This window comes from Aphelocoma coerulescens, chromosome 4, assembly GCF_041296385.1.
Source record: "Aphelocoma coerulescens isolate FSJ_1873_10779 chromosome 4, UR_Acoe_1.0, whole genome shotgun sequence".
Taxonomy (NCBI): domain Eukaryota; kingdom Metazoa; phylum Chordata; class Aves; order Passeriformes; family Corvidae; genus Aphelocoma; species Aphelocoma coerulescens.
In genome coordinates this window covers 1138758-1260653 of record NC_091017.1, presented here as the reverse complement: position 1 = coordinate 1260653, position 121896 = coordinate 1138758, and the positions used below count along the sequence as shown (strand labels likewise).

Sequence of the window (121896 nt, the reverse complement as noted above, 5' to 3'; positions counted from 1 at the left end):
AAGTATAAATATGAGTCAAAGATGTTAAATACTTAAATTGTGGCTTCCTCATTGGAGAAATGGGCTTTTTCTGTTTTACTTTTCAGACCTGTTGGAAATAAAAATTATTTTAAGCACAGAAACACATGAGTGTAAAGATCATAGTGGCTCTGTGCACTGGTACACTGTGGGTGTTTTGGAATTGGTGTTTCAAAACAACAATGCCTATTCCAGTTACATTTTACAGAAATGAAAAGCGATTGTTGTTATTTGACTACTTGGGTGTTGTTTCTCTTATTTGGCTGACATTGGAGAGCACCAGTCAGGTCTGCAGCTCCTCTGAAATTCAGCATTGCTTTTTAAAAAAATCCTTAGCTGGTGCTCATCATGGAGTCTGCACATCTTCATGTTGCCGAAATCCCACCAAAACATCCTGATACGTGCCTCTGTATGTTCTTAATAAAATGTAAGAGCCCCACTGTTAAATTACATTATTTCCAAGTCATCTGGAAATTACTGGCACAGACTCTTAACCTTCTAGTTCAGAAGATTAACCTCTAATCTTCAGGTACAAGGTCTAAACTGAACAATACCTTTATAAATATCTCTGCAGATGATAGTTTGGTGTGATACAGGAGGAATAAACTGCATGTTCTAGCCACTCACCTCCTACTTCCTGGTGTGACTGCACAGAAATCTTATGCCACACCAGCACGAGATGTGTGATGGCAGATCAGTGGCAATAATACTTTTATCCTCTTATAATTCTTTTTCTTTGCATTAAAATTAACTCAACAGATTTTTACTGGTTTCTATCGGGGTGCAAGCACGGATTAAATATTTGTTATTTGTTATTATTATATATAACATTATATATGTTATTTAGCTTTTTTGTTATATATTATTTGTTGTCATCACAAGAGGCAGAAAAGAGAACTGTAAGTGAATTTAGGTAATCTCAGCCCTACCACCTGAGATTTGTGGTGTGGTGTGACAAGGATGTCACTTTTCCAATGGATAAGCCTGGAAAAGTGACCTGATCTTCATCATTTGATCCGAGAGGTGACTGTCTAAACAAAACACATCTGTGATTGCTCTGGCTGTACAAGCAGCCGAACAGGTTGTCCAAATGCACCACATTCACCCACCCGGGTCCGGGAAGGGTGGTTGCAGAGCTGGATTTTGCCCTTTGAGCTGTTTGCTGCCCTCGCTCTGTCCCTTCCCAGGATGGTGGAAGGTGGGAAATGACCTCGAAGGGTTCTGCCGCAGAGCTGGGGCTGCGGTTACTCTCAGCTACATCGTATCACAAATCTGCCTTTGATACTGGGGACATTTGCACCTTATTCCAAGTATCCATTCAGGTTGTTGGACTTGGAAAGGGTCCATTTTCTTATGAATGAAAGCAACGGTAGTATTTTATCTCTGTGTGTCGTATTCCCAAACCCCGGATCAGATGGAGCAGTTACCAGCACCGCTTGTGTTGGCACAGGCAGAGCGGCCTGTCGGAGACTGTTTGTTCCGTTTCTTTTATGGTGGTGACCTCTGTTCTGATCAAAGAGTGGCACCTCCTCATTTTGCACTGCAGAGCAAGTCCTTTTCCTCCATTTCATAGCATCCAGTTTATCCCTGCTTTCCCTGCCACCCTAGTTTGAGCCTTTTGTGCTGGAGCCCTTCCAAAGAAGGGAAATGGAGCTGGAGAAGGATCTAGAGAGTAAATCATGAGGAGTGGCCGAGGGAGCTGGGGGGGTCAGCCGGGAGAAAAGGAGGCTCAGGGAATGTTCTCGCTCTCTGGAACTCCCTGACAGGACGGTGCAGCCAGGTAGAGGTTGGGCTCTGCTCCCAGGTAACAAGCAATAGAACAAGAAGAAACAAGCCTCAGGTTGTGCCAGAGGAGGTTCATGCTGGAAATCAGGAAGAATTTCTTCACAGGAAGGATTGTCAAGCATTGGGACTCTCAGGGAAGTGGTGGAGTTACCATCCTTGGAGGTGTTCAGGGGACAACTGGATGGGGTACTCAGTGCTTTGGTCTGGTTGACAAGCTGGAGATTGGTCACAGGTTGGACTTGATGGTCTTGGAGGTCTTTTCCAGCCTAAATGACTCTGGGATTCTGTGAGTGCAACAGCAAACTCGGTTTCTTTATAGAAACTTGGTTTTAGATCCATGGGCCTTATAAGATTTGTTTTCATTGTGGGCAAAAGCTGCTAACACGAGTCTGCTCCTAACCTTGGGATGGTTTCAATGCCTTGGGAAGGTGTGAAACTTCTCCAGCACTTTGTATTTTAGAAACCCAAACTAAAACATTCTTGTAAATACTATGATAATCATCCAGACATAATGAAGGAGTAAATAATCAAGATTTGTTTTTTAATTAGGTTTTTTTGTGTGTGTCCCAGTTTCCACAAGGGTGTATGACCCATAGCTGTGTTTCCCTGTTCATAAGGCTCTTAGGGAATGGATTGCATACCACTGAAAAGTCAGTGTAAGCTCTAATTAGGGAAGGAATACCTAAAAACCACATTTCTTTCTTTTGGTGAGTCTGTGGAGTGGGTTAACTTTGGACACTTGAGTTTGTTGATAGCATAAAGCTGCAGGAAATGATGGAATCATAGAATCACAGACTGGTTTGGGTTGGAAAGGATGTTAAAGATCATCCAGTTCCAGCTCCCTGCCATGGGCAAGCACACCTTTCACTAGCCCAGGTTGCTCCAAGCCCTGTCCAAGCTGGCCTTGGACGCTTTCAGGGTTGGGGCAGGCATAGCTTCTCTGGGCAGCCTGTTCTGGGGCCTCACTACTGTCCTAAATCTTGAGAAAAATAATAATCCTTTGTTATCTCTTTCATCTGTGACTTCTGTATTTATTCAGTTTCCTCTGGATTATTGATCACTCCACTGAGCACTCCATAGGAGTAGTGGGAAAGCTTGATGTCTGGATTCAGTGAATACTTTCAGGACCTGTCTCCTGTGTGCCAGATTCCTTAAAAAGTTCTACAGGTCAAACAATGTGTTGAAACCTCTGCTGTGGTATAATTATCCTCATGGATCTGCTTTCAGTTTCATTTATAGCTGCTGGAAGCAGTTTCATCATCAAGCTCAGGAAGTAGGGAGAGAGGGAGCATGAGTTTAGTTTGCAGTTAATACAGGGACTGAAAAAAGTTCATAACTTCTTGAGTTTTTAACCCCAACTCAGGACTGCTACAACTTCCACAAGTCTATCAAGCTGATCACCCAAATAAACTTTAAAATTAATCCAAACCCCAAATCCTGCCATTCTCACTGGTGAATGCTTTGGTGATCTTTGATACGTACAGTTTTGCCATTGTTGCAGCTTCTATATGTGCTGGAATGTTTTTATTCGTATCATTCAGGGAACTGTGAACCCCAGATTGTATTGTTGCAACACACATACAAAAGGGACTGCCTCACTAGACCTCTTGGTGCATAGCATGGAAGATCCAGCTGAAATGGGAGGCAAGGTAAACTAAAATTAGACCACCATGACTTATTTTAAACAGAAGTAATAAAATTGAAGTTGTTCAGCAATTATGCAATGACTGCTGTCCAAGGCAAAGGGAGAAAGAAGGAAAAGAACACAAATGTTTGTACAATCAGTGAAGTACAGTTTTCTGTGATACACACTTTTAGCCTTGTCTAAACCACTCAGATTTAATCCCTGTAAATAGCACATGCAAAAGAATGATTTAAAACATATTTTATGTAGACATGGCATTTGCTTTAAATTACATTTTTGTACTGTCTCTCTTTCTTCATTACAGCAAGTTTCCTGTGAGCATCTCAAGTGGTGTGGCCTTGTGAGTAAAGGAAGTAAAGACAACCCAGACAGATGGAGAATTTAAGAGGAGCAGCGCTAGCCCAGGAGAAGTGCTTGGAGCTACAGCAGAAGGTAAATCTACATTACCATTAACACTCAAACTGCATTTACATTACTGTTAACACCCAAACCTTTCCGGTCTGAGAGCCCCTTTGGGATCGACTTCTGCCTGTTTGGTGTGGGTAAATCAGGTGATTTTGCCCTTGCCTTGGAACACAAATCATTTGTGTTCCATCTCAGATACTGATATTGCATGTTAGTTGCTCTTAAAACATCATGCCAGCTTTGACCACTTCCTCACAGGGAGAACTGTGAAAGGAAAAACAAGTCCAGAAAGCAAAACCTTTCAACAATTGGTTCAATGAAGAAATGTGCAAATGCTCTGTTAAAAAACAAAAAACCTTTATTCTGTAATATATTTAGTACTTTGGGAGTCTTAGTTAAGCAATGGCTTAAGCACTTGAAACGATAAAATGCATTAGTACTCTGTGAGCCTTACATTTTAACATGCATAAATGATTCTGAAGGTGTGTTTCAGGCTCCTAATTTGCTTGATAAGCTTTCAAAATGATTATCCTTTGTGAGTATAAGACTGAAAAACACCATGGCAAATAGAGGCAAAGGGCATCTGGACAAGATTCTGGATTCTTTCTCATTCTCTTCAAGTGCAGTCAAAGGTAAAATAGAACAAAAACAAGATAAAAGATCATAAGATAAAGTGATTTTTTTTGTGTATTTCGTGTATAATGGATCTGTAATTCAAAATGGTGAATGAGACCTCTCAAGCCAAAGCTGCATCACCTGTATTTGAATATCAAAGTTTGTAGGTCAAATTAACGTTTTGCTGTTTGGGCTTTTTTTTTATTGCTGACATTTAAGGCAGCATCAGCTGTGGGCTGCACAGGCGTCAGCTAGAAGGTTAAATATTTCTTACACTTTGTGTCTTGCCTGAGTTCAGCCAATCCATAATGATAATTTCTATAGTAACCACTTTTTAAGTAAACAATTGATTAGTTCTGAAATTAGTCCTTGAAACCGCTTCTCTTGGAGCAGCTTGGAAGATCTCAATGCAAGCAGCCTTCTGCTGGCATGCAGAACAACAAGGCTCAGGCTGTTTTTTCTATCCTCATATAGAATGTGCCTTGAAAATATTTATCCTCCCAGAGTAGTTTTATCTCTGGATAAGGAAGGGAGTGGGAATCTCCACATAAAACTCGGTAAGACCTTGAATTCAGTGAAGGCAGTGTAAGAAATGCTTTTGGTATCTCAGAAAGGCACTTAGAGTGGAAGAATAACGTTTTTTTCAGAGTTCAAATTAGAACTAGAAAAACTGTGTCTAAGTTTTTGATAGTCTAAAATTCCCTAACCCCCAAGGTCCCGTGGAGCCTCTGGTTTTCAAACAGAACCTGCCTTCACTGGTTTACTGTGTGCTGTTCCACTTATTGGCCACACGTTGTGGGTTCTGCTCTGTTTCAGGGGGCCGTTGGGGTAGGGTTTTTAAAAACAGAGAAGAGCTCAATAGTTGGACTCAGTAGGTGGAGCTAAAACAACTCACTCAGGCAACTCACCTGCAGCTAAAACTAGTCTGATTTTAACTCTTTCCAATGCCTTGGAAATTGATTTTTACTAAAGCATTTGATTCTTAGTATGTATGTCTTAAGGGTTTTTTTTTATTTGACAGTAAATATAAAGTGATTTTTTTGTGTGTAATTTATTTCCAGCAGTCTAAACAAGGATTTTCTGTCTGTGTGTGACATTTACAATGCCATTGACTTTATTGCTAGCTAATTACAAAGTTAGGAGCTGCCTTGAACAGCTTTGTGTTCCTGAATTAGTGACCTTTTCAATAAGGAGAAAAAGTGCTGGTGAGTGGATTTTCTTTGTGTCACTTGTCATTCTCTTATTTTCTTCTTCATGACTCTGAGGTCATTTATATTTTTAAATGAGAAAATATCTCAAATGTCAAACTTGTAACTGTCTGGTGAGTGAGCCTATGAGTGTGTTGAAAGGTAAATCTGGATCTTTTATTCTCATTCATGAATTTTGATGCACAGACTCAGCTCAGTCTTCTCAAGTGTGTAATTTTCAATTATAGACAATATATTAATTTGCAATACTTAACATTGTATTCCAGAACTCAGTTTGAACACAAATTCCAAGCTCACCTTCAGACATCACTGCAGTCTCTCCATGTTCACCAAAGCTCTTAAATGCCACTTAATTTCAGTCAGTTTTAAACCTGGATTCAGCAAAGCACTTTGTGTGTAACATTCATGTGTCCTAATTCCACATCCTGCGCATCTCTTTGTTAGATAGTGACTGTCACAAGCCAGAAAAGCTGCCCAGAATTTTTGGAGTGCTTTATCAGCATTAGCTCATGTATTAAGGAACGTCTCACATTCTGTATTTCTGATAGGTTTCTTTAATTTGAAAAGACTCGTGTAAGGACAATGAAAACATTCTTTAGAAAAAGCACTTGCATAAGCATTTCACAAATACTTTGCAATAAGAGCACCAAATAAGTCACGCATCATTACTAATCATCAGGCTGAGTTTTCTCTTCATTATTAATCAAATCCCAGTGAGACCTAATCTCTTTTTTAGACACATCATTATGGCAATTCTCTAAGATTCTCACTTTCTTTGCCCACAGGAACACTAATTTTTTTCTCAGTTTCGAGCTCCACGGCCTCTTTGTGCAAATAGTTTTGTTAACAGTAGGTGGCAGATTTCTCCCACCTGAGAGCTTGGAAAATGCTTCCTCGGGCTAGTTCTCATGGAATGCTGATAGCTGTTTATTCAGGACACACAGTAGCTTTCCCCACCAGAGCTCTCTTTTAGGAAAAGATTAGGCTTGAACATCAGTTTTAGAGTAATCTGGATATTACCTGAGCTAGACCTGCTTTTAGCAGGTTTATTTCCTACTCTTCCACTAAGCCATCTAAAAACATTGCTCTGATTTGATATGAAATAACTTCCTTAAAATATTATATGGAGTGTTGAAAATCTGCATGGAAAGATCCAAGATACAATCTTCCTTTTATCAAGCTTGTTTTCCAGTGAAGTCAGGCAAGTTTTGGCACTGACCTTGATGTGACCAGAATTAGGCCAATGCTGAATATATTTCAAAATCCTGCATAGAGGACCTGGTAACCTTAGTGAGTTGCCAAAGAGCTCCTTAAGCAATGTCAGTGCCCAAGAGACAGGAGTCTCTGCTTTGTCTCACTTTAAATCAGTTCTTTCCCAGCCTAAAGTGCATTTATGTACTAAAAGGAAGAGGGGAGAACTTGATTTTCCTTTCAGAAGTGGAAGCAGATAGATTGCCTAGCTGATAACAAAGAATCAAATAAAATAATCTTGCTTTTCTTTGAAAACTAACTAAATAAATAATACACAGGAGTTCCTTGGCAAATTATCCCAAACGAGCGTGCTTGAGATGACTCAAAAAAGAACTGAGCCTAGTCTCAATTTCGACTTCTCCACACAATAATTTTTAATTATGATGTTACGTTGTTCTGGATTCATTTTTATGACCAGATTGAGTGTGAAGTTTTCTTCTTGTGGGTGGAACCTAAGCCCATGTCAGTGGAGCTTCTGTTTTGGGATAGTGGGATAGTGGGAATGGCATGGAACATTCTATAGTCGTGGGTCTCTGGGGCCTGATGGCACACATTCCAAGGTCCTGGGCGAACCGGCTGATGTGGTCTCCAAGCCACTCTCCGTCATATTGGAAAAGTCACAGCTGTCAGGTGAAATCCCTGGTGACTTGAAAAAGGAAAACTTTTTATGAAAGGGGTAGGAAGGAAGACCTAGGGAACTATAGACCAGTGAGCCTTACCTCTGTGCTGGGGAAGACCTTGGAGCAGATCTTCATGGAAGCAATGTCGAGGCACATGCAAGACAGAGAAGAGGTCCAGGGCAGCCACCACAGCTTCACTAAGGGCAAATTGTACCTGTCCAATCTGGTCCCTTTATGATCATCGAATCCAGCCATTAACCCAGCCCTGGGAAAGGCACCAACAAAGCATGTAAATTAACTGAATCCAAAGTGTTTCACTGGAAACATCAGAGTACTGATAGACTTTCATAAAATCCAGTTATATTTCCGTATTGGCTCTGACAAACCTGCAGGGAAGGCATGCTCTGTACTTGAGAAATTTCTGTCAAGTGATGCAAGAACATTTGTATTCTAGGATGTCAAAGGATCCATCCCAAAACTCCTAATTTTGCTGACAGCAAAGAGGCTGCAGTGCCCAGCAGTGCAGCAGGACCTTGGAAACCATGAGACTTGTGTTCATATCAGACTCTCAGCATTTTCAAGCTTCCTGGGCTCACCAGGAACAGTGTCCTCAGTCTTGACTTAGCACTAGGCTCTCTTCTCAGCTAATAGGAGCTGGGAGAAATTTGATTCAATGCATAATTTGCCCAGCTTCCAATTTCCCGGTCCAGGGAGCCAGGAATCTTCCTAGATTTGCGCTGGCTTTAAGGGAAGCCTTAAGCCTCTTTGTGCTGGGAATAGCTCCAGTGCATAGATACCCACTCTGTGTTTCCCACACTCAGAGTCAAGGAAGAAAGTGAGAAACCCAAGTTCGCTCTAAGCTGAAAGTGCCAGGTAAGGGTGCTGCTACATTAATTGTTATTAATTTAATTTCCTGAGTTATTTTTGAGACCTGCGAATAGGCTGTGGATGTGCCTGACTGGCAATATTGCAGCACTGTCGGTATGACCAGTAAAGGCCTCTGGGCAGAAGGCAAATGTCAAGGATAGTCAGCATGGGGTTGGAGGGCAGCACAGAGGAATGGCCTAGCGAGTGTAGCCTCTGCCTAATTGATCCAAAAGACAACACCAAAAGCTTCATGTGCAAAGAGTTTGTTAATATTTCTTTGCTCTATGACTTAAGAAGGAGTCTCAGTTTAGTGTTCAAATTTTAAAAAAACAAACCAAACATCACAGCTATTCAGGCTTTGCACAGCCACAGATCCGCCTGATAGATCTCTTTAGTTCCTCTGATGTATGGACCAATCTTTTGATAACTTATGTAAGAGATTCACAAGAACTATACAGATCTTTGCTAAGCTCAATCACAGTTTTTGGTCTCTGATGAAATTTTTCTGATTCTGGGAATGTACTGAGGAACCTTTCTTCTAAAAACAGGTCTTCCTGAAGGCCCTCAAATTCAGAGAGATTGAATTTCAAACCAAATCATTTGTCTTCTTCAAAAATCAGAGTTTACAAGCACTACTCTAAAGAAAAACAAACAAATAAACCAAGCAACATTTCCTCTGTTTTGTATTATTTTTAGTCACTTCCTTAACAATGGGAATCCCAGTTTCCAGTATTACGTGTCATAGGGTAACAAATCCAGGTAAAGGAGAACATGGGAAGGAAAACAGCAACCTGAAGAAAGACAATGTTGTGTTGCTGCTGCTGCAAATCCAGTTCTCTTCTAAGAGATCATTACATCCTGGTAATATCACTGGGAATCTGATTCACATTGAAGGAAGTACTGAACCTGGAACTACAAGCCAGAGCTCACCTAACAAATGTGGTCTGGTTGAATGCTGCTTGAAAAACCATTGATTTTTACAATGGAAAAGTACAGGTGCTTGGATTTGACTAACTGAACTTTGCTTCATAGGCTAAGGCAGAAATGTGGAAATATTTCACTGTGCCTTTGGATTTCACTTGTGGGGACAGGATGCTTCGCATTTCATTCATAGGGCCTCAGAATTCATAATTGCAGCATAATATGCAGAAGCATATTTATGTCACCAAGTAAATGACAGTGCCAAATTTTAAATTGTCTTGTCCTGCCTGCTCCAATAACAAGGACCTAGAAATGGCCTACAAACTTTTCTTCTCCTGCTAAGGTGCCACCTGAGGCCCTGACTCTCAGCTAAAGAAATTCCAAAGACAGTAGGGGATATTTGAGGTGGAAAATGCTATTCTTGCTCCAGGACTTCATTTAAAGTTACTATCTTTTCCTTTTTCAAAGTAGTGAGGGCTTTGTCTTAAGGAATTGTTTGCTCAGGAATAGGGGAAAGGCTGAGAAAAGAATCACTCCCTTTATCTCCTTAATGCTTGAACATTTACAAGTTGTCTTAAATGGATGAACTGGGACCTTCCCAAGAAAGAAACCAACATAAAAAACCCCAAGGCCCGAACAGAAAAAACAGCACAAGAGAACAATTACAGCAGTAAAACAGATTCTGTTTCTATGGAGGTGAATGTGAAAGAGAAAATATTTATCAGCTTGGCAGTTTTTAGTCCAGAATGGGAAAACCATAAGTTTACAATGAAACTAAATGAAAAATAAGGCAAAGTAAGAGTGTCAGCACTGCCAGTGATGCAGTAACATTGTGGGGGCAGCTGCAAAATGGCAAAAATTTTCCACAAGTCCTAAAGCCCCTCTAGATAGACAGGATTTTTTTCAACTCTTAAAGTGTTTCAAGAGAGAAGGAGAGAAACCCAGTGGCTCCCAGAATCGTTAGCTCATTTTACGCATACTTTGTTTCTGATTTTAGCAAATACACCTGCTTACACTTAAAAAAAAAGTTTGTAGCCATGTTTTTTATAGATATTGGAGGTTATGGATCAATGGCCTAAAGAAATTCAAAACAAAAAAACCCTCCAAACATTTCCTGCTGTTCCTCAAAAGTTTGCAATATTTCTTTTATTGCTAAAGCTGAAGTACCCCAAACCTATGGAAGAAATATTAACAATCTCTTGCCAAACAAAAGCTTTCATCTTTGGCTCTTGACTGTACCACATTAAATGGCTCTTCTCTCTTGCCAAAGACCATCAGGTAGCATAGCAGAGCAGCATAGAAATTGGAAGCTGAGTGCCAGAAAGTTTCTAGGGCACAAGTGAATGCACTGGATTCCAAAGGCCTCTGGGACTTAAGTAAGAGGAAGAAGAAAGACCCCCACCAACAGTCCTGTCATGAGCCAAACATCAATCACACCACTGCAACGATTTCAGTTCCAGAGACAATTATCAAAGGCATTATAAGAAACCCTGAAGAAAAAAATCTTCGTGAGAAAGACTTCCTGAAGAGAGCAGTGCTGCACCTTGGGTATTTCTTTCCCTCATCTATTTTGTATTTAGATACAAAATTGAGATACATCCATACCAAGACATAACACTGATTTTTTTTGAGGGACTTAGAAATGGATAATAGATTAAGCCAATACTCATCTATTTTGTGGATTACCTACTTGAACTGGCAGCAAAAAAAGTCATAGGGACATGGAAAAAAGAGACAAGTTCTGAGAAGTCCCAGAATTGATACCCTCAAAAAGCACTGAGGCTGTATATTTGGATATATTCAAGCAATTGAATGCTTAATAGGCAAAGCAAAGCTGTTCTTGTACCTGCTGCCAAAGAATGATGTTGGCAAATGGTAGTTAATGAGGAAAACAGCTACATCACCACATTGCAGCCTTGTGAGACAAAGGGGTAGGGATGGTAGAATGCCTTAGGGATCAAATGTACAGGATCAGCAAGAATATTCATTCTCGTTGATTCAGAAATCCTTATTTAAATGATCGAGAACTCACTAACACTGCAGGTGAGCAGCTGATGCCAGAAGATGAACTGTAAAGTATCAGAACTCATTGATGATATGCCCAGGAGACACATCTGACATGGAATGCTGTTAGCTGCACCTGAGCAGGTCTGTTCTGCCACAGTGATCAAATCCTTTCTGTCTTTATGTTTGCTTGTTTTATGTCAATGAATCCATCTCTGTTCAAACAAAAGCTGTCTATCTGAGATGTTTGACTTGTTCTGCACAGGAGCCAAACATCAGTGATAAGAAAGGCAAACATCATGCACCAGAGCAGGAAAAAAAAGTAATACCTGATACCTGTCCATATGTCCAGGGCTACAGACATTTAGAGCTACAGACATTTATTTAGAAATATACTGATCATTACAGTTACTAAAAAAAATAGCTGCTCACTGTGGCTACTGGCACAGGAATGTCTCTAGGTTTGGTGTGTCTCATGGTCCAGTCCCACAAACAGAACTTTAGGTCTTGAAACAAAAGAGAAACAGCAGTAAATAAAATTGAGGGCCACAAAAGCAAAGGGTTTCTTGTGTTCTTTGGGTTTTGAGAGATTACTTTGAAAAGGACTTACTTGCCAAAAAGGCTCTGACAGTTGTTCTTACGATATATCACATTTGTTTCTCTAGAGCCTCATGCCATATTAGTACATCTTGCTCCACTTTGTTTCTGCTCTTCCACTTTGCACAGGCTGGTATGCATCCTTTTTATTTCCAGGTCAATTACTCTTGGAATTACTGTCCTTTGGTTCCACACACCTGAAATAAAACTAGTTATCAACAGTAACTTTAGGCATAAATGAGCATGAAAATGGATCATCTTAAAATGCCATTGATAAATTCCTTTTCTCTAATACCAGGACAACTTTGTTGGAGTGAACTCAACACAGTATGAAAGCATTGAGTAACAGGAAGCTCAGTATAATATTTAATATTGTTAAACAAACATGAGCACTGGAGTTCAGCTCTCAGCAGTTATATGAACCATTGGCATGAAGTACAGGACAGACAACAGAAGATATCTAGAAATAAACATGGACCCTGTATTCCAAACTTACATATTAACTCCAGGGGACCAGGAGTGAGTATTCTTGCTAACACTGCACAATGCCACAAGGGAAAATTCCAGAGAGCTTTCAAGGTGCCACATTGCATTCATTGTGCTGTATTTCAGCTTTGCCCTCCCAGCCCTTAGCTGTAGTTTTCTGGAGACTTCTTTGGTATGGCCTGAGAGCATCTCAGGAACTGTTCTAAGACCATTCACCAATACCACACTTTTTTACCTACCTTGTGGTTATCCACAAAATACCTGAACACGTGTTTCTGTCCCACTGAATGCTCCCTTAAGATTTGAAAGGAGATGGATCTTCTCTGACAGAGGGATATGGTCAGTAAAATAATTACAGTCTGAATTAACAGGATCTTTCCTCAGATTTTGTTAGGCTAAAGCAGCACAGGTCTGAAAGGTCCAGATTGTTCATCCTAATTCCCATCATTCTCCAGAAATGTGGGATTTTGCTACAACCACCTGGAAACAATCCCAATGTCTAACATTATGACATTTCTAACATTGCTTTTTTCCCAGCCTAGCTTTCCTGCACCATCCTTCAGTAAGAGTTATCCTAATAACCTTTTAATTCCCAAAATAGAACCTTGTTCCTTTAAATCACTAACAGAATGCTGGTTTTTACCTACAGAAATATCAGGAGCAGACTCAGGAAAATGCAAAAATTTTTTGCGACAGCAGCAGCCAGTAGAAATTTCATTGTATCAAACTACTCTGTGAACTCATCTCAGTTTTATGTGGTTATTCCTGGAGAACAGAACAGCCTTTCTGAAACACAAGATGCATTGCCTTGGCATTTTCCTGAATGAAAACTGCCTGCAAATATTTTGAGCTTAGACATGTCATTTGCTTTATTTCAAATGTCTTTAAAAACTCACACTCAGAAATAAAAGGAAGTATTATGCATGTACTTATTTATTTAGGCAAATTTCCAGAAAACCGATCACAGAATTGTTCTTGCTATTCCCATTAGGAATAATACAGAGTTATGGCAAAACTGCCCACCTGAGTAAGAAAAACAGAGTAGAAAAGGGAACCTTAAGGACTAAGGAAGTGTTTGGAGACCACATACTCAGCTCTACCACGTGGGTGCTCGCAAAGTAAAGAGTTGCAAGGCAGCACACAACCTGCAGTTGTGTGGGTTGACACCCAGACACTGGGGACATAAATTCATTAAAATAAATCATAGTATTTCCCACTGGGAAGCGACATCACTTTGCACTCAGCAAGGATTCAACCTTATACTTGTTCGGGATTTTTTGAAGCTTCTCTCTAGGTATCCTAGAAAAGTAATTTCACTTTTGCTCCATGTCCTGGGGCTCTGTGAAAACTGCACATTTCTTCCTGTGTCTGATCTCCTAAGTTACTGCCTAATCAATAGGAAATTTTTCTGGGAGGAGAGCAATGCTTAATTAAGACATTACTCTTTGGAGGATGTCAGTACAAATGAGAAATTGTCTGAAATGACAGCTCTTGCACATGTTTACCCATGTGTTTGGCTGTTTTCTGGATATTGGTGAACAGCAGTACCCACAGAAAACCAGAACAGGACCTAACAAATTCAGGTAACCACCTGAATCAGCCCTAGATGTCTAGATTAGCCATCTCATCTTAACAAAGTGATTTAAAATTAAAATTCTCTAATTTCAAGTGGACTGAGTCCTATCTGGGTGAGTTGTTACTATACAATACCAACATGCATTGCTTTTGAACAAATACTAGCAAAAAAAAAAAAAGGCTATAGAATTAGCCCTGATGACTTTTTTGTCTGATGCCTTGAACTCCTTGTTTGTCATTTGATAAGGAAATTTACGCAAAACTTTTATCTTTTTTGGGTGCTGGAAGGTTCAGCCTCTTCAGGACAAAAAGGCCCAGACTAACAACACAGAATAAATAACTAATATCAAATTAATTTTTGGCAAGGGCAGCTGAAGTTTTGTAATCTTCTTCAGGCCAAATGGAAATCTACAAATGCCAGCTCGGGGGTTAATATTTTACAAGCACGGGTAGTGAAGAGTATATAAGCAAATTCTCTTCCTTCAATCTTCCTAGCATTTTTGAGCAATTTTGCTCACATCATAACCTGAAACCATGAAGTGGTTAACATTAATTTCATTTATTTTTCTCCTAAGTTCTGCCAGATCCAGGAATCTGCAAAGAACTGCACGAGATGCAGGTAAGAAAGGACTAATTAGTTCTCTTGGAAGTCTTTGTTCTATCAATTTAATGTTTTAAATACAGTTTCACAAACAATTTGTGGGAGCCTGATCCGTACTGAACAGAAAAATATGACTGACTTGAAACTAGGTGAAGAGACAGTGGGGAGATGGGTAGGACGCTCAGGACAACTTAACTGGGCGAGTGAGTGTGGTGCCATCCCTCTGCAACGTCTATGTGGTGCATGAACAGATGTTAATGACTCAGGATCTGTTCTTTCCAGCATGGAAAAAGCAGGTGCACTGTGCTTTTGGAAGTTCTGTCTTTTGACAAGTTAATAACTTAGTGTTCCCAAGAAGAATGTTTGCTCTAATCAAGCAGCAGCTGCATTGCTTTATTTGCAGTGTTTGGTGGTGGTGGTTACTCAAAGGACACATTTGCTAACCCTGGATAGTAAGTCCCAGCAGTCTTTTTGGACATCTGAATTAAGTAGCTGCTTACAGAGTTAAATATTGTATTAGAATCAAAAAATCATGTGCTTGTGTTCCTTCAAAAAGACAAGCAAACATAAGAGTTGGGCATCTGCAGACAAATGAACAAGAAAGAGTTCAAATTCTTACGCTCTTTAGTATAAAAGTTGGGTGAATGCCGAACCCTTGTGAAAATCTGGCCCTTGGTGCCCAGAATGTATTTTTCAGGGTCCAGCACAGCCGGTGTGACAGTGAGCGTCACTTGTCCCTTTGTTTTTCTTCCTAGACCACAAGAGTCCGATTGCCCATCGCTTCAAAGACTTGAAGGAGGAGACATTTAAGGCAGTGTAAGTGAACATTCAGCTTCCAGCTTCTGATTGTTTTTTTGTCTCTCTTGATATTGTACTGAAAAGGGAAAGTAAGACACACTGTATAAGCTCACAAGGAGTGTGTATGTCTCACTGAAACATTGAGTTAGTCCCTTACTGTTACTGTGCAAAACCTAGAAATATTTTAAGACCTGCAAATGTCACAATGACTTTCTTACTCTCTGGAAAAAAAAATTCCTTGCAAGCCTTATGAAAAGGCCTCTGGTTCCTTCTCTGAAAATAAAATAGGCATGAGGAATACAGGTTTGATATCCTTAGAATGAAGAGAAATTATGCTGCATTGAGACATTGCCAGAAAAAAACACAAACAAACAACCTCAAAAAACAAACCTGCAACAGGTTTTCTGAGACAATTCAGTGATTTTCATTTGAAACTGGTTTTGGGAAAGACAGAGGGCCCTGACAGACACATAAGTACTGAGAGAAGGCAGCCTGAAGATCACAGTGACCAAATCCAGCTTAGGTTATGGCATTTATGAATTTGCTGGTAAAAGTGACAGAAAACTCCAATCACAGTCTTTTCTGGTTTTTTTCTAATTTATTATTCAAGACTTCTTTTATTGGGAAGGGAAAAAAGATTATTGGGAAGGTTAAAAACATGTTCAGAAAGGAGGTGAGAAGAAGATAGATGTGGGATCTGGCACTATGCTCTGCATGGTGTTCTAGTTAACCTTTGTGCGTGTCATTTGAACAAGCAAGTTTAATTCAGAAGCACGTTTGAAAATATTGCCTGATATGTTTCTCATTTTCATATTCCAAACTGTGCTTTGTGTTTCAGTACCATGATCACGTTTGCCCAGTACCTCCAGAGATGTTCCTACGAGGGACTGTCTAAGCTGGTGAAGGATGTTGTTGATTTGGCACACAAGTGTGTGGCCAACGAGGATGCTCCCGAGTGCTCAAAACCACTGGTAGGCAGTGAATCCTTCAGTATTGTATTTCTCCTTGCTCTGTGCAGCTGCCAGGATCACCCGCCTTGAGGACTTATACCTGAACCTTTCAGGTGTGGCTATTGTCACTGGCCAATGCTCAGATTTTAGTGCTTAAACAGAGAACTTGTTTTTGTCAAGTTCTAAAACTGTGCCTTTAAGAAATGCCTAAATGATCCATGGAGCCATATATTGGAGACCAAACACCACACTTTGGCACATTCAACTTAGTTAGCATTGCCTGAAAAGAAATGTTAGCATTTTGTACAAAACCCCAGCTGTAAAGTACAGGCCTAATTCTAGGTATTAAAGTGACCCAAGCATGTGGATTTTCACACTGGGGTGACTTGAAAATGTGTGTGTGCTAATTTAAGGCACTTAGTTTATGAGGGTTTGAAAAAATTCCTCTAAAATCAGGTAACAAAAGTTTGCAGGTATTTAGGATCCCTAAATGTCTAACAGGTTCAGCTAGACATTAGTTCTCCCTAAAGACTTCCCAAACTGCTCATCAAGTAGAATTCCAAATCCTGCTTCAATTAATCTGAAAATTCAGTTTAGTCAAATTATAAGTAAAAGGAGATCACTGTCTTGCAGAGAGTATTTCAAATTATAATTAATTTTTTTTCAGTAAAGCATTGGAACCATTTTGATATCGGACTACATAAAATAAAAATTTATTAAATTATGTGAAAAGCAGTAGATTATTTTGATTTATGGTCTAAATCTTGCTCAGTAAAAATGTATTTGCTATTCAGCCTGGGTTTTCTTTTGCAGATAAATAGACAATACATTCCACTGTCTATAAACACTAATTCTGACCCTCGGCACCTCCCTTACAGCCCTCCATTTTCCTGGATGAAATCTGCCAAGTTGACAAGCTCCGTGACTCATATGGTGACATGGCTGACTGCTGTGGTAAAGCTGATCCCGAAAGAAATCAGTGCTTCCTGTCCTTCAGAGTTCACCAACCAGACTTCATTCCACCATACCAGAGACCAGCTGCTGATGTGATATGCAACCAGTACAAGGACGAACGGGTGTCACTCCTGGGACAGTAAGGAAAACAGCCACTTCTACTTTCTCATCCTGATCACATTTTCTCATTTCATGCAAGAGCAGGTTTTTGCATTTGAAATAGGGGTTAAAGATCACATTTCATAAATCTTGGATGACTTTTCTTCCTCAAACCTGCTGAAAACTCACCATGTCTCCAATATTGATTTAATAACTTACTTGCTCCAGCTTCCCACTACCATTGGTGTAATTGTCAAGAATGAGAAAGATAACAGTAACAAGAATAAAAATTAGCAATAAAATCTTGGCAAAAGAGCCATAGATGTATTTTTCACTCTGAAAATCAGAATTTTCAAGTATTGGACAATACATTTAAAAAAACAGCTATACATCAAACCAGATGGCTGACAACATCAGGAGCTCACCCTTCACTCAGTTACTGAGTCCTGCCTTGGGAAGAGTGAGATTTAGCAGAGCATTTCCTATCAGTAGGCATTATGTTTTGAAAGTAGATTACTAAATTAGATTTCTAAAGTAGATTTCTAAACTAGAAAAAAAGTTAAGAGAAGCTGCAAGAGGTTTAAGGCCATTTGCTATTGTCACTGGAACATGGAACTTACGCTTTCCTTTTCCTCCTAGTTTCGTCTATACTGTTGGAAGAAGAAACCCCTTCTTGCACGCCCCAGCGATCCTGGGTCTGGCTGCTGAGTATGAAAATGCACTTAAAAGCTGTTGCTCAGAGAGTGATATTGGTGCTTGCTTGGATGCAAAGGTACAGCAAATTTGTCCCTGTGGATGAACACTAAGCAACTGAGTGAGAAACGGGCAGAATTCTCCTGTCTATGCAAATAAGGCATGAAGAACTTGAAGAGACAGGTCAGAATTAATTGTATCCATTGGATGTAATCAGTTTAATGTGACAATGTGTGTCCTGTTACCGCAGGCAGTTGTCATCAAGGAAAGAGCCAAGCATATAGGAGTGAAGCAGCAGCATGCATGTCGAATCCTCGAGAAGTATGGTGAGAGGACTTTCCAAGCAAGGTAAGTTCCAATCACGTTTTTGGATGAAATGTAGGCTTGTCAACCTGTGAGTGAGACCTAGGAAGAAGCTCAGCTGTGAGAGTTGCAGAGCAATGAAACTATCTCTGGAACCAGTCCAGAAGATACAGAATTAACTGTTGGAGTGTCACTCGGAACCAGAGATTACAGTGTGTTTAATCGACCAAAGCTGTACCCTATTCCAATGCCAACAGCTTTCAGTGATGGACACATCAATAATCAGCAAAGTGAGGTGCTAGTTTGAACCCTAAGCCAACCAAAAAGTCAGATTTGGCAGAATCACAGTTGTTAAAACATTTGTTTGTAAGATAAAGAAAAGCTTTTACAATTAATAAGTGGATCATCTGTCTGGGCACTGAGAGGTGCTTTCGTTCTGTGGCTAGTCTGATACACTAATATTGACTAGGATTATCTTATAGATGTAGTCAGCTTTGATTTAAAGATATAATCAGGACTATATCTATCTGTGCCAAGTAATCTGGAGTGCTTTCCAGTCGCTCAAGTGTGATGGGGAGTGCTAGAGTGTGATTCTTACAGTTCAGGCAGAACAGAAGAACCACAAATTTGTTCCTTTCTGGCTTTACTGGTGCAGATGTCGATGCCCTTTTTTTTCAGCCACCAGAAATAAGATGAGAAGAATGAGTATTTTCTTGAAACAATCCTGATCTACCATATCATGTGTTAGTGACTTACAAGGTTTTTGTTCCCTACAGTGCTTTAAAACAAGTGTCTTTTTCTCCTTTTCTACCCAGTAAACTTGTTCGTATGAGCCAGAAATACCCCAAGGCTCCATTTCTAGAACTTGTTAAGATGGTCCATGATGTGAAGGATGTCTACAAAGAGTGCTGTGAAGGGGACATGGTAGAATGTGTGGATGACTGGGTAAGCTCACTCACTATTTTAAAACAATGTTTGCATATTTGAAAAATGTTTAGAGAGATAGTAATTTGTGCAGCTACTCATTCACAGTCCAGGGAACTTAAACTTGTACTCAGCCCTGCTGGAAGGTTCCTCAAGCACTGAAAAGCTCAGGATCAGCACAGCTGACTGTTACTGGCAGTAGGTTTTGGCACAGCTCTGGATATAGCCCTGTCTGATCATGAGGACAAGGAGCTGTTGCTTACAGTCTACCAAGTGTGTTTGGCTGAAATCACAACACTTATCAGGGAGGTTGTTTGATGGTATTTATTCACTTCAACTCAATCATAAATAAAGCAAAAGAAAGGAGAGGCAAAAAGGCTGCAATTTTTTCTCCTGTCCTGTCGAGTGTACTGCCATTAATCCAGCTTTCCTGTAGTGCCAATGAATGCTAGAGAACAGATTAACAAACCTCTGCAATAGTGAGATGATTTCAATATTGCCTGGCTGACTGAAACTTGGACACACTTGTTGAGCCAGCTGGTTCCAGTGCTCTGAGGTTTTATCATGTTTTGTCCTCTTTCAGAGCTGGGCATCTTATCAGGACTGACAAGATCCATCAGACATCCTTGTGACAGAGCACTCAGTGATGTGCCCTGGCTTTCCAGAGTCTGTATTCTCAGAGTTTCTAGGATCAGGGAGGGAACCATTCACCTTGCACACCGTGTTCAGCACACACAGGGCATGCTCATGCCCCAGTTATTTCTCTTTGTATGAAGGCAGCATTTTTTTTCACAAAGCGCTAAGTAAATAGGTGACGTGAGTGAAAAGGGAAGAGTCTGAAGCGGAGAGAGCAGATCAATTAATCTGTCTTTAAATTATCATTTCATAGCTTGTCTGATACTATGTTTTAATTTTACAGTCAGAGCTCATGACCTCTTTGTGCTCTAAACAAGATACTTTCTCAAGTAAAATCAAGCCTTGCTGCGAGAAGCCAGTAGTGGAACAGACCAGGTGCATCATAGAGGCAGATTTTGATGACAAACCTGACAATCTTCCCTCACTAGTTGAAAAATACATTCAAGATAAGGAAGTGTGTAAAAGCTATGAGCCAAACCATGATGCATTCCTGTCAGAGTAAGTAGTACCAACAGCATTCCAAGCTCATTGTCCACCTGAGGAAATGTCCTTGTTATTACTGCACTGTGCTTGATGAAAGCAGCACATTATTCAGGAGCTCTGTCTGCTCATGTGCCTTTCAGGTTTGTTTATGAATATTCACGAAGACACCCCGAGTTCTCCACACAGCTGGTTATGAGGATTACTAAGGGGTATGAAACACTCCTGGATAAGTGCTGCAAGACAGACAACCCTGCTGAGTGCTACGGAAATGCTGTAGGTGCAAAGCTTTGTTTGCAGATGACTAGAATGCTTGATTGGTACCTGTCATGAAAGAATTGGGTTGAGAAGCTCCTACAGAAGAGCAGACAGAAAGCTTTTGGAGAGAGTAATCCCAAGGGAAGTTAATGTCCTGGTGGAATATGAAGCAGTCCATGGCCCGTGGCAAGGGTACAGGGTTATCTCAGATCACAGAGTAATTTCATTGGTCACATTACAGTATTTCAGACTAGTCTCACTCAGCTGTCTGATGCCTCTGTATCTCAAAAGTGGTTCTGTTTGTCCTGAGGCAGACAATAGCTCAATTATACTCTGAGCTCCACTGCCTATACTGAGTATGGCTGCTCATGGATTGTGATGGGAATGTGCATGGCCAGCATATGAGACCCCTCAACTTAAGTCTGATCTGCAACTCAGTCACACACAAGACACATAAGTTGAGTCCCTGAAAGCTTTAGCCACAAGATGTTCCCCTCGTGGATGATAGTAATTTGAAATATTTACTTGATTTAAACAAATAAACATAAACCTCCACTGTTTAGAAAGTAAGTCCAACAGGTAATTAATTTAAATTAAATTTTTAAAATGTGGCTGCCTTTTTCAAGGAAATTTCTGTTAGAACTTAAGACCCACAAGGGAGTCAAATCCTGCCTACACCATCCTGGCTATACGGAAGTGATCAACTTTGCAAAATGAGCATTTTGTAGTTATGAGGTTTAGAAGAGATCAAAAGTTACATTTGTATGAGTGTAACTGATGCCTTGGAGTGGCTACCTGGAAACAGAGGCTAGACAAGATTATGAGAATAAAAGCAGGTATTTATTTGAAGGGCCTTCAAAGATACACCTTGGGAGTCAAAAGCCTCCGAGGGGCTCCACCCAAGATGGACACTGGGTTGCAGGTTTTTCACACTTTTATAAGTTTGGTCCATTTGCATATCAGGGTTAATTCTCCAATTATAATTTCAGGTAGTGATGTCATTACCCCCAGTTTGCTCCCCCTGTCAGAGGCTTTAGTTTACATATTTTGGGGCCTGGGACAGCAAGGTGTCCTTGAAGTGCAAACCTAGAGAGGGTTTTTTATGTCTAACCAGCATGAGAGGACAGTAGCTGACAGGCTGTATGAAGTTTCAGAGTTACATACTAAGCAGTACAGGATTTGAAAAATATAAAAGTTAAAACCTAAGGCATCGTTACCAGCAAGTCCTGCTCTAATATTACTAATAAGTTTGTACTTGTTTGCAGCAAGAGGACCTGAACAAGCATATCAAGGAAACTGAGGATGTTGTGAAGACAAACTGTGAGCTCTTCAATACCCATGGCGAGGCAGACTTCCTTAAAGGGTGAGCAACTCATGATAAATATTCTGGAGTGTAATGAATTACACTGGCTGCTTTGGGCAGGTTGATTTGATCTTCACTTCTGTTTTCCCTTCAGTGGGCTAGATGTGCTCACATTTGAAGAATGCTCTACTAACAGTCATTTTAATTTGTCTTTGTCAGAATTCTGGTCCGCTACACTAAGAAAATGCCTCAGGTATCAACTGACACCTTGCTTGAAATTGGGAAGAAAATGACAGCCATTGGCAACAAGTGCTGCAGTCTTCCTGAGGAGAAACGCATGTCTTGTTCTGAGCACTATGTGAGTACATGGATTTATTCTTCTCCCTTCTTCTCTTTGAGATTTTTCCCGTTTGCAAAAATACTGAATTCTGGCAAGATAGCAAACACAGTGATTTTTCATAAAAACCGTGGTAAGCATCTGCCTGACAGAATTCCCAGTCTGTTCATTTTTTAATGGATGTGGGAGCCTAAATAGCTATCTGATGGTAGCTTGTGAAAATTTTAGTTAAACTTTTGCTCAGAAAGCAAAAGTAAGTTCATAGAATCATAGAATCAGGAATCATAGAACCATAGAACAGCCTGGGTTGGAAGGAACCTTAAAGATCATCTAGTGCCAACAGCCTGCCGTGGGCAGGGACACCTTCCACTGGACCAGGTGGCCCAGAACTCCATGATTGAGACTGTGGCAGGTTGCATTTGGAAAAGCTAAGCAGTGTCTTGAAACCTTCAAACCTACTGATTATAGCCCAATGCCCAGACTGTTTGCAGATGAAGAAATGCCTTAGTCCAGGATACCTATTTATTTTAAATTTCAAACACATGCCATTTCCCAGCAGGTGTTAGATCCAATAGCTCCCACTTCCAGCTGTGCTCTTGTAACACAAACATCACCTAGTTCCTGTGTTTTTGGGAAGATGTAGCTCACCTTTGCCCTTTTCTTTTCAGCTGAGCATCGTCATTGAAGATATGTGCAAGAGGCAGGAGAGCACCCCTATCAATGACCAGGTTTCACAGTGCTGCAACGAACTCTACTCTTACAGGAGACCATGTTTCACTGCCATGGGTGTAGATACCAAATATGTGCCTCCACCATTTGACCCCATGATGTTCAATTTTGATGAGAAAATGTGCACTGCTCCTCCTGCTGAGCGCGAAGAAGGGCAGCTGAAGTAAGCTCCAAGAAATACCTTGTAGGAAAGCTTTTGAAGTGTAGCACTTATGGGGGTGCAGAAGGAAGCTACAGACACTCTGTTTTGTCATCTGACTGGGGCTTCACTACTGACAGAGAAAACCAGATGGAATTATGTGTTTGCCCTGACCTGGTCAGCATATAACATCTTGTAGTTTGGAAGAGGAAAAATAGGATTTTTTCTTCACATAAAATCACTCTCTTAACTGACCAGTTTCATGTAGGCCCGCTGCCTGTGCAAGTTTTGAGATGTACTTAATTAAGACAACATACAGAGCATTTCCCTAAGTTTTTCCCCACCTGTAACTGAGTTAACACAAAGCAAACAGATGGTTGTGTTAGACTGGGAGTTAGGAGTCACCAACAGGCACAGGCTCATCTAGGCATGACAAAAAACCACCCTCATAAATGAGCTGTGCCTGGGGGGAATGGTGTCTTGTAAACTGGGGAATCCAACTACAGCAGGCAACATTAACTGTGTCTTGTGGCTTTGTTTTCAGATTGCTCATCAACCTCATCAAGCGCAAGCCCCAGATGACAGAAGAACAACTAAAGACAATTGCTGGGGGTTTCACTGCCATGATGGAAAAGTGCTGCAAGCAGTCAGATATTGACGCGTGCCTTGGGGAAGAGGTACTTTCTATCTCCTTTTTAAAAAAAAAACAAAACAAAAAACCACACACAAAAAAAAAAAAAAAACACAAACCAAAAAAAAATCCAAACCACGTATACAGGAACCTGGAAACTGTGCACTAGAAAGTGGTTCTGCAAACTGCTATGGTCACTTGTCTTTGTGCCCTTAAAATAAATGTGCAGAGCTTAACGTACATCTTGGCTGCACAGATGATAGTCACTGAACAATTCCACGTAGAGAGGTTGTTCTAGAGGTAATTTAGGCAAACCACATGCTCAAAGCACATCTAAATCCTAGATTAGACGAAGTTCTTTAGGGCCTTGTCAGAAGAGCCAAGTATCTACAAGCCACAGTTGAAAAATACCCATGTGCAGAATTTAAACTTTATCTCTAGCATACATAAACTTCTTTTTGTGCTACAGATCCTTACAGAACTCTTGGATTACCAGTAAAATGTGCATCTGGATCAATTCTCAGAACTGCCTAGCAATTAGATATACTGAGAGTTCGGCTGATCATGTCACAGAAAAAGTTTATCTAGAGCCATATTGCATTGCCAGGTTTCCAGTAGCAACCTCATTATAATGTAGTAGAACTATTACTAACATCTTAAACTGCTTATTAATTGAATTATTTTTTATTTATATCTGAAGTTTTGCATAGGTAAATATATTGGGAAGACTTAGGAAAGAATTATTTTGTCTCTAATCCATTGCAAAAGTTTCTTTTCTACTTTGGCAAAATTGAAAGATACCCAACATCCAGGGGCACAGGGGTTTTGGGTCAGGAAGTACCATTTGAATTATCATTTGAACCATAATTCAGGCACGAGTTTTAGTTTCTAACAGTTCCTTCTCAAGCACAATCTGCTTTGCTCCTTAGTTGCTCTCTCACAACTGTCTGTGTTCCTTTTCCTAGGGTGCTGCCCTAATAGTCCAGAGCAGAGCCACATTGGGAATTGGTGCTTAACCTAAGGTAGGTAACTGCAGTAATGCACATTTGTCCGTCAGTCTGTCTGCCCCTCCCTGTCCACCCTTCCATCCACTTAACTTCTTTATCCCCAAAAAGCATCCAGCTTCCCTTTAACCACCACCTCTGCTTTCCCTAATATTTTACCATCTGCCACTGCACAGGGCACAAAAAATTGAGCTACTACCAGTATGCTGCCATTTTACAAAATACTCCCTTTTGTCTCTCCAATCTAGGTTGCCAATGGGAAAAATACGAAGAAAAAACCCCTTCCGTGTAACTTCTCCCACCCCTTACCCCTTTTCCTTTGGTACCGAATGAATATTTCATGGATCTTCTGTGTTTTGTCAAACTATGTGCTTTTAAATTCCTTTACTTAAAAAAAAAAAAAAGAAGAATAAATAAAGGCTTTATAAAATTGCACCTGTTCTTGTCTGCTAGTCACTACCATAAGGCAAAGCTCTGTAGTGCTCCCTACACCAAATGGCTACTCTAAGTAGAATATATGGGCAAAGAGTCTGTATTTCAGATTTTTTTCCTGTTTATTGCTCTTGGAAAGTTTGTGTTAAAGAATATGAAAGGTGGTGAGACATTTATCTAGACTTTAACACCCTTGATTTTAGGTTGATTTTAGGCTTTACTTCAGCCATTGTAATTACATATTAAGAGAGGTTTCAAAAGTACTGTTTGATCTCAGTAAGATGACTAGCAAGGCGCTCTTCTACAAAAAAATATTATTTTTACACCACCCACAAATCAAGCATCTCTTCATTTGCAAAGAGTTGCAAATAGCCCTGCTTTAAGACACTTTTCATGTCTTAATTCATTTTTTTTTAAATGTTTTAAATTTTCTTCTGAAAAGCTCACCACCTAAATCATGCCCTTCACTCCAGGAAACTCCCCGGAGAGACATTTCCCGGTCCTATGCCACCAAAGCAGTGCTTATTTTCTAGGACATATTTCATTTCATTACACAACCCCCCCCAGTCTTGACTTCAACAGAGCCCCTTGCACTGTTAGAAGGGCCCTTGTGTAACAAGGCATTTCACAGGGGCAGGTTTCTTGGCCTTAAGAAGCTTTGTGCCTGTGGTTCCTGAACCGGGAGGATTCTCCAGGCTGTAGGATGAAATATTCAGAGATACTGGGTCAAAACTTGAACAGAAAGACTCACCAATCGTGTTACACTTGAAAGATTTGAACATTCAGCCACTATAAGTCACAGCTACATATTGGTTTAGAGAGTTGATGTGGCTGAGAGGCACTCACAAACATCAAGATTCCAAGTTTTGTGAATTTGAGGAGCAATACTTGGCAGTTACAGTTGAACTTTTTCCCTTAGTTTAAAGGAACACAAACTTCTTATAAAGACCATTCCCATATCTAATTCATGCAAAAGTCTGACAGTCATTCCCTGCAGCTAGAACCAACCTGCTCTTGGAGCAGTGAGGCCGTAGCTAATTAGTACAAGTTAAGCCTGTTGGAAGAAGGGTTTCGGGGAAGATTCTGAGGCACAGAATTTAGGCCCACAAATCTGTCTGTAGGGTTTCTCATTAGATTTCCAGCTGATCCCCACAGCATTCCACATCACAATTTTTACATGTGCCTGTTCCTTTCCTGTCACAACTGGTGTGGCTTTTCAATTAACCAAATCCAAATGCAAAGCAGATTAAGGATTCCATCCATTAAGCTTTAGTAATTGAAAATGTGTTTATAATTCTTATGGCTGTCATTTTGCTGTCTCCAGAGAGAGACAGAATTAATAGAGAAATTATTTCCAGGCTGTATTTATCATTTATTGATGCTGAAAAGAGGAATGTGTCAAGAGAATAAAATTGAGTCAAATCCCAATATACCAAAAATTTGTGAAAACAATTGATTTTGCTGGATCCCACTCCCATTGCTACAATCCATAGGCACTCATGTGTTTCCCTTGCACGGCACAGTGTCTTTCAGTTGGCATAAAGACAGACCTGTGCAGCCAAGCCGCAGCCCTTAAAGCAGCATCTCAAGCCTTAGTGTTGACATAGTTTTGAAAATCACGTCCCAAGAGCTCTCGGTCCCATGCTGATCAACGCTGCTTCTATTCCCAGGACTCTCTTTTGGGCTGGGGCTTTCCACGGCTGATATTTGTTGCCCACCTGGGTTAGTTTCTAATGAACTGAACTTCCTTTTTCTCTTGTAGAGTCTGAGTTGAGAAGGAGAAGGACCAAGCACCATCTGCAGCCGTACCCAAGACTGGCACAAAGTGTTCTTGAGGCACTTCAGCGTTGCCTGAAGAGGTAGGGAAGCCTCTCCCCGGTTCCCTGGAGCTCGTTTAATCTCTGCTGCCCGTGGGCAGAGAGAGCCAGTTCCCTGCCTTGCCCACAGGTGCTGAGCAAGCAGGTCACTGCAACCCAGGCTTGCCTCGTGCTGAGATAACGCGTTTGGACAGGCAGCCCCAGGGGTTCACTTGGCCAGGCCACCACGCCTCCGGGGCCAGATAAGCCGAGGACAGGTTGTAAATGTCACCCTTTGTCCTCTGTCATGTCCAGCTCAGTTGCAATCGGCCTGCGGTGGGATTTGGAACAGAGATAAAAGCCGGAGTGCCCTGCTGAGGAGGTTAAGGGGAGGGTGAGTCAGAGAGCGTTTAAACTTGAGGAATTTCTTTCTTCTTCCATCCCAGGTGTTGTAGGTTCATTTCATGCTCTTAAATGATCTGGCAGATAGGGTTTGCTTCCCAAAAAAGGGCACGCGGTGTCGGTAACAAGCACATACGCAGCAGCCTCTACAGACATCACTCCTTTAAAGCTTTCACATTCGAAACTGGGCTGCAGATTCCCCTCCCAATAGCCAGAGCCCCCCAGGATCAATTATTAATTCCTTCCTCCTCCTTAGAGGGTAATAACGACGTCGTTCCAGACTCTCCAGAAAGACATTCGTTGCAGGAGCACAGAAAGCGGAAGAGCCTCTCCTCACCTAAGGCAGGACAAGGCTGTATTCAAGGAAACCATTTCATTATGGTGCGAAGGGAAGCATCCTACAGCACAGAAGCAGACGCCCAGTTCTCTTGCTCGAGGCCTGCTGGCACCAACACCACTCTCTGAACTAGACTGGCGCTTCAGCTCCCAAACAGAGGGGTCAGTCCTCCAAGTCCAAAGCAGGGATCAATTTTCTCTATTTTTTGTACTATCAAAAATGTTTGTTACAGAAGAGGTGGCCTCTGAGGCAGCCCATAGGTCCTAGAGTTACTGGAATGCTTCTTTTCTACTGTGTGGGATAAGTGTGTTTTGCTTTTGCCGTGGCTCTGGAATTAAAAGGAAGAGAAGGAGTAGGGCAGGGTGGAAATGTGAGTAGGGAAACTCACAGGGTACAACTCTGTCCTCACGTCTCAGGGGTGACCAAATTGCACTTCAGAGGGAACCTGGACATCCCACACAGAGGAGTCCTCCTGGGACACTTGGCAGGTGATTCCCAACACTGGGACCACGCCAAGCACCCGCTGCACTTCCCCCCCACGTGCCACTGGCAACGCGTATCCAACACGTCCTCTCGAGCCCGGAGGCAGCCGGGATGGAGGGAAGCGCTGCTGGAAAAGCAGTGAGGAAGGAAAGGTGTTTCGTTCCCAGCCCCGTGGCTCGCAGGAGCCATGGGCCAGCGGGATTTGCTGCCGGCTTTACGGCAGCGCGGAGCTGCGGGGGCCTGGGCGCGCTGCCGCTGGCACTGCCAGAGGTTATCCTGTCCCCTGTGCCAGCACGCTCACACCCCCTCTTGGGACACTCCCCAGGACAAGGACTCCAGGAAAAGCCGTCACGTCCCATCCGAACGACAGACCACACAAAGCACCTCAGAGTGACTGAAAACAAGGGAGAAAACAGACATGGATGGACTTTTTTGTTCCCCCAGGTGAAAAGAATTGGAGTGGGATTCTTTTGAGCGAGATGAATTATGGTTTGGATTACACCCTGTGCAGCTTTTCAACGTCCCCCAGCCAAAGGATGGCTGGGGAACAAGAGAATTGCCAAAAATTGCCTGGTTTGCATGAGACCAGTCACACTCCGTGTGGATAGTCCATACATTTATAAAGCCTTTTAAAACGAACAGGCTCTGGACTACAGGTAGAGTCAGAAAAGAGGTTAAGAGATGCACTTTTGGCAAAATACATCCACTGAGGAAATCATCTCCAGGTCCAACAGAAGTTCCTAAGCGATTCTGATACAACTGGTTGCTGGCAGGAGCTGAAAAGAGCAATTCCTGCCATCGGACTCCCCAGCACAGAATCAGCAGCAGCAATGAAGGGGACAACTTGGATTTCCTTTCTGCATTGCCTCCAGGCCTCACACTCCAGAAAAGATTTGTTGAGTAGACAGGTAATGAGCTTTTATCCACCACATCCCTGCCACACCTTGGGTTTTGAGGCACAGATTCTGTGAGTGTCACGCTGCCCCGAGTGATCTGAAGGGAAAACCTTCCCTCTCTCCAGAAGCTCCCAAGGAGACCCTGAAAGCCAAGCAGAAACCCCTGCTTGTCTCAGTGAGCCTCGAGCTGTTACACTCCAGCCGAAGGAGTGGATTAGGCTGGATCTGAGCCAAACTGCCACAGAATGCACAGTAAATTCCCTGTATTCCAGCAAGAGGAGCTGAGCACTGTCCCAGCTCAGAGCACATGGAATCCCATTCACGCCTGTACAGGAAGGCAGAGAACTGGTGTTGATTTTTGAGCTAAATATTTGCAGAAAAGACTCAAATGTGTTGTATGAAAGTGAGTTTTCTTAGGCAATCTGCAATTACCTATTTGAATCACATGGAGAAGCTGAAATGGTTTTGGCTTTCCATGGAAAATTCAAGTATTCAACCACAAAGCAATTCCTGGAAGATGAGGAGGACAGGAATCAGGGTTTGCAATGGAAGTTGAACAAAGCAAACCTGCAAAAATGAACCAGACTTTCTTTGTAGCCTTTTTAGCATGGAAAACAATACTTAATCTCCTTTGATTTTCAAATCCCTGCATTGCAACTTGTTGGTCTTCCTTAGCAGGGAATTACTCCTCATTTTCCAAGAGGAATATAATTTGATCACTTCTGTAAATTTAAACCAAGCACTCAGCCAGGGATGTTGGTTTCACAGGGCCATAAAAGAGCACTAAAACAAGACATATTCCAAAACACGTGTTCAGATAAAGTCCAGCCACCTTCCTTTCATTACATTTCCATGTAAAAACACAAACACAAACCATGCTTTCCTTAAAAAGCAGTTTGTAAAGTTCCAACCTGTCTCTTAAACATGGCATCCCAGTGCTGAAACGAACCATGTCAGATATGAAGGTACTTGAAGGCTCCAGCTGCAGGTTTGTGTAGCTGCAGTTGGCATGCCATGAGCATGGCTCAGCAGAGCACCGTGCTCCAGTGTCAGGGCACCAGCACCACTCCTGCTGGCCTCCATGGTGTGTTGGACAGAAGCTAACATTCCTTCTGGGAACGTGCTGATACCTGCTCAGGACGAAGCTGATACACCTAACTTACTGCCTGAGGTAAAAAATACTATCCAGGGTAATTACCCCAACAAATGTATCAGAAATAGAAATAATAACTGCAATGCCAATATTGCATTACTTTAAACATTCTGTCTCTCCCCTGAGAGTTCTCCTAGGAAGGCAGGCCAGCCCAGGCCCTGCAGTGATTGTGTTTAGCGGCAGCATAAGGAGAACCGACAGCCACCGTTCCCTCCCCCGTTATTCAGTGTAGCAACACACCCAAACGGAGCTAGGAACATATATATTCACTGGGTAATTTCTGTATCGCATTAACAAGTTTTGACACTAATGCTAATGCTTCATTAGAAGAAACATGACAAGTAGGCTGGTTCAGTGTGCATTTAGCACTGAAAGATTTCTAGCACACGCAGTGAGACTTTCATTGCTGTCTGGCAGCTTTGGCTATCTCAAGTCTGCTCAGTCGCAGGGGAGGTGCAGCCAGCAGTGCTGCTTTCCCTCCCTTGGCTGCACCGGGGTCCTGGTGCAGAGACCGATTCTTTGCGTACAGGCACGGACATTTAATCTTCAGGCCTGTTTCGTTCGGGGTCTCCCTCGGCAGACGCTGCAGAGGAGCACAGAAACGGGGGACGGTGGCTTTGCTGGGCTGTCGAATGGGGCAACAAAGCCAACACTCCTGACACTGCGGAGGCTGCAGAGAGTTTTGAGGGGGAGTCTCATATGTGGCAACCCGACCTAAATCACCGAAACTTAACAGCACCGAGATGAAGCGGCAAGAAAACTTGTGTTCATAGCGGCAAAACCCGCCCGAGCCGGGGCGTCTCGGAGCGGTGGCAGCTCCGGCAGGAGGGCGCCGGGGCCGGCCGGGCCCCTCCCACCCGGCGCAGGTGTTCGACAGCGAGCCGGGAGCGAAGGAACGGAGCCGGGAGCGAAGGAAGCGAGCGAGCCGGCAGCCAGCCGGGAGCGAAGGAAGGGAGCCGGCAGCGAAGGAAGCGAGCCGGGAGCGAAGGAAGGGAGCCGGCAGCGAAGGAAGCGAGCCGGGAGCGAAGGAAGGGAGCCGGCAGCCAGCCGGGAGCGAAGGAAGGGAGCCGGCAGCGAAGGAAGCGAGCCGGCAGCGAAGGAAGGGAGCCGGCAGCCAGCCGGGAGCGAAGGAAGGGAGCCGGCAGCCAGCCGGGAGCAGACACGCGTCCTTGGGCGGCGAAGCGGGGCTGCCCGGGACAGGGACCGCTCGGGACAGCGACTCCCCGGCCGCGGCGTGCGCGGGGCTCGCGGGGCCGGCGGGGCCGCGCTCCGCGGACTGGAATAAAGCTCAGGCTCGCGTCAGTCAGGGAGCTCTCGGTCACAGGCACCGCTGTGCTTGCAGAGCCTGGGGGAGCTGGTGCAGACCTGGCTGACGGCTCACGTCACGCCCGGCCAGAAGATGCTTTTCAGCTCTCCGGCACGCCGGGAGAGGGGGAAACACAGACACCACGCACGGCCACAGGGCCCTGGCAGCTCCTTCCCAGCCTGTGCTTTCTGATTGCCAGAGATTATAGGGACTGCCTGTCCCAGAGGATGGTCAGAGAAACAGGTTTCCTGTGACTGGGTGCAACACACCACCTTGGCAAGACGGTAAAATCACCCCGGTTTCAGGTCACCGTGATTCAGGTTTTTTCACATCAACGGCAGCTTTTTGCCAACAAGTTCATCACATCCCTAAGCACGATATCCATCAGCCCAAACTGCTCCACAGCTGCAGCTGTCAGCAGAAGGGTGGATTTCCACTTTGTAGTGCCCCACGGTGAGGAGGCCGATGCTCTGGCTGGTGCCCAGGCCCAGCCCTCGTTCCCTGTGGCAGGGATGTGGCAGGTGCTTGCTAACGTGGCCGTGCTTCCAGCTGGACTCTGGGGCTGAGCCAGGGAGAAACACCCTGGTCTAAGCTACACGGAATACTAAAGCCTTATGTGCACAGCTGGAATTAAAGCACTCGCACCCTCCAGGACTAACTGGCTGTCCCTCAGTTACGTGACTGAGTTTCCTCTCTCTTTGAAGGGCCGGAATTGTGATGTTTCTCTCCTGTTTCTGACTTCTTTCCAGGCCGTGGAGATGCACATACAGCCCCTGGCACAGCCACGCCGAGCTCCTTTCTGCTGCGCTGGCTGGGAAGCTGTCCGACAGAGCCACTCAGACAGCTGGTGAGTGGCTGTGGCCTTCCTGGAGACGTGCAGGGCACACAGTCCTTCACAGAGCTAAAGGAGACTTTTTTCCCTTCGGCTCTGAGCTTCTCCTCCCAGTTGTTGCAGTGCACCGTGGGCAGCGGGTGCGGGCTAAAGGATCACACGGGGTGTGGACAGCAGGGCTTTGTGCCATGCGAGTACAGGCAGCCGCGTTCGGAGCTCTGTCTGTGACACCGGCACTGCCAGGACAAACCCCGCTCCCTCCCGTGACCGAGGCAGGAGCTGAGACACCCAGACTTCCCAGCTGCTCCCCATTTCCCATGTGGGTGCCCACTCCTCCTTATCTCCTGGAGGAACAGATTGCTCTGGAGAGTTTTAGTTCCATTTTTTCCAGAGAAACTTTGATCCTCCAGGAGGAAGGTTCTGCCCAGCTCCTAAGTGTTGCCTGCTGGGGCCTGGCTTCCCATCCGCGCGATGCCAGCTGCCCCGCCGGCCCTTCCTCTCCTGGTGCCCGCTGCAGAAGGCAGCCCTGGCACGCCGCGCTCCCCGTGAGGCTGGGGGAGCTGGTGCAGCCCGGGGAAACACTCTGAGTTTGGTCTGTGCCTGCCGGGAGACTTCGGTTTTCCTCTGGCCTTTTTTTATTTTGGGTTGGGTTTGTCCATTTATTGTATTTCTAGGTTTGTTAGTGTTATCTTGATGATAGCTTTGGTTTCTGATGCAGTTTCTGCAGGGCAGGTCTCCGGGGGATCCCCATTTCGGGAGTTTAGGGGATGAGGCCCATCCCTGTGCCCCCAGACGTGCTGTGGTCAAGCTCCCTCACCCCCGACGCGTGACAGGGAGGCTTTGCCCGGGGTAATTCTTGCCCCACAAGACTTAACCACCCCGGCGTGGTGGTTCTTGCTCCCAGCACCCGATGTCCATCTCAGGGGGACACTTGCTCATGAGGCTTTTTCCAAGGCTTGTGCCCTGCTGATGCTCCACTCCCGGGGAGCAGCGATGCCTCTCATGAGGAATCGTGAGCGAGCCGAGCTCGGCCAAACCGAACGAGCTCGGCCGAACCGAGCCGAGCTCCGCCGAACGCAGCCTCCGGCTCTCCTGACCATTAATTAGCGCGAGTGCGGTCCCTGCCTAATGAACTCCGGCCCGACGCCGCGCTCCCGTTCGTATCCGTGCGATGGCCGGGCCGCCCGCGGGACTCGGCAGCGGGAAAACGCCGAGCTTTGGGTGTTTAACGCCGGGCGGCCGCCGCTTTCCCGCGCAGCGCCTCGGCCCGGCCCGCGCCGCCCTCAGGGAGCCGAGCCGAGCCGAGCCGAGCCGAGCCGAGCCGAGCCGAGCCGAGCCGAGCCGAGCCGAGCCGAGCCGAGCCGAGCCGAGCTCGGCCGAAGGCAGCGAGCGGCACCGAGTTCAGCTGCACCGAGCCGAGTCTAGCCGAAAACAAAGCGTACGGGTCAGGGCTGGTTTCTTAAAGCTCAGTTAAGGAATACAGTAAAGGGAGGGACATGAGAGAAGTAGGGAAAAGCGGATTTATTGCAGGGTAAAGAGGAACCAAAGCAGTTTTGGGGTATGAAGTTCAGCGGGCTGAACCAGCGAGGGCAAGGCAAGAGGGAAACAGAGGCAGGAGGATAAACAGGGAAAATGCTTTGCTCTAAAAGGCCATCCCTCGCGCTAATTATTGGTCACGAGAGCAGGAGAGTGGGTTCGGTGGAGTTCCGTTCGGCTCGGCCGAGCTCGTAAGGTTCGCCTCGGCTGGGCCGAGCGCGACTCGGTTCGGCTGAACTTGGCTGGGTTCGGCTGAACTTGGCTGGGTTCGGCTCGGCTTCGCACCACGGACTGGTCTCATGTGAAATGTGACTCGGCTACCCCCTCTCCAAGCCGGGCCTCTCTGACAGCAGCGGCCGTTCCGGAGCAGGGAGAGCTGGGATCGCTTCTCACCGAGAATGAGCAGGGACCAAGGCTGGGTGCCGCTGCGGGATGCCGCACGGACCACGGTGGGAGCCCTACGGGGACCCGGGGCCGGGAGGGGCTGTTTCCCCCGGCCGCGCTGGGCCCCGCCGCGGGCAGCGGGTGAGAAGGGCCGCGGGTGCGGCACCTCAGCCCGGGCCCGGCCGCGCTCGGCAGGCGGGTGCGGGCCCGGCTGCGTCCGGCGGTCGAACCGCGCAGCGAGTGCCGGACGAGCTCAGCGCCGCTCGAACTCAGAAAGCGCCGCTGTGGGGCCCGCAGCAGCGGCTGTAACTCGGCAGAATGCGCCGCTGTAGGGCCGCTGTAGGGGCGCTTTCCACAGTACCGGGTTGGCTTTGGCGGGATGCGCCGGAGGGGCGCTCCCTGCAGCACCGATCTGACCTCGGCAGGATTCGCTCTAGGGGCGCTCCAGGGACACTATCGGGGTACTTTAGGGGCGCTATAGGGGCGCTATAGGGACACTCTAGGGACGATCCAGGGGCACTCTAGGGGCACTCTTGGTGCACTCTAGGGGCACTATAGGGACGCTCTAGGGACGCTATAGGGGCACTATAGGGACGCTCTAGGGACGCTATAGGGATGCTCTAGGGGCGCTCTAGGGACACTGTAGGGGCACTCCAGGGGCGCTCCAGGCTCGCTCCAGGGCGCTCCCCGCAGTACCGGTGCCAGTCCCGCAGCGGCCGCAGCTGCGCTCGGGGCGCCGGGCGGGGGCGGAGCGGCGGTACCGAGGCCCCGCCCGGGGCATGCGCAGTGCGCGCCCCGCGGCCTTTTCCCGGCGGGACGGCGGGGCCCTGACGGGAGCTGCGGTTCCCGCGGTTCCCGGGGCGGGGTCCGGGCTGTGGCGAGGAGCCGGACGCTGCCCGGGCGGGTGGTCGGGGCTGCCGCTTGGGGCAGGGGAGCCGCCGCTGGCAAAGGGGCCGGGCTGGGGCTCCTGTGCCGGGAGCCGGTTTGCGCCCCCCGGCAGCGCTGTGCGCGCGGAGAGACCTTGGGACGTGTGCGGGGATGGACGAGGCGTTCCGGAGCTCGGGCCCGGGGTGAGTACGAGCTCTCCCACCTGGGCGCCGGGCCGGCCTGCGGCTCCCGGCCGGGATGGCAGGAGCGGCCGTGCCGGGGCCGTGCCGGGAGCTCGGGGCTGCCCCCGGGCCGGGGCCTGTCCCGCAGGAAAGCCTGACGTGGTGGAGAAGGGAGCCAGGCGGTGCTCTGGAACTTGGAACCCGCACCGGTGTTTTCCAAATGTACTCGCAGAGATTCGGCCGTGGGGAAGCTGCAGAGGAGGCTGCCCGGCACAGCTCCGCCGAATGGGCCTTCCCCGACTGAGCTCTCCCGGAGGACGGGGCGCTTGCAGCCGCCCGGTCCTTCCTGTGCAATTCGGTAAGTCTGGGGAAAGGCTTCCTGACGGTCCCTGTGTCCCAGCAAGCTGTGCCTCGTTGTCCGGAGGCCCTGCCCGGGCAGCCCGGCTCGGCGCAGCTCGGTTCCTGCTGCCAGGCTCACCGGAGGGAGGCAGAGCCACCAAACTGCGCGTCCGGCTGGGAAGGGGCAGGCGGGGCCGGCAGCCACGGCGGGGGGAAGGAGAGGAGGCAAAGCCTCTACACCGGCCGCGGGCCCGGCCTGCCCGGGACAGGCTTCTGAGAGGCTCCGGCGGCTCTCGTTTGCCCGGAAAGCCGCGGCCGTCGGGGGCTCAGGGGGGTGAGCCGGGCCCTGCAGCACCGCAGGGAAAAGGGGGGAGCACGGGGCGGGTGGTGACCCCCGGGGGGCGGCTGCAGTCCGTACAAGCGGGGTCTGCGCTCAGCGCTGCGCTTTGCTGCCTGCGGGGAGGGACCTGTGGTGTGGGGTTGGGAGCTCCTGCTGGGGCAAGAGCTTCATCTTCCAAGAGGCAAAGCTGCAGCCTCTTCCTCACCGGGGACTGTCTCCATGCAGGAAACAGCACAGGGGACGGGCCGAGGGGCTCGGCCTGGGACGCGGCCCCAGCAGGAGCGGCCCTGGGCACCGTGGCGCGGGAGGATGAGCCCAGGTGAGGAGCGCGGCCCCGGGAGAGGCTGGCACGGGAGGAGGGACTGTCCGGTGAGTGCTCTGACCCGGGCAGCTCTGCCGTGCCCCTGGGAAAGGCGGCAGGATCGGGCGGGAAGGAAGGAGTGCCCCAGATGCACAGGAGCTGAGGAAGTTGTGCCGTGCCGGCGGCTTCTGGCGCCGGCCCTGCTGCGGGGCAGTTTGGGGCCGGCAGCGCTGCCAGGCTGCAGCAGGTCAGGGTGGTGGCTGTGCCCCGCTCCTCCCTTGGGCCTGGCTGTTCCTCGGGAAGAAAAGGGTTGTGCTTGTGGTTTCTGGCTGTGCGGCACGTCCCGCTGCGCTGCGGTTTGGGGCCGCCCTGGCAGTGCTCCTGGACAGGGCCCTGGCTGCAGGGGGAGCGGGACAGGCGTAGGGATTCTGGGCAGAAACGTGCATTTTTTGGGCTGAGCCCTGAGCTCTCCCGTTGTCATTTCTCCCTCCCCTCCCCATCCTCGGCGGGCAGCGCCGGACAGCCCGTGCCGACAGCGAGGGGCAGCAGGGAGGGAAGGGTTGCCCCTGCCTGGGAGGGGGACGGGCATCTCCTCTGGGTTACGTGGGGCTCTGCTGGGCACCCTGACTGCTGAGCCCTTTTTGCAGAGACACGGGAGACGCTGCCGCAGCTGTCCCCAGGAGAGCTGGCGGCCCCGCCTCACGTCGGCTGCCGGGAACGGGCCTGGGAGAGGCCTCCACGCGGAGACTGGCGCGGCTCCGCTCCCCGATGGAAGAGGCTGGGCTCCCTGCCGCTCGCAGCTCCTCATCGGCGACGTCCGCGCCCGGCTCGGAATCCGGGCCGCCGTCATCGCGGCTCCGGCCACGAGACGTTCCTGCCGCAGCTGCAGGTAAGCTCAGCTCTCCCTCTCTCGGGGACGCCTGCTACAGCTCCAGCACGCTCTGGACAAGAGCTGTTCCTGGTTCCCGCAGCTCCTGCTGAAGGACCTCCTGCTGCCTTCCTGCTCTCGGGATCTTTGAGGACCCAGGCGATTTCTATTCCTTCTGTTTGTTTCACTTGCAGGTGATACCCGGTCCAGCTTGCTGAAGCTCCGGCTCCGAGCTGCTCCAGATCCGGCTTAATAAGCGCTGCTGCTTTTTGTTACAAGCCAATTTAAAGCTCCAGCTACTTGCAGTTATCTGGGCTTTTGGCCAAGTTGTAAATCACTCACTGTCATCAATTGCATATAACTATTAACTGTCATCAAGTAATTGTTTAAATAGAAGTCATAACTGTTTTGGTGGTTGTACACAATAAACACTTGGACGTGGAAAAGGGGCTGGAAAGTGCTTTTCGCTCCTGAGACTATCTCGAACCCTTGGAACGGCCTGGTGCATGCCGGCGTCCCTGAGGTTGGGGACCAAGGCGACCGGACCCCTCCTCCGGAGAGGGTCCTCACCCCCAGCCCTCCCACCCAGAGTTCCAGCCCCGAACCCAAAGTTCCACCCCCCGGCCTCTGTTTTTGGGGCTGGAAACGGCCAGCGGGGCTGCTGTTTCCAAGGCTCCAAAAAGTGGCACTTAGGCATTTTTTTCTGAGTCCCAGAAACACTGGACTGGACCTGCGTTTTCAAGAAAAGAAAATGCAGGACTTAGTTTTTTTTCTGAGCTTCAGAAAGGCATTGCCCACCCTCTGCTTCTGAGCCCCAAAAGCACAACACAGAGGTAGTTTCTTTCTCTGAACTGGCCAAATGCAGCACCCAGCCTGCAGCTTCAAGAGAAGAAAATGCAGGACTTGGGGTTTTTTGAGTTTCACAAACAGGGCTGTGCTTTTGGGACCCAAAATCATCGCCCCGAGCTTGGTTTCAAGGCCCAAAAACGCAACACTCAGTCTCTGTTCCCAAAAGGTGAAAACACAAGACTTAGTTTTTGCTTTTAGAGCCAAACCCACAGGACTTAGTCCCGTTCTGAGCTCCAAGCCCAACCCCCTCAGCACGTTCCAAGCACCCAAAACACGGCACTTGCGAGTTAAGAGCCAGCACCGCAACGCTGCTCGGGACCCGGTGTGTGATGTAGCGGGGGGGAGCTGGAAGGGAGCGTTGCCCACCCACCACCCCGTATCCAGTTGACGGGAAGTGCTTGGGAACTGGGATGGAGGCACCCTCCCTGCACGGAGGGCGCCGTCCTGTGTCTCTGTGGGGCAGCGCTGGCAGACGTGGGGGGGAATCGCTTTATTCAAGTTTCTTTTCACGCGCGCACAGAACAACAGCTGCAACTCCGCCCGCCCGGCCCGCCCGGGAACGCGGCCCGGCCGGGGACACCCGTTCCGGGGCAACAGCCCGCGCTCACACCCCAGCCTCCTCCAGGGGCACCGTGCCCCCGAGCCCCCAAACACCTCCACGAGGAACCTCCCGCCTGCCCCCCGACCTCCAGCACGGGAACCCCCCTCAGCCGCCCCCGAACCTTCCTCCGGGAAAGCCTCCTCCGGGAAAGCCCCGGGCGGCCGCCGCAGCAGCAGCCGCTGCCCGCCCCAGCCCGTGCGGCCTCCGCGACTCGCCCGGAGCCGCGGGAACCCCCGCGGCCGCCGCTGCCCGACCCGCGCCGGGAGCGGCAGGGCCCGCCGGCCCGAGCGGCGGGATGGGACCGTCCCCGTTTCCCCTCGGCCCCGGAACTCCCTGCCCGGCCCGGGGCGGCTTCTATGCCCGCCGGCCCGGGGAGGCTCGGGCCGGGAACTGCTCCGGCCCCTGCCAAGGCTCCCGGGCCCCGGTCCCGGCAAAGCTCCCGGCCCCGGCGAGGCTCGCAGCCCCGCCACCCCTCACCTGCTCCGGGCTGCAGCTCCCGCTGCCTCCGCGCCCAGCGCGGAACTGAAAAAAGACGCGAGGCCGCTGCCGCTGCCGCTTTTGTGGCCCCGCGCAGGCGCCACCGCCCCGGCCCCGCCCGCCCCGGCCCCGCCCCCGCCTCGCTGCCGGTCCCGCCCGCCCCGTGACCGGCCCGGCCCCGATACCGGCCCAGCCACAGTCCCGCCCCGCTCCCGGCCCCGCTCGCCCCGCTCCCGGCCCCGCTCGCCCCGCTCCAAGCCTCGGAACAAGCCCCGCTCACGGCCCCGCCCGCAGCGGTACCGATCCAGCCCCAGCCCGGCCCGCCCCCTGACCGGCCCCGCCCCGGAGCTCCCGGAACAGCTGTGCGGGCGCCCCGCCTTCACCGTCCGGGGCTCCGGACGAGAATCCGAGCCCGGTGCTGCCCCGGGAGAGGCGGGGGCCGCGCTCCCGCCGCCCAGCGCCCCGAAAGCGGCGGCGCCGGCCCCGCTGCCGGAGCCTCCCCGGGGAAGCCGCCAGGCCGCGGCCCCGGCGATCGCTTCGTTCGGCAGCCGCGGGGAGCCCGGCCGAAGGCGGCGAGCGGCGCCGAGTTGGGCCGACCCGAGCCGAGCTCTGCCGAAGGCAGCGATCGGCGCCGAGTTGGGCCGAACCGAGCCGAGCCCGGCCGAAGGCGGCGAGCGGCGCCGAGTTGGGCCGAACCGAGCCGAGCCCGGCCGAAGGCAGCGAGCGGCGCCGAGTTGGGCCGAAACGAGCCGAGTTTAGCCGAAGGCGGCGATCGGCACCGAGTTGGGCCGAGCCGAGCCGAGTTTAGCCGAAGGAGGCGATCGGCGCCGAGTTGGGCCGAAACGAGCCGAGCCCGGCCGAAGGCAGCGAGCGGCGCCGAATGGCACCGAATTCATCCGAACGGAGCCGAGCTCTGCCGAAGGCAGCGATCGGCGACGAGTTGGGCCGAACCGAGCCGAATAGAGCCGAGCTCAGCCGACCAGAGACGAACTGAGCCGAATCATGCCGAAACTAGCGAAAAGTACCGAAGAAAAACGTATTTAGCCGAGTTTGGCAGAATATACTCGAGTTTGCCCGAAAAGACTCGAGTGAAGCCGAATCGGGCCGAGTTAAGCCGAACCGAGTCGAGTTTGGACGAATATACCCGAGTTTACCCGAAAAGTCGACTCGAACCGAACGAAACCGAACCGAGTCGAGTTCGGCCGAATCAAGCCGAACCTAACCGCGTTAAGACGCACCGAGACGAATCTTGACGAATTCAGCCGAACCGAACGAGCTCCGCCGAACGCCGCCTCCGGCTCTCCTGACCATTAATTAGCGCGAGTGCGGTCCCTGCCTAATGAGCTCCGGCCCGACGCCGCGCTCCCGTTCGTATCCGTGCGATGGCCGGGCCGCCCGCGGGACTCGGCAGCGGGAAAACGCCGAGCTTTGGGTGTTTAACGCCGGGCGGCCGCCGCTTTCCCGCGCAGCGCCTCGGCCCGGCCCGGCCGGAGCCGAGCCGAGCCGAGCCGAGCCGAGCCGAGCCGAGCCGAGCCGAGCCGAGCCGAGCTCGGCCGATCGGAACCCACCGAACCCACTCTCCTGCTCTCGTGACCAATAATTAGCGCGAGGGATGGCCTTTTAGAGCAAAGCATTTTCCCTGTTTATCCTCCTGCCTCTGTTTCCCTCTTGCCTTGCCCTCGCTGGTTCAGCCCGCTGAACTTCATACCCCAAAACTGCTTTGGTTCCTCTTTACCCTGCAGTAAATCCGCTTTTCCCGACTTCTCTCATGTCCCTCCCTTTACTGTATTCCTTAATTGAGCTTTAACAAACCATCCCTGACCCGTACGCTTTGTTTTCGGCTAGACTCGGCTCGGTGCGGTCGAGATTGGCTCCGTTCGGCTAAACTCGGCTCGGCTCGCTGCCTTCGGCTGAACTAGGCTCGATTCGGCTCGTTTCGGCCCAACTCGGTGCCGATCGCTGCCTTCGGCAGAGCTCGGCTCCGCTCGGATAAATTCGCTGCCATTCGGTGCCGATCGCTGCCTTCGGCCGAGCTCGGCTCGGTTCGGATGAATTAGGTGCCGCTCGCTGCCTTCGGCTAAACTCGGCTCGGCTCGGCCCAACTCGGTGCCTCTCGCTGCCTTCGGCCGGGCTCGGCTCGTTTCGGCCCAACTCGGCGCCGATCGCCTCCTTCGGCTAAACTCGGCTCGGCTCGGCCCAACTCGGTGCCGATCGCCGCCTTCGGCTAAACTCGGCTCGTTTCGGCCCAACTCGGCGCCGCTCGCTGCCTTCGGCCGGGCTCGGCTCGGTTCGGCCCAACTCGGCGCCGCTCGCCGCCTTCGGCCGGGCTCGGCTCGGTTCGGCCCAACTCGGCGCCGATCGCTGCCTTCGGCCGGGCTCGGCTCGGTTCGGCCCAACTCGGCGCCGCTCGCCGCCTTCGGCCGGGCTCCCCGCGGCTGCCGAACGAAGCGATCGCCGGGGCCGCGGCCTGGCGGCTTCCCCGGGGAGGCTCCGGCAGCGGGGCCAGCGCCGCCGCTTTCGGGGCGCTGGGCGGCGGGAGCGCGGCCCCCGCCTCTCCCGGGGCAGCACCGGGCTCGGATTCTCGTCCGGAGCCCCGGACGGTGAAGGCGGGGCGCCCGCACAGCTGTTCCGGGAGCTCCGGGGCGGGGCCGGTCAGGGGGCGGGCCGGGCTGGGGCTGGATCGGTACCGCTGCGGGCGGGGCCGTGAGCGGGGCTTGTTCCGAGGCTTGGAGCGGGGCGAGCGGGGCCGGGAGCGGGGCCGGGAGCGGGGCCGGGAGCGGGGGCGGGGCTGTGGCTGGGCCGGTATCGGGGCCGGGCCGGTCACGGGGCCGGGGCGGGACCGGCAGCGAGGCGGGGGCGGGGCCGGGGCGGGCGGGGCCGGGGCGGTGGCGCCTGCGCGGGGCCACAAAAGCGGCAGCGGCAGCGGCCTCGCGTCTTTTTTCAGTTCCGCGCTGGGCGCGGAGGTAGCGGGAGCTGCAGCCCGGAGCAGGTGAGGGGTGGCGGGGCTGCGAGCCTCGCCGGGGCCGGGAGCTTTGCCGGGACCGGGGCCCGGGAGCCTTGGCAGGGGCCGGAGCAGTTCCCGGCCCGAGCCTCCCCGGGCCGGCGGGCATAGAAGCCGCCCCGGGCCGGGCCGGGAGTTCCGGGGCCGAGGGGAAGCGGGGACGGTCCCATCCCGCCGCTCGGGCCGGCGGGCCCTGCCGCTCCCGGCGCGGGTCGGGCAGCGGCGGCCGCGGGGGTTCCCGCGGCTCCGGGCGAGTCGCGGAGGCCGCACGGGCTGGGGCGGGCAGCGGCTGCTGCTGCGGCGGCCGCCCGGGGCTTTCCCGGAGGAGGCTTTCCCGGAGGAAGGTTCGGGGGCGGCTGAGGGGGGTTCCCGTGCTGGAGGTCGGGGGGCAGGCGGGAGGTTCCTCGTGGAGGTGTTTGGGGGCTCGGGGGCACGGTGCCCCTGGAGGAGGCTGGGGTGTGAGCGCGGGCTGTTGCCCCGGAACGGGTGTCCCCGGCTGGGCCGCGTTCCCGGGCGGGCCGGGCGGGCGGAGTTGCAGCTGTTGTTCTGTGCGCGCGTGAAAAGAAACTTGAATAAAGCGATTCCCCCCCACGTCTGCCAGCGCTGCCCCACAGAGACACAGGACGGCGCCCTCCGTGCAGGGAGGGTGCCTCCATCCCAGTTCCCAAGCACTTCCCGTCAACTGGATACGGGGTGGTGGGTGGGCAACGCTCCCTTCCAGCTCCCCCCTGCTACATCACACACCGGGTCCCGAGCAGCGTTGCGGTGCTGGCTCTTAACTCGCAAGTGCCGTGTTTTGGGTGCTTGGAACGTGCTGAGGGGGTTGGGCTTGGAGCTCAGAACGGGACTAAGTCCTGTGGGTTTGGCTCTAAAAGCAAAAACTAAGTCTTGTGTTTTCACCTTTTGGGAACAGAGACTGAGTGTTGCGTTTTTGGGCCTTGAAACCAAGCTCGGGGCGATGATTTTGGGTCCCAAAAGCACAGCCCTGTTTGTGAAACTCAAAAAACCCCAAGTCCTGCATTTTCTTCTCTTGAAGCTGCAGGCTGGGTGCTGCATTTGGCCAGTTCAGAGAAAGAAACTACCTCTGTGTTGTGCTTTTGGGGCTCAGAAGCAGAGGGTGGGCAATGCCTTTCTGAAGCTCAGAAAAAAAACTAAGTCCTGCATTTTCTTTTCTTGAAAACGCAGGTCCAGTCCAGTGTTTCTGGGACTCAGAAAAAAATGCCTAAGTGCCACTTTTTGGAGCCTTGGAAACAGCAGCCCCGCTGGCCGTTTCCAGCCCCAAAAACAGAGGCCGGGGGGTGGAACTTTGGGTTCGGGGCTGGAACTCTGGGTGGGAGGGCTGGGGGTGAGGACCCTCTCCGGAGGAGGGGTCCGGTCGCCTTGGTCCCCAACCTCAGGGACGCCGGCATGCACCAGGCCGTTCCAAGGGTTCGAGATAGTCTCAGGAGCGAAAAGCACTTTCCAGCCCCTTTTCCACGTCCAAGTGTTTATTGTGTACAACCACCAAAACAGTTATGACTTCTATTTAAACAATTACTTGATGACAGTTAATAGTTATATGCAATTGATGACAGTGAGTGATTTACAACTTGGCCAAAAGCCCAGATAACTGCAAGTAGCTGGAGCTTTAAATTGGCTTGTAACAAAAAGCAGCAGCGCTTATTAAGCCGGATCTGGAGCAGCTCGGAGCCGGAGCTTCAGCAAGCTGGACCGGGTATCACCTGCAAGTGAAACAAACAGAAGGAATAGAAATCGCCTGGGTCCTCAAAGATCCCGAGAGCAGGAAGGCAGCAGGAGGTCCTTCAGCAGGAGCTGCGGGAACCAGGAACAGCTCTTGTCCAGAGCGTGCTGGAGCTGTAGCAGGCGTCCCCGAGAGAGGGAGAGCTGAGCTTACCTGCAGCTGCGGCAGGAACGTCTCGTGGCCGGAGCCGCGATGACGGCGGCCCGGATTCCGAGCCGGGCGCGGACGTCGCCGATGAGGAGCTGCGAGCAGCAGGGAGCCCAGCCTCTTCCATCGGGGAGCGGAGCCGCGCCAGTCTCCGCGTGGAGGCCTCTCCCAGGCCCGTTCCCGGCAGCCGACGTGAGGCGGGGCCGCCAGCTCTCCTGGGGACAGCTGCGGCAGCGTCTCCCGTGTCTCTGCAAAAAGGGCTCAGCAGTCAGGGTGCCCAGCAGAGCCCCACGTAACCCAGAGGAGATGCCCGTCCCCCTCCCAGGCAGGGGCAACCCTTCCCTCCCTGCTGCCCCTCGCTGTCGGCACGGGCTGTCCGGCGCTGCCCGCCGAGGATGGGGAGGGGAGGGAGAAATGACAACGGGAGAGCTCAGGGCTCAGCCCAAAAAATGCACGTTTCTGCCCAGAATCCCTACGCCTGTCCCGCTCCCCCTGCAGCCAGGGCCCTGTCCAGGAGCACTGCCAGGGCGGCCCCAAACCGCAGCGCAGCGGGACGTGCCGCACAGCCAGAAACCACAAGCACAACCCTTTTCTTCCCGAGGAACAGCCAGGCCCAAGGGAGGAGCGGGGCACAGCCACCACCCTGACCTGCTGCAGCCTGGCAGCGCTGCCGGCCCCAAACTGCCCCGCAGCAGGGCCGGCGCCAGAAGCCGCCGGCACGGCACAACTTCCTCAGCTCCTGTGCATCTGGGGCACTCCTTCCTTCCCGCCCGATCCTGCCGCCTTTCCCAGGGGCACGGCAGAGCTGCCCGGGTCAGAGCACTCACCGGACAGTCCCTCCTCCCGTGCCAGCCTCTCCCGGGGCCGCGCTCCTCACCTGGGCTCATCCTCCCGCGCCACGGTGCCCAGGGCCGCTCCTGCTGGGGCCGCGTCCCAGGCCGAGCCCCTCGGCCCGTCCCCTGGGCTGTTTCCTGCATGGAGACAGTCCCCGGTGAGGAAGAGGCTGCAGCTTTGCCTCTTGGAAGATGAAGCTCTTGCCCCAGCAGGAGCTCCCAACCCCACACCACAGGTCCCTCCCCGCAGGCAGCAAAGCGCAGCGCTGAGCGCAGACCCCGCTTGTACGGACTGCAGCCGCCCCCCGGGGGTCACCACCCGCCCCGTGCTCCCCCCTTTTCCCTGCGGTGCTGCAGGGCCCGGCTCACCCCCCTGAGCCCCCGACGGCCGCGGCTTTCCGGGCAAACGAGAGCCGCCGGAGCCTCTCAGAAGCCTGTCCCGGGCAGGCCGGGCCCGCGGCCGGTGTAGAGGCTTTGCCTCCTCTCCTTCCCCCCGCCGTGGCTGCCGGCCCCGCCTGCCCCTTCCCAGCCGGACGCGCAGTTTGGTGGCTCTGCCTCCCTCCGGTGAGCCTGGCAGCAGGAACCGAGCTGCGCCGAGCCGGGCTGCCCGGGCAGGGCCTCCGGACAACGAGGCACAGCTTGCTGGGACACAGGGACCGTCAGGAAGCCTTTCCCCAGACTTACCGAACTGCACAGGAAGGACCGGGCGGCTGCAAGCGCCCCGTCCTCCGGGAGAGCTCAGTCGGGGAAGGCCCATTCGGCGGAGCTGTGCCGGGCAGCCTCCTCTGCAGCTTCCCCACGGCCGAATCTCTGCGAGTACATTTGGAAAACACCGGTGCGGGTTCCAAGTTCCAGAGCACCGCCTGGCTCCCTTCTCCACCACGTCAGGCTTTCCTGCGGGACAGGCCCCGGCCCGGGGGCAGCCCCGAGCTCCCGGCACGGCCCCGGCACGGCCGCTCCTGCCATCCCGGCCGGGAGCCGCAGGCCGGCCCGGCGCCCAGGTGGGAGAGCTCGTACTCACCCCGGGCCCGAGCTCCGGAACGCCTCGTCCATCCCCGCACACGTCCCAAGGTCTCTCCGCGCGCACAGCGCTGCCGGGGGGCGCAAACCGGCTCCCGGCACAGGAGCCCCAGCCCGGCCCCTTTGCCAGCGGCGGCTCCCCTGCCCCAAGCGGCAGCCCCGACCACCCGCCCGGGCAGCGTCCGGCTCCTCGCCACAGCCCGGACCCCGCCCCGGGAACCGCGGGAACCGCAGCTCCCGTCAGGGCCCCGCCGTCCCGCCGGGAAAAGGCCGCGGGGCGCGCACTGCGCATGCCCCGGGCGGGGCCTCGGTACCGCCGCTCCGCCCCCGCCCGGCGCCCCGAGCGCAGCTGCGGCCGCTGCGGGACTGGCACCGGTACTGCGGGGAGCGCCCTGGAGCGAGCCTGGAGCGCCCCTGGAGTGCCCCTACAGTGTCCCTAGAGCGCCCCTAGAGCATCCCTATAGCGTCCCTAGAGCGTCCCTATAGTGCCCCTATAGCGTCCCTAGAGCGTCCCTATAGTGCCCCTAGAGTGCACCAAGAGTGCCCCTAGAGTGCCCCTGGATCGTCCCTAGAGTGTCCCTATAGCGCCCCTATAGCGCCCCTAAAGTACCCCGATAGTGTCCCTGGAGCGCCCCTAGAGCGAATCCTGCCGAGGTCAGATCGGTGCTGCAGGGAGCGCCCCTCCGGCGCATCCCGCCAAAGCCAACCCGGTACTGTGGAAAGCGCCCCTACAGCGGCCCTACAGCGGCGCATTCTGCCGAGTTACAGCCGCTGCTGCGGGCCCCACAGCGGCGCTTTCTGAGTTCGAGCGGCGCTGAGCTCGTCCGGCACTCGCTGCGCGGTTCGACCGCCGGACGCAGCCGGGCCCGCACCCGCCTGCCGAGCGCGGCCGGGCCCGGGCTGAGGTGCCGCACCCGCGGCCCTTCTCACCCGCTGCCCGCGGCGGGGCCCAGCGCGGCCGGGGGAAACAGCCCCTCCCGGCCCCGGGTCCCCGTAGGGCTCCCACCGTGGTCCGTGCGGCATCCCGCAGCGGCACCCAGCCTTGGTCCCTGCTCATTCTCGGTGAGAAGCGATCCCAGCTCTCCCTGCTCCGGAACGGCCGCTGCTGTCAGAGAGGCCCGGCTTGGAGAGGGGGTAGCCGAGTCACATTTCACATGAGACAGTTCCTGTGTGGAACTGCCCTCCGTGGGCCTGCAGCCCAGCAGCAACACATGGGTCTCATACACTGCAGGCCCCTGGGATGAAGAGGCCCATTTCTGCAGCATGTTTTATTACAGAGGAACACGAACCCTGGTGTACACTCTTTGACATCCAGAGTCTTTCTTTCTTTCTTTCTTCTTTCCCATAAGCAGTTCAATGGATTCAGAGGCCTGCTGCAGCATGGAGGGACTGACCCAGCTTTGCACAGACCACCCCTCCTCTACCCCCAGCACAGCAATGCCCGTGTGCAGACTGCAGGAGCAGATCAGCAGAGGCCGACATGCCAGGGAAAATCCAAGTACTCCTTCCTTCTCGGGGAAATAGCAGCAGCTCTTGCTGCACCTGCTGTGAGGGACACCGAGTGTCCCACCCCCAGCCCCGCGATGCTCCAGGAGAGCAGATGCTTTGGCAGAGCTGCAGTGCTCTGCACCTGCCCTGACAGGCTCGTGTTTCTTCTCTTTGCTGAGGAGGGGATCTGAGCCACAGAGGGGACTTGGTCCTGGTCAGGCAAACAATGACCCGCTCCATCCCAGACAGATTTCCCTCATGTACGCTCCAGGCTGAGCACACCCCCTCCCTGCCGGCTGCTGGCAGGGCACGGTGGCCAGGAGGTGACACAAGAGCCAAGTTTGTGTCCTTGGTCCCTTAGGACAAATGTGGTGAGCACACGTTGCCCAGAGCAGCACTTGTGGAGCTGCGCTTTGGGATTTGCTGGCCGTGAGGGCTGCAGAGCCCAAAGGGCTGCTGTGGGCAGGGAACCTCCAGGTCCTTTTGCCCCATTGTACCACTTCTGGTTTAACTCCTAAATGTCACCTCTCAGGGCACTCAGGGACTCCAATGGTAGGGACAGGCCTGCAATGAAGCCTGCACTGCAACAAGGCAGCCAAGAGGAACATCACGTCAGTATTTGCAAAATCTGCTCAGCTTTAATTCCTACACACACACACACACACACACACACACACACACACACACACTGCACTTCCCAACGCAGGTCGCTTTGTGACATCCCTCAGCTGTCCTGGCATTTCCTTTATCTCCGCTACAAGCTGTCATGTCAGCTCCAATGCTGATAAAAGGTGCTCTTGTACAATTTGAAATATGCAAGACTTCATGGCATAACCAATACCAGATCCTGTCTGGCCCTGTGTGGTTTCAGACACCATTATCTCCTGACCTTCCCCTCAGCCCCAGATAACGTGAACCTGCACAATTTACCTCACAACTCAAGGCACCAAGGTCTGAGTGCTGCAGGTCCGCACCGGTGGCACAGGGGATTGTGTTTCTCTGGAGATCTTTGGAGATAAGCAGATCTTGTAGCTGTCAAGGCTGCTCCTCTGAGGAGTTTCTGGCAACTCTGGCTTTGGGACTTCTACAGGATCCAGTTTTTTCATTCCAGTATTTCAACTCACACAACTACATTACTTCTCAGTCACTTCCTAACTGCCCTTTTATCAGGAAATATTACAGCCAAGACAGGCCCTCAACAAGACACAGCCAACAGCAGCTAACAGGAACTTCAGAGATTCCATGACTCAGCCACACCTTATCTATGAGCAGTGCAAGAATAACCCTTTTACCAACCTTTTGGGTAACTGCCAACGAACACAAGAAGTAACAAAAGGGGGGAAATCACTTCTGCACCATCAAGACTCAGCGGCACCAAAGTGGAGAGCAAGCAACTCCAGTCTGTTTTCTTTAAAGACAGCTCACATTCCTCCCAGCACCACTGCAATATCCATTTAAGCTATATCCTGCAGCAAGATGCTGCAGCCTGGCAGGGTGTGGAGGAATCCCAGCTGGGACACATCTCAGAAAAGCTCACGTCCTCCCTGGGCCATGCACACCCCAGGGTGAGAGAAGCCACCAAAGTCAAACACTTCAAAGCACACGATGCTGTGCTGCTGCAGCTTGTCACTGTCACTGGCCAGGTCAGCAACGATGTTCTTACAAGCTTTTCTGTTAGCGAGGGGTGCCAGGGCACACAGCCGCCTGCATGCAAGAGAATTAGGGACATGGATAAATGCTGCAGACATCAGTAGTTTATTGGTATGTTTAGTCAAAACACATTCAGAATGGAAACTTAAAAGTAAAAATACTTTCCACCTGCAACAATTAAACTAGAATCTACTAGCATATAATGCTTGACACGTTACAGCAATAAAGATGGTAATCCACTGTCTCGAATACCTACTAAAGCCAAGATGGTCAGCCAAGTTTGTTGAAATAGAACCGTAATGACAAAATACTCCCACCATTCACAAATCAGCGACTAACAGTAATGGTCAGTGAATCCCTTCCTTTGCTCTAAGAGGTACATTTACTATTGAGAGGGTCAAGAACACATAAGAGTCCACAGTACAGCAGGTGAGCTATCACCATGTAAACTTCTCTGGATGATGTTCCAAGGGTTCGTGTCACTTAAACAAGAAGCAAGCCAAAAAGCAGAATGGCTCAGGAGCTCTTTTTACTACTCCACTTGTGTTGTCGGTTATTTCCAGTGCCATTTGCCATACAAACGAATTAGGTGGCAGCAAACCACAGTACTACAGAAGGAAAAAAAACCTCCAGGCTACACAAACCACACTGGTGGCAAACTGCTAACTGATGACAGCAATTTGTCCGAGGGCTTCAAACCTAATGAGTGGAGTTGTGTGGCAAGCAGTTCAAGTACTACAGATTTCCAGGTAACAGCTGAAATTGCAAGACCTTCAACAAAAAACCTGAAATATGAAAATGCCAACTGGTAGAAATGTGTCCCAGAAAAAAAAGGGTATGAAAATAGTGCAAGACTTACCATGGAACACAGAAGACCTCAAGTCTGGGAGAGAACAGACAGATGCCACTTCACCTTGCCTAGTGTATCAGAAAAGATGTGCAAAATCTTCCACCTTACTTGAACCCAGAAAATAATTGCATAATCCAGAGACAGACTGTCAGGATGCCCTCCCTGCTTTTGCGTGAAATTGCCATTGTTTAATTTGAGGTCTTCGCTGTTCACAAGCAGCTGCAGGCAGTCACACTTTTGCAAGGACGCACGCACAAACACCCCCTTTGCTCCTGAGCCAGAGCTCGCCACAAGCCCTGGCACTGGGCCTGCCTGTACTGCCTGTTGCAGCTGCGGCTTACGGGAATGCACATCCAGAAACACACCTCTCCACGGAGAACCCACCAGTCAAACTTCAGAAGAGGACGCCTCCTTTCTATCCGTTGGGCCAGAGCCACATCGGTGTCAACTTCAGCTGAGAGTTATGTGCAAAATGAGTACAAGTTTTTAAAAAAGTGCAACTGGAAAATGCAAGAACTTAAGAGCTGCTGTTTAGTTCTCTGAAAATTGCAGTATCCCCGTTTGATAAGCTCACCTTCACAAAGGATGCTTAGGTCTCCCCATTACGCGCTGGTTAGAAGCGTCCACCATTCTGGACTGACTTCTGAAATTCATGTCCAAGAGAGATTGGAACTCCACTTTTTTTAACTCTGACACTGATTAAAGAGAAGAGACAACCTGGAGACTACTTGGATGCCTTCATCCTCCCTTCCCCACCACTGCAGAAAAACCAGGCGAACTTGTTAATTGAAGAGCAAGGTTGATGATCGTTTTAGCAACGTTTACTCATTGAAAGATACTGCAATTTTTTTAATACAATTTTCCAATTATTTCCTTTAAATGCTTTGCAGCCGCTTGGCTTTGCAGCACAGTACTTAATACACTATACTGTACAAAATCACCAGCAAGACTGGAATGATGTATTCATAGAAGGCACCATCATGCTTATTACATTACCAGAGAACTCAAATACAGTCAAGACAAGTTTCACTGTACAACGCTTCTCGAAGGGGGAAGGGGAAGGAGGAGTGTGTTGAGCAGCCATCCCTGCACTGAAGAGGGGCAGATAGAAAAATCTGACGTGAGCTACCAGACTTGTTGCGTACTCAGGGCTACAACTTGGAAACTCTGGGTTCTGGTTAGTTTACAGCTAACTGGATTCCTTCTGGAACAAAGGTGTAGTCTTATTAAGGTTTGTGTGTGTACAGAGGTTGGTCACAGCAAGCAGAGCAGATGCCCGCATCGTTCCCCAAGCTATTCTGTCTGAGTAAGAGGATGAAGGTTTTCCCTCCGATGCCTCCTGCAGCTGTCAGTATAAATGAGTTCAGAGGACCCATTAGTGCATTTTGATGAGTGCGTAAACACGAGTTTGTTTGGAGCCAAGTGTTCTAAGAAGGAAAAAAAAAGGCAAGCTTCTCCAATTGCACAAATTGCACTATTTGTGTTTCCAACAGTAGTAGGCAGAAACGGTAACACTTACACAAAATGTGCAGCAGAGGGTTTTTGACTGAAAGGACCTGAATTCTATTGGGCATGTCCTTTAGTTCACTTCTGTTGCAGATAGTTAACTGGTCTTTTTTTTTGTTTCTTTTTCTTTTTTCTTATTTTTAGTCCTCAATTCTCCAAGTCTACATTTATAAATTAAAAGTGTGACTCCTGTTGTGAAACTGGGGAAAGAATGTCCACCTCAATTTAAACTGGAAACCAAAGGATGTTTTCACATCAAAGAAACGATCAGAAGGGCTGTGTCACATTCCAAAGCCAAAAAAAAAATTAACAAGAATGCAAACACGATGGATAATGTACCACTGCCAAGACTGTCTGCCCACAGTGGAGATTTCAGCGACGCTGTCCAGTGAAACGGCCTTCCATCTGCCCGGTTCCTCGTCCAGAGCCAAGTTTTTGTGCCATGCCACCTCGTGGAGGAGGTCCTCTTCCATCACGGTCCCGCATCATGCCACCACCCACTATTCCACGGGGCCCCCCCGGGCCTCTGTCATTGCGGCGAATATCCCTGCGCTCGTCGCCGCCGCCGCGCGTCTCTCTCTCACGAGCGGCTCTGGTTTTTTTCTCTTCCACGTTCAGGCGCACCTCACCCCGGAACATTATGGGCTTATGGGGAAAAGCGGTCAAGGCACACGTTAGTCACCACAGCACAAAGTCCATTCCATACAAGGCACACGAAAATTCTGCACTGGCTGCAGGCCCCAGCCTTCCTTCACGTACACGCCCAAAACAAACGTGACCTGTTAAGGGTTCCCTGCAGCGTACAACCGTAGCCCTATAGAACACCATTTTTACATTCACTTGGGCATGCAAGGAATTAAAGTGTCTGTCTCAAGCAAAAGCAGTGTTGTCTTTAGCCTCTTCACTGCCACCTTTAGCCTTTTCGCTTCAGAGTCGAGGTTCCCGAAGAATTGCTCTACTAGGTCTCACTCCCACATCGCAGAAATGAAAACTGCTGCTTTCTCCCCTCCAGTTCCTCAAAGCAAAACTGCAAATAACCCTGCTCCCTTCTCTTGACCCCAGGGTGCGGAATTCAGAGATCCATGTGACGCCCTTCAAAACGTTACCTGCTCCACTTGCAGCTAAAGGATCTCTAAAAGTAAATGCTAAGGTCTGTGTGAAGTATTTGTGTAGAGGTAGCAAATCCAAATTCCATATGATGCAGTTTGAAGAATGCTGGTACAGCTTTTGAAGCTACACAGCTTAGCTGACAGAAAGGGTATGCCAAATCTCTCTTTTTCTTTCAGCTGTTTTTTGAATGCCAAAGCCAATGGCAATGCAAACTAGGATGGCCCACATTACTTGTGGTTTAGGGCTTTCAGTCCACCCTGGAAGGGGATACTCAGTACCCAATGCCAGTACTTACTTTTGCAACTAAAATTCGCTGGACCGGCTCAGAATCATCAAATACCACGAAACCAAAATTAGGCAGTTTTCCTCCCACTCCCTTAGTATTTATGCGAAGTTCTACCACATTTCCAAAGCCTAGAGAAACACAAGGGAAGAGACACTTTATCCAAAGCCGCAGTGCCAGCTCTACCACCCCTCTGCTCATTCCAGACATCAGTAGTGTGGCACCATATAAAAGCTTACCCGTGTAGTCCGAGTCAGTGTTAGGTGATTTTTTAACACAGTTTTTTCCATCTTAGCCCCTGCAGCTGGAATCACTACTTACTCATGAAGAACTCTTTCAGTTCACTCTCATCAATATCGTGTGGCAAGTTCCCAACAAAGAGCTGGTGGCTGTCTGGATAGCGAATTATCCGACGATTATCCGACTCATTCTGCTCCATGTCTCCCCTCCCTACCATCAACACAAAGAGGAAAGTAGAACTACTGAGGTTAGAAGATGCATGTAAACTTGGATGAACAGATCTAGGGGCAGCACCAAGCACATTCACTCCAGCCAACTTGGCCTCCAAATCATATTCCCTCATTTCTAGTTGAAGGCAGCAGGCACAGGCAGTTAATGATCAGCCAAACACAACACAGGTACAGACAAAGCCTGTCCAGCACACACCTCTCATTAACCCATCCCTGGCAGACACACAAGCTGATCCACGTTACCTGGCCGAGGTCCTCGCGGTGGAAAACCCGGTCTTTCCCTGGGACGCTGCTCACGAACACGAGGAGGTTGAGACTGAGCTTCAGGTTTAGTTTCCACTCTTGGCTAAAACAGGAGAACATGCATTGTTTAACATTGGCCCAGTCAAAAAAAAAAACCCAAACCCCCAAACTCACCAAAACAGAAACCCCCACAACACAAGACATGGGTAAGTGGCATGCACAAAACAAACTCTGGAAAATAGACATCAATGTCAATGTGTTTGGGAATGGTTTTTTCACCTGTCTAAATTCCTCTGTACCAATCCAGGACTGCAGTGTTCAGTTATCAGTGTTAAAAGGTGCAAAGCAAACGTCTCTCAATCAGAGCATCTCCCCAAAGCACAGCTAATGTGAATTTTCCATGTTTGACCAGGCATTGAGACCCCAACATTCCATTATTCACAAATCCCTCAGCCTCACTTAAATTGTAGAGGGTATAAAGCTTCCTCATGCCAAGCTCAAACTTCCTGGATTAGGAGGCAGTCCAAGATGAACACAAAGAGATGGGCAAATCACATGTTCTGCCCAAGTCCCCAAGGAATTATTTTCCTCCAGTGAAGAACAACTATATGAAAACTACCAAAAAGAAAAAGGAGAACAAAAGCCCTCAGAAGCGTAGTAAGTGTTTCCTGAAATGAATTTCTACAGACTACCTCTTAGGATATGCTTCAACTTTCCTGATGTCAAGACCATGATGCTCAAAGTACACCCTTTGTATTCAGGTACTAGAACATTCATTCCCATTTTTCGCAAGCAAAAAATTTGCTTTATGCGAGATAGACGAAACTCTAAAAATGTTTCTATGCAGACTGCTGGTCACTGAAGCAATTCCCAATATGTTTTAAATTCCGTTTTCTGTACAACAGTTAAGCAGCTGCTGGTGCGCTGGGTTCTTATCTTAGAAAAACAAAATTATCCTTAGGAGCATAAAAATACACGAGTAGCCTGCAAGTAAGATTAAACACAAGGTGAACAGCTACAGGCCCAGACTGCTGGGAAGAAGTAGTTTATATTAAACATCTCCCTTATTGTCCTTTAAGGACTCAGGACAACTGGCAGTTCCAGACAGAGTATGTCCCAGGGGAAAAAGAGTGTATGCAACATGCAAGTATTACAGATCAAACTGATGTCTCAGCCCTCCTATCACTTGTGCTCTATGAAGCTAGGCATTAGTCTGTTCCCACAACACTTCTAGGATCACTTTTTCAATTCCAAGAACAAGCTCAGAAAATCAGCCTTCCTGTTAAATCTTGTTCCATTGTATTTCCTTGTGAGTCATTGTAGCTCCTCTGCCATCTCTTACACATCTTGAACGCATCAAAATTACACCTCAAAAGCAGAACTCGATACCTTCAGACTCCCATTTCATAGATACTCATGGCTATCGGGCTTAAACTCAGTCCTTCTGTCAGCCCCAGCCAAGACCTGCTAAGTCACTGATGTCCTGCTGTTAGATCCCAAGTTACAGTGAACTTGTACCCGCTTGCCTTGTGCTTCACTGAACTTCTCACCCAGCGCACAGACAGCTGATCTCTCTGGTTGTTTTCTAAGTACCATCCTTTTGTAGAGAGAAAGTCTGCCTCAGTGCCACAAGAGGAAAGCCCTTGTGCAGAACTGCGCTCCCCAAAACACTGCCACTATTAGCAGCACCACAAGACTCCAGATCAGGGCTGCCATTTACAGCCAAAGCAGCAGCTCATTGCAACTCACATCTCCCAGCATTTCCCAGCAAGCACAGAGTGGACGGAAAGACACTGAGTAAGGAGTTCAAGAGACAACTTCTACAGGAGCGAAGTATGCCACAAACCTCAGCCTGGTGGAGCTTTGACAACCATTAAGGAAAAGGTGGCATTGTCTCTTCTCTTCAGGAGCTCACATGGGGAGGGAAAGGGACTCACCCCAAGAGACAAGAGTCAGGCCCTGCCTGCCCCTGCCCCTCTGCAGCCCTATGACAAACAATGCAGTAAAAAAAATGGGAGATAAAAATAACTGAAAATGCTATAAGGAAAAGTCCCAGTTTATCAAGGTAGGCGGGTTGACGTCTAATCATCTACAATTAGAAGAAGAGAAAGAAATGCTGACCTGTTTCACTCCACAGCTGTAAGGAAAACAGCCCTGAACCAGTTTATATCCAGAACAGTACATGTGCAGTCCTTTGAGGAGTTAACACTACAGGGGCTGTATTTTTAACTTGACAGAAGAGGAAGGGAAAACTAGAGTGATGCAGAGAAAGGAATGAGCAGGGCAGTTATTTCTTTGTAACATCACCGACACCAGCTAGAACAGCGTCCCAAAGGAGCCACCCATCCACCCACCAGGGCATCTTCTGTCCTCGTTTACATGTACAGTGTCTGGATCTAATGGATTCATGAGAACAGGAAAAAGCTGCTACTGATCTGCAGCTCCTTGTTTAGGTGCCTCTTCTACCAGATTTCTACACACCGTGTCTAAAATGTGTTCAAGAACAGGAGCTCAGAACTGACTAATTCTGGCTACAGAAGAGCTGAGAGTTGAAATTCTTGCCGTGTCAGTATTGTTCAGAAACTTCCACACAACATTACTTAAAGTCAAAGCAAAAGTAATCAAAAGGCACAAAGCACGACAAGCAGCAGAGGCAACACAGAAGAGTTTAAGGTATCTGCTGCTCTCTTGGACAGACCATTTGAAATGATTTTTGCCACATTACAACCATCCACCCTGTCTGTGGCAAATAAACTAAAACCAATTTTGGTTTGCTTAAGGAAAATCTATTCTGCACTAGAAAACCCACAGTTTTCACAGGTTGATTACCACCTAAGGGTTCAAAACCCTGCTTAAAGTGATGAAAGACAGACTTCCCAACTCATTATCTATCTTCCCAGCCTTTATCTGATGTCCATGACAGTCCCAGCAGACTAGAAGCAACACCATGTAAGGTGTTGGGGTTTGTTTGATTAGTTTTCTTTCATTTTTCTCTTTTTCTTCCCTGTTCCTTTTTTAACATGCATTTGGCTGAAGGCCATCCTAGACAGGGTTCTCTCTGTTAGCACAAAATTGAGAAGAAACCAGTGCAAGAACAACAGCTGCAGCAACCCAACTATTCTACTGAAAATTCCAGTCTTTCAAAAAGGTTGGACAGGAACAACTCAAGATACAGCGCTCTGGCACACCGTGTCAATATGCCGGGGTAAAAGACACATTTTTTGGCCTGAGCACTTTTTATACAAATGGAGGAAGCTGAATTGAGAGTCTCAGAATGTCTCACACCACCTCAGCATGTGCAGGACATGAGCTGTCACCAGGTCAAACTTGCTCTCCTCTTTTCCCTCCTCACCCAGTTAACCTAGGAATGGGAAGATAGCATTGTCCTGGCAAGGAAATGTGAATCCTTCCATTCCTCACACAGTCATAAGTTGGTACAGGGTTCAGTGACAAGCTAATTATCCATGGATAATGAAATCCAGCATAGTTCTGTGGATGTTAGCCTTACAAGGCACTCTCGCACCTCAGAAATGGTGCAATCTCTTTTTACTGCTGGGCCTCTTCCAACAATGCCTTTTCAAACACGCTTGAGAAAAGTAACATTTTGTGGGGAATTGGTGTTTCCCCTTTAAACCAAACCATATGCCATTAAGTTAGGTAAAAAAAACAGCAGTGATTTCCTGATTCCACAAGAACAGATTTTAACATTACCATCACCCAAAGTTACACCTGTTACGTGTTCGTGCCTTTGCTTGCGACAAGGAGGTGAGTGCATTAACATTTAAGACACAATTAATTTGTGCAATTTAAGTCAAACAAGTTGATCTGTTAATTTAAAAAACTGAAGCAGTTTGCAGAAGTAATGAGACAATCCAAGGTGTTCACAGATGGGTTACCTGTGAGACTGGTGCTTTAACATGGGGTGGAATTCCAGAGGAAGAAACAGTACCACTAGGAGGCAGGTTTTTACTGGTCACTGAAGCCCAAGAGAAAGCCTGCAGGAAATGCAACAGACCTAGGCTACTAATCATGGCAAACCACTGACATTCCTACAGGGAAACTTGTCTGCTAAAAATATACTTTTGGTTCATATCTGACTGTTAAATAATGGCTGTGCAAGCATTACAATGGAGGTACAGAAGGGTTTGCAGCTCCAGCTGTCTGTGGATTCCAACGGCATGGAATGAGCCGTGTATCGTGCCCACTACCACTACTTGAGTGAGCCCAGTGCCCTCAGCATTTCCACATCACTGCTTTCCATCAGGTAACAAAACCTAGGACTAAAAACCCTGTAGTGTTAAGTGTCTTTTGCACAAAGAAAGGAAGAGGATGCCTGAAGTTACAACCAAAAATGGAGAAGAGAAAAAGGATTGGGGAAAAAAAATACAGGAGACATACTGGAGGTAGAAAATGACCTCGCTCCAGCTCTCCCTGGCTGCTCCCAGCACTTTGCAAGCCCGCAGGTGTAACCACACCAGAGGACACATGGTGAGCACTGTGGTTTTTAAGATTATGCATCCCGCCTCTAAGGAGACAGACAGTGCCCCCACAATGATTTTGAACCTATGCTGCAGCAATTTTGCAAGCGTCAGTGTGTTCCATTTCTTTTCAGGGGAAGAGCAGCGGTTCCCATTGTATGATATTTTTGGTGGTGGTAGCTCCAGGTGTTTTCTTAACATATGTTAACTCCACATCTAAAAACGTCTACACATGCATATACCCACACACACTTTACGAACAGAGCATAAGATCTACAGTACGTGATAAGCAGCACTTAAAAATAACATTTTTTTCCTTTTTTACTGAAACTTTGCATTTTTACAAGCTCAAAGGTCAAGCCTAGCTGTTCATACAGCACGACACCAAAGAGAGGTACCAGTTTAGCCACTCAAAAAGGCAAAGTTCAAAGGCCAATCCAGTTTCCATCTGCACTTAGTAGCACAGATATGACTTGTAACTAACCTTTGGTGGTTCTTGCGGTAGCGAAACAGGTTCTACAGGAGGTGGAGATGGAGATTTCTCTTCTAGTTCCTCAAGGGTCTTTTCTTCTACTTCAGCTTTCAGCTCCTCAGCTTTTGTTTCAGATTCCAATTCTGGCTCAGGTTCATGAGAAGATTCTTCAAGTGCCTCCTCTATCCCATTGCTACAAAAGTCAAATGCATTTTATGAGCTTACCAATTACTTTGCATTTTACCACATTCTGTAAGCTGTAACAGCTCTGCTATGGTAAAGATCATTGTGTCTTTAATTGCTACAACGTGGTTTGTACGGATACAATACAGTGAGAAGTGAAGCCGTACTCCCATACTGGGTACAAAACCAGAGTTTACTTCTGCTGAAGCAAAGACATGTTCTACAGTTCTCTGCAGACAATCACCCAGCCATTTAACCCTGGAGAAGAGATGCTCAACTAAAGATCTGCTGCTTCTAAAAGAATACAAACACAATGGATTATTAAGCTACACAAAGAAACAAAGCCCATTTTGGAATGAAACCTACTGTTTCTTTACCAAAGTGCTATACAGCTTCCTTACCAAAGCAGCTGTGAGTGCCATTTACAAAAAATCACATGCAACTTCTTCTCTGCTCTGTGTGGTTAAAAGGTAAGGGATTTGAGTTTCTTCTCTCTTCAGCCACCCCAAAATCCTACCAACCTCCAGACACCGTCTATACAGCTCCTGCCACAGATCACCACATGCCCAAGTGACTCTATGAAGAACAGTGCCTCTTTCCAAATGACACAGTAACCCCAAAACAAGACCTGACTTCATGCTTTCAGGCATCCAAAACTTCCTGCATTATCTTGAGCAAGCCACTGCCAGAATTCCAGCAGATTCCACTTTTCCATCAGATTTCTCATGAAAAGCATTAAGTGACTTGTGCTTAGCAATATCACTGGTGCACTCAGCATGTATTGTCTAGTGATGCCATATATGTTTTTTTTTAAGAAGGGAACCAGCCCTCATTACGCCATTCCTGTTTCAAAAAAAGCACAGGGGTTTGGTGATATTTGTTTCTTTGTGTTTGCGGGAGATTATTTGGTTGTTTTTTGTATTTTTCTTACAAAATCCTAAATATCTTTTTTCTTTAATCTTGCTTAGATTAGCAGACACACAGGTCAGAGACCTATTCCTCCAATACAGCTGGTACAGCAGCCTCTCAAAAAGTAGATACTTCTCTCAGTTCCAAGTGATATCCAAATCTGAGTAACACATCAAGAGGTCCCTGCTCAGTGCAGGAGGTTGGACTAGATGACCTTTAAAAGGCCCCTTCCAACTCAAACTATTCTGTGATTCTGTGATCAACCATCCCTTTGTTAACGCACCTGAGACATAAATGACATCATATCAATGTACTGTTTGAAGTCTGAATTGCAAAGATTCTGTTAAGTGTGTACATACACGTCGGTCGCTCCCTTTTCACCTCACTTCTGAGTCCAGAAGTGAAAATAACTAACAAACATAGAAAAATACCCCATTTCCTCTCTTCAATAAAGAAGCAATGTCTCAAAATAATGTAATGTTAACTTAACAGATCCCTATCAGGCTAAGTGTATCCTCCTAAACTACCTATTAAATCACATCCAGAACCTAAAGCCAAAACAACTGTCTGCTGTTTTTATTAAAAAAGCAACTTCATATAATACAAAGGACTTCTTACGTTACAGGATGGTTTTCATAGTAAGTGCCGCTTGCATTCTCTTGCACAGGTTCAGGTGATGGTTGTCTTTCCTCCTGCTCTTCTTCCACCTCTTCCTCAGACTCTGACACAAAAACAAAAACTTGTCAACTCTTACACATCTCGCAAGTGTACACGAGCTACAGTTATAATAAAAGCATATTAAATTAGTAGCAATCAAAATAAAGCTTCAACAAAACATGGTAAAATTAGCTGCAAAAAAAGATGGAAGAGCCTGCCTCTCAGTCAAGAGGCCTGGCTGTTTACAATTTTCACAAAAAGAGGAAGCCAGAGACATATTACTGCTGCTAGGAAGTTCTGGGAGGAGGTTTTGAGGATCTTTTAAAGCAGCAGGTGCTTTTCATATGGTGGCAGTAAAAGAGAAAGATTGCACTATTAGCTCATAAATCTCAGTGCCTCAGACTAAGAAGATGAACCTCAAATACAAGGATGATTGCCTAAAATGCGTTGTTCCACAGAATCCAGATGAACAAATTCCAGAAAAACCGCCCAGTGAATGCATGTATATATGTTCTGGCTACACTCTGATTTGCTCTGCCTCACTGAACAGAGGGAAAAAAACCCACTCAGGTTCAATTCAGCCCCCAAGTAGCAATGTGTCATATTTGAAAAACAATTAGATTTTTTCTTCAAATCCCATAAAAATTTGTTTGATCACTGAACACAAGTGTGCCTGACACAGCTATGGCAGCAGAAGTCCTGTTGCTCACTGCTTCCATTCTCTGTCAAGCCTCACCCTCCGTGAGCCAGTTCAGCCCTTCAGCGAACACGGCACTACTACAGGACCTTCATTTTCCAGAATGTTTTGAATGAGCAGAGCTGAAGTAACAACAGCTCTGTGCCCACGAGAAGGCAAGACAGTTTTGCATCCCAGCATCTCCACAAGACACTTCTGGCAGCTCTGCACAAAGGAGAAAGGAACAAGAACCACACAAACCCTACATGTACAATCCTTCTCACCTTCATCAAGTTCTCCTTCTGAATCCCCAAATACTTCATCTTCATATCTGAAGATATCATTATGGACATAGAACTTGTTTGGAACAGATCCCTGTAAAAGAGGAACATGCGGTGCTTAGCATATATGGAACGCCAGCAGGCAGCAAAAGGATGGACCACAGACGTGTTCTGCAGTACACACGGACATTTTGCAATAGGACTATGTCACTGAAGTTATTTGCTGAGTTATTTTTTTTTCTCTAAGCAAGCAATTAACAGTAGCTTCTGCCCAATGGAAAAGGAGGTTTCAAGCAGAATAAAATCTGCTAATTTTGCTAAGTCACATCAATCATAGGTTCTAACTAAGTATACAGCCCCTCAGTTTCATTGAGGAATTTCAATTTTCCCTATTACAAAAACTTTACAATAAAAGCCCTGGACTTTCACAGGGTGGCGGTATGCTTACAGCACTGTGCAGGGAAACAATCAAGACATTCAACATGAACCTGAAAGATTCATCTCCAACCAACCACACAGTTTGTGATGAAGTGGGAGGAAAGCAGTAGAAAGAACACAAGGCATCTTCTACCTGTACACAGCTTTGCTCTCACCAAGAGCTAAATTTGAGCAGTAATTTGTGCAACCCATACTCACATTTGCCATTAGACTTGAAAGTACACAACTACAGCAGCGATTTGATCTACAGAGCTGAACCTTATCTTTTAAAAAATTATTTGTGCCAACGGCAGCTCCCAAATGCAAGCTTCAATTTTCTTTGTATTACTGCTCCAACACTTCAAGTCCACGGAAATAAAACGGCTCAGGATGGGTCCAATACACCAGTTTCTCTGCACTCACACACTGTGACACATTCAACGACATCCTCCAGACCAAGTTTCAAAGCCAGATCCTATTTTTAGTCCCAATATGACAAACTGTAGCTACAGATGAGGCCAGCTTTTTTCCATCGTTATTTGAAGTTTGCCACAGTCTTACACATACTTACTTCTGGAGCAAGCACAAACGTCTGCATGAACTTCCTCATTGGCTGCCCATTGTTTGACAGCTCTCCCATGACTTGCACAACCACCCCATCACTCAGAGTGGCATGAGCATCCACATGACGGATCTTGGTGTGGCACTCACTGAACTGCAGTGACATCACCTTCTTGTGTATCTCCTAGAAGGAGACAGACACATTTTAGCTGCAGTGTATTCTGTACAGAACTTTACACCTTTTACCTACCTGAGTCTCAACTAACCCCAAAAGAACACTCCCCTGAAGCTCAAAAGATAAATACAGGAACCAAGAAGTGTCTTTCACTGAGAACAGTCTTCCTGAGCTCACCTAGTTTTTAATCTGAAGTTTTGCACTAGGATTCAAGTATTTCTCAGAGCAGTCAAACAGCATACAACTTGCTATCAATTTTTCCAGCTGTTTTAAAATCTATGACCTATTTTAAGACTTCAATTTTTTAAGGGCCCGTGAAAGGAACAGGATTTAGATTGTGTTATAAAAATAAAGAAAACCTCCAAAAATACCCAACAACAAAAAAACGCCAGCCCCAAAACAACAAAAAAACATCCCCAAACCAACCCTTTATATGTTGTCAGAAGTACCAAACATCACAGGAGTGGGGAACATCTGCAGTGCCAAGATTTTTGTAAGCCAAATGAGATTTTGCTGGTGAAAGGAGAAGAAACCAAACCTGCCCTGGACTAAAAGCCACACTGCTCAAAGATGTGGCTGTCATGTGAAGAGATGTCCTTAGGTGACAGACAATTCTGATAATGCAGTACAACCAAAGCAACTCTCAATTCACTTCATCCACTTCTTCAGATAGTTATGTTTCACTTTAACAAAACTCCACTCACACAAGAATTTCATGAAACTCACACAGATCAGTCCTTTCTTGAGGAACTACTTCTAACTGAAATAAGGTACATTTATAGCACAAATCTATCAGGTCCTCTAGATTTTGTTTCCCATCCTGAAGGTATTTTCTGCAGCCCAGATGCAAAGCTGAAGAACCAAACATAACTATCAATGAAAGCAGAAATAAGCAAACAAAAACCCTCAAGCTACCAAGTTCCTATCTGTATCTGAATGGAAGCAGTGTCACAATCCATTACTCACCAGGTAAGAAAGTCTAAGGCACTGGTAAAGAAAAAACCTTGATTTATTCCAAACATTAATGAGGATTACAGGACTAATTTTAATACTCACAGCTTGACCGTACACTGCTTCTTGTGGTTTCCCACTGGCATCCAGTCCTCCATGGACATAAGAAGAATTCCTGCCATAAAACCTGCAAGCAAAGAGATGTAAAAGTCACAGAAGTGAAAAAAATAGAACCAAATCCAGAAAGTATTTTAGCCAAAAGTTGTAGAGCTCAATGCATCAGAAATTTCACCAGATTCAAGAGACTCCAAGAATACAGGAAGAAACTTAAAATTCAGCACTGCAATTTGCCCGAGGAGTTTGGCGTAGCAAACTCCAAAATCAACCTCAACCTTTCACTTGCTTCCTCTAAGGAAGGTGGCCATTTTGGCTGGGAGGTTCCTCACCCTCAGAATCCCCTGCCTCTGAGAGAGGCATCAGCCCAGCAAGACACAACCCTCCTGCCACTCCTCCGAACCCCGTTCTCTTCACAGCCTTGGCCAGCACTGAGCTCGTGGTTTTGATATTTAAATATGCACACTCACTTCCAATACTTTTCCTACATTTCAGAGATTCTTTGGCACTTTCATTCCATTTCCACATTTTGAGCCTAGAATAGTCTGTTTTGACTTGGATTGTTATTGTCAGCTTATAAAGCACGTGAGAAATGCTTGATATTTTCAGTACATTTATATTAATAGATCAGACAAAAAAACATCGTAGCACTCTGTGTTTTTATTTAGGAGCATGCTTTGCTTTCGGGGTGATTACCATGAGGTCCAGATGCTAATACGTACCTTTATTATCCACCCTTGTATGGTATGTATGAAATAAACTTGTCATGAAGTACTTCTATAAACTTGTTGTCACACAGAGTGGCAAGAATACTAAATATTTCTCTCTACTTAAACAAGCCTGTGCAGAGGGTCGGTGTACAGAATTAAACCCTAGAACTTCCACGTTTGCCATTTGGTTTATTCCACTGAACTAAGAAACTCTTTTCAGTCCTACTTTTGTGAAAATACAAGCCCAATACTTTTACTCCCTTGACTATGTCCAGAAAAAAGTCTGGGAAATATTAGATTGTTTTCTTTGGTACTAACCACATAATCATGATTTTGAGCATGGTCCAACACTTCCTAACAGCAAGGAAATACAGACACTTAGCTAAAGCAGTGCACAAGCAGATAGGAAAACATCTTTTCTCTAAAACACTTCTCTCTAAATTCCAAAGCAATCTCTCTGAAAGTCAGCAGTTCTTACTAAGGGCCTTCCCAGGGGACCAAGAGTTTTAATGTGCTTTTAAGGAACTGCTCAAAGCCACTGGGTGGCAGAGTCCCCAACTAGATGGAATTAAAGATTTTTGGTTAAGGGGCCAGAAAAGCCTCACAAATTCAACTGAAATGCAACAGGTATCCAACTACACCGAGTAACACCCATTTAGAGGGCAAACTGATCTCTGCTGCTCCTAAGGCCTGGGGAAGCTTTGGATAATGACCAATGACAGGATCCTATGTGCTCTTCTCAGGCTCTTAGTAGGATGAAACAGTAACTTTAACCCTTGCTGTTCAAACTCCCTCACTGCTGCAAAGAGCCCATCAAGCACCAGGAAACCAAGGAAACCTGAATCTTTCTGTGGCAGAGAGCAAGCTGCTGTTCAGACTAACAAAAAGAGAAAGAGGGAGTATGAGATGCCCCCTCTGAAGAACATCACTCACAAACAAGATGCAGCCAAAGAACACAAAGGCAAATGTCCTCCACATCTGAGCCTGACCAGAAGAAAGGGGCAGTGGTGGCAGAGACTGCAAGTGGCTAGAAAACATTTCATACAAGCAGCTCCAGAACTGGTTAAGATTAAACCAACCCAGACCAAAACCTCTTGGACTCTTCTGCGCAGAGGTATTTAAGAGAAATTCCACAAACGCTGTTGTTAGCGACACTGGTGACACCTTTCAAGTGGACAGAGAATATTCCTGAGCACAATCACCTGCACCAGGGGAGCTTGCTCAGGAGTATTTATCCAGTCTTCCCAACATCAGCAGGTACTTCTGCAATCTGTCCACATTACCATTTTATCACTGTAGAAGCAGCACACTTTTCCACAGAGGAAATATCTTGATAACATGCCATACATCCACATGATCTGACTTGGCTCTAGAGCCTAGGGAGTTTGCAGGAGGTTTTCCAAGAGCCCAAAAGTTAGCCAGGTCCATTTTCTCCCATAGTCAGAAAAGAATGTCTGATTTACAACCAAGAGGACACACTTTTCTTCAAAACCATTATCACTTGGTGAGTACAAGTGTTACCTGTGCAAGAAGTCAGGAGCTTTGTTTAGCAGAGTGTAGTACTGTCTCACGAACTCCCGCCCTACGAGCAGGGGACTTGGCTTCTCCATCACCATTTCTTTGGTACTCAGTGTCAAACGCTGTAATTGAAAATAGTGATGTTAGTTTGAAGGCACCCCTATGTATCACAACTTCCCCATAAAAGGATTAACATTGTGGTATTAGAATCGAAACAATTATGCATATGAGGACTTAATTCACTAGAAAACACTCAACCAATTCAGGACACCCTCTCCCATCTCTTTTGAGTAAATAAGAAAATTTCAGTCAATTCATGTATTACTTTGATGAAAAGGGAACAGTGGATACAAAGTCCCTTACAGAACAAGTGCTTTGAAAATCACAAAATACACTCTGAAACAAACAAACAAAAACCCTGTTAAAAATCTCTTGCACCATTTATTTATCCCTTTGGCCAACAAATATTTAAAAAACCCAGTTCAACAGCCCTGCAAAGCAAACAGACTACACTTTCTTAAGGCAGGTGGTACCTCTGCTTCAAAAGGTTACTGTCACATCTGTAAGATGAAAACGGAAGCACCAATGTGAAGTAACCATGTGGGCTGGATTCACACTCCATGAAGACTGGGAAGGGAAACCTTAGTGCCTCACAGATGACCAAAGTCTTAGGTACACGTTGTCCAACCTAACTGCATTTCACTTTTGTCATAGAATCATCTAAATTGGAAAGGACTTCCAGGGGTCACCTGGTTCAACCTGCTATGCTCCTACCTAGCCACACTGTCCTGTAGATCATCCATGTCAAAAAATAATTCTCAGTACTCTAAAAGATTTTTTGACGGCTTGCCAGCACCCAACATGTTGCTTTTGCCAGCTCACCTAAGACTACCACTGTCTGCGATCATGAAATTCCCTCCAGCTCTCACACAGATGCTTCATCCACGTTCTCTCTCCAAAAATTAATGTGTAGGCAAGGCAACAGGCAAAGAAGAACAAGTCAAAAATCCAAGCTTCCAATTTGGGAGATAATCCTAGAGTAAGATTTTTGGTTTTTACCAAAATAACCTTGACCCATCTATCTAAACCAAGGGCCAAACAAAAGGCTCTTTACAATTACAGCCAGACAGCACATAAAGCATGTGAAGTGAAACTGGGAGATTAACCTCATCTTAAGAATGCCCTGTAATAAAGGAAGAACACACACAGGAACAATGCCAAGAACGTGTCAGATCCTGCATCATAACGGAACCCTGAAGAAAAAAGCCCACATACCTGGGTCAAATAGTTTACACTTCACAGACAACCAAAATTATCTTAAGCCAGCAATCCAAGCCACAAGACAATACCAAGGTATGTTCCTAAATGCAGTTAGTCAGGAATCACACCTGAAACAACAGTCTCAAAAATGTGCAGGTAAGGCAGAAGGCAAAGCCTGAAACACAAGTCTTGAACCTGGAGAGAAGAAATCAGCAAACTTATGATAGGGTTATCCAAAATCATTTTTAAATAAACCCTTTAATATAACCCACCAAGACTCTGGAACACAGTATTACTTTTGCCTCACAGGAAGCCCTAGAAGAAGCAATTGTGCTAATGAGACACAAAACCAAATGTCAAAATACTAAGGGACACCAAAGGTTTGAGCCCTGTGCATGTTCAAAGTGGAAGCAAAGGAAAGACAACAAAATATGAGCAATTTGAGGATCTTCCCAACACAAGTCATACTACAGCAATAGCATGCACAAGGAAATTTTACTTAGAAACCAGCCTTAAGGGAAGAAGGACATCTCAGTTTCTACAGGTGAGACTATTTTTTTTTTTGTTCCCCTGCCTCACAATGTTCCCCTGCCTCACAAGCAGATGATGAACACAAAATTGGTGAGAGGATCTTCACCACGAGCACTTGGGAGACTACACAAGGATAGAGCCTCATCAGGATTTTTTAAAGAACGTGTTAAAAAGCAGATGATAGCCACCACACATTCATAAGAATATAACAATAAGCAAAGTATACTTGTTAACAAATTGCTGGCATACCTCAATGAACACTGAAGATGCCTCTGGGTACAAAACAATAATCTGTGACAAGGCATTACAGTACAGGAGATCTGTATCACACTACATCTTTTCTTCATTGGAAGCTGTCCTATTTCCTCACAGAGAGGAGCACCGTGCACCTCTTCCATATTTCAAGTGACAGCACCATTGATTTACATCACATGATCACATAATTTCACAGGATGTCTCAGTACAATTCTTCACCTGTCTCAGTATTACTTCCTTTCATTATTTCTTGAAAGATCTCAATAGGAATAGCAGCACCTTAATGAACTGTTCAGGTCTCCCACGTCATTAAAAGGCAGTAAAGTAAAACCAGAGGTACTCCCTGCTAGCAACATGGATGCCATGAAACCAGGTCTGCAAAAGATTAGTCTCCACGTGTCCCAATTAGTATAGTACCTCCCTAAAGTCAAGGACCCGAGCCTTAGCAGGCCCAAGGGGTTTGGAGGTAAAGACACCAGTGAAATGTAAGCCTAAAGTCAGGGCATGAGCATCAACAATTTAAACAGGCCAAATTTACAAAGAACGGTATCTCCATGGCTTACTAGGCACCACGGGAAGTCCCATCGATATCCATACTCTATAAAAGCTCTATTTCCATTTTCTCAAGAGTCAGTGAATAACAAACTAAGAAAGAAGAATCTGAGCGTTCTTCTCAGCTGAATGAAATAAGCCACATTCTCAGATCAGCCTGAACAGCCATTGAGAAAGGTCTTAATGAGAACTTATGGCTTAAGGCACTTGTGCACACTCTAGCCAGAAACAAAATACTGCTGCAAGTCTGAGATCCCAGCACTGAGGTGGCAATCACCAGAAATCAAATACACTTATCTGCTGGCTTCTTTATTGTGCAACTGTACTGTTAAAAAAATCCCTTCACCATGCACAATGGACAGGGTAACAGGAACACCCATGCAGCTGCTGCTTATCCACAGGCAGTCCTACTTACATCCAGCTGACACAACAACTCATTGACAAGGTTCAATATCCACCTTGTCCACTACTTCCGATTCCTCTGTTACCAGGAAGGCACCCTGGATTTCCAGTGCTTTCCTCAACCAAGGAGAATCAGGAGCCACACAAAATATTTTGCAGCATACTTGCAAGCTGAAAGGCAAAATGCAACATGGAATCTCTTTCTTCCCAAGACAAGACTCAGAGGTGAGGAACCTGATTCCAAAACTGAAGAACATGCACATGTGCCAGTGCAATACTTCTTGCAACTTCAACTGCTGCAATTCAAGTTTATAACAGTAACTGCAGCCTACAGGCAGGATTTCTTTCAAGAGAACAAAAACAATGAGAAAACTGGCACAGAAATTATTTGTTATTCGCAGGCAAAAATAAGCAAACAAAAGCAGAAAAGATAATTTCCTCCGAAGAGCAACTGCATAGTACAGAAATTCACCTAACACCTTCTGATGGCCATAACAAATAAAGCAAGAAGTCAGCCTTTGCAACGAGGTGAAACTGCTGAGGGCAAACAGGATGAAATACAGCCCACATGGAGACAGTTGTGCTGAAGTATGTGAGAATCAACTACAATCATTTCTCAAGTCCACACTCAAGAGCATGCAAATTGATTCAACCTGTAATCATCTTTACACACAAAACTTTATTAACCTGTGTTTGTCTCTTCTTCAACCAAATGAAAAAAAAACCAACGAGAAACCAAGCCCCAAATCATCATCAATCAGTTTGCACAAGAGGGCAGCAGCAATTTGTTTCTGAGGAAGTAGTGAAGACCACTACCTGTTGAGTAGTGAAATGTCCCCTGGTATGCATTTTGCTCAATAAGCAGCTCTGACACTAGCAAAGCCTTTTTCCCCTATAATATATATAAACATTCTTTTATTATTATTATTATTATTATTATTATTATTATTATTATTATTATTATTATTATTATTATTATTTCCCTTGCCCTGTAGAAAGCAGAAACGTAACTCGTCATCTGTGGCAAAGCACTGTTACCCAAGGCCATGACTGAGCTACAGAATGGTGGCCTACGTGCTCAAATTTAGATATCCAGAGAATAAACTTTGGCACAAAGCCTTTGCTTGTGCCTGAAGAGGTATTTCAGAGTCCTTCACCCTCTTTCAAGACAGAGCAACAGTAGTGATGTTGTCTAGATGTTTCATCAATTCAACTTGGGGGAAAAAAAAAAAAAAAAGGCTGAACTGAATTCTGACAGCAGCTGAAGAAAGTGTCACCTGAACTTGAACATAGCTTCCATCAATAGAAACTTCTGAGCTTTGCAAGGGAGCTGTGGGCCTCACCAGTTGTTTTAATAATAAACTATAAGCAAATAAAATTTTGTTTTATTGAGAAGCAAATTTCATCCTCTGAAAATTCATCCATAGAACAATTTGTCCGTAACTAAAGGCACACAGACATCAAGCTTTCATTTTATATAAATCTGCAACAGTATGGCTTGTTTGTACATCCACAAGTTTGCAACTCATCCAAGTCACTAACCAGATTTAAATACACCACTTAAAATGAAAATAAATTTGAGAAAAATGTTTTGGCAAATCAGGAAGATGTTCCCCACACAGCGGGCACACTAAGCAAAGCCTCAAGGGACAGTGCCACTTCCCACACCACTGGAGCTGAAGGAAAGCAGAAGGGAAGGGGAAAGCAGTTTTCACAGTCTTGGGCAGGTTTCTCCTGAACCCAGATTATCACTTTTTAACTGTGCTTCTTACTTTAGACAAGCAAAAAATAATGCCTGACAGAGCGTGGCTGCTCCTGCAGTCCATAAGCGCGACTCTGAGATGCCATCACTGCCACACATCGTGAATAAAGCTAAAAATCCAAACTGGTAGCCCAGCTTGCCCAAGGTAGGGCACCTGGAGCACAGCCCTGCAAAGGCTGGCAGGTACCCCATGGAAAGTAAAGTAGCAGTGACTGCAGGGAAAAAAGTCCTGAAAGGGCAATCAAAAGTCCCAAACAACATTCCAGTATTGACACTACCTCCCCTCATCCTGTGCAAGGTCAGCACTCAGAGCGCAGCAAGGAGCAGCAACCATGTGTCATCTACCAGAATCCTTTTACTTTATGATCTCCTTTACCTGTGTGCTACATTCCAAACCGGCTGAGCTCGAAGGCACAGCACGCAGTTCTCTCAACTCAAGCCCTCCTGAGACGTTGGTTTGGTTTTTGGTTTGTGGTTTTTGGGAGGAGCTTAATCCCTGTATCTTAGGCACATGGCTGCCATAGGGGACCATCCTCTGGGCAAATAAGCTGTGCAGTCCGAAAGGGCCAACACCCACCCAAAGAGCAATAACAACAGTAACGTGCTCTGGGGAAGCCATTCCACCTCTGTGTCATCATCCAAGCCCAGGTTCAGCGCCTTTCTCCTAAGTGTCTCATCAGATACGTCCATTAGTCTGACATATTCATCTTTTCATGTCACTTGAGTCGCCACACAGTTCTTTATTTATTAAATGCTCTCAAAAGCAGTGACATCCTGTGCCATAACTACTACAGCAGAAGACTCAAATCCAGCACTGTGCCTTAAGATACAGTGGTTCCTCACTGCATTTTCAGTGCTGGGAAATAATCTCAAGCGCGAGAATCGATGTTTAATTGGAAACTTCAGTTCCATAAAGGAAAACATTCATATGGACATCGGCAGCTAAGCAGATGATGGACATTTGGTTTTCTCTTCAGTTTAAGCTAGTTTTCACAGAAAAGATTTTACTCTCCTAATGCAAAAATCATCAGACGCAGATCATAATTTCACACAGCAAGCCCACATCTGCCAAGCAGACTATTCCAAGAACAGTTCCAATGGCAAACCAAGATTATGTTTCTGACGTCCAAGCAACCAGGGTTCACAAGAAGGAATCTTTAAGAATGACAAGCTTTCCTAGGGGAGGTATGGTCCTGTACACACACCCACAATCACAACGGACACAGAACGCCTCCTGAACGATACATCAACTCCAGAAGTAAAGCAACACCAGTTTGTCAGCAACCACAACTTCTCAGCTCAGAATCCAAGTTGACAAATCCTGTGCTAACACGCAGTGCTACAGTAATGCAGCCATATTGCGTTCAGAAATTTGGGTATGGATTAATATAACTTCCCCTATTTCTCAATTGTTCAAAAGTACCTTGGGCATCTTTACACTTCTTTCTGTATGAAAGCAGAACATTTGCACACTGAACCTAATGTGTCTAAAACATACAGAAGGCTTGGAAATTTTCAAACCATCATGGAAGGCCACAATAACAAAATCTGCATGACTGACTAAGACGTTCTGGTTGAAATTAAACAATAATCTCATATCGTCTCATTCTATCCTGTGACAGCTCTTTAGTGCAGTAGTACCTGGCACCAAGCTCAAGATCCAGGCTCACCAAGCTACCCAAGGGATTTAAAAGATTTGTTGCAGCGATGCTCCTGGGCACCCATACCGGAACGGCAGTGACCTCCGAGGGGAAGGAAGGCAGAAGCCTGAGAACACAATGAGCCCAACTCAGGTGAAAAATGAGAGCAGCTCAGAAAAGATCTACTCATGGCATCCAGCTATGCAGAATAAAATGTGCCTCACAACAACTTCTGCGATCTCACTCTGTGTGCAACGAGAGCACCCAGGTTACGACTGGGGAAAGGGGAAGCGCAGAAAAGTGAGGGCTGCAGAGCTGGGACAGTCCTTAGAGCCAGGATTCCATGGCAGTAGTAACTTGTAGGAGAGCAGAGGGGCTCGCTGAGCCGAGGATGGGGAGCTAAAGGCGCTTCAGCAGGACGAGCGAGGCCGCCGGAGCAGCACCCTGCACATGCCAAAGCCCACGTACCTCTGGAGCCCCCTGCACAGCGATCGATCCATGAGGTGAGATGAGAAGCGGCGACCACAGGGCCCAACACCACAGCCAGCACCGAGTAACGCGGGGCTTGGGGGCGCTTTTCCCCGGCCTCCTCGCGCCGCGCGGGGCGAGGCGGAAGAGCCGCCAAGGTGACGGCGAACAAAAGCCGCCGCCCCCCCGCTCCGAGCCGAGCCGAGCCGGGAGCCAGCGGCCGAGGCGGGCGGCGAAGGGCAAAGCCGGGACTCAGGGCGCTGCCCCGCTCAGCACCTCAGCGCCGTTCCCGCCGCTGCCCTCAGCCCCGCGCGCGCCGTTCCCGCCGCTGCCCTCAGCCCCGCGCGCGCCGTTCCCGCCGCTGCCCTCAGCCCCGCGCGCGCCGTTCCCGCCGCTGCCCTCAACGACCGTTGAACGGCCGCTCCCCCCCGCACACAAACACAGCCCGCGCCGGGGCCTACCCTGCCCCCCGCCCCCCACGCCGCTCACCTAAGGGACAAAAGTCTCGGTGCGCGGGGCCGGGGCGCGTTTTCGCCCACGCCACCGGGAGCTGCGCGGAGCCGGGCGCGGCGAGCGTGTCCCTCGGGCGGCGCGTCCCGCGGCGCGGGCGGCACAGGGTGAACGGGGCGCGGCGGCAGCGGCGGCGGTGTCACAGCCGGGCGGGCGGGGGAGGGCGGGCGACCTCGGCTCCCGTGCGTGCCTGCGTGCGCGCGCGCGCCTGCGCAGAGCGGGCAGAAGGGCGGGGCAGCCAGGGGAAGGGCGGGGCGTCCCCGGGAGCTCTCCGCCAATCACCACCGGGCTGGCGCAGTGACGTCAGGCGCGAGCGCGCTATTTCCCGCCGGCCAGGACAGGGGGGGAGGCTCATGGAGTGATGGGAGCGGGGACGCGGGAGGGCGCCGAGCGGGCCCCGCGCTTTGCGCCTGCTTTAACTGGTCCCGTTCTTCTCAAGGTGTGTCCGGCCCTTACCTTGGCCCCAAGGCATCGGTGCCCCTCGCGGAGCTTAGCCGGATGAGTTGGTTCCTGACCCCCTTGGTGATGCCCACCGGAGCTGTTTCACTTGGACGGCGGTCTCCAGCCTGTAGAGCCAGGGTGCGGTCAGTACTGGGATGCAGTAGGGGTCTGCGGAGAGCTGTGGCCCCACCCATTGCTCAGTTAGAAGTTTACGGCTTTTCACTGCAATAGAAACATTTTTGAGTTATGCTGAAACAAAAAGCAATTTATGGTTGCAGCTCAAACACTAAATAACGCCTTTCCAGGGTGACAGAATTTGCCCCCTTGGGGTATTTTGTGTCTCCAAGAGGACAGCTGGGGTGTGTCAGACATCTCTTTTGGAAGCAACTCACCTTCTTTGTCAGGGGTGGTATATATAAGGATGGAAATACTGAAATAAATTTTGGTTTGTGGAAGAACCTGGTGTTGGTTGTTTCATTTTTTCTTGCTAAGGACCAGAGAGTCTCTTTGTGCCCAACTTGAACATATCAGGTGAGTTCAGGTGTGTGTCTGCAGTGGCCCCGAATGGGCCTTGCATCATCACTGCTGGGAAGGGGGAGAACCTTTCTTAATCTTTGAATATCTAAACGCCTTTGGTTTACAAGAAGGACTTTTTTCTTTTCTCAGACTTGTTTTGTTGCTCGTGGGCAATGAGGTGTAAGAGGATTTGCGCATTTACTATCTAGGGCAGTTGTGAGTGAGCTCCAGCTCAGTTTTGTAGCACCAGCATGCTGCTGGGTAGGCTGAGGGGAGAAGCAGAGTCAGGGATGCAAAGCCCTGGTGTGCATGGCTGTGCTTGGCAAGGCTGGAGTAAAGCTGGGGGTGTGTGGTGACTGCAGGCTGAGGTCCTCGTGCGGATCAGGGAACTGCTGATGGCTATGGTTGTTGTAACCACCTGGATATTTGGTGACTGAACCTGGCTGAAGGGTTCTTTGTTGCCCAACAGAGTAAGAACTCTCTGGGCCATGTGCTGCGTGGTTAATTTTCTTCTTTAGTTGATAAGGAAAATCAAATCCCCAAAGCTCTTGATTTAAACTGTGATGTGAGAGGCGTTGTCTCCCTAGAATGAAATAAACTAGTTTTTGGAACGGGTGATCTTGATACTTTCTGTGCCCATTTGCTGTAGTTGCAATTAAAATTGCTTTAATTGGTTATGTAGAATAAGCCAAACAGTGCCAAACCCTACCAGTAACCATCAGGAAGGCAGACTTAGGCTGGGAGCTGATTTGTGGGTGCAGTGTTTCAAGGGTTTGAAGTTCTGGTTCTTGGCTGTTGGTCCTCACCAGGAATCCAGAATATGTTGCAGTAGCATCCAGTGGGGGCATGCAGCATCTGGAAGTAACCAAGTACTTCGTGCTCTTCTCTTGGACTTCAACCATCAGTGTTATCTAGGTAAGCTTCTGGTTCTCACTGAGGTGACTCAGTTTCAAAAGTATTTGGACATTTTTTACTTGTAGTTTAAGAGAGGCTATCACCTTTCTGCTTCTCGTTAGAAGTGAATGCAATGTCTGAATGCCAATCCGTGGCGTTTGCCTAGGGATTGCTCTGGGTGCACAGACCTCGAGTCGCGGGGGAACTGTGTTACAGGGGTGTGCTGGTTTACTTTTCAGACAGGTTCACGTCCCCAGCCCCTGCTGTTCATTGTGAGCAAACGCGCAGCAGAACGTTCTTTGAGCAGCCCCGCCATTCAGGCCTGTTCAGGAGCCCGTTCCTGGCGGGGAAGGCAGGCCGCGCTGCGGGTCCCGAGCACTACGGGGCAGAGCACTCGCAGCTGGCCTCGGGCCGGGCTGCGCGGCTCCGGCAGCCCCGGCCCCGCCCGCGACCGCGGCGGTGCCACGTGGCAGCGCAGGCGCGGCGGCCGCTTCCGCGGGGGGAGCGGGAGCGCCGGGCCGGGCCGAGCCGCCATGAACTTCTTGCGGGGCGTCATGGGCGGCCCCAGCGCCGGCCCGCAGCCCTCGGGAGCGGACACGGTGAGCAGGGGGCGCGGGGGGACCGGGACAGCCCCGGCTGGGGCCGCCCTGTCTCCGGCCGCGCCGGTGCCTCCGACAGGCCCGGGTGGTGCCCGGTCCTGCGCGGGGCCGTGAGCTGCTGGCTGGAACGGGCAAGGAGCAGCTCTCCCCTGCGGTGCCTGCCCTTCGGCCGTGTGCCGGGAGTGTCCCCTGCAGCTCCGGCGTGCTGGCTTATCCCATGTGTTGTACGTCCCCTTCCAGATCCAGAAGCTGTGTGACCGAGTGGCTTCGTCTACGTTACTGGATGACCGGAGGGATGCTGTACGTGCTCTCAAGTCATTATCCAAGGTAAGTAGCCAACTTCCTGAGTAGCGGCGTGAATTTCAAGTAGCTTTGTCAGGTACTGCTAAAAAGGCTTTGTTTGGTGTTTGGGCTCGACCATTTATCTTTTTTCTCTCCTCCAAACAGAAGTACCGGTTGGAGGTCGGCATACAAGCAATGGAGCACCTCATCCATGTTCTCCAGACAGACCGGTAAGCATCCTGCAGCCTCTTTGGGCTGCTGCCCCGACCCTTCTCTGCTGCTGACACAACAAATGCTGACCTGATGCCCTGTACGGGCAGCTGGGAGGGCAGCTGGGCATCTGAGAACTCCTCTGCCACCTTGGCTTTTTGTGCTGGTAAATGTCCTCAGCCTATTCGGGAGTAAAAAGAACAGACTTCCAGGAACCAGGATGAGGGACAGAAAGGCAAGCTCTAGAGTCAAGGTACTACCAAAGTGTGTTGTAATGCTTCTCAGGGGCATCTTTCCACTGCTGTGGGAAGGTGAGTCCAAACAGATCACATTAACTAAATACACCCAGATCAACCTGTTATTGGGCAAAAGGTGAGCCAGACAGAATTAAGAGGAAAAGAATGAAGTCAGCAGGCACGTGTTTTTGCTGATGTGTGTTAAAAAACAAGTTGGGTTCAGGTAAGCAGGAGCGGGACTCCAAGACAGATGGCACAGAGTGCTCTGTGGGGACTAGAATCTAATACTTATGCAGTCCAGTGTTTGGAATATCTTGGTTATCCATCCTTGCAACCACTGCTGTACCTGATAGTGCCCATGTGTTGTAATGTGGAGCCTGTTTGCAGTCCTTGGATTTAAGCTTCAAATACTGCACATACTTGGTATTTAGGTAGGCAAATGTATGGGGATAGTCGTTCAGTCTGGATTTGAACATCAAGCTTGTAAATTTTCATGAGACAGTCAGAAGGCTGTGGAATACCTAGATGTACATACACTGGAAGGAGAAGCAGGTCCTTTGATGCCAATACCAAGGAGAATTAGGGAAGCTGCAGTTCAGTGTCTGGAAGGAGGCCTCCTGCTCTAGTTACAGATACAGGATGTGAAACCCTTCTGAGCTCAACCCAAGGCTGCTGGTTGAGGCCTTTCTTGCCTGGCCAGTTATGCCAGCTGGGAAGAAGGTGTGAGGCCGCTGTCTAGGCAAGTTTATGTTATTCCTATTCTTGCAGGCTGGGTAGTTAAAAGTCAATGTCTGACCTGGTGCAAACAGTGAAAGGGAAGGTTATATGAGTAACTGTCACAGATGTGAAGGGGAAGCCCTTTCAAAAACTAGGGTAAGGAACCTACTTTCATCCACTTACCTGCTCTGAGGGCAGATTTGAACTTTGAGAAGGGAGGCGGGGCTCTACTGATCAAGTTGAGAAGGCAGCCTGAACCCTTCAGGACAGGGACATGAGGCTTTTCAGTGCTTTTTGGGCTCCAGTCGATCCTCTGGAATTTGTGTGTGCTGTGATTCTGCCCCTGTGTCTCGTGTGACTCAGGCTGCAGTTGAAAGAAGTAATAAGTTCATGGGGGTTTTCTGGGTTTTCAGCTGAAGAAACGTGGGCTTCGAGATATTGCTGGAGTCATTTGCTATTGCATGTTTGGTGGGCCAGCACATCATCTGGGCCAGGTGTTTGGTGCTATGGCTTCTTAAGGGAGAGTTGTAGTCCCTGTGTATGATCAGTGCAGGTGTTACATGTGTTGGGGTTTGCATTACTGTTTGGTGTCAGTAATGGTAGAGGTGAGGCTTTGGGGACTCTTTCAATGGAAATCAAAGCCAGTTGAACTGATGAAGTGGTTGATAAGGGAGCCACAGGCTTACCTGTCCCCAAAGCCCATTGTGGTGGGTGTATTGAACTGGGAGGCTGCTCTTTTGGTGGGTGCCCACAGGTCTGATCTTTGGATCTTTCCAGCATCCATCTGAAGTGCCTTGAAACTTTCTGCAGAAGTGGAAAATGCTCTTTTCCACCTGTTTATTTTTTTTGCACTGCAGCTGCTTAAGAAGAGAAGTCAATGGCTGACTGAAGTTGTCTTCTCACATGTCACTGTATTCATGTAAATCATGTACATGTGCTGGCCACTGGCCCATTGGCTGTGTTGCTGTGAAGATGACAGCAGGTTTAATTTGATTAGAAAAATGTAACTGTGTCCAGTTCTCAGTTCCTTGGATGCTGGGGTCTTCCTCTGAATTAGTTACAGCCTTTACTCTGAAACAGCAACATACTCCTCCTTATGTGGAAGATACTGTTCCACATGTTAGACAGTTTACTTGTAGGTTGTGTGAAACTGTCTCCTGCTCAAGTGCTTAAAACTTGTTCTATAGAAAACTGATTACTTTAATCTAGGTTTGTCAGTTCTGTGAATTGGGCATCCTAGAGCCTGAGTCAGCTTCTATATGTTCCAGACTTACATACACTAGAATTCTTATGCCACGTGTTTATTTTGTAATACGAAGTAGTGATCTGGTAGAGGACTTCTACTGACTTGTTGTTGAGATGTTGCTACATCCCATGAGGGATTATTTTGAAAAAAATTTGGCGTTTGACTGTAGAACAGGGCAATTCCATTTAACTGTTGGTGTGAGAGAAGGCGCTAGAGTGAGAAGTCAGCTTGATCCTTAACTGCTTTGTTTCTACCTATAGTAAAAGGTTTTTGAATTTGTGTGATGACTGAAAGAGCTGAAAGAGTTTGCAGCCTAATATGTGGACCTAAGAGATGGCCTTTTTTTTTCCCTGAGGCTCAAACGTTGGTTATCTGTGTGCAGGACAGTCAAAGCACGGGTGCTTTCATTTCTACAGGTTCTGCTCTGCTGTTGTTTGTGGACTTGGTGGGGCCCTGGCATCTTGTTTGAATGTCGTGGAAAATCACCACTAGCAGAGGCAGGTTGGTTGAGGTGGCTTGTGCTGGACTGGTGCACTGCACAAAGGCTGCCTCTTATGGATGCCTGAGAAGTCCTATTTCTTGACTGGTTTTTACTATAGAGTAAAAGCTGGGGAGCTTCAGCCTGAACAGAATAATCAATGAGATGTGGGATGTGCTGAACAGCAGATGGTGGCAAGGCAGTGAACAGCAGAGGTGGGATGCTGCTGTCCTCATTTTGTGATGTCTTATCTTTCAACCAGAAAACCAAGGCCTGCTTTTAATCATGTGTACGTTAAATTTGCTTATCCTTCTGGAACTGCTGTAATTTCCCTAACAGGGCAAGTTAGAAAACCCACCAAGCTGCAGCCTTGCTTTTCAGATTTCCAAGGAATAATTTGTGTGTTTTTAGACGTGGAATTGTTTCATTTCTATGAAAAGGAAAGCGCAGACTTTGTAGTAGTGTGTTGAAGAACTAAAATGACATAAGCAGGCTGGAGATGTGATCATACCTGCTAGATGAGACTGTTTTCATGGACTATAAGGTTAGGTGGTTGTTCAGGCCTCTGCTCTGAACCGGCCTAGCAGCCTCCTGAAATGCAAATTTACCTTTAGTGTGGAGGCCTTACTTGGAATGCTCTGGAGACCAGTGAGAGTAAATACTGGGAAGCTGGAGTGAGAGAGCTTTTTTTGACTATCTTCTTTTCAGATGCTTGATAGAGTAATGGAAATGCTGTGTGGTGTGTCCTTTTGCACTTGGATACATCTTTCTCTGTGATTTTAGGTTTTATTTTCCTTTTTTTTTTCTTTGATGGACTGTGCTTTCATTCTTTTTTGGTTTAAGAGCAATAAAGCAAGTAGCAGAAATGGTTATATGCTGCCCCCATAAACTCTTGTGCTGTGTCTTGGTTGTAGTGTAGGGCTTACAGGTGGTTCAGCCTTGGTAATACAGAACAAACAGGTCCCACCTGAAGCAGGGTTTGAGAGAAGAGTCTGGGTGTGAGCAGGTGAACTAATGCTTTGGGGTTAGCAAGGCTTCCCTGCAGCTTCCTGGGGGTGCTGGAGTTCAAAATCCTTTAATAATTAGGTTTAGTGGGTTTGGTGACATGGATGCTGCCTGTTTGTGAGAATCCACAGCTGTTGCTACATTCCCCTGGAGCTCTGAGGTTTGGCTCTGGTTCTGTCTGACAGTGTAGCAGGAAAGGTCCCACCTGGGAAGGTGTGGAAGCTTGTCTGCAGCTTCCTTGGGTGATCTTCTGGCAAATCTGAAGCATTCCCGGAGATTTCTCCTGGAGTAGGAGCAGGCTGGAGGGAGTGAGTCAGAAAGTTCAAGACACACCTACAGTGAAGTGTCCTGTGGTCACCTGGTGTCACCGGACTTCCTGAGGCTCACTGGAGGGAGTGGAACTGGGATAAGGAGCTTGACTCTGTTCAGGGAGCAGACAGCTCATGGTTATGTGGTGCTGCAATAAATCTGTGCTTCTTACTTGGCCTAGTGTTACAGAGGGAACTGCCTGGGCAGAAGAGCAATGTTGTAAGAGTAGTTGGAAATAAGTCATTAAAGAAAAGTGGTTCTTTCATTTGCAGTTCAGATTCTGAAATAATTGGCTATGCTTTGGACACACTCTACAATGTAATATCGAATGACCTAGAAGAGGAGGAGCAAGGTAAGCACTTGGTAGTAATAGTTGTATTAACTGTGGGGTTGCTTTCCTTGGTGCTTTGTTCAAATTATCAGCTGTAATACTGTGATTTACTAATGCTTACCTAGACTTGCTTTGTTACTGTGTATAGCTCTTGGGACAATGCTAAAGATCTTTTATGCAACTTGCATTAAAGTAACACTGGATCTCTTGCTTATTAATTTAAAAAACTTTTTGTTCTGTGAACAGGAGTCAGGTTGGAATGGGATAACTTTTTTTTCTAGTTTGTAAGTCCAGAATCAAGTCTTTCTTTGCTGTTGGGCAAGGGTAGTTCTGGCTGTTACTGTCAAATGAGACTTCACCATCTCACGATTCGACAAGGATGTTGAGATGTAACATCTCAGGTACCTGTGATAGGGTGCCACATATAAGTGTGAAAACCTTTTTCAACTCTGCTGCAGCAGTGGAGAAAGATATTTAGAAAGATTCTACTTGTCTTTGTATGGCTGGGCTGTGAAAATCCATGCCACTCCTCCTTCATTTTTGAAGGTCATTAAACCAGTCTCAAAGGCCAATGAATGTTATTCTAAACCATGTTTCAAATTGTGCTTGGCTCTCTTTTCCTTGTTCCTCCAGTTCCCCATCTTGATTAAAAAGGTTTAGAACAAGATCAGAGTTTCATAGTGCTGGTGAGTTCATGTTTGTGGTCAAGGCCGTGATTATGGACTGGACAAAAGCGTTGGCAGGTTTTTCTGAAGAGCAAAGAATTGTCCGGCTGGAGTGGTGTGTGAGAGATGAGCAGGATTGTAAGGGTTATGGAGTGCTTCACTTTAACCCCTGCTGTAAGAACTTCCTGCAGGAGAACTTCTGGCTGCTGTAGGAAGCTGGGATGGCTGCTTTGGAAACCTGAGCTTATGCTGTAATTCATTGTGCTGTGTGGAAAGCTGTTCAACTTGTAAACCTGTCTCTTGTTTCTTTTTATTTTATCTGCACTGACAGATGACTCTGAAGGTAAAAGAACCTTTACTTACATAAATATGGCACTTTGTTTTAGCCCTAGTTGCTACTCCTGCCAGTAACACTTGCTGCCATTTAAAAAGGACACTGTAAAAACTTGTGCTGGAGCTCAGGGAAGGCGTTTTGCCTTCTGCTTTATCCTTACTCTTTGGAGCTCAAGTATGTTTCCAATTTGATTTCTCCTGTGACTTGGCATGTTGAATGCCACCAGATCCCCAGAGACTGCAGTAACGGTAAAGTCTTGATAAGGATGTCAAAGATGTGCAGTCCCAACCTGGTAGGATTTTAAGGGGCCAAATTTTGTGAACAGGTTTCTGTTTGCAAGAAGCTCTGAAGCTGGACACCAATGCATGAGCTGCACATGAGCATCCTTCACAGTGTCTCTTTTAAGCAATGCATGTTAAAATACGGTGTTCACTTCTACCCTAGGTTACCACTAATGCTTTGCATGTTCTCCTTTTGAAACTCATTTTATTTTTTAAAACTAAATTCTAGTTTGCAGTGCTGCTTTCTAGTGAATTGCTAATAGCTCATCTTAATAGATGGAAGCTGTTGGCTTGAATTGAGGTAGCCCTGGGAATGCGCAGATTTAAGGAACAATTATGGGTAGAAGGCTGGTTGCAAGATTTCTGGTGTAAGTGGGAAATAGTTTCCCTTTGCCTGTTGGGTTTTTTATTAAGCGTAATAGAAGAAATACTTGAAAAGAAAAAAAGGTGATTTGGCCCTTTCATAGAAGAATACTGAGCTAGAGTAAGAAAAACCAACTACAGCCTGAGAGAGGCTGTGTAAACTGCTCAGGTTTTGCCTTAGCACCTGGAACTTGTGCAAGGGCAACACTTGGCATTGAGAGTTCAACCACTTGCTACTTGCAGCTGAGGGTAGGACAAGATGTTCAGTCACATCACATGGAAAAGTCCAAGTTAAAATATTTAACTTAATTTTGAGAGTAACATGTTTAGGTTTTTTGGGCTCTCTCTCCTTGGTGTGCAGCCAGCTACAGGATGTGCAATCCATGTGTGAGTGATTCCCAGCTGAGTTGCCTCTTATTCTTTAGCAGCAGGTGCAGAAGCTGAACTTGTGTGGAGTATTTATCTTCATTTATGTAAATGAATATATGTCAGTTCAGGAATGGCCTAGACTTGCTAAGACCCTCAGCTTCAGACAGGTCACTGTTGGACTTAAGTCCTGCTAGAGGCTACGTGCCTGGGCTAGAGTTGTTTTGCACAGTCCGTCTTCCCTTTTAATTTTTTTTGTAGTATTTCATCCTTTCTGCAGCTAGAAATTTAGAGCTGTGTTGCTGCTCCTCTGCCCCTGTGGTAAGCAATGTACTGCTAAGGCTGCTTCAACGGGGAAATACACCTCTATGACATGAGAAATGATCAGCTACTCTGGTGTATGGGAGGCCAAACAAATCTTTTGCTGCACTGGAAATCTGTCACAAGTAGACCTTACAGAGTGACACCTTGCAGTGAATTAAAATTGCATCCTTGGCACCAGACTTTTGTAGTAGTCTTTTGGTTTCTCTGTTTTGCCATAGGCCAGGAAGGTGCAGAGTGTGGAGATGGTGTGTGGTCTTTGACCCTTTCGGTGGCTGCTCAGGTGTTAGTGGTTCATTAGTGTTTCCTTGATAAGGCTATAAATCCTATATTTCAAGGAGGAGGAAAAAATCTGAAGACTTTTGGATTTGGTCAGAAATTATTTTGCTTTACTGTTTGTTTTCTGTTTATTTCTACTAAAACAAACCCTTTCCCTTTGACTTAGAATTGTTCTTACTCAGTTTTTCAGCTGACATTCCTTAATTATGTCAGCCAGTGGTACCTATGTGCCACTGTTCTGTGGGACAGTTATGTAAATGGTCACTCAGCCTAGAAAAATAGCACTGGTGCAGAGATGCTGCTTGCATGGGGTTTTGTCATTTTGTGGGATACTTTTGCATTTGTTTGCATTGTGTTCAGGCAACAGTGATGCATGAAATAATTATGTGAGACAATTCATGTGCTAGGCCAGTTCTGCGTAACTGTAGAGTGAAGAGTGGAGTGGCACTCAAGTCTGGCACATTTGAAATCACTTCACATTCCAAGAGTGAGAGGTTTTGATGCTTGTCTGTGTGACTCTTCTCCCTTCCTGATGTTTCAGTCTTTTTCCTATTGCTAAACCTAGCAGAATAATTAAGGTATTTGGGCCATTTAGCTTTAGATGATTTATATTCCTCATGCTTCAAGGCTCTTGGTGTGAAGTGTACTTTGCCCATTGGTGTAGGGTACTTATGAGGGGCTGCTCTCTTGGGTTAGTGGAGCTATGTGGGGATGTAGCTGCTGGGATTCCAAAGTTACATTTAGAATAATGTAGGCTTCTTGTTTTGTGACAAGCTCATTTTGGTGGTTTTTTTTAAAATAATTCAATTAACATTTATAACAGTGACTCAGTCTTTTAGTCACCCGTGGCCTTATTTTAGTCAGAATAAAAATCACAGCTGCTGAAGTTGTTCCAGTTGTGTTGTAATATGTTGGTTTTTACTGTTGCAGAAGAAAACTCAGCAAAACAAGTTGATGATTTGGGGAGTCAGTTCACAGAGATTTTCATTAAACAGCAAGAAAATGTCACTCTGCTGTTGACTCTGGTGGAGGTGAGTAACTGTGTCATGTTTAGGCTGCTGAGAGATGGGTGGTGCTTTATCTAATGGAGAGAGCCATGGTTTTGTCCTCTTAGTGAAGTTGGTGTGAGGGGTGAGGTGTGCCAGTATCCAGTGGAGGCGGGGCTGGAGGTGAGTCAGGACTGATGTGCATGAACACCTTTGGTGCAGCTTTTAAAGCAGGGGAACATGGAAGCGAATCACAGAACCATTTAGGCTGGAAAACGCCTCCAGGATCATAGAGTCCAGCTGTTAACCCAGCACCACCACGTTCACTGCTAAGCTATGTCCCAAAGTGCCACTTACACGTTTCCTGAACACTTCCAGGTGTGACTCTGCCACTGCCATGGGCAGTCCATTGAATGCCCAACCATTTTCCAGTGAAGAAATTTCCCTGAATAGCTAACCTAAACTTCCGTGGATGCACCCTCTGGCCTTTTTCTCTCTTCCAGTTCCTTGAGAAAGGGGTTTAGTTACTTAATTAGAAACAATAAAAATTATTGCTCCCTAAACAGCAATGGTTGTCCCTTGTGCAAGGATTCTTTTTCAGATGATCGTTAAATCATCATGAGACAGTAATGAGATGCAGTTCAAGTGGAAAGGGTGACTGCTTTCCAGCAGCATGGTATTTCACTCATTTTTCCAATGGTTTTGTCCTCATGTCCTGCCTTTTTACTTACAGCTGTTAAAATTTTTGTTCCCAAACCAAAAGTATGATTGTGCTTGAGAGAGTGCAAAATACAAATACTCTCTTCTTTTTTTCCTTTCCTTTTTAGTCCAACTTCAGTAAAAAACATGATATTCTACTTTTCCCATGTGGAACCTATGCTGTGCTTTGAGCAGTATTAGGCATCTGTCAGTGTATCTGAGTTAAATACTGAGGAGTTCGTTACTTAACTTAGTCCTTTCCATCCTTTCAGGAATTTGATTTTCATGTTCGTTGGCCTGGAGTGAAGCTACTGACATCTCTCTTAAAGCAGCAAGGGCCTCAAGTGCAGCAGATCATTCTGGTCAGCCCCATGGGTAAGTGCTTGAATCCATTGCTGGTACACTTGGAGCTTGATGCTCAGCAGACATGGCAGAGGCCTAGAGGAGTCTCAAGCAAGATGTTTTAAAGACCTCAAGTATGGAAAGGCTGCACCTCTTCATGTTTGGTTTTTTTTAATCTGTTTCTCGCAGGTGTTTCCCGCCTCATGGACTTGCTAGCAGACTCCAGGGAAGTTATCCGCAACGATGTAAGTACAGAGGTTCTGAAGGGCTCCTTCGCATCTCTCTGTCTGTGTATCGAGGCTCGAGGAGCCAGTGCCTGCTGTCCGTGGGGGGTTAGATGTGCTCAGTTGTGGGGCACGGGGGTGTGCCTGTGAGCCTGGCTGGGGATTATGCTGCTGATTCAGCATCCTTCCAGGAGCTATGACTTGTGAAAAGCAATGGAGCTCTATTAAAACCCAAGTTTGATTTCTTTTCTCCTCCACCTGTCAAGGGAGTCCTGTTGTTACAGCAATTGACCAAAAGTAATGCAGCCATACAGAAGATTGTTGCCTTTGAAAATGCCTTTGAGAGACTTCTGGATATCATAACAGAGGAAGGAAACAGTGATGGAGGTACAGTGGAGTCTAAGACTTAGCCTTGTGCTTCTGCAACTATGAGCTGATGTTTCCAGGCTTACCTTAGGGGGGATGGTTGGAGCTTGGTCAGTGGGTAAAAGGATCACAATTTATAGAGTGGTTGGAACAAAAGAAGCAAAACCAGGTTGACCAGGTAGCTGTGTTTCAGTGTCTTTTGAAAGATTGGCATACTCAGTTAAAACATCAGGTCACTCCTCTGAGCGTGTGTGAATGAGTTAGTGTGCTCTTGCTTGACCTAGGCCTGTGCATGTATCTGCTTGGAATGGCAGTGTCAGATGTGTATGCTGCGTTTGTCACTTACTCAGTTAAGCGTCTGCATTCCTCCTGTGAGATCCTTGGATGCTTGGAGTGGCTGGAAGTAACAGCTTGCTGAGTTACTTCAGCTGCACTAATAACTTCAGTTTTCTCCTCAGCTCCTTGACAAGTCAGTCACCTGTTGGGAGGGGAAAAGAATTTTAAAAATGAGCAAAAAACAAATGCTGCACTTGAGGGCTTTTTTTTTTACTAGCAATACATGATGAGTTTACTACAGTCTGTTTCAGTGGCATGGCAGGTTGCTGTTCCATGACCTTTCTGTGGGCTGCAGGAGCAGTTAATGCTTCTCTCCCAGCTGTATTAACTCCAGGAATGTTGGCATGGAAATATTCAGCAAACCGTTGATTTAAAGCTGCTATTTTTAGGCAGCTAATAATTTTGGGAGACTTGTTACGTAAATTCCTAGGTGGTAAGACTTCTCTGCTTCCCCCCAGCTACTTATCTGTTCCTCTGATAGGAGGAGCCTGTATCTGAGTGTAATCCAAAAACTAAAAAGTAGCTTTGAGATGAGTTGAAGATGGTAGCCAGTGATTGAAGAGAATGAATATGAGAGCCAGGAAGAGCTGCTGCCTCGGAATCACAACACAGTTCAGGAGTAACTTCATTTGAGTGCATTTGATAGGGACAGTGTAGTCGGACTCTAGAACAGGTGAACTTGAGGACACAAAGTGATGGTGAGGCTTTGTTGGCAGTTTTTCCCATTTACCCACTTAACTGATAGGAGCTGTACATGCTTTGGAAATTTGCTTTGGACTTGTGGAAGAAAAACTATAGTTTCACAAGTTTCATAGTTATTGATCTAAGCCTAATGTGTGTTAAGAATGAAGAGCTCAGAAATGTGTCCTCTGTTCCATCTAGAACATCCTCAGTGTATGGATGAGCTAATTTGTTTGTGTGGCATATTTTGATTCACCTTGTGATTCTTTGTCTCATCAGGAATAGTGGTGGAAGACTGTCTCCTCCTGTTGCAAAACTTGTTGAAGAATAATAATTCGAATCAGAATTTCTTCAAGGAAGGTTCATACATTCAGCGTATGAAGCCTTGGTTTGAGGTTGGAGATGACAACTGTGGGTGGTCTGCACAGAAAGTGACTAACCTTCACCTGATGCTGCAGGTAAAACACTGTTACAACTCCTCGTTACTGATGCCATCTCTGTCAGCTCTTGTGCAGTGAGAAGTGTAATGTCACAACTGTGAAATCCATTTCTTCAGCTCTGAATTAGCTACCAGTGCTCATGAGCTGTGCTGCTTTTAGCACAAACCATGTCAGAGGTGAATCTGTGATGGCTGGCATATTGCATAACTTGATGTCACCTGAAATGTAACAGTGATTTAAACTAAAAACAGAATTAGGGGTGTTCTATGAATCCCCCGGTATGAAACTGAAAATCAAGCAGCCGTATGTAGCAATGAGATGAGCTTTCTGTTCGTTGTCTCCAGGCTCCATTTTAAGAAGCAATTCTATTTCAGTGAAACCTCAGCTGAGCTTGGTTTTGCATTCAGAAGGTCCCCAGCTCTGCTCACACAGCAGTGTTTCCTTTTCTGTAGCTCGTGCGGGTCCTTGTGTCCCCCACAAACCCTCCTGGTGCCACCAGCAGCTGTCAGAAGGCCATGTTCCACTGTGGGCTCCTACAGCAGCTCTGCACTATCCTCATGGCCACCGGGGTTCCTGCTGATATCCTCACAGAAGTAAGAGGGGCCAATGGATGGAGGGGTGGGAATGATCCAATGTGGGTGATAACAGCAGTCTGCAGGGATAACCAGCTGCTCCAGAGACTAACTGAATATTTGCTAAGCAACTATTTCAGATGCCGGAGATGTCAGCTTCCTGCATGGGCAGCATAAATAGAGCAGTTATTTACATTGTGTTCTGCAACCAAAAAGGGTTTGGATTTGCCTATTTCTTTCCTTTTGATTTCAACCTATCCCAGACCAGCTGAATTCATTCATGACTTTCCCTGGTTTGGGGGTGGGTTTCTTGGGTTTTTATTTTTTGAGAGTCTACAAATAGTCTAATTTGATAGGCTTCCAATGATGAGGGTTTTAGATTCTAGAAAAGCCCTGCCAGCAATGTATGATGAGGGGTTTTTCCCTTGATAAAGCCTTGTGCTTGGACGGAGTGTGGACTGGTTCCTTTATTCCAGTTCTTAACTTCTTAAAAGGTTTCACCTTTTCATTTTATAAAAATGTCCAGTTTAGCTGTTATTTTGCTGTCATAGCAAAACTGAACTGGCATACAAAATGAAGCTGGAGGGGACTGAGCTCTCTGTCCCTTAACCTTTGCTCAGCATCTTTAACAGCTGTTAAGTGCCTTGATTTCATGCACACTGGTTTTACTTAAGTCTCTGAGCTGAGACTTTGAATGCTCATTTTTTCAATACTGAGCTGTCAGGGTAATCTGGAATAATTCTGAGGCATCTGGGTGGTAGCCCATGACTCAGATTTAAACATGGATTTAACTTTTTTCTCCTCCCTTTCCCTAGACCATTAACACTGTATCGGAGGTCATCCGAGGATGCCAGACAAACCAAGACTACTTTGCCTCTGTAAATGCACCTTCTAACCCACCAAGGTAGAGGAAGGAAAGTGTTTCAACTCTGTTAGGTGATAATGTATTAGTATGGGCAATTGTAAGGTTTTTTTAAATTTCACACTTGGAATTACAATCTGGAGTAACAGCTTCAAGTTCATGTGGGGTGTATTGGATACAGCATTAAGGTGTCAAGTGTGTTTGCAGAGAGATGAGACCTAGAACTGGTATTATGTGGCACCTGAAAAGCAAATGAGCAATGGCTTAGAAGTCTTAGATTGGGATGAGCTGCCACTGTCAGCCAGAGGACAGTCCCAAGAGGATCTGGAGGCAAGGGAGACAGATAATCAATCTCTTGTTCTCCGTATAAATAATGGAAAAACTTTTAACACCTTGGGTTTTAATACCCTCGTTGGAAATAGTAATAGATGCAGTGGTAGGCCATAGTATCTTTCCTTACCCGTGGAATACACCTGTATTATGTACCTGCAGTTGTTTTCATTCCCAGCTTAGTTCTGAAGGCTCTTCCTTGCTTTCCCAACAGGCCTGCAATTGTAGTGCTGCTCATGTCCATGGTAAACGAGAGGCAGCCATTCGTGCTACGCTGTGCTGTTCTCTACTGTTTCCAGTGCTTTCTGTACAAAAACCAAAAAGGACAAGGAGAAATTGTCTCAACGCTTCTGCCATCCACTATTGACGGTAGGCCAGGGCACCATCTCTGCAGTGAGTTCTGAACTAGCACCTGTTTAGTTAACCAGCTGGTGTCTCATGAAAAGCTATTTACCTGCTGCTAAGTGACTGACCCGGGCAGGGTGATGTGGCTTAGATTTGTCTAAAACCTCATTAGTTTGATTTTTTTTTTTGTGTATTCTAGCTGTGTTGTCTTAAATATTTTGCCAATTATGTGACTTGTTTTAATCTCCCTTGTACCTCTTGGCCTCTCTGGTAGCTACAGGTAACTCTGTCTCGGCGGGTCAGCTGCTCTGCGGGGGCCTCTTCTCCACAGACTCTCTGTCCAACTGGTGTGCTGCTGTGGCCCTGGCCCACGCCCTGCAGGAGAATGCCACACTCAAGGAGCAGCTGCTGCGGGTCCAGCTGGCCACCAGCATTGGCAACCCGCCCGTGTCACTGCTGCAGCAGTGCACCAACATCCTCTCACAGGTACAGCGCTGCTCGCCCTGCTACAGCACAGCTGTCCGGGGGCAGTGCCCCTCCTGGGCAGGGGCATTGTGGGGACACCAGTGCTACCTTGATGAGGAGGAGGATTCTCTTTCGCAGGCTGTTTTTTAAGCTTTGCTCAAAGCTCCTTCAAGAGGAGGAGAACAGCAGCAAATCTTGCTTTTCCATCAGATTGCTGCTTGATGCTGCCTATTCTCAGTTGGCCCCAAAGCATCCAGGCCCTAAATGTGGTTTAAAGGATAAAGTCAACTGGCAGAATCCCTGGTCATGTTGGGGTTTTTTTGCTGAAGAAGTGCCTGTTTAGTATTTAACCTGAACCTGCTAACTGGAAACATCATGAGGAAAAACAGGCCATCATGTACTGATGGTTGGCTTTGTGCAAAGATAAAAGCTTTTTTTGAGCTTGTTCAGCATGTTAATACCTGCCTTTGCAAATGTCAAGTGAGTGAAGTTCCCCTCCTGGCCTATGCCTCCTTGTGACACTCACTTCTGCTAGAGCCATCCAGGGAGAAAGCCTGTGTAGTAATAAAGAGTTGGTTAACTCTGGTGGCACTTAGACTTTCCTGCAAGTGAAAATAATGGCTGGAATTCTGAATTTGTTCCTATGACTTTTCCCCTGCTTTAGCTAAAAATAGCCAGTATTCATTTTTATCCTATTCCTGGCATTTCTGTGTAAGGTAAATTTGAGTCAGTAAAAGTGCTTGTGATTATTCAGCACTACATGATAAAAGGGACTCAGATATGGGGGGATGTTTCTGAAATGTTCCACTTGAAGGTTCTCAAGTAATATGTGTGTAACTTGCAGGGTGATAAGATCGACAGACGGGTATGTATTTTTTGGCACAGCTTGTGCATTTTTCTGCCAAAAGCAGGCCTTTCCTCTTGTCTGGGGTCTGCTGGGGAGGATTTATTTAACTGCTTTTTGATGTGTTTCCACTTACAGCTTTGTGTTGCAGTGGTTTGGGTTTTCCTGGGCATAACAAGCTCTTGGTGCCTCCAGTGGAATCTCTGGGAGTGCTCCCCAAAACTATGGGATCCGTACCTTGGGCAGCACGGGTGCTTTCTTTCTGGGGGGCAGACTAATTGACCATCTGTTCACATAATAGGTGTGCTTTCTTGTAAGGAAAACTAAAACTGTTAGAAGTAGTGTTTTCTGAATGGCCTGTAGCAAACAGCTGGTACCATCAGAAGTGGGGATATGCTGCTGATGTCCTGACTGCTAAAAGAAAAACTATTTAACCTGCCTTTCCGCCTGCCTGCCTTCCTAACTGGGAATAGCAGGGACCTCATTATGAGCACATGACCCCTGAAGAGTTGTTTCATTTCCAGGCTGTTACTTAAAACACAGCTGAGTTGGTTATTGGTGGCACAAAGTGTGTTTCTATTGTGGAGCTGTTGTGTTTTACCCTGTTGATCACAGCTGTCCTGAGGGGTGGTAGGGCTGGGTTGTTACCAGCACTGAACTGTGGAACAGCAGCCATGGGGAGCTGTAATCTGTCAGAGTAGGTGTTATTACCATGATGTGTCTAGAAAATAGCTGTGCTTTAGAGAGGGTGTTTCGGGCTGAGTGAAAATCCTAGGGAGAACACACCAATTTGACCTCAGCACAAAAAGCAGTGCTTGACAGCAAGTGTGGTTTGCAGCTGCTTCCAGCATGTGAGTGCTGAAGTGCTGGGCTGCACAAGCAGAAGTAACTCCATGTTTCTCAGGAGGGAAGGGACACTGGTACCAATGCTGGGGAAGGTTGAGCTGTGGCCATCGGCTGTAAGCCCAGTGCCAGTTACAGGGGTTATTCCTAGTGTGCATGGGCTGGCAAATCCTTCTGGGACAACTAGAGCCAGTATTTGTAAATGGGGGAGGGAACACTTTTCTTGGTTGCTGTCTGAATGTTGGATGAGATGGATGCTTGTTTTAGCTCAGCTGGGCCCAAATACCTGCAGCAGAGACAAAATTGATCAGACAGTCAATTTGGAGATAAAACTAATTTTGTCTGTCTAACAAAAATAAAATGCTGCAGTTAGCATTTGCCTTGCTGGCTTAATGTGCATATTGTCTGAACCAAAGGCCATGGCAGGATTATTGTTCTTTTACCTAGAAAATAATACTAGGAACACCTGGCAGTTTTTAGTCAGCAGGAGAGGTCTTGGTGATGCGTCTTTCCCAAGGAATCCTTACCTGACTAAATGTACACCTTGTTCCTTCTTTTACAGGGGTTTTGTGTGTGTTCCTTCATGTTACCCTTGTATTAAAAATGCAGAACTAACATGTTACGATTTTATATTGGTGCTGATTTGCCTTGAGTCATGTTTCACATCTGTGTTGCTTGCTGGTTTGCTCTGAAAACAGTTCAACATGAATGGTTTGATCCTTGTTTTATCCAAGCATTAAAGCTGTTCAGTAAAACTAACAAATGGGTGTTTGGAAAGACATGACTTGTAGTTCATAAAATAAGGTGGAAGAAGGTGAGTTCTGATCCAATACAGCTTGGGTTTGTATTTTAGTCCTCTCTGTGGAAAGGTAATGATAGGGGTATTTATTCTTCACAGGGCAGCAAAGTACAGACCAGAGTTGGACTACTGATGTTGCTTTGTACTTGGCTGAGCAACTGCTCCATTGCTGTCACCCACTTCCTTCACAATCCAGCCAATGTTCCTTTTGTATCCTTGACTTGCTTGCAGAGTAGAACCCCTTGCTTAGACATTACTTGGGTTACTCATGTTCAAGTTAAATGTTTGTCTAGATCAGTTTATGGGGATTCTGCAAAACAGAAAATGCACTGGGCCAAGAGAGAAAATGAGCCTTTTGTTGCCAGTGCTCTGTGTACATTGACCTGTGTGTAAGATGCACATACCAAAGTAGTTGAAAACTGTTTGTCTGTCAGCCAGGTGTGTTTTTAGTGCATCAAGCTTGTTGTGTTTTTAGTGTGAACTAAACTTACACTGAAGAGGCAGAAAGAGTGCCTTGTACTTCTGTAGTTTCTGTGCTTGCTTTCCAGGAAAAAAAGAATCAAGTACTTGAGCACATAAAGCTAAACTGGCACCTTATCTACACTGCAGGAGTGTTTTGGAACAAGTAAATCTTTCAGGTTAAACAGCTACTGACAAATTCCTGGGAAACCACTGATTACCCAAGTTCTTCAAAATAGGAGTTAACTTTGCAAGGGTTTTGTCAGCTCTTTTGTCTTACTTCCTAACAAAGCTTGGGTTTGTGTGTAAATAAAAGGAAATGTATACAAGGAGAAGTGTTACATGTGTTGAGATGATGAAATATCTCCAATATCCTTATCGAGAGTTCTAGCTCACGGGGCAGATAGCTGAAAACCTTGGAGAAGAGGAGCAGCTTGTCCAAGGCCTGTGTGCACTTTTGCTTGGCATTTCCATCTACTACAATGACAATTCCCTTGAGAATTACAGGAAGTAAGTATGATAGGGAAATAACAGGATGGTAGGGAAAGGTTCTGTGGAAGGCAGATGGTGATTCAAGAGGCTTTTAAGTGGCACAGCAGTAGGGTTAAGACTTGAGACAGATAAGAGCTGTATCTGCAGAACCCACCTTGAGGGAATGCTGGATTTGCTTCTTGTCCAGTTGTTGCACTGTCAATGATTTGTCTCTTCCTTGTAGAGAGAAACTGAAGCAGCTGATTGAGAAGAGGATTGGCAGGGAGAATTTCATTGAGAAGCTTGGCTTCATTAGCAAACATGAACTTTATTCCAGAGCTGCTCAGAAACCACAGCCTAGTTTCTCTAGCCCAGACCACATGATGTTTGACCATGAATTTACAAAGCTGGTAAAGGAATTGGAAGGTGAGATGTTACACTCATTTCTCTAGGTTTTGTCATAAACTGATGGATGAGCTACCAAACATCTTGTGTGACTCTTTAGTGTGATGACACTAAAGGTTATGGTAATAGCTTTAAGTAATCATATACCTAAGATGCAGTTTAAGTGTTCAGTAAAAACACTCTAACTGGATTACCTGATGTTCTTGGGTGAAATGATTATCAATAGATTCTGTGAGTTATCACACTGGTCAAGAGGTGTTGACCTGTGCTCACACAGAAACTCAAGTATTGAGCACATACACTGGTCATAGAAGCTTCATTTGCTGAAGTACATAATCCAGATATTTGCTGTTTCTATTTGATAAATTAAGATAAATGCTGAAATTCTTGGCTTGTTAGGAAATGGACACTTGATTTACTCTGTGCTTCTTGTCATCATGCCTAACATCTGACTGGTGTCCTGTTTATTAATATTGCTCTAAACTTAAATCAGTCTAGAGAAATAAAAAAACCTTAAAGCAGCAGTGGTAAACATGGATTTGCCCAAGCAGTTTCATCTGCATGTTGCTCTTGCAGTCCCAGGTCTTCCACTTATTTGCAAAATTCTTTGGGCTGCAGCTGTAGTGGAGCCATACTGCCAGTAAAACACAGGTTTTTTGATAGGAAGTACTCAAAACACCCATTTACTTGTCTGAAACAGAGTAAAGCAGTAAATGTGCAAACTGCAATAAAATCAGTTTCTATTAAACCTTTGTGACAATCCCTTTTTTAATGTGTGGGTGGAGTTTCTAATACTATGAACTCAAACTGTGAGGCGGTGAGACTTTTTTGAGGACAAAGATGTGAACTGGGCTCTAGTTGACAGAAACTGTTTCTGACAGGTGTCATAAGTAAAGCAATTTACAAGTCCAGTGAGGAAGATAAAAAGGAAGAGGAGGTCAAGAAGACATTGGAACAGCATGACAACATTGTGACTCACTACAAAAAAGTCATTAGAGAGCAGGTAAGAGGGAGCTGGACCATACATGTGCCTCTAAAAGCTGTTGGTTTTGTCTTTTGGAGGTGCTGCGGTGCACTTAGATCCCCCTTGTTCCAAAACAAATAAGGAATCTAGCAATGCAGAAATGCTTCTGACAGCACTGATGTCAAGGTTCAACTGAAATGTCAGTGTTTGGAACACCAGTTAATTTTTTTTTTCTTGGGGTACATGCTCATACCGGTGTTTCTTTTCAAATGAGAACCCAGAGAACTTGCAGCTCTTCAGAGATGCAATTCTTAGTTCTGTGCTCTCACTTTGATGACTGATGAAATGGGGCTGCATGAAGAAATGGTTTGTTGGTGAAGTTTGGGTATATCTGCTGGGATTGGACTCAAAACCTTTTACCAGGGATAGTTAACTTGTGTGGTTGCTGCAGCTTAGATGGAGATGTAGAGGAGCAAAGCTAATTAACTTAAATGGCTAATGGGAAGCTAATGTTCTGAGATCAGAGTGTGGGGTACATAAGGCATAAGGGGCACTTCAGAACTACCAGAGGCTTTATTGAACATGTGATGTCTGTAGCTAACATGATTTCTTAAAAGACTCCTGAGGTAGTAGACTAAACAAATGCAGGCTTTAGTATGCTAGATAAAAATGACAATTGGCAAATTTCCCACCTTTCCCTTTCTCCTCCTGCTGTTGGTGTGACAGGCGGCTGCTGTCTTTCCTGGGTATTTTTCCTAGGCATAGCTATCTAGGTTTGCAGGTGGCTTTCCTGCTCATCTGTCCCATGTAGCACCAAGTGGTGGAGCTCAGGTTTTGCTGCTTTCCTTCACCTTCCTGACAGGATTGTATTTGAGAGTTAGTAGTATAACTATATATATATAGTATAGTGCCTTTTTTTCTTTCACAGGACCAGGAACTTGAAGAATTAAAACAACGAATCAACACTTTAACATCTCAAAATGAACAGCTCCAGGCTACAGTCACACAGCAAGTGTCTCAGATCCAGCAGCATAAGGACCAATATAATCTCCTGAAAGTACAGCTAGGTAGGCTTCATGAGTAACCATACAAAATCATCTTGCTTGTGCAAAGATGTGATTTCTGGCAAGCTGCAGCAGAGCTTCAGCAAAGACAGCCTTGTAGGTCAAAGAGCTCACACTTTCTGTGGGAGCTGCTGGGAGAGGCTGCCTTTGCCTTGGGTCAAGTTAATCCAAACCAGTTGGTGCCTGTCCGGGTTCAGAACATGACCAGATGGGCCCTGGAATGTGCTGAAGTTTGGGTCTGGAACAAAAGTGTGAATTGGGGAAGATGGCATGGCAAATGTGCAAGATGAAGCCTGTTACTGTCACTAGAGAAATTGTTAATTTCATGTGTAAATCAGGGCAGTATGTTCTCCTTATCCCAAGGTCAAAATCCCGGATAAGATGTACATGACATGATTAAAAAAAACCCAACTCCCTGCATGATTGCTTATGATTAAAGACACATAAGGAAACAATCACCTTCAGAATTTGCCCATGCTGTTACTTTGGATGAACTGAATGGCTGAAGCAGCAGGCAGCATACATACCTGAAGGAATAGCAAATGAGAGCTCTTCATAGTTTATTTGTTTTTATATGTAGAGAACTGTCAAGTACTGTGCTTTGCTCCTTTAGTTGGAATGAGAAGGGCTTGTATTGCCTTGTGGGGCAGGAGCAGGATGGGTAACAAGTATTTTGACTGGTGTGCTGGAAGCTAAGTTCTAGAATTGCTTGTTTGACCTTTGTTGTAAACTCTTGCTGTTTAGGAAAGGACACCCAGCATCATAATTCCCATGGTGAGACATTTCAGATGAATGGCATTCAGACAGAAGAAGTGAGCAAATTGAAAGAGGAACTGGAAGAGTGGAAAAACAAACATGAGCTGCTGCAAGGGCAGTTAAAAGAAAAGGATTCTGTGATAGAAAAATTGGTAAGCACTGTCTCAGTGGGACTTGATCCAGCTGCCAATTCCTGGTTTCAAGGGTAACTTGCCACAGGCTGTGCATGTCCTCATTGTGGTGGCAGCCAAGCCATCCTGACGGATTGTGTGCTGCAAATAGGGAATATGGTGGGAGATGGCTTGAGCAGAGCCTTGTCTGCCTCAAACTGTTGCCAAGCAGAATCGGTGCAGCTGTAGTATCAGTGCTTTATAGCCTGTTTTCAAAAGAGGGTGGGGAAAAAATGGTAGGGATGTGCTAGGAGCTTAGTGCTTTGTCACAATGCAGGGCGGTGTGTGCTGTGTTTATTTGGTGCATGTCTCCTGCGTTTGCACTGGTGGCAGGTCCTTCTGCACCCACCTTAAAGGATGCAATCCAGCTGCTCTCACTTTATCAGAGAGCTTTGATGTGCATTGCTTAGCCTGCTTGCAGCTTCTCTGCTGGGAATTGTGATAATGCAAGAACAGCTAGGGTTGTTTTGACATGACTACATTTAGAATTCTAGTACTAAAGCTGATTTTCTGTTGTTCTTGCAGAATTCTTCCCAGTTGGAAATGGGAACTACAGAGCAGTCTTCACAGACCAGCAAATTTGGTGGCTTGGAGCACAATAATGAGCTACAGAAGGTGAACTTGTGGTATTTCAGCAAAGCTGGAGTGAACAGGGGTAGCTTGGGATGGGAAGGGAGCTTGACCCTTCAGGGAGGCGCGTTGATTCCTGAATGTGTTGCTGGTTTTGATCAGGTATCTTTGTGATGATGGTCCTAATCTTGGAGCATCAAGGTTATGCATCTAAAAATGAATAGGTTGTTTTCACTAAGCAGGTTTGAGCCAGCAGAAGGCACTTGAACTGACTGGCAAAATGTGTTTATCCAGTGCAAAAAGGATGTTTAAATGTTATGAAAGTTTCCAGGTATTAGATGTACAGCACAGAATAAGTGTCTGAACTGGAGATTCAGTTCTTTAAGGTAGCTGTTGCTCAAAAAATACCTGGCAGAGTTCCTCTGGTTGGAGCACTAATGTTTCCTGGATTAGTAAGCCATCATGGGTTTCTGCACCAAGAGGGGCAATGCACAGAGGGCACCGATGGGAGTGCAAGTGGTATGAAACACCTTTATAAAGGTCACTGAGGCTCATACAGGTGCCTTGGTTGGGCATTGTGCAGAAAAGAGTTGGTAAGAGCAGGGTGGACAATGGGGCACGTTGTTGTCTAGCCTTTTCATTTAGGGAAAGAGTTGTTGTGGTCCCATTGAGAGGCAGCTTTCCTGTTACATTTTGCTAGTGTGACGCAGTTAGTCTGGGAGCATTTAGGCTCAGGAAGATTTCATGTGAATATCTTGTTTTATCCAAATTAACTGAAAAGTTTTGTCTCTGTTTCCCAAAGGAGTTAGAAATGCTCAGGAGTCAGATACAACTACAGTCTGCAGAAATCTCTAAACTTCAGATGGAGAATCAAAAGCTACAAGTAATGGTACCAGTGAATAAGTTGTTTCTTTTACTCATGGGAACTAAATCTTCAAGACTTGCTTTCCTGCTACTGTCTGTAGCTTTCCTAAACCAAGCTTGCTTTAAGTGCACACAGATTCCAACAGCATTTCAAATTAAGTAATGAGTTACCAGACAAATTCTTCATGACTGTGGAAGGGACTTTTAGTCAAGTTAGTGCTCTCTGATGGCACTGGTCCTCAGTATTTTTAAGCAATTATCAACTCTTGGCTGTTCCAAGCTTATACTCTAATTAAAGGAAATAGCCTTTTTGAGGCACAGCTGTGGTATCTTACACAGGAGACATTGTTATTCTTACTAACAGCTGAGGATACTAATTTCCAAGTTGATGTACAGCTGAAGGGCAAATGATAGGGGCATCTGTCTGTGCAGGCCTCCAAATGCTGCAGCAGTTTTTTTGGCTATATACTGCACTGATGAGGCAGTAAAGCCTTGTGGCTAAAAAAATGTGACTGTCTTCAAAACTAATAAAGAGCTTTAGAGAGGGAATGTTGGGCAACAGAACTTGAGGAAGTTGTCCGAAAATGTTCCAGACACTTCAGCAGCAGAGCTAACAGATCAAGCTGTGGGAACATGGGCCCCATGAGCAGTTGACAGACAAGTGTTTAGTGTACCCATGGTCTGAGAGACGCAGGCTCAGCTGCTCTGCGGGAAGATGCCATTGCACAGGTGCTGGTGGCCACATGTGCCTGTGAGGCAGAGGCGTGTCCCAGTGTCCCACTGGTTGTCGGACCACCTCAAGGCCATCCCACATCCTACTGCCTCCCTTGCTTGGAGTACTGGCTTAAGTGTTCTCCAGCTGGAGAGGCATTGGTCTCACATTTTTGCCATGTGGCAGTTGTAGCTGACAGGCAGCTGCCACATTTTGGAAATAACTTTGTGTAGGGCTGAGATGAAACTCTTGCTGTTTTTAGTAGTCTTATGCAAAGAATTGGATCTTTAGCCTAATAAAAAGACTTCTGTGGCACTTCAGAAGTATCAGAGCAAAGGTGGATTGCCTGTAATAGGGTCTGCCTAGAAAAACCCCTAAAAGCCTTTCAAGTGCAGCTGCTATGAAATAAAGGTTTCTGCCTTGTGTTCTCCTTGGTCTGTGCGTGTGTGTGAGTTTGAGACCCGAGGAAGCTCAGATGTGTTTGCTGATGCCTTGCAGCATGGGGTGTATGTAATCACAATACCTTGGCTATGCTGTAAAAAGATAATATGCTTTTAAAGAAATGATGGTGTAATGGCTCAGCTTGCTGTCTTAGTATGTGCAGCACTGAGAATGAATTCCTTGTCCACAGACTACAACTGCAGATCCCATGTTAGGAGACAGTGGTGCAACAGCAGCAACCAGCTCGGAATTGGAGGGACGACTGGAGCAAGAAATAAAAGAATTGAAGGTGGGTAGTGGATGAGCACGAGACCAAGCCACTGCATACTGGGCCTTCAATTAGGAGGCTTCTACAGTAGCCAAGACTGGTGGAAGTGGCTTGTTTCCTCAGCATCCTCAGTGTTTTCAGGCTCTGGAAGGGAAACTGCATGTCTCCTTCATTTTTCACTTGGGAAATGAAAACTTGTCTGCCTTGAAGGAGTTGGTAAGGACAGTCTAGGGTGTAGTTTTACTCTGACATGGACAGTCCAGTTTGACTGGTAACCACTGTTAATATTGTTCCTACTTTATCCAAGTGGTAATAGTTTGGGTAAGGATGTGTAAGTGTGTGTGGGAGCAAGGCTACAGGAACCAACGGTGGGAGGGAGCTGCAGAAGGGTGTATGTAGAATATGTTTATAGGATACAGGGCTTCAGCTTTTCCTATGCTTGTATTGTAACTTGATGAGGATTTTCCCTGTTGTCAGAGTGAAGTCAAAGCTCTTTCTGAGGAGAAGGAATCACTAAAGCAGCACCTGGACTCATCCAGTAGTACGGTTGCTATATTGCAAGATGAGAAAAGTAAATTGCAGCGTGAAGTTGCAGAATCCAAGAAAGAACAGGATGATCTCCTGGTGCTTTTGGCTGACCAGGATCAGAAAATATCTGCACTGAAGATCAAATTGAAGGATCTTGGTGTACCGGTAAGCAAAGGAATGGATTCAGTGAGTTCTTGGGGCAGGGTAGTACTTGATCCAAAAAGTCTGGTGAGGCCCCTTTCTATAAGTAGAGGCAAGTTAAATCTACGAGTTACTTTTCCAACTTCTTTTGGCAGCCATCAATGAAAGATGACCACTGCCTGTTGTCCCCAGTGGCCAGCCTTCTTCAGCAGAGAAGTAAAGAACCATGGCCATTACAAGATGACAGTTGGATTTGATAATTATTAATTGATCTGGCGTAGTAGCTTTAGGTTATCTTTAAGCTTATTTGCACTCGGCATTTGTCTTGCCTTCAAAAGGTTGCATCAGAATAAGGGATATTACTGCTCTCAACAGATCTTGTATTAATTTCAGGTTGAAGATGAAGATGATACTGAATCTGGAGATCAAGGGGATGAAGATGAGGATGGGGATGAAGAGGAGCAAGACTAGAATGCTGTTGTGTGTTACCATGAAAACTAGATTGCATTGCTATTGGGGAAAAATCTATTACTGGTGTACAAAGGAAAATGTCTGCTTATGGGAAGCAGATGGGGAAATGACAACCATGGGCCTAGTTACAAGTTACTCAAGTGTTGGAAAAGCCTTTGTATTAGGTAAAGCAAACAAAATCCAGTTTCAGTTCTACGTGAATATCCCAAGTTGTACTTGTTTAGAAGTTGCTTCACACACTGTTTAAAGCAGGGGATGACAATGTTGCTGCCTTGGTTCATTGTCATTGACAGTTCTGTGCATTTGTCTATGGTTTTAACTTTCCTGAGCTCTTAACATAATTAAATGCAAAAGTATTTGGTTTAACATCTGTCACATGGAGTCATTCCCCCTGCCTTCAGCATGGAGCTTCAGTGTAGCTTGTGGCTTCCTCTCAAGAGCAGTGGGTGGCAGAAGGGTTGGGGGTGGCCTCTGCTAGCCTGGGGGCTGGTTCTGGGGGTGCCCGGGGACCTGCACACAGATGTGTGCCTGGACATCTGTCCTGGCTCCACTTGGAATGTCCTGGGAACCACAGCGCTCTGCTGATGGCATGGAAGAGTTTTCAGTGAAAGCTGTGCAAGAAATGTAGCCTTGGGGTGAAGAATTGCTGTGGACAACAACGACCAGTACACTCTCAGATCTAATGTGCTACTGAGTCAGCATCAACCTAAGTTAAAATCTTATTGACTACTTCAGTAAGGAAATGAAAACTACTCTGATTTATATAACTTATTGGCTCTTTATGAGTAAATAAAATAAAATTTTAAAGGAATTGAGAATGGTAAATGCATCAAATTCTTTTTTTGGTAATAAAGAGAATATAGCTACTTCATCCTCATTTAATTCTCTTGTCCTGATTTAAAAACATACGTTTTAATACTCATGAGAGCATCTACCATCAGTCTACTCTGGCAGATTAAGGTAATAATACATCACAGCCCAAGACTACTCATGTTGTGAGAGAGAGGGGTGGGGGTTTAGTTTTTGCTGTTGGAACACTACAGCCTTCAGTGACAGTTTATTTTGAAAAATAGTCCAGGAAAGTTAAACCAAATGGGGATAGGGAGTTCAGGAGCTAGACAAACTGGTTACAAACAGGTTGTAAAAAAGCCTATTCAAACTGCCTTTCCCAATCAGAAAACCTGTTTTATGGATTATTTTATTGCACCATCTTTGTGTTATCTTGTTGCTGGTAGCAGACATATCTGATGAAAACTGCATTACTGTCAAATGGGAGCATTCACTTTTCTGCATCTGTGGCTGTGTCATGCAAATTAGATTTATTCTTAATTCTTTGGAATCTTTCCTTGGTCCCATTGTGGCTGGGACATCACGAATACAGGGTCGTTTTCCTCACTGCACACCGTTTGCATCCTTTGCACAGGGTCTCTTTGTCAAAGCAAGCAGCTGCTGCCAGCAAGAAGGTAAATCCATCACAGATTGCTCCTTGGCTTAGTGCATGTGCTCCCATTGATACAGAGGAACAGGAAGAGGTGCAGAGCTGCAGAGAGCACTGGAGGGAAGAGCAAGTAATTCTGATGAGGGTGTGCTGACATCTGCACAGCAAAAGCCAGTGGGTGTGCAGAGCTGGGGCCTTACTCACCATGTCCAGACCAGGCAGGGCCAGGCCTTTCACGTGCACCCTTTCCATGATGCGTTGCCAGGAACAGTCCCCTGCTTCCCGGGCTGAACATGTGGGAAGGCTTTGTCATTTCTTTAAGACAGATGCTACACTCTTTTCTGGGCCAGCTGTTTGTAAAATACAGATTTCAGGGAAGCAAAAGCAGCCTGACCTGTATTACCAGCCTCTGGCAGATGCTGGTCTCCTGCAAGCTCAAAAACTGCCAAACCCTCTTCATTTGTGTGACGTTTTTCCTAGAATTTATTTTCAGCAAAGGGTTCAGCAGTGCATACAAGCCTAAGAGATATTTCTTTTTGTGAATACTTTACTACAAAGATTGTCTCTCTTTCTTTAAAGTATAGGAATGAGGGGAAGTTTGAATGGGGAGAGACTGGAGACTAATTGAGGGGGAAACTGGTTGCCAAGCAATCAGCCCCTGGCCTGTGTGGCACTCAGGTGAAACTGGTTACTGAGCAATCAGCCCCTGGCCTATGTGGCACTCGGGTGAGGCAGGTATGGGGGTCTGTGGAACACAGCTACTTGCTACAGCCCTTGGGATGGCTGTCAGTACCGTGAGTGGCCAGTGGTTGAGGGGGGTTTAATGCTGGCAAACACCCCTTGGGATAGGTGAGGGGTCCCTGTACCACCTGCAGTGTCATTTGCCATTGTCCTGCAGGAGGCTTCTTCCCTTAGCCCCTAAGAGACCTGGAGGAGAATCAGGACCTTTTCTCCCGTTCCTCATGAGCACCCAAGTGTTCAGCAAGCAGCATCTCCTTTAAATACAATGCTGACTGGGTTACCCCAGCTTTGTGCATTTATGTGCAGAGGACAGCAGCTGCAGAAGGACAACTGCCATCAAAAAAGAGCAGAGCCCCTGTGGGGGGGCGTTTGCACTTTGCTTTTACAGCCAAACGCTGCTGTGGAAAGAGAAGTGCAACAGATTGCTTATTTGCTCACTGCCCCTCTCAGTTGCTTCTGAAGGTGTGACTGTCGTGCCACTTGGCCTCACACCTGCATAGCACCACTGTGCATGGAACAGCAGCCTCAAAGTGTCCCTTTGCAGAAATGGTTGTGGGGAAGCTCGAGTCCCCAGGCTCACCTGGTATGCTAATCCAGCTAAAAAGACTTTTGAGAACCCACAGACGCTCTCTATGGAGGCAGGTGGTGAATCTGTCACTAGATAGGTAGTTGTGGCACTTACAAGCTGCTCTTCGCTAATTTTATAGCTCCATTGTGCAGACTCTGGGTTTTACTGTACATATCCAGCTCCTTTTCTCCATGAAGCAGGTGCTAGAACGTGACATTTATTGGAAATGACATTTCAGAAACAAGAACTGGGTCTGGACAAACTTGTCCTATCACTTCTATAAGAAACCAATAACCTTATGACACTGTTCTTGATAAAGGACATCCTACTGGGAGCAAATGGTGAATGGTGATGCAATGGCTTTGAACCCTGAGGCTGATGTGAAGGTCAGGCCAAGGCCATTGGTGCAGTGTTGTGCCTTGAGGCTGAAAGTGTCACTGCTGGGCAAAGAGGGGACAGTCAGGGGTCATTAACGCTGCTGGCAGGCAGCACGTGCTGTACCAGAAGCACTGTAACAGACCCCAGGGCAGACAGCCCGCCTGATTGCAGGGAAATACGAGTGCCAGTCCAGAAGGGATGTGGCCCTTCAGGCTGGTGCCTCTACACACGGGAAGGTCCTTGAGAAAGCACGTGCTCAAGGGTTAGTGTTACAGAGTGGCCTCAGACCAGCCTCGGGACAGCAAGTGACAGATGAGCTCAGCACCAAGAAAAATGAATTAGCCCCGATTGCTGGCGGGACCTGAGGCACAGCACAGCTGGGACCCCTCAGCCGTGTCAGCAGGTGCAGCCCCTGCAGCCAGATCCTATCTCCGTCTGACCCGAGGTGTCCAGGCTACGTGACAGACGGGGCAGAGAGGTGCTTCCCAGCTCCCAGTGCTGGTACTGAGCACACCAGTCACAACATCCAGCCCACGCTACAGGCACGAGCCGTTCCTGACTCCTCTCTTGCTGCGCCTCCACTTAGACCAGGGAAGAACAGCCTGGATTCTATGCAAGTCCCTGGCTGTGTCTGGAAATGCCACCATGAACATGAACAGGGCAGTGTGGATATGTGCCTGGCTCTGCGGTCCCTGCTTCTAAGGGATGCATGAGGGCATCTAAGGCAACACAAGAGGACTACACTCCACTGAGTGAGAAGGCTCTCATCTGAGTTTCACCACCAAAGAGGGATTCCCAGAGCTTCCCTGACAGCTTCTGAGTTGTCAGCTGCACCCAGGGCTCTTGGCAACGCAGGAAATTCTAAACACCCTGTCTTATACCAGGGAACCATGTGGTGAGCCCAAGGAAGGCAAGTTCTGCATCCACAACAGGAAACCAGCTTGCTCTTGGGCTTCTTGGCTCTACATTGGAGCCATACTGGGGCCAAAGACAGAGCTGGTGCTTACACCCTTCTCAATCACGCCGACCCCAGATTTCCAACGAAACAGGATCCAACTCACGGGAGCACACAAGTCTAAGGAGAACCTTTGTTAGCACTTGCATGACTCTAAATTTGTTTCTTGAACTCCCAAATCACCTGCTCCTCCTTTGCAGACAGATTTATTGACTGTATTTTAATGTAATTCAACATACTTCTATGGATGTTACCTGAAAGACCTCACTTATTCTGTATCATTAGTCCAAGTTTCAGCTTGCCCTGTCTGTTCCTACCTTCTCTCTCGGAACAAAGGGTCTACAGAGTTGCTATATGCAGCTTAAGACACAAAGCAGGTGCACAGTGGGGCCAGGTTGCTGCACGCTCACATCTCTCACTCTACAGGTTCCTTCTGTGGGGAGTGTTTACACCTGTAAATCCATCATGCATCCAGACAAGGCACTGGGTAAAGAGTTTATCCCCCAGGTACACATATGGTTCAAAGGAAAAGGAGAAATGGGGCTTCCACATTAATCAGGGGAGTCCTGACATGCACAGGTTTAAGTTTATCGATACAAGCCTTCCTGGCCCTCAACTGGGGACAGATTCTCGCCGCTGAACACTCACAGTGACATTCAGGCTAAATCAAGATCGCGCCAGTGGGTTTTCCCGAGGCTGCATTCTTCTCCCGGTGGCTCGAGGACATGTGTGCAGTTGGGAGGGAGAAAGCTGCCGAGATGATTATTTATCCTCTGGCATGGTTCTGTATCCATCAGGGTCTGCCACAGTGATCCTGGGGAATGTTTTGCTACCAGGGGTCCTAACGCTTGCTAAGCTCGACTCTGGCCACCAGATGTCATGGTTTACCCATGGAGGGACCAAACCCAGCCGGCTGCAGGCTGGACTATAAGCCTTGAGGTTGTGGAGGTTACACGAGTGGAATGGTTACGAAGCTAACTAGATGGCTGCTTTTAGTTTTAAACAGAGCTATCAGCAAACAGCTATAATATAACTTACTCTCCTGCTACCTAATTCTGGTAATTCTCAACCTAAAACAGTTCTAGCAGCTGGCTCAGTGTCAGGACATAAGTTTATTTAAAACAAGGGAAAAAACATTTTCCGAGGTGGCTAAAGCAAAGAGGATCCATTAGGATGCCTGGTGATTAGCAAGAAGGCTCGTGTGGCCTGTCACAGCCACAAATGAGTACAGGAATATGGGAGGCTACCAAGGGTCTGACTTACTGAATCTGCTTGTGGTAGGAGACAGTTTCAGCCCAGAGCAGCAAGCAAAGACAGCAGGCACGGCATGCCAAGGTGGCAGCAGCAAGATGCTCTCCATGGAGGTTAGTTCTCCCCTGTTCCCTCCCGCTGAGCCGCCCCAGACGGGGCACAAGGGCTGGGGCTGGTGCAGCAGAGGCAGGGACAGAGCAGGCTCTAACACAGTACTTCTACGGGCAACTGCTCCTTTCTCACTAGAAATGAATGAGGTTGTGTCAGCCTGCCCAGATGTACAGGCATACGCCAAAGGTAGAGTGGAAACATGCCAGGCTCACTCATCGCTCCAGGAAATCCGCTTGGTTAAGAACAAACTTTCTCTGTTGTTTTTCTAAAAAACCTCTTAGGCACCTACACTTACCTTGTCATCAGCTGTCTGCAGCTGATGTTATCTTATGTGCTATGTGCTTCACTGGGAACGAAGGGGGCAATTGTTGGGCAACTGATACAAGGCTTCTACTCTGAGCAGCTTCAACTGCGGGTACCCCATTACTCCCTGCTCTTGCTGGCAGCACCCAGCAAGACGTTCCCCTTCCTGTGTGAGGGAAACAGGCAGCCACAGGGGCTGCCACTTGCCCTTGTTTACGGGTGCTCCACAAGTCCACAGCAGTGCCTGGACTTAGTGCAGCTGTGTCAGATGCCCTTTACCCAAAGCTGAGTACTGGTTGTGCACTCAGAGGCTTGTTGCATCATCCCTACAATCCCTGACCTGGACACCTGAAGTCGAGTGTCCCTGCTCTGCGCACAGAGCGCGTGGGGGCCTGAGCTGGGCCTGGTGCTTGGGGTGAAGCGCTCTGATGTCAGTGCTGTGGGACTTGAGACAGTTTCCTGGCAAAGTTGCATGTACACTTGAGTCACTCTGCCCTTTGCCCTAGAAATCTCCTGCTTTGACCTCAACAGAGAGCAGAAAAGAACAAGTGAGAAATGTCCCCCCCATTTCTGCTCTTACCCTTACAATGCAGCTTTTACAACAGGGTGGCTATGCAGAAATTTTCTTCAATCTTCAACTCCTTTTTGAATGTTCCTGGTGGCACTCCCAGCTCCTCATCAGAGGAGCAGACTCCTGATTCAGCAGATAATGTGACTGTTATTCCTTCTTCCCTGTTGCTTGGGAATGCAACAGGACATTAGCCAAAATATTTTCTTCTCAGGTACATGCTGTTTAACCTGTCTACAAATATCTGTTACTTGCAGATTTTTTTTTTTTCTGTATTTCCCTGAAGAATGTCCCAAATGAGTGTCAGGATAACAGAACAGACAATGTTGCACATCTGTCCATCTCTGAGATGATTACAGGATTAAAAGCAGCTTTTTCCCAAAGCCCCTCCTTACGTGCAGTCCCCTCTGCCAGCAGTGGAAAGCAGTACTGCTTTCCTTGGAGGATGCTGGCAAAGACGTGCTTCCAAGCGCCTGCTGTGCCCGGCATTCAGCAATGTGTGTGAGCTGGCTCAACTGTCTGCTCACATCTGGTGCCTGTAACCCGGATCTGCGAGAGCAGCCCAAGCTCAGGTTCTCCCTGCATCTCTGTGGTTTTCCGGGCAGAATTCCAGGGGGGTGCGTGTGTACATCTTGCACCTATCTAGGTCCCCAAAGAACCCCCCAAGTCCTAGACTCCTCAGGAAAGAAAGAGAGCAATGGAAATCCTCATTTCCAATGGTTTCTCTCTCAAAAGGTGTCAGACAAAGAGACCAAGGGGCCAAGATGACTCCATAGAGGAATGCGTGGCTCCGCACAGCCCGTTGGCAGATGAACAGAGATAACTTGGAAGCTGTGCTTCCGTGTTGCTCCCTTTCTTTCTATTTGGTTTCCCTTTCTATACTCTCAAGGTAAGTTTTGGCAAAACAAAACTGAGCAAACCCTCTGGCTCACAGCAGGCAGAAGAAGGCACAGACTCAGCTGCCAGGATGGATTCTGCCAGTGGTAGGCCTCTCTCCCCTGGTCGTAAAATTAGAAATGAGTTAAACATGCAGCAGGTGTTAATGGGAGGCACGAACCAGCTGGCAAACCGCAGGCCTTGGAAAAGGTACAAACCAAACACAGACAGGAAATCCCCCACCCAGCTGGGAGCTGGAAGTTGTCTACACCTTCCTACACCAAGGAAAAGTAACTGGATGATTTACTTTAGATCGATTATTTGCAAATGACTGAATGTGAATGACGTTCATTCTTAGTTCTACAGTGGCATTATCAAATGAGCAAAAAACCAGCCCTCGCTATCTCCTGCGACCGGTTTCCTCCGAAGAGAAGGTTCTCTGAGTGCTGAAGACCTGCTCCTGACCTCCTTGAGTCACTTCATCATGACGCAAGTGTCAAAGGTGCACTCCTGCCAGTCAGTCTCTCTCTATACAGCTGGGTCACAGTCTCAGGGCAGTCGGGTCTGGCTGAGGGATGTGGAAAGGGAATTAAGTCCACGAGCTGCAAGGAAGGCTAAATTTATTGGTAGAATCAGACCGGGATGCCTTAAGGATTGCTGCTTACATAAAATGTGTTTGCTCCCACCTTTACTATTCCTCCACAGCAATCCAAAAGCTGAAAAGATTACAGGGCAGCACCTAGAGGAGTGTATTTTATGGATAAGACAAAACAGTCTTAAATATGGACAATACTCACAAGGAGGATGCTGGCTGGGACAACAGTCCCATACTTTTCTCCCTGGCATGCCATTTCACCAGGCCTGCATCTCTGCTTGAGCAGCACGCCTTTTCTGAACCTCCACTCACCCCTTCAGGTAGTCAAGTTTTCATTTCCCTATTCCCACCCCTCCCCTGCCCCAACATGCCCTCATTAGCTCACATTGGCTCCAGCCAACTCTACACATATTTATCTCACAGAAACAATCCATCACTTACATTTCGTGGTTTACTGACCTTCTCCCACCTGGCACCTGGCTCCATTACAGTTTGTTGTATTACTTGACCTCCGTGTCCTCATGGAGACACTGCCCCGGCTCCCAGCTCCAGATCAGCACCAAGACCCTTGGGTTAGGCCCTCCAACACAACAGGGAAGGACCATGTCTCCACACTGGCTAGTAACTCCTTTGGATTCACAGGTATGCTTTTATTGGGAAATGGGAAGTAATTTTAATTGTCTGCTCACAAAGATGGACTGTGCTGGGTGAATTTTGGAGTTCTTTAACTATTGCTAGAGATGGAACATTAAACTGGTCAGAGACACACCCAGCATACACACTTCCACACGGCATTTTTTCAGCACAGAAACCACTCACTGTGAATATAGGGAAAGGGAGAACCCAAAGCCTCTGAGGGAGGCTGTGGCAGTGACAAGCTGTGTTCCTAAAAGAGGTATGAGCTTGTTATCTAATTCTTAGTGTACCAAGGGAGCATATTTACATTGCAAAGTGTTCCTCAATTAGTAAGTATTTTTAAAGCTTTCCAAATAAACTTCAAAGCAGGAGCATTTCCTTTTGGTAGGGAAGGGCTGGCTACGAGTGGGAGCTCTGAATGTCACTGGCTAATCACTTCCTTCCTGCCATCAGGACTGTCCCCACGGGTGGGCTTCTCTTGCCTTTGCTTCCTACCAGAAAAGCCTCATGAAATACAAGAAGGCTCCAGGGAGGGGGCTCAGAGTGGGCTGCTTATCACCTCTCTCCCAGTCAGTATTACTCGTTTCAGAAGCAGCACTACTACAAGCAGCACAAGGGTTGGCTCCTCGGCAGCCTGAGAAAGCTGTGCTGCTTCTCAGAGCAGAGCAGCAACTACATGCAAGGAAAGTCAGGGGAGGACGCTCAGGGGCTTCTGGCCTGCTGTCCCCACACCCACCACATTCCCCAGCATCAGGCTCAGACTGCAAGGCACGTCCTGGTTTAACTGGACACACAGTGTCATTCAGAAACCTGTGTCTTTTGGCAACATGACTGACCCTTTGAAATTGACAGACCATGAAGGTGAATTTAAGAAAAGCAACAATGCGTTGCAAATATTTGGGCAATTTCCTCTTGGCACATAATTGCTTGTTTTGTGACCTAAAACCCAGTATTCCTTCCAGTCCTTCACAAGGGGACAGGTAACTTAAACTATTTATAGATGCTTTGATCCTTTCTGCAATTGAGGCGGATCAACGAGACGTGACAGAATTCCTGGTGCTGCCATCTTGAGCCATGCCTCATGTGACCTACTCCTGGTAGGTGCTGTGGGCAGACGTTATCAGCTCCATCTATTGCAGACATCGCAGAGGTCCCTCCCTAGCACAGAGCATGCTTGGGAAATGCAGGATACCAGGCATGCTATGCTGTGTCATTGGCTCTTGAGGAGGAGGTGAGGGAAGTCCACCTTGGCAGTACTTTTCCACTTGCTTTCCTACCCAGGAGCAGGTAACCAAGCTGTTGGGACAGAGGTCAGATATGGCTTGGAGTCCCTCAGCAGGTCAGTGATGCTAATGCTGAGTTATTCTCAGGTATGAAAGGTCTCAGATGTTTCTTTCTTCCAGAAAGCACCTCCCATTATCTAGGGAATGATTTGTATCAATAGTCACTTGAGCCTCTTTTCAATCAGCAGTCCTTTGTAGCTTTTTCCATGGTTGGGTAGGAGCAAAACTCCAGAGCTGGAAATTTCCCACGGAACAGGAATCCTAAAGAACATGAACTTGCTGTTTCAACAATGCAATTGCTTTGTTGTCATAACATTAGTGTGTTTCCACTTGACAATGGTGACAATACTTTTTTTGTCAAAAGGCAGTAATGATGTATTGCATGTAAGATATGAGACGGTAATAAACATAACTGTGAAAGCAAATTTCAACACGAAGAAATTAATGAAAATTATAGGTATCCTTTGGAGGTTGGATAAGGGAAGGGGAGCAGTCCCTATGGAAAGGAAACCTGAAGAGAAGAAAGAGGGAGAATACTCCCCGCACAAGAGCGTGGTTGGGAAGCCAAAAGGCTGGCTGATGAGCAGATGCACCTGGCCTGGGCACAAGGATATCTGGAGGCCTGGGACAAGCTGCAGGCTTTTTGGACTGTGACCTACGGAAATGACCTAGTCTGATTTTGATCCATTGCAAAAGAAACCTGGAAAAGGCTCCCCTTCTTAAAAACTGTATCACCACTGCAACAGCAAAGCTCAACTTGGAATTTCCCACATGGATCTTCACCTTCTGAAATCCGGCCTTTCAAAGTCAGCATTCCCATTTGACTCCCTTCTGTAGTTCTCTTATAAAGAACTTACATATCCAGGGAAATTGCCCCATCTCCTGCCTAAGAAATGATGTGACATATAAGCAAAAGAACCGCCAAGCAGAGCATCTGAGACAAACTTCACTAAGTGGCCTGTTCCTCAGAAATTCCATTTCCCGTAAATATTTTCTCCTCTCATTTCCTGTGTGCTACTTGTTACGTTGTTTGTTTATGTCAAATCACTGTGTGGAAATTGCTAAGATATGGAAGCTAACTGTAACTGCCCCAAGCAAGTGAAACTCCATGGATGAGAAGGACAAGTAAATGAAAATGGAAATCACTGATGTGGCAAAGTGCAAACTGGTAAAACAATAAAAAGTCCTTTCCAGCTGGCAACAGCTTACTTGGTTAAACTGGCCTTTAAATATTGGTGAGAGACCTGCTTTAGGAAGGGTTTTTTAAAGACCACAGGGCACAGGTTTGGGCTAATGTGGCTGTCCATGACTCAGGGCTTCTGAGGTCATTCCTGCTACTGGCATGAAAAGAAAGAAAGGGTAGCAAGCTCACGTAGGACCAAGGCAGCTTCTAACTTAAAATGGGTGGGATGTCACCCACCAGACTGGAGGAAGTCAGCAGCATCCAGCTGCCCCTGGAATAATGTCTGCAAGCAAGTTCAGGGGATACACCATCTTTAAAGTCACTCCTTTCTCTCTTGTCCCCAAGAGGTTAGCGGCTTCTTCTGTTGTCATCCCTGCACCCACTGATTTTCCTTCTCCCTTTTCCTTGAAGCAGCATTTTGTCCCCAGCATCGACTCATCCTCTACAGCCTGCGCAGGCAGCATCAAAGGAACCTATGGCAAGCTCTGGCCTGTCCCTAGCAATGCCATGCACAGGCAGAGGGAGCAGAGGGAGAAGCGGGAAGGACACAGGACTGACCTGGCTGCTGGAGGCAGGGAACTGCAGGAGATAAAATGCACCTGTTTTATTGAAGACGTGTTTACATCAAGGATCAGATCCTGCCTTACTCTGCTAAAACCGTAAAGTGGAGTGGCTTTTCTGGAACAGCTCCCGAATGGGCTTGTTCAAACAGCAGCCAGGGAACATCAAAAGGTGCAGCGATCACCCACAGATAAGCACCCCAACTGTCTGATCCTGAGCTACCCCCAGGCATGGCTCAGCAGCTTGTCTGCTGATGATGAGCTCTCTCTACAGCCTGCCCTTGTACCGGGGCCTCTTTCCGTGGTGACTGCTCCATACACATGCCAGAGAGCTAAGTGACTGCCAGGCAACAAGTTCCGATCTCCAAAGAAAAGAAAATCCTCAGTGTGAAGCCCTCTGAGCAGAGAAGGGAATGGGAACACGGGACTGGGTCAGTGCTCAAGCAGGAGAGTCCTCGCTGTAGTGACCCAGCCGCAGTGGGAAGTGTGTTTGCATCAACCATCACTCAGTAATTATAGCAACAGATGACTCAAGATCAAAGTGTTTTTGCGAATGATGTGGCAAAGTAACTCAATGGAAATCTAAGCTTTTTTATCTTTGGATCTGTCTTTAATGCTGACTTCTGTCCGGCTTTAACCCGCCCTGAGATAACATCTCTGCTCCCAGTGCTGCGGCACTGGCCCAGGCAAAGCCCTGTGCAGCGCCCGGCTCCCTCCAGGCTCCTGCCTGGCAGGGATGGGAGCCGGCAGGGTGGCCGTGGGGACAGCAGCCACTGGGCTTTGGGGCCTGACCCCCACAGGGTTCTCATTGCAGAAGGGCACATTTGCTGTCACAGTGAGTCAACAGAGCCAGGTGCCCGGGTGCTTTGTGCTAACATGCCGAGGTGCTGCTGGTGCTGCTTCCAGGGGCTGCCCCTCCCATTATGAGCACCCCAGCAGGCAGCTGCTCCTCCGTTGGATGCAGCCCAAGTGCTCCAGAGACAGGCTTCTGATTCAACTGCTCCTGGCCTTGCCCACCCATAAAGGGTACTGTTTGCCAACCCCTCTGAGTATATCCCACAATCACCCTTCACCTAGGCTGCATCAGTCTCCTCATCTGCTTTCTCTCACGTATGCTCCTATCAGCTTCCATCATGTGTTTATCCTGAATTTTGGAAAGAGTTAATTACTTTGCTAAGATGCTAAGCTCCAGCTGTTACCACACCAGGTGTTCTCTTGGTGCCATTGATCAGTGAGTGCTCCATTGATTCCACACACTGGTCTCTTGTGTGGTTGCACACTGGCTCCAGACATCTTTCCTGCATGGTTCCTGGCTCAAGGTGTTTGAGTCACAAGTGGCAGAGTGTGGAGAGAAGGCCAGGGTGGCCATGGGTTAGCTGAAAAGAGCAAATCCTGACTTATCAAGTGTTCCTCAGGTGTCTCTGAGACAGTCTTGATCTCTCTGGGTGATCTCTGTCGCTTTAATTTGCTGCTTTAATTCCACAGGCAGTGCCTCCTGCACGATTATCACGTGGCAAGGAGGCCCACACTGGATAAAGGTTTGAGCTGCCTCCTGGGACTAGGCACCAAGGCCATCTAAACACGGGATTTCCCAAATCAAATCAATCATCTGGGTTTTTCCTTGCTTATGCTGAGATGCTGTGCTGCTCCTACCTGCTTATTTCCCAATAGAGCACAGAGGCTTAATTATTGGGTTTCAAAGTTCCCAAGGGTCTTATGAATATTGAATTGGAAAAGCGACGTGTCATGATGTACTGAACCGTGATAGATTGTTATCCAAAAATTTCTTGTAATCCAGAGGAAGTCTGCCCCCCAAACCGGCTACCCAACGTGCATGTGTTTTGGTTGCTATCATCAAAGTCTACAAGATGGACAGGCAATTCATTATCATTTTGGGCAGTGCTTTGAATGTTATCATTTGTGCTTCTTAAAAGGTTAATCTTCTGTCCCTGAGATCATGATGAGGAACAATTAGAGTATCCTGTGGGGAAACACTGGACTATTATTAATGAAACTTGTGCTGCCCTGGAGTTTTAACTGACTCAAGTATTTAAACACATGCCTGACTTAAAACATGTGGGCACTCTCATTCCTGCCACAGGAGCTACCAATGCTTTTCACACAATGCCAAGAAATGCTAACTGTTAAAACCATGTTTGATTATTTATTAACCTTAATTCCTCACATGTCCTACCCAAAATCCCTCAACAGAAAGGGATGAGCGTTTAATGTGCCCTTTAGACATAGCAGGGCTTTAACTACGTTTTTCTTTCCCTTAGGTCTTAAAGGAAGAAATGTCTGGATTCTGTCAGGGCAATAGCTATCTGGAGATTTTTGGGTTTCTCTGAGCCACCTTCAGCTGAGGTCTGTAATATCAGGAATTACTTCTGCCAAAATTTTCAAGACAGGAGCCAAGCTTTGACATTTTCACATGAAACTAAACTATCAGGATGTTTGACAGTGCCCATGGTGGTAACAAGCTGTATGTGAGCTTGCAGCTGGGGTGCCACGCTCCAGCAAGTTGCATGCTAGGGACAAAGCCTATGCTAGGGCCACGACTGCACCTGGCTCACACTATAAAGACAACAGAGCCGAGGCTTCTGCTCACATGCAGAACACAAAGGGAGGTTTGCTAATTATTTAAAGAAAGTCGGGGTTTGACATAAATGTGCTTGTTCCCTCATCCCACCCTTCCAATTCTCCTTTCCCATTGCAAGCTATCAGATGGAGACAGAGAGGTTTCAGGACCAGGCCCTGTGTGCTACCTGTGTGTACGACCGGGATACAGCTGTATCTCAGTTCCTGCATGGAGACTCCCAACCACTCCCTCACTACTGGCTGGATTTCCTGAGCCATGTGCTCGAGCAGATGCAAGCTTCTTGCACAAGAAGGAGCAGACCTGGCCGGATTTGGATCTTTGTGGGAGCAGGCCCACAGGGAGAAAAGGCACTGGTTGCTGCCAGTGGCTCTCCGCAAGGAGCACTTCATGCAAGTCCCATCTGTGTCCCTGCTCAATGTCATGATCCAGGAATGCAGCTAGTGCTCAGGCAGTTGCCAGCTGGCCACAGCAACTGCAGGTGTGTATTTTTTTATTTGTTTATATATGTAAATCAAGTCCAAAGTCTCAAATGATTAAGTCATGCAATGCCAGGCATGTGACAGAGTGGTTAATAGTGAGGGGTAGACAAGGATGACAGGAGGAAAGCATTTCAAAGTGGCAGCTGTGAGGTAAATCATACTGGAATTGGGTAACCTGGATTTAGGGGAGAGGTTGGAAAGGAAGGGCGTAGCATTGGGAGAGCTCTTTCTTTTTTTTTTCTCTGGGAAGGGCCCTGATCCTCCAACTTGGGCCCTGACTTTTGTTTTACATCTGCTACTGTAGGGCTGATGTGTGCACACCAACCTCAGTGGAGAGGGGCCTGACTGACGCCAAGAGAAGCCTGAAGTTGGTGGGGTTGGCTACAGATTTTGGGACATGCTCGCAGCACAAGCACTGGCTCTCCCTCTCCCGCTCCTTCTCCTGCTCTCTCTGTGGCACATGAGAAAGGGCAGAGGAGTGAATGAAATGGACTTGTGATGGGACTCTGTCTGCTGGACTCACACTGGATCACACAGGAAGTCTTAACCTGAGTGGAAAATGCCCACTTGAATAGCAACTGGATCTGAACCCGTAATTGCCTCTGCCATCATGTGTCTGACTTGCAGTTGTGTGCACAAACAAATGACTTGTCCATGCACTGCTTGTTCCTCACATTAAACACTCCTTGGTCCCAGTGTTTTAGAAAAGAACAAAAAACTTGGTCTGATCCTCATGGAGAGGAGTGGGGACCTCTGTACGGACTTCAGGAGAGCTGTACCCTGACACTCAACCAGCCCTGTGGCAGACATCAAATGCTGTTGTTCCCTAGCAGTCTCCTGATCTTATCACTGTTTCTTTGAGGAGAAACAACAAGATCCTACAGTGACAAACCACAACTTCTCTTGTGGTACATAAAGACAGGTAAAAAACCACCACCAAAAAACAACAAAAAAACAAACCTTCCCAAATAATTGCAAAAAAAAAAAAGAGCACTTCAAGTCCTTCGTGTTTTTCAGGACCAAGCATTTTACAGACAATGATCATGATCTGCCAAACAAAAGGGACAAGGGACCATCACAAAGACAGACATAAAGCAGCTAGAAAATAAAATCTGGGAAAGGAGAACAGGACTATTACAGGGGAATCATTACTCTTATATGCAAAACTGTAAATCAGAGCCACATTTACTGAGCTTTCAGGCTCACAATTCCAGGGAACAAGGAAAAGCTCATTTTACATTAATTGATATGTTACTTCACAGGTTCTTGTTGGTGGCTGCTGTCACCCGGAGACTAAATGCTTTTTAGTTTATGTCACTGCCTCATGGGAAAGCACCACAACAGCCAGAAACTGTTTCACCTTCACCAACTATTGGCTTGGTAGAAATTAAGGATTTTCATTTTTTGCTATGAGTATTTTTTAATTTTTTGAAGTATAAGGATAATACAAAACCAGAATGAAGAACTGGAATGGAATCTCTCATAAGCAGGAGTGTCAAATTTTACAGGTTGTTGTGGCCTGAATAGTTTTGTTTCATTTGTTTGGTTTTTTTCAGAAGGGATTTTCAAACTCTTAAGCTCAAATCTTCTGAGCTTCTGAGTCCATAATAAACCAGCAAGGTGATGTGAAATGTGTTAAGGACCAAACTTGTGTCCAAACCCAGTCCAATGGAGAGTAAGAGGTGCGCAGGCACTCAGCAGGGATGCACACGGACATCCTGCTGTGATCCTTCAGCCAGGGAAGCTGAAGGGGCAGAAAAACGAAGTGGGTTTAAACTGGAGCATCATAAATGAATTAACTGGATTATATAAGGTGTTTGCCGTGCCATTGCCTGGACCTGATGCACTGAATTACTTTCCAGTCCTGTATTCCCACACAAAGCCTAAAATACTAAGTCCTCTAAATAAAAGTGCTTCCTGATCTCACTGGGTGTTGCATGGATGTGGCACAGAGGGGAAAAATGAGACTGTCTGTATGCAAAGTTTACTCATTAGATATTTACACTAACACCACAATTTACAGCACTGCTGTATGTAGATGCTGACCTGCATTTCGAGGCTGGATTGAAGGCATTCACTCCAACAGGCCATATTAGCCTGGCCATTTCCTTGGCAGGTCTGCCCTAGAAAAGGAGGCAGATCTAGAAAGACACCAAGAGGGTTGAGCAATGTGCCCTTAGACTTCTGTGTCCTGTCATGAGGAGGCCATATGATTTCATGCAATTACCAAGGCCTAATACTCTCGTGGCCCTCTGGGCTGACAGTCCGTTGCCTTTTCCAGAGCTGTTAGACAGAGGGGAAGAGTATATTTTTTGATCAGTGCTGTTTGTTTTTCCACTGCGAACTCCCCCGACTCCCTGGTGTCAAAACACCTGGCAGGGCTGCCATGTAGGTACTGCTTGTTTGTCCTGTTACTCCGATGCTGTGGCGGGTGGGAATCTGGCTGGCCCTGAGGAAGCGAGCCACATCAAACACCTGTGCTCAGAGTCGCATGGGGAGTGTGCTGCCTGCTTATTCCTTGCTGGGATTGAAGTAGGTCGGAGCTTTGGGGGAAGATCATCCTCCAAGATGATGTCGCTGCACCGATGAGAATGATGGGAAAGATCTCCATAAATGATGCGGGGTTAATGGGGGGAGCACAGTGATCCTGGATAACTCCACCAGTGTAGGAGACACCCCAGTCCCCCGGTACTGGCCACACATGGGTTATAGAAGTCAGCTATAAGCTTGAGGGAAGAAATACCGTAACCTTACAGGAGTGAAGTGCTACATCCACATCTGCATCACCGGGTCTGGTTGCCCTCTTTTCAGGAGGCCCACAAACTCAGCCAGGTCAGCTGCAGCCCCTACTACTGCATGGCCTCACATAGAGAAGCATCTGCAAATCCCGTTCAGTCCCTAGAAAAACGTGAGCAGAGCAGTGGTACAGACCATACTTCAGGGTGGAGACTCTTCTCCCCAAACCAGCTGCAATTGTTTGTTGTGTAATGGTGCCAACGAAGTTTTGTAACTCACTCACACACTGGGAGTATTCATTTGATCATAAGAGCAATTTCACTTTCTGGCATCTACCACCCATCAGAAATTCCAGGCCAGAGCTTTAAAGAGCAACTAATGACTTAGGATCTTATGACTGCTAAACATTTCAACTGAGGTACCTTGGCAGGCATGCACAGTCCTCCTCCCCAGACCTCTTCCTCAGAACAGACATCAAAACTGTGGGTCGCTCCAAAAGCCCTACCCAGGCTGTGATGTGGAGTTAACAGCTGTTCAAAGTGAGTCAAAAAAGGTCCTCCTGAACCAAAATGTCAGCTCTAACTCCCAGATGAAGATCCCTTCCCAGGATCCCTTCAGGGAGCACATGCACCGGTCCCTCAGCTCTGGGACCACATACAAGCTTTAGGTGCAGCGGTGCCACAGGCAGGAGGGGCACAGCCTAGGAACGCTCGAGGGCACCTGTGGCAGAGGCTACAAGTCCTGGCAGCGCTGACAGGCTTATGGCAACACCAAAACATGACCACTCTCAGCCTTGTGCCAGACTTTGAAGCTCACACTACTGATGCCTTTTCCTGGTCTTAAAATCAAGACTCAAACACGGTTAGAAGGGGGAAAGGGATTTTACCTTTATTTTAAGGATCCTTAGGTGCACACATCCAGGTCCTATGCACTGAAATGCACCCCGCAGAATGCACACCCCAAAAGATCTGGTATAACATTATAGGTGTTACTAATTAGCATATCTATCAAAGATTCCCCAATGAGAGGCTCGAGTGAGCCCCTCTCCCCAAGGAGCCTTCCCCTGGATGGCTCTATCTTAGTTTACAGAATGTGTCCTGGAGAGGACCTTGGGGTCTGGGGCACGCTATCCTCTACCTACGAAGCTTCTAAAATGTTTAGTCTCTCAGCTTGACAAACAAGTCCAAGAATGTTAAGAATACAGAAGTTGCAAAAAAGGTATAACGGGTATAAAAGAAAAGGAAAAAGCTGGCAACATGTGAGGGGGACATGGACACAGGGCAGGGTTGAACACTGAGCGTCTGATGGAAGTTGGCTGTTTTGGACATGCTTTGGACAAGGTTGGGCTTTCTTTGTGAGATCCTGCAGATAGTCACTGCAGGCCACACCTAGCTAAGTAGCTCCAAGACCTTTCCATCCAGTGAGATTGACCCTGTTTGAGAAGTGTGAATCCAGTGAAGCTTAGCAACTTTCTTACAGCTAAAGGTCTTTAGTTAAGCGCTGAAAAAAGCATTCTACCTCCCCTGAACCCATCTTGAACTCTGCCCTATACCAATCCCTAGCAAAATGGTACCTGCATCTGTTCCACCGAGGCATACAATCAAACAGTGACTCATTGTCACAATCCTTATTCATGCATTTATTGCCCAGATAACTCTCCATTAAGCTAATGAGTCATTCTTTTACGCCCACCAAATGCATAGTTTGAATGCTGCTGATTTCTGCTATTCGTAAATCGGAAGGAGAAGGAGAACAGACAGAGCCTTGATGCAGAAAATTTGCCTCTAGTGGCAAGCTCAAGGAATTCAAGGTTTTCCACATATGTTACAGGGAATAAGCAAGGCTCCAGTACCTCCCGCAGACAAGAACTGGAGAGCTAATGCTGCTTGGTGAAGTGCCTCACATCAGTCTACTTCTAGAGCTGGAGGATGTTGGCCAGGGCTTCGCAGGCCTTGGGTGCCCAGGACTCGTTGGCCATGTTTGAAGCAGCTTTGCTGAGATGAGCAGGCAGCTTTATTCCAGGCATCACTAAATTTTAAGTGGGTCAGGAGATAAAATATTTGGCATAGCATTAACTATACAGATTCACAATCCATGCAAACTTTTCCAGCATATTAAACTAAGAATTCCCAGGTCTTGCTAGTTTGGCAATATTTTGAGTCACTTATTTTTTACATGCCTGATGTGGTCCATAACATAAAGCTGTAGCTAAATTCTCTCTTGACCTCTTTCAGCACTGCTTTGCAGCTGAGATGAGCTGCCTGAGCCTTGTAAATAAAACAGGTGACCAGAAAAGTTCCACTGGCTTTAACTCTGGTTTGTGCTGCTGACACAGGCCAGGAGTGTGACAGCAGCCCGTGGCTTCACGCTGACCTTCCCTGCCGCCGGAGCAGTGGTGCCCTCAGACAGAGCGCTGACAGCTGCTTATGGCAACAGCCAACCGGTTCAGCTTCTTGAGGCTTATCAGACTGTTTGCATAAACACTGGGATCAGAGCAAGAATGAAGGAAGGATGGGCTTGAGCTTTAGAAAGGCTTCATCCTACAGTTTTCTTATCTGCTCTCCTCTGTCTGTCTGTCCCCTCACTGCCTGTTTAAAGGACTTGTTCCCCAGGAACTCACGATCCCAGGTTTTCTCTGGATTGGTGTCTAGAGCTGGAGTCTGTAGGCTCTCTGAGGTGAGCTTGCAGTCCTCTTGCAGTTCCATCCAACGCAGTTCCCTCTCTGGTCAGTTCAGGTTTGAATCCAAGGAGACTGTCCTGGAAGGGAGCAGGGAGCAAACCAGTCCATATGCACGCGTGAGGAAGCAGCTCCCGTGGGTCCCCTCTGCCTCTGGAACTCCAGACTCCTCACTGGACTGCTGGAGCTTTTGCGAATATTCCATGTTTCTTTTTCTAAAAAACTAGGCATATATTTAACTGCTCAGCTCTTCTTGCTGGACACTGTTGCTAGTTCCCTGAGCTTGCAGAGGATCCCAGGACTATAATCTCTGCTAAGAAAAGAAGTTCTCACATCTTTTCAAAAGGGGAAGGATGTAATAGTGACCAATATTGAGAAATGTATTCTCCTGGTTTCAGAGGCAATTATTGGAATGTGCTTGGTATTCAGATGATAACTTGCACCTGTAGCAACTTGCTGAGTGATGCCTTTTATCACACTGTGATAAAGGGATGTGTTTGAAGTTTTTGAAGGCAGTACCTCGGTATCATTCCCATTCAGTGCTGTCACTCAGAGCTCTGCAGTCTCACCTGTGTCAGCAGGCAGTCAGACTAAACTTCCCATTCATCTAAATCTAAAACCCATCTGGGCTTACTCAATTATTGATTAGAAACAGGCACTGGATAAAACAAGGAAAACAATCTTTTTCTGAACACATTACCTTAATACAAAGAGCAATGCTGTGTTGTCCCCCAGTGAATGTGAGCTGCAGAATAAGACCCTTCCAGCCACCCCACAAGCCCAGCGCAGCCCATGTCATGTGGTTTTTGGGGTGTTGGCTTCTCTTGTTTCGAGGCTCTCTCCTACAGAAATGGGGTTTAATTGCTCCTGCCATCAAGCCTGACAGGGGAGTGCTAACACACCCACTGGCTGTGAGCAGGCCTGTGACTGCACATCAAAGCTGATCCCACCTCACAGCAGCGGCCATGAGCACATTCCAGGGCAACAAGAGCCCTGCGAAAGGTAGACGGAGAACCCTGTGGCCTCCAAACCTCCCCACCCACTGCCGACTTCCACTAATGAATTAACTCTGAAGCTTTGTTCCCTTATCATAATCCTCCCAGCAACAGCACGATAAATTGTACTTGCAACAGATGCCTAAACGAGATGATCCCAGGTCTTTGCAACTTGAATCAAGGGTGGGAAACTCGCAGCTTTGTGGTGATCTCCAATTCATTCATTATACAATCGGATCTTAATTGCTTTAAGAATGTGATTCTAGTAAATCTGGCCTCTAGTACCACTCCTATTAGAGACTTCTGTTGCTAAATTTCTGCTGCTAAACACAGTCAGTCCAGCCCTTGAGGTCTTCTTTATTTCAGTGGACTCCAAAGCGTTGAATTATCTGTAGAAATTAACACTGTGCTCACCCACCCCATATTTTCCCACTGAATGGACAAGCACCAAACTTAATGTAGCTGTTCCCAGCAGCAGCAGTTTTCAATAGCTCCTGGGGGAGCCCCATGCTATGAACAAGTAATATAGAGAAACATCCTTGGGGTGCTTTGGAAGGTGATTCTTCCTTAAAAGAAAACACTGCATGGAGCAAACTCATCCCGAAGTCCTGCTATCCAAACTCAATGCATCT

General features: G+C 47.3%; 5 protein-coding genes and 1 long non-coding RNA gene across 16 annotated transcripts; 3 read left to right on the top strand and 3 right to left on the bottom strand.

Moving 5' to 3' along the window:
* Positions 1-6326: 6326 nt before the first annotated feature.
* On the bottom strand, positions 6327-12196 carry LOC138108902 (uncharacterized). 3 transcript variants are annotated; one of them, XR_011150106.1, is made up of 3 exons: positions 11950-12196; positions 7647-7812; positions 6327-7573 (listed from the first exon to the last, which is right to left on the bottom strand). It is a non-coding gene; the product is annotated as an uncharacterized lncRNA (long non-coding RNA). The 3 variants fall into 3 exon arrangements; XR_011150107.1 differs by lacking the exon at positions 11950-12196 and adding an exon at positions 11372-11549; XR_011150105.1 differs by lacking the exon at positions 11950-12196 and adding an exon at positions 11368-11547.
* A 2288-nt stretch (positions 12197-14484) lies between these two features.
* On the top strand, positions 14485-25271 carry ALB (albumin). Its single transcript, XM_069012365.1, has 15 exons — positions 14485-14616; positions 15354-15414; positions 16235-16367; positions 17225-17439; positions 18039-18171; positions 18343-18440; positions 19211-19340; positions 20239-20453; positions 20579-20711; positions 21959-22056; positions 22216-22354; positions 23002-23225; positions 23746-23878; positions 24798-24854; positions 25085-25271. Exons 1-14 carry the CDS (start codon positions 14532-14534, stop codon positions 24846-24848), a joined length of 1848 nt encoding a protein of 615 aa, XP_068868466.1. The 5' UTR covers positions 14485-14531; the 3' UTR covers positions 24849-24854; positions 25085-25271.
* Positions 25272-33821: 8550 nt separating this feature from the next.
* Positions 33822-37736, top strand: LOC138109258 (collagen alpha-2(I) chain-like). Of its 3 annotated transcripts, none has more exons than XM_069012367.1 (5): positions 33822-35463; positions 35675-35800; positions 36347-36440; positions 37070-37311; positions 37485-37736. In XM_069012367.1, exons 2-5 carry the CDS (start codon positions 35728-35730, stop codon positions 37541-37543), a joined length of 468 nt encoding a protein of 155 aa, XP_068868468.1. In that variant the 5' UTR covers positions 33822-35463; positions 35675-35727; the 3' UTR covers positions 37544-37736. The 3 variants fall into 3 exon arrangements, with proteins under 3 accessions (XP_068868468.1, XP_068868467.1, XP_068868469.1); XM_069012368.1 differs by having other exon boundaries at positions 35078-35463; positions 35591-35800; XM_069012366.1 differs by having other exon boundaries at positions 33822-35800.
* A 5951-nt stretch (positions 37737-43687) lies between these two features.
* On the bottom strand, positions 43688-47096 carry LOC138109256 (collagen alpha-2(I) chain-like). Of its 3 annotated transcripts, none has more exons than XM_069012363.1 (5): positions 45961-47096; positions 45624-45833; positions 44984-45077; positions 44113-44354; positions 43688-43939 (listed from the first exon to the last, which is right to left on the bottom strand). In XM_069012363.1, the coding sequence occupies exons 2-5, from the start codon at positions 45694-45696 to the stop codon at positions 43881-43883; spliced, it is 468 nt and encodes a 155-aa protein (XP_068868464.1). In that variant the 5' UTR covers positions 45697-45833; positions 45961-47096; the 3' UTR covers positions 43688-43880. The 3 variants fall into 3 exon arrangements, with proteins under 3 accessions (XP_068868464.1, XP_068868465.1, XP_068868463.1); XM_069012364.1 differs by having other exon boundaries at positions 45624-45749; XM_069012362.1 differs by having other exon boundaries at positions 45624-47096.
* A 2087-nt stretch (positions 47097-49183) lies between these two features.
* On the bottom strand, positions 49184-73216 carry G3BP2 (G3BP stress granule assembly factor 2). 2 transcript variants are annotated; one of them, XM_069012359.1, is made up of 12 exons: positions 73021-73215; positions 65665-65783; positions 63425-63506; positions 62204-62377; positions 61219-61309; positions 60220-60322; positions 58522-58702; positions 57456-57554; positions 53560-53662; positions 53168-53296; positions 52859-52977; positions 49184-52098 (listed from the first exon to the last, which is right to left on the bottom strand). In XM_069012359.1, the coding sequence occupies exons 2-12, from the start codon at positions 65757-65759 to the stop codon at positions 51826-51828; spliced, it is 1449 nt and encodes a 482-aa protein (XP_068868460.1). In that variant the 5' UTR covers positions 65760-65783; positions 73021-73215; the 3' UTR covers positions 49184-51825. The 2 variants fall into 2 exon arrangements, with proteins under 2 accessions (XP_068868460.1, XP_068868462.1); XM_069012361.1 differs by lacking the exon at positions 57456-57554 and having other exon boundaries at positions 73021-73216.
* A 2167-nt stretch (positions 73217-75383) lies between these two features.
* On the top strand, positions 75384-101150 carry USO1 (USO1 vesicle transport factor). 4 transcript variants are annotated; one of them, XM_069012356.1, is made up of 25 exons: positions 75384-75491; positions 75732-75818; positions 75939-76003; positions 80247-80326; positions 83845-83945; positions 84872-84974; positions 85131-85186; positions 85432-85552; positions 86828-87006; positions 87441-87581; positions 88376-88464; positions 88967-89121; positions 89378-89583; positions 90407-90427; positions 92148-92258; positions 92899-93017; positions 93223-93404; positions 94265-94386; positions 95276-95414; positions 96156-96319; positions 96863-96952; positions 97710-97796; positions 99115-99213; positions 99670-99885; positions 100255-101150. In XM_069012356.1, exons 1-25 carry the CDS (start codon positions 75426-75428, stop codon positions 100330-100332), a joined length of 2877 nt encoding a protein of 958 aa, XP_068868457.1. In that variant the 5' UTR covers positions 75384-75425; the 3' UTR covers positions 100333-101150. The 4 variants fall into 4 exon arrangements, with proteins under 4 accessions (XP_068868457.1, XP_068868456.1, XP_068868459.1 ...); XM_069012355.1 differs by having other exon boundaries at positions 89372-89583; XM_069012358.1 differs by lacking the exon at positions 90407-90427.
* Positions 101151-121896: the final 20746 nt, after the last annotated feature.

Excerpts from the sequence above, each read along its gene's own strand:
- ALB (XM_069012365.1), top strand. The coding sequence starts at position 14,532 with ATGAAGTGGTTAACATTAATTTCATTTATTTTTCTCCTAAGTTCTGCC. Across the intron at positions 18,441-19,210 it reads GAGAGGACTTTCCAAGCAAG|TAAACTTGTTCGTATGAGCC; the intron begins GTAAGTTCCAAT and ends TTTTCTACCCAG. Across the intron at positions 19,341-20,238 it reads TAGAATGTGTGGATGACTGG|TCAGAGCTCATGACCTCTTT; the intron begins GTAAGCTCACTC and ends TTAATTTTACAG.
- G3BP2 (XM_069012359.1), bottom strand. The coding sequence starts at position 65,759 with ATGGTGATGGAGAAGCCAAGTCCCCTGCTCGTAGGGCGGGAGTTCGTG. Across the intron at positions 52,978-53,167 it reads ACTGAAAGAGTTCTTCATGA|GCTTTGGAAATGTGGTAGAA; the intron begins GTAAGTAGTGAT and ends GTGTTTCTCTAG. Across the intron at positions 52,099-52,858 it reads AGCGAATTTTAGTTGCAAAA|CCCATAATGTTCCGGGGTGA; the intron begins GTAAGTACTGGC and ends TTTCCCCATAAG.
- LOC138109256 (XM_069012362.1), bottom strand. The coding sequence starts at position 46,251 with ATGCGCAGTGCGCGCCCCGCGGCCTTTTCCCGGCGGGACGGCGGGGCC. Across the intron at positions 44,355-44,983 it reads GCGCGGGAGGATGAGCCCAG|AGACACGGGAGACGCTGCCG; the intron begins GTGAGGAGCGCG and ends CCCTTTTTGCAG. Across the intron at positions 43,940-44,112 it reads CGTTCCTGCCGCAGCTGCAG|GTGATACCCGGTCCAGCTTG; the intron begins GTAAGCTCAGCT and ends TTTCACTTGCAG.
- USO1 (XM_069012355.1), top strand. The coding sequence starts at position 75,426 with ATGAACTTCTTGCGGGGCGTCATGGGCGGCCCCAGCGCCGGCCCGCAG. Across the intron at positions 87,007-87,440 it reads ACCTTCACCTGATGCTGCAG|CTCGTGCGGGTCCTTGTGTC; the intron begins GTAAAACACTGT and ends CCTTTTCTGTAG. Across the intron at positions 95,415-96,155 it reads TCTCCTGAAAGTACAGCTAG|GAAAGGACACCCAGCATCAT; the intron begins GTAGGCTTCATG and ends CTTGCTGTTTAG.
- LOC138109258 (XM_069012366.1), top strand. The coding sequence starts at position 35,173 with ATGCGCAGTGCGCGCCCCGCGGCCTTTTCCCGGCGGGACGGCGGGGCC. Across the intron at positions 35,801-36,346 it reads GGTCCTTCCTGTGCAATTCG|GAAACAGCACAGGGGACGGG; the intron begins GTAAGTCTGGGG and ends GTCTCCATGCAG. Across the intron at positions 37,312-37,484 it reads CGTTCCTGCCGCAGCTGCAG|GTGATACCCGGTCCAGCTTG; the intron begins GTAAGCTCAGCT and ends TTTCACTTGCAG.